Genomic DNA, 121896 nt, shown 5'->3' on the forward strand with positions numbered 1-121896 from the left:
GAGTTGCCAACTTTTTTTTCTGGCTTTGCTCCTCTGCTTTTGATGGCGGCCTCACATGTGGAGACGTAGCATGTAAAGTATTTCCTGATGTGGAGACGAGTGAAGGGGAAAGGTGTGCCAGAGAGCTGTAAAGAGCACAATAGTAATCCAGGAACCAAGGTAGCAAACGTTTACACAGGTGTGGTAGGGGATGGAGGCCATAGCTTGGTGGAAGAGCGCTTCCACCCTACTGAGGGCCATGAGGACAGCCCAGGGGTCTCCTTATCATGCATAACACTCCTCCAGCCTGGTCTGCTTATGGTGAAACGCCAATGGGAACCAGAAAAGAGTGCTGTGTAGACCTCCAGTTTCCCCCCCTCTCTGTATTCCTTTTCTGTCTTACAGTTCCCAGGATTATTTGGCTGAAAGAAATCATGACGGTTACACTGGTTCCGTCATGATACTAGTACAATGTACTACCACTAGCTAGGAAGCCAGTAGTATAGCCAGGCTCACAAGCTCAGTCAGACAGAATCCGTTTGCTAGCACTTCCCAAGCATGAAATAACTGTTTGCCCAAATGAATTGGTTCTTGGCTAATATTACCTTTTATACTCTGTAGTTCGAACGGCGTGCGACTGCAGGCTGCATGGCACAAGGCCAGGGCGAGGCAGAAGACAGTCAGGCGGAGAAGGACTTTCTGAAAAAGAGGAAAAATGGGGAGGGAAGTCAGAAAAGCTTGTCCATTTTCTTTGAATATGGCCCTCTGTATTGAGCTCTGGCTCCATTAGGGCTCCACCATCGTTTCCATCCTCATTCTCATTTTGTTTAGTGACACTTAAGGCAAACCAAGGCTTCAGCAAGGCATCTCAGAAATATTTGTTTAATGATATGTCTGTTTTTAAAAATGTAAATCAGCGCTGGGAAAGTGGCAAGGCACAGCTGTGGTCATGCTAGGGGTGTGCGCAGAACTGGTTTGTCCCGTTCGGTTCGAGTCCGAACCAGACTTGAATCAAATCAGGCATGTTCAGTTTTGTGGCACCGAACCCCCTCCTCCCCCGAACCGGTTCAGTTGTGGCACCAAGCCAGCTTGAATTCGAGCCACTTTGGGGGTTCCAAACTTTAAAAAACCCAAATTTAACTCACTGCCATGGGTCCGGCAGTCTTGAGGGGTGTGTGTGTGTGTGCTGGTGCAACTGTAGAGGGGTCTCCTTAGTCTCCTTCTTCCCCACTCCAGCCTCCCCCTGGTTCTGCAAGGGCCGTTTCGGCCTGTTTTCGGGCTGTTCCAGCCCTTTCCCCGGTGGCCATTTTGGAGGCTGCCATGCATGCTCCCTGGTTATTTGCATGGCTGGGTCATGTCCTAGAAAGTGGAGCTGAAGCAGGCTGTGGATGATGCTGGCAAGTCTCTGTTTCAGTTGGGTCCTGGATTACTCATTAGGAAGGAGACTGAAATCCAAGATTTCTGAAGCAGTTATAGACAGACAGACAGACACACACACACACTAGAGTGGACCCGCAACAAAATGTTGCAGTATATGTTTGAAGATGTTTGCAAAATTCAAACCATCAAAGGCAAGTAAACATGCATTTGCTAACTTCACGTATACACTGATGGGAACTGAGCTGACAGTGACTGACTAGGAAAGGGATCTTGGGGTCATGGTGGATAGCTCGTTGAGTGTCAACTCAGTGTGTTGCAGCTGTGGAAAAGGTAAATTCTATGCTAGGGATGATTAGGAAGTGGATTGAAAATAAAACTGCTAATCTTAAAATGCCCTTATACAAAATTATGCTCCAGCCACATTTGGAGTACTGTGTATAGTTCTAGTCACCATATCTCAAAAAGGACATTCTAGAACTGGAGAAGGTGTTGAAGAGAGCGACCCAAGATGATCAGAGGCTAAAAGCACCTTCCTTACAAAGCAAGACTACAACATCTGGGGCTTTTTAGTTTAGGGGGGGAAAGTTGATGACGGGGAGACGTGGTAGAGGGCTATAAAATCATGCATGATGTGGAGAGAATGGATAGAAAGAGGAATCACAGTGAGGAAGAGATGCAGATCTGAAAATAATCAAATCAAATAACTACTCCCTATGATGAGGCCAAGCACCAACTATCCTAACCAGTGTGACAAAAGGATGACATTTATAGTAATTAGATGACCAGGAGTCAGAGACGATAGGGGTAATTTCTAACACCTTTACAGGTGGCCCTCATCATCCGGGGACTCCCTAACCTCAGTTTCATGTATCCATGATGGGATCTTAGAAACTCAGTTTATCTGCGGATAGAAAAATAGGCGAAATTTGCCTATCCTTGTTTCCGAATGGCCAGAAATGCCCTGGAAATTACTTCCATTCTCATTTATTTTTAAGTGACACAAGACAAATGAAGGATTCAGCAAGTTATCTCAGAAATTTCCCTGTCGCCATTTTCCATGTCATTTCCAGCTGCCATTTTCCAGCAGAGAGCCACAAGTGTTTCTGTGTGTGTGTGTGTGTGTGTGTGTGTGTGTGTGAATATTCAACCTTTTTCATGGTTTGGGGGGGAGAGCAGGAAACCAAGAGAATGTCCTTTTCTTCTCTTATTTCTTCCCCTTTGTTCTTTTGCCCCCCCTTTTTGTTATTGTTTAGGAACCTAACCCCCAAGTTCCCATGGATTCAAGGTTTCGTTATTCATGGTTTCCGTATTTGTGCCTGTCGTCAAGAACAGACCCCCTGCAAATAATGGCCACCTGTATCCTCATAATTCTGAACCCCATTGCAACATAGGAAGCTGCCTTACACAGAGTCAGACCCTTGGTCCATCTAGCTCAGTATTGTCTACACTGACTGGCAGTGGCTCTCCGAGGTTGCAGGCAGGAATCTTTCCCTAGCTCTGCCTGGAAATGCTGCCAGGGATTGAACCTGGGAATTGAACCTGGGACCTTCTTCATGCAAAACACATGCTCTACCACTGAACTATGGCTCCATCACCCCCTTTTTTAGGGACATAGGGAGCTACCAAGTCACACTACTAGTCTATCTAGCTCAGTAAGCAGATGTTCTACCAATGATCTCCAGCAGCAACTCTGCTACACAACGTTCCCCAGAAGAGCTTCCTCTCCAGTATTGTCTGCGTTTCGGTCAAAGAAAGAGCTGATCATAGTAGAGTGCACAAGTTTTCTGCTTACCATCGTGGCTTTCCGTTGTTCAGACAGCAAACTCCTTCGAATGAGAAATGGCTCCAAGGGAATTGTTTTTCCAAAGACTGGAGAATCTACTCCCCAAATTTATACCACCAAAGGGGGCAGGACTACAGCAGGAGAATGCCTCCCTTGCCCTGATGTTCTTGGTGAACTACGCTGCTGAAAATGTCTTTGATAATAAGGAAATACAGGATTTGAATGGAGCCAGCATTTATGCCATACAGAAGATAATTGGGGTCACTTGCAGAGGTTTATTGCCTTCAGAGATTCGTGCTGGGAAGGAAGTGAGCAAATCATAACAGGACATTCCGATCAATTACCTTTTGATGATCGTGGGTGAACCTGGCAAGAGATGGAAGGCAAGGTAATCGGAGTAGGGAGTACTTTCCACAAGCATGCCATGTCCACTGATAAGAATGTCTGCATTACAATGGAGCACCGCTTGTGTAGAGATTGCATTCTCCAGCACTGTTTCTTGGGAAGCGCCCTGACATTTGCTTCGAAGTCCAGCTTCTCCTTCAAAGTCCAGCTTCTCCTGAAATTCTCTTTTTAATTTCACTTCAGAGACATTTCAGTCCCAGGGACAGAAGAGAAGGCCCAGGGAAGAAAACAGCTAGGATTGCCGTGAGCCAGGCCCACAAATTGTGGCCATGGGAACCATCTCAGGGGATGAATGCTCATCGTTTGCTCATGATTTACAGTGATTTACTTCCTTCTAAGGAGAGTTTGTTTAGGCCAACATGGCAGAAGACATCTTAGAAGTGTGGTAAATCCATAAGACATAAGAACATAGGAAGCCGCCTTATCCCAAGTAAGACCATCCGTCCTCCTAACTCCATCAAACTCAGTGTTGTCTACACTGGCTGGCAGCAACTCTCCAAGGTTTCAGGCAGGAGTCTTTCCCAGCCCTACCTGGAGATGCTGCCAGGATTGAACCTGGGACCTTCTGCATGCAAAGGAAATGGCCCCATCCCTGGATGCATGGGAACATAGGAGACTGCCTTATATCAAATCAGTCATCCGGTCCATGTAGTTCAGTATTGCCTAGACCCCCATGGATACATGAACATTGTTGTGGGCTCCTTGGATCCCAGCAATAAACAAGCAGCCCCTCTCAATGAATCAGATGGAGTCTCAGACTCTTCAGCCCACCTTCTGAATAAACGGCATTCATTTCTGTTACTGGGTGCACTCTTACATGCCTACACTGACTGGCAGCAGCTCTCCAGGGTTTCAAGCAGGAGACTTTCCCAGTCTTGCACGGAGATGCTGCCAGGAATGGAACCTGGAGCCATCTGCAGATGCTCTACCACTGCGTTACGGCTCCATCCCCGAAAGTCAGAAATTTTCTAAGAGTCGATGATGCACTGAACGAATTTCAGCAGTGGGTGATGCACCCAAGCGAGAAATGGATTTCCATGAAGAACGCAGTAGGTTGTCACAACCAGATGACAGCTAGGGTTATGTTTGGTTCTTAATATTATCCTTAAAAACAGAGAAGCCAGAGCAAACCAGATGGTAGAGCAGGGGGAAATCGCTCTGCAGGAAAGATCCCTAGTAGTGGTATTCCATGATTACAGCAGAACTCTGAATCAGTCCAGACAGGCCTTTCTTGTTCTGCCCCCAGGATTGTGTGACTTCTCCTTCAGCATTCCTGGGAGTCTTTCTGATATTTCCTTTATGGGACTCAAAAATGCATATTGACTCATTCCGTTTAATATGGAAGGTGACCTCTAGACTTGCTCTTGGGCAAGCTCTCTTGGCCCACATGTATTTATTTACAGTAGCTATGTTGGTTTTTACCAGCCACGTTTCCTCAATAAAGTTCTCCAAATGGCTCACAGTAAAATCCAAATGAAACAAGTGTTGGAAATTAAAGGACTTTGCGCTGTCTCTTTGCCTCAGACAGTGGAGGACAGACTAGTAAATCAGAGGGCTAGAGGGTCAAGACATTTGTCATCACTTCTCCACTGCTCTGATGCTATCCCTTTGATGTGTAGATTGCTAATCTCAGGGATTTCCTTCCTCTCTCTCTCTCTCTTCCTACCTGCCCGCCTACCTTGCAACATGGCAAGCCTCTCTCCCTGCACCATATGTGCAGAGAGGATGCAGAATACATCTGCATCCAGCTAGATAGATAGATTAGAGAGCCTAACTCCTCACTTTCCTATCTAGAATGGAGTTCCTTAATAAATGCCTTTTTATATTGATTTGAAACTATGAATTGGCTCCAAGTTACTTTACTCTCAGCACACACGCATGCCTAACTAATCCGCTGTGTTGTGCCTCTGTGCACTCTGCTATAACGAGAAAGGGATTCTCTCACCACAGAGAATTTCCAACAACAAGAATACAAACAACAGGACAGATCTGCACCGTGAAACGAAAAAGCCGCCCAGAGACAGGCATTTGAGGCAGCATACAAACCAGATAGATAGATAGATAGATAGATAGATAGATAGATAGATAGCAATGAGAACTGGCAAGGAAGTTTGCAAGGGTTTAGCAGTTGATTGATGCTGAAAGCCCTGCTGTTTGCTTCTCCCAGCTCCCCGAATGGTGCCAATGCTCCCCGCCACGCATGCTCCTTTAAAAGGCGGAAGCCCAGCCTTTTAAAAAGACAGAGGATGGCTTGGAGTGGCAGGAAGTCAATTAACAGCATTTCCTGCCACTCCACTCCCTGCTTTTTGGAAAGGCAGAGCAGGAAAAGTGGGAGGGAGCAGTAGGGCTTGGGTGGCACCATGGTTGGTGGCTGGCAGATGTCTGTGCCACGACAACCAGGAGACAAGAGTGGGCCAGGAGAAATGGCTGGAGGCAGCAGATCCACAGCAGCAGCGACACTGTAAGAGAATGTCTCCTTTGCCATGAGCCCCAACTCCTGTTAAGATCACCTGGAGAGGTTCGTCTGCGGTTGCCAACTCATTTGGCGGCTACTCCTGCTAACTGGGCAAAGAGGCACCTTTTTAGCATGATGATTCTCTTTATTTAGCAGGGAGAGAGCAACTGGCCCTCTCCACCCCAGCACAATACTTCTAGTGACTGTTGCTGGTGTCTATCTGGTGTTTCTTTTAGATTGTGAGCCCTATGGGGACAGGGAGCCTTCTTTCTTTCTTTCTTTCTTTCTTTCTTTCTTTCTTTCTTTATTTATTTATTTATTTATTTATTTATTTATTTATTATTTCTGTGTGTAAACCATCCTGAGCCATTTTGGGAAGGGTAGTATAGAAATCGAATAAATAATAAATAACAACAACAACAACCCCCAGTGAGGCACTACCTTGGCGTGGTTGTGGGGCTTGCGTGCTCTGAGGAAGGTGAGAGCTATGCCAGAGGTCCAACCATACTAGACAGGTCTCACCAGAGGAGCCAGACAAAGAGTGCCTCTCCCATCAACAATATGGTGAGACGTAACTTTAATAAATCTATACCGGATCGGTCGTTGCCCGGGTCAACAAGGACCGTACCAGGTGCTGGAGTCCCGGGACATCTGGTGGCAAGTGGGCTACAGGACTCAGGATCTTCAGTTGAGCAACCAGTGCTGGAGACTGCAAGGTTACTGGAAGAAACGTTGCTTAACCGGAAAAAATATACAAAAAAAGCCAACAAGGAAATAATGGTCTGCTATTACAAGTCAAGTCCAACTAGAAGAGGTTATTTAAAAAGAATGTACCAAATTTGGAAAGAGAAGCATCCAGATACAGAAATAACAGAACAAAGGCTAGCAGACCAGAGAAGATACATAATAAGAAATAAAGTATTCACAGAAGTTGAGCTGGAAGAACTGCAAAGAGCAACACAGGCTCAAGATATGAACTACCCAATGGAAGCAAGATCAAGAACCTGGAAGAGAAAGAACATTACAAATACTTGGGCATTCTCCAGGCTGATCACATCGCACACACTGAAATTAAAAGGAAAATTGGAAGTGAATACATCAGGAGAGTTAGAAAAATCCTCAAGTCCAAACTCAATGGCAGGAACACCATACAAGCCATAAACACCTGGGCTATACCTGTTATCAGATACACTGCAGGAATAATAGACTGGACCCAGGCAGAGCTAGAGACGCTAGATCGTAAGACCAGGAAAATCATGACCATCAATCATGCTCTGCACCCCCACAGTGATGTAGATAGGCTATACCTCCCTCGCAGCTCAGCTGGAAGAGGAATGCTGCAAGTCCATCAAACAGTAGAGGAGGAGAAAAGAGGCCTTGAAGAATATATCAAGGACAGTGAAGAAGATGTACTTCAAATGGTCAAGAACGAGAAACTATTCAACACCAATGAAACAAAGCAGGCCTACAAGAAAGAACAAGTCAAGAACCGAGCAGAAAAATGGAAAAAGAAGTCACTGCATGGTCAATATTTGCACAATATAAGTGGAAAATCAGACATCACCAAGACCTGGCAATGGCTTAAGAATGGCAACTTGAAGAAAGAAACAGAGGGTTTAATACTGGCTGCACAAGAACAGGCACTAAGAACAAATGCAATAAGAGCAAAAGTCAAAAAATCCACCACAAACAGCAAGTGCTGCCTTTGTAAAGAAGCAGATGAAACAGTGGACCACCTAATCAGCTGTTGTAAAAAGATCGCACAGACTGACTACAAACAAAGGCATGACAAGGTAGCAGGGATGATACACTGGAACATCTGCAAAAAATACAAGCTACCTGTAGCCAAAAATTGGTGGGACCATAGAATTGAAAAAGTTGTCGAAAACGAAGATGCAAAAATATTATGGGATTTCCGACTACAAACAGACAAACATCTGCCACACAATACACCAGAGATAACTGTAGTCGAGAAGAAAGAAAAACAAGTCAAAATAATTGACATAGCAATACCAGGGGATAGCAGAATAGAAGAAAAAGAAATAGAAAAAAATCACCAAATACAAAGATCTACAAATTGAAATTGAAAGGCTGTGGCAGAAAAAGACCGAAGTAATCCCAGTGGTCATTGGCGCCCTGGGTGCAGTTCCAAAAGACCTTGAAGAGCACCTCAACACCATCGGGGCCACAGAAATCACCATCAGCCAATTACAAAAAGCAACTTTACTGGGAACAGCCTATATTCTGCAATGATATCTATAATAATAACATAAATAATATTGATAATAGAATTCAGCCATCCCAGGTCCTTGGGAAGGACTCGATGTCTGGATCAAACAAACCAGTCAATAACACCTGTCTGACTGTGTAAACAAGGAATAATAATAATAATACTCGGGAACGGGCCATCTCTGTTGCTGCCCCTGCTCCCTGTTGAAATTAGAGCCTCCCCATATCTGGCAACTTTTAAAACGGCACCGAAGACACATTTATTTACCCAGGCGTTTAATTAGATTGATAGTTTTAACATTCTTTATGTTTTAACATTTTTAATATTGAGTTTTAAATGTTTTCAATGTTTTCAATGATTTTAATTGTTAAATTGGTTTCAAGTTTTGAATGATTTTAACCTAATGGCACAGCAGGGAAATAGCTTGACTAGCAAGTCAGAGGTTGCCGGTTCGAATCCCTGCTGGGATGTTTCCCAGAATCTGGGAAACGCCTATATGATAAGATGCTGAAAAGCATCATCTCAGATCATGCCGGAGGACAGGGGAGTAACAAGGCTGGAGCGGGCCCAGAGACAAAATTTTAAAATGAGCCCCTCGCTGATACACACACACACTTCACAATATATAGTCATGTGACTTGCCTCTGGGGTGCCCCTCGAGGCATGGGGGCCCCCAGGCAGCCGCCTCCCCTTGCCTAATAGTAGTTACGCCCCTGCCGGAGAAGGCAATGGGAAACCCCTCCTTTATTCTACCAAAGAAAACCACAGGGCTCTGTGGGCACCAGGAGTTGAAACTGACTCGACGGCACACTTTACCTTTACCCTGTTGAAATAAGAGCCTCCCCATCTCTGGCAATTTTTAAAAAGGCACTTAAGACACATTTATTCACCCAGGCTTTTAATTAGATTCATGGTTTTAAATTTTTAATGTTGGTTCTAAATGATTTTAATGTTTAAATGATTTATATGTTTAATTGATTTAGTTTTGATTTGAATTGTTAATTGATTTGAATTGTTTTTATTTTGATGCAAACTGCCCTGAGCCATTTTTGGAAAGGTAGTATATAAATCAAACAAACAAACAAACAAACAACAATAGGAACATAGGAAGCTTCCTTCTACCAAGTCAGACTATTGGTCCATCTATCTCAGTATTGTCTTCACAGACTGGCAACGGCTTCTCCAAGGCTGCAGGCAGGACTCTCTCTCAGCCCTATCTTGGAGATGCTGCCAGGGAGGGAACTTTGAACCTTCTGCATGCAAGCATGGAGGTGCTCTAGGAAACGCACTAAAACGGATGACAGTGAATACCCTCTGAAAAGTCCTGGTTCCTTCCAAATGGCTGTGGAATGCATTGAATTTCATTTCAATTCCATGCATTCCATGCATTCCTATGGCAGTTTGGAAGGAAGAACATGGGAAGCTGCCTATGGCTAGTCCATCTAGCTCAGTATTGTCTACATAGACTGGCAGCGGCTTCTCCAGGGTTACAGACAGGAGTCTTTCTCAGCCCTATCTTGGTTACCAGGGAGTGAACCTGGGACCTTCTACATGCAAACATGCAGCTACTCCTCCCAGAGTGGCCCCATGGCCTTAAGGGAATATCTTCCAGTGCTCTCATTCAAATGCAAACCAGGGCAAAGTCTCCCATTCAAATGCAAACCAGGGCAGACCCTGCTCAGCAAATTCATGCTTGCTACCACAAGACCAGTTCTCCTCCCATAGACCAGTTCTCCTCACCTGGCCTCATCAGTGGGCCAGCCATGACCACTACATCTGACATACTGATCTTGAAGGAGGTGGGCAGCTCCGTCCACAGAAAGTTAGAAGCCTGCTCCCAGATCTCCTTCCTCCTCAAAAGGTACTTTGGATATGTTCCCTCCAGTACTTCCATTTAATATAAGCCTGCCATATTGTAGTGATCAGCCACCCATCGCCTAAAGAGTCAGCCGGAAATGAACCCTGTCCTGACTGACAGACTGGTGAAGTCCAGGGTTCAGCCAATCAACAGACCAGGTGGTTGGGACCTAGAGAGATGTTGGGAGGAAGGAGAGGCTCTTTGTTAGGAAAAGCAGCTGGCTGGGAGTGCAGAGAGGAGGACATGTGACCATGTGAACTGGCTGCAGGAGAAAGTCCCTTCTGCAGGTCCTGGGAAGCCAGGAGGGAAGGCTGCTTGAATCCATGATTTGGTGAGTTCAAGACAAAGGAAGCCAAGATTTTGGCTTCAGGAAATTTTGTCTAGGGAAAGTTTATTTAGTCAGATTTTGCATTAGACTTTCTGTTTCTTTTGTGTGTCCTTTATATATCTCCAATACTGATCTATTATTGTTTAACTACAATGTAATTAAACTAAGAAACACTAACCTATGCCTACCCAGCCAGGGTGTTGTCAAAGACTCTTTAAGCTTTTAAAAGTGCTTTTGTATTTTCCTGCATACCTGTTCCTTGCAACTGAGTGACCACTATTTTTTAAAGTGTGCCACCCCAACATCATCCAGGGTGCTTTTTGAAGTATTCTTGTAACCTACTATTTTTTACCTGTAACTAAAAACTGAGAGAACCTCAGTAGCCTTTGAATAAGACTGTTTTTCTTTTTGTTCTTTACTTTTACAAGCCTCTCTGAGTGGGGTTTTTAACTCAGGACAAAGTGGAGGGGCTGGGATTCTTACTCTGGTGCAATCACATCCTCAGACGTCCAACAACTACCAGTTTTCTCACCATATGTAGGTTTGCACGTGGAAGATTTTTTGTACTTTTCCAATAGCAAAACAGAGTTTTCCCTGGGAATTGCACCCCAAGCCCAGGGAGGTTCCAGCTATTTAATAGAGAGGGGTGGCGGCGGCGGCCATTTTTTAACCTACCAGAAATACAGAAGAGTTTTAGGAGTAGCCTTTGCCAGAAAGCTCACCAGGGATGAGTCAGCATTTCTTTCCCTCACTTGAGCTTGCTCTGAGACAAAGGCTTTAATCCGCTACACATATAAAGTTGACTTTTTGCCAAGGTGACCTTTGCTTCATGTAACCTGCTGCTGACTTTAAAAACAGGAATCTTGATAGGGATCTAGGAATCCCAGATTTAGGAATCTGGAGTAGATGGTTCTGCGGGTCCTGTTGCAAGGTTACTGCGGGTACTCTAATGCCTTTACTGTTCTTGCATTTCCTGCTACATCAGAAACTCTAACTCCATTATGAAAGAACATAACCCGGGGCAGGGAGGTTTCATCACCTTGTGTGAAGTAGTTTCGCACCAGTTCAGTTCTCTACAGGATGCAGCTCTTTGATCCAACAGGGGGCCAAGTTTTCCCCTCCTTTGCTTCTTCAGGAAGTCAGACTCAGATGCCACATTTGCACAAAATGCAGAACCAGAGTTTTAGGGGAGCAGAGGTATTCTTACTGTGTCATCTGAATGTTTCCAACTTGGGTTCCGCGAGGCAAGCCACCCAAGGTTTCCATTTTTCATCTATAATCTGAACCCTCAGGCTGTAGTGAGTTTCATCACCCCCAACCCAAGGTTACACGTGACCTGCATGTCATCCATATTTGGAACCACATGCTGTGGGAGGAAACTCCTCCCTCCCGCCAACCGTAATTGGCTGTGCGGGCTGTCCTTCATGCCAGAATGAAGCCTGCACAGTCAGTTCCCCCTCTTTTCTGCAGTCTCGCTGACTGCAGAGAGAGTGCTCTTCATGACGTCCCAATTCAGACAGAAGAGTGGAATGAGGGGTGGGCAGCGGAACCGCGGGTCCATTGGCCCTGCCATTCTGTGTTACGTGCAAATGGGGCCAGAATTTCCCCAAAAAGGAGTGTCCGGTAACATTTGTCTGCCTCTCCTTTTGGAGGAGGCTAAATAGGGATATAGGATCCTGCCCCATACTGAGTCCATCTACACAGACTGGCAGCGGCTTCTCAGAAGGTCCCAGGTTCAATTCCTGGCAGTATCTCCAGCTAGAGTGGGAAAGACTCCCGCCTGTAATCTTGGAGAGCCTCTGCGGAGACATGACTGAAATAGATGGACCAGTGGTCTGATAGGCATGGTCTAAAGCCTGTGCTATGTTCCTAAGTTGTTTATAATATTCATCATAATATTCCTCATATTGTCAGTGTATGTGTGTATATATTCTCTCTCTCTCTCTCTCTCTCTCTCTCTCTCTCTCTCTCTCTCTCTCCATCTCAACTCATTTTAGTGTCTAAGATTCTAGACTCGTTTGAAGTTGCTTAGGGGTGGTGGGAATCCTAAGGCAAAGATCCATGATCACAGCACTTCAGATAGAAGAGACACACCACATTTCAAGAGCCAGCATAGTGTAGTGGTTAGAGTGTTGGACTAGGACCGGGAAGACCTGAGTTCAAATCCCCATTCAACCACAAAACTCACTGGGTGACTCTGGGCCAGTCATGTATCTCTCAGCCTAACCTACCTCACAGGGTTGTTGTGAGGATAAAAATAACCATGTACACCACTCTGAGCTCTTTGGAGGAAAAGTGGGATATAAGTGTATAAAGAAAGAAAGAAAGAAAGACATCCTTTCTGGGTGCATAGAAGAAATGAGCAAGAGACACACAGCGAAGTGACTGATTTATTTATTCAGGTTCTCATCAAGGAAAGGAATGAAGCTGGGGTTGTTGTTTTTTAATGTGTAAGACACAGCTCTGAGGGTTCGTCAACTCTATAAAGGAAATATTGACATGACACAGGATCTTGCCTTGCAATGCAGCCGGGAAAAGTTGGAACTCCTTGAATTCTAGTGAGAGAGAGAGAGAGAGAGAAACAGAATGTTTAGTCTGCAAAGAGGCTTTAGCAAGATGGATTTGACCTTGAAGTTCAGGTGTTAAATGTGCGGGCCAAATCACGTGTACTATTTTGCTGATCTGGTCCATCATGTGTTCCTTGAACCCTGAGTGCACTGCCCTCATCTCCACTATCCATGGAAATCCACAGTGCCTGGCAGCATCTCCTGGTAGGGCTGGGAAATACTCCTTCCTGAAGCCTTGGAGAGCTGCTGCCGGGTAGTGCAGGCAACTGGTCTGACTCCATATATGTTCCTATGCACCTGTATCTGCAGGGCTTGGATCACGGCCTTTGCCCTTGGTTATACAGAGCAATTTCATTGACGCCAAATTGCCCATCAGCTTATCTATAAATATAATTCTCGAAGACGTATTGTGGCTAATCCCGTGCATGGCAGCTCTCACGAGAGTTTGCGAGCAAGCTGCTGGGAGCGGGAGAGGAAAGCAACAGTGGTGGTGGGAAAGAAAAGGTGAGTGGGCAGGGGAGGAGGGGGGGGAGGGAAGGAAAGAAAGCGGTGGCCAAGGGGAGAAAGTGGCGGTGGGGGAGAAAGCAGCAGAGCAGGGAGAGAAAGCAGTGGTCGGGGGGGGAGAAAGTGGGGGGGGAGAATGGGGGGAAAGCCGAGAGGGAGGGGGAGGGCCAAGAATAGGGGGAAGGGGGGAGAGAAAAGGGAGAACTAGAGACTCACATGCTCTGCGCCCGGGCCAGCTAGTTTGCTCATAATGTCTCCGAAAATAAATTCTGGCATCTCTCTCTTCTCAAATCTCTGGAAACGGGATAGATTGATCTAGGCAACCAGGGCTAATTCTTTGATTTGAGGATTCCAAGTGCAGGAAGTATTAAAGCTTGAAACTTTGCACAGCTGTTGTACATGGAATACCAACAGGGCTGTTCACATACTAGGTGCAGAGCGGCATCCTCAGAACATGAGCAGAAGCCTGTAGAAGCTTTTGACTCTTTTTTCAGGTCTCTTGCTCTTTCCTCCATGCAAGATGTTGCTCTTTTGATTGGACTCAGACAAAGAGATAAATGGATCTGGCACCAACTGGGGGCTCTTGCCTACCTGGCACAGCATCCTATATAACCATGGCCGCAGCCACATCTTAGGCAATGTGCTGTATTCCACACGGTCGCATGTGCATGGATGCTTCCGTCGTAAGGATCGGTACAGTAATTTGGATACACCCATATACCTGCGGGGGGGGGGGGGGGGTCGGAGAAATCCATATCAGTTTCGTCTGCAGGAGGCTCACAACTTCCACACTTCATCAAAAACTGGCACTCAGCAAAAAAGCAAAGACTATGGGAAAGAATTACGCTTGAATTAGTCACCACCTTTGTTCCTGTGTATTTTATGGCAGCCTGAAACAGAAATTTTGCCAGGGAAAATTAAGGAAGAGAGCTGGTCTTGTGGTAGCAAGCATGATTTGCCCCCTTAGCTAAGCAGGGTCCACCCTGGTTGCATATGAAAGGGAGACTAGAAGTGTAAGATATACCCTGGATGGAGCCGCTCTGGGAAGTGCATCTAGGTTCCAAGGTCCTTCTCTGGCATCTCCAAGATAGGGCTGAGAGAGATTCCTGCCTGCAACCTTGGAGAAGCTGCTGCCAGTCTGTGTAGACAATACTGAGCTAGATAGACCAATGGTCTGACTCAGTATATGACAGCTTCCTATGTTCCTAAATTTAGCCAATGGAGCTTTTTCTGCCATGGAGATCAGCAGAATGGGGAAATTGTTGCGTTCCTAATGTCTGTGTGCTACTGAAATCCTCGTGTTGTCACCCTTGTATGGGTGGCAATATGAGGACTGAAAGACAGTGTGTTACTAGGGACATATCATCACCCTCTGGATAAAAACACTGAGAGTGAATTGGAGTTTGACAAGGAAATCAATGTGCCAGAGCTGTAATAATGGGTGACTTCAATTACCCTCACATAGTTTGGGCAAATTCACTAGCAGGTATTGACAGAGAGGCGAAATTTCTAGACATGGTAAAATATATCTATATTTAATGTGCTTTAGTTGGTTAGTTGGTTGCAGAACCAACCAGAGAGAAGGTGACCTTGGGCTTAATCTTGGATGGTGCCCAGGACCTGGTGTGAGATGTCACTTGTAGTACCACTGGGGAACAGTGACTATGGTGTGATCCAGTTCAGTTTATATGTGGGTGAAGCACTGAACAAGGAAGTCCAACATAGATGCGCTGAACTTCAGGAACTTCTAAAAAATGAGAGGACTGGTAAGAAGGGATCTGAAAGGGAAAGTCGGGAAAATTCTATACGTTTAACAATTTTCAAAATTGTTATAAACACAGAAGAACTGGCTTTGCTGAAGGAAAAGCAGCATGATTTCTGCAAGGGCAAGTCTGGCCTCATTAAACTTTGCAGTTCTTTGAGTGTGTCAATAGGCATGTGGATAAAGGTGATCTGGTTGACATAGTATAGTTAGTTAGTTAGTTAGTTATTCGATTTCTATACCGCCCTTCCAAAAATGGCTCAGGGCAGTTTACACAGAGAAATAATAAAGAAAAATAAGATAGAACCCTGTCCCCAAAGGGCTCACCATCTAAAAGAAACGTAAGACAGACACCGGCAACAGTCACTGCAGGTACTGTGCTGGGGGTCGATAGGGCCAGTTACTCTCCCCCTGCTAAATAAAGAGAATCACCACGTCAAAAGGTGCCTCTTTGCCAAGTTAGCAGGGGTATACTTGGACTTCCAAAAAGCTTTTGACAAAGTGCCCCACCAAAGGCTCTTGAGTAAACCTAGCAGTCATGGGGAAAGAGGACAGATTCTTGTGTGGATTGGTAACTGTTTGAAGGACAGAAAACAGAGGGGAGGAATAAATGGACAGTTTTCACAATGGAGGGAAGTAAGAAGTGGGGTCCTCCAGGGATCTGTACTGGGACCAGTTTTCTTTAACTTGTTCATAAATGATCTAGAAGTTAGGGTAAGCAGCCAAGTGGCCAAATTTGCAGATGATGCCAAACTATTTAGGGTAGTGACATTCAAAAGAGATTGTGAGGAGCTGCAAAAGGATCTCTCCAAACTGGGAAACTGGGCGACAAAATGGCAAATGTGGTTCAATGTAAGCAAGTGTAAAGTGATGCATATTGGGGCAAAAAAAACCTCCTCAACTTCACGTATACACTGAAGGGATCTGAACTGTTGGTGACTGACCAGGAGAGAGATCTTGGGGTCATGATGGACAGCGCATTGAAAGTGGGAAAACCTACTCTTCATATAAGATTTCTTGGGGGACAAAGTGGCAAAACCCTCCCTAGAAGGCATCCCAAGGCTTCCAGAGTCGTGTGACTAAGGCAGACTCAAAATTAAGAGTAGCACACTTCACCAACAAGGATTTATTATTAGATTAAAAGCAAAACAAGAATATGCTTGTTTTTAAGAGCAATAAGAACAATTGTCTCTTCGTAAAGCAAAGTGTAAGAGAGAGAATTTTTCATTAACCAGGCTAGTCCGATTCAGGCAATATAATAAAGGAAAATAACTTCTCTCACACATCTAACTGAACTGGTCCCTATCATACTGCTCACAGCAGGGGCGTAGCTATAATTGAGCAGATGGGTTCAAAGAACCCAGGCCCCCAAGCTCCAGACCCCACCCCCCGATCCACCCCTCCCTATTTTCTTCATTATCTCCCTCACTCTGAGGGGCTGCAGGGGAGGGGGTGGACACAGGCCCCACTTCTCCCCTGGCTCACAGGCAGGGATCTTCCTGCTGTCTGCAGCCTCCAGGCTGTGGCCTTCCCATTTCCCCAGCAGCTTCTCGGCCAGCTGCTTGCTCAGGGCACTCTTGAGACAGAACAAACAAAATAAAAGCTTCCTCTTCTTCTGCTGGTGATTGTGAGTGTAGTTCCTGCCCAGTCCTCTGGATTGGTCCTTCTGTTTTGATTTCCTCAGGCTTTCTCCCTTATTAAGAAAGGCCTACCCTTCCCATCACCACACCTACTCCTAATTTATGTCTCGGAGATTTTATTGCAATTTGTTTGAGGTTTTCTGTTGGTTTTTTCTGTAAAATGATTAGCCCACATTTCCCCCCAAATAATGGGTTTCTCGATAACATTACCGTTTATGAACTGTGCTGGCATCCTATGTATTGTGCAGGTTCCATGGCAGATGATCAGGATGATGGAAAAGGTGCACAAGCTGAGAAGGAGTTTCTGAACAAGAGGAAAATAAAATATACCACAAAAGAGGTCTTCATATTCTTTGAGAATGTTTCTCCATAGTAACCTCTGGCTTATGTTCTGCTTTTTGGTTTTTAAAAAAATAAAATTTAGGGAAAGCATAACATTCCAAGTCTAAATTCTACACTCAGAGCAAATATGCAAATTAATTGTATTTCCATATGGTTTCTAATACCTTTTTATTTTTACATTTATTTTCATTTTTATCCCTGCTCTTTCCCTGAAGAGCCCAGAGGAGTGTACATAGTTGTGATTATCCTCACAACCACCCTGTGAGGTAGGTTAGGCTGAGAGATCAGTGAGTGACTGGCCCAGAGACACCCAAAGAGTTTTATGGCTGAAAGGAGACCTGAACTTGGGTCTCCCCGATCCTAGTCCAACACTCTAGCCACTACACCATGCTGTCAGCATAGCGCAGTGGTTAGAGTGATAGACTAGGAATGGGAAGACCCTAGTTCGAATCCCCATTCAACCACAAAACTCACTGGGTGACTCTGGGCCAGCCATGTATCTCTCATCCTAACCTACCTCACAGGGTTGTTGTGAAAATAACCACATACCTCTGAGCTCTCTACCTCTAACCATGTACCTCAGAGCAATAACCTCTGGGCTCCTCGGAGGAAAAAGCGGGATATAAATGTAAAAATAAATAAATAAATAAATAAATAAATAAATAAATAAAAATATTGGTGGCAAGTCCTGGACTGACTGATGGGGCAAGAAGGGCAAGTTTGGCATATGTGGCCCAGGAGCCAGAGGGGACAGTGGAAACTTGAAATTCCTGACCTTCATCATGCTGAGACCCATTATAGCTACACCACAAAATTCTGCCTTACGACTGCAGCCTTTCTAGCATCTCTTTATTCAGGCTAGGAGCTTTCCCAGACAGCAGGCTTTACTGTGACTTTGAATTTGCCCCCCGCCCCAAACAATGCAAAAAGTGGATTTTTAAAAACCCTGGTCATAAATTAAACCCTGGACATAAACTGGGCTCTGCTCCAATGCGCAATGAAAAACACGAATTGTGTGTGAAGTGCTCCCCAATATCTCGCAGACGAATCTCTCCAGATGCTAAAAGCCCCATCTGGAAATGCTCCTGGTTAAAGACACAGAGGCATGTATTTGAATGCAAACAGATTCTGCTTACCATCTTGGCTTTTTAATGCACAGTCAGCAAATACTCCTTGGAGAACAAGAGAGCCAATGTGAGTGACTGTTCTTTGCCAATGTCAGTTCCGTGAGTGTTCCTCACCCGTTTTAGCAAGGAAACTACTACCCACATTAATAGAAATGAGTAGGAGGGAAAGTCTATAAACCAAGGACAACACCCACCTCCCTGACCTTGATGTTCTGGGTGAATTAATGTGCTGGGAAGGAGAATATATTCAAGGGAAGCCAATTCCATTTGCCTTCATCTGAATTTTTTGTTTGAAATGTATGGCCAGGAATATCAGAAAATCATCCAAAAAATCAGTAGTCATATCAGCATATGGATGCTCCATCATACGGGTTCCAGGCTATTTGGCTCTAACATGATCTATAGAACTTTCTGATGTTCCCTGCCCAATATTTAGACACCTACACTTTACCTTCTGCAGTACATCCTTTGTATTTCAGGACAGCAGTGAAGTATGCATTTATGGCAACAGGGGAATCTCCATATCCCCACGCGTGGATGTCTGAAGGCTGAAAGTGCAGACCTGATGTTGTAAGGTGTTACCTGTAAGCTAGATGGGATCAGAATCAGCCAAAATCTGCACTTCATGGGCATTATGTTTAACTTGACAATGTGGAGAATCAGGCTCTGTCACACTTAAAAAGCTGTCAGGTACCAGTTCAGCTGACTCATCAGATGGTGCATCAGTAATGGCGTGGACAGTGGACTTGCAAAACTTAGCAAAGTGCTCCCTTTTTTGCACTTATTGCAAGTGACCTTCTGTGCAGGACAGTGAGCAAAACTGGCTTTGTGGGCAGAGTCTCCACATCGGTAGCACTGGTAATAGCAATAGCAATAGCAATAGCACTTACATTTATATACCGCTCTATAGCTGGAAGCTCTCTAAGCGGTTTACAATGATTTAGCATATTGCCCCCCAACATTCTGGGTACTCATTTTACCAACCTCGGAAGGATGGAAGGCTGAGTCAACCTTGAGCCCCTTGGTCAGGATCGAACTTGCAACCTTCTGGTTACAGGGCGGCAGTTTTTACCACTGCGCCACCAGGGGCTCCTTGTAAGTCATCCTTTCTTTCTTGTGCTGCCATTGTCTGGGGCAGTGCCATAGGAGAAGATCAGACTTGGAAGGATTTAGACTGAACAGCCTGGATTTCAGGCAGTTGATTTTGGGGTACCAAAAAGAACAATTTGGCAAAGTGAAAAGCCATCTCTAAAACTTTGTCCAAGGTAAGTTCTCATTCCAGTAATTGTTTTTCACACCGTTTGAAGCAGTTTGTTTTAATAACAATGTGATCCCTTATCATCAGTAAAGTTGGCAAACTTACAGGTTATACTTAAGGCACACAATGCTGTGATATACTGATCGATAGATTCACCAGGCAGTTGGGACCTAGAACAGAACTTGTAACGTTCAGAAATCACATTCAAAGTAGGGTTGAAATAATCATCTAAGGCTTGAAGAGTGGCTTCATAAGAATTGGCATCCCCTTCCAAGTTGGCAAGACAGGGCAAATGATGATATATTCTCTGGCCTTCAGGGCCAAAGTAGTGAATTTCAGGGCCTAAGCAGTGAAGTAATGTAGCCTTCTGCTTGCTTGCTTGCTTTATTTATTTGATTTAGATACTGCCCTTCCAAAATTGGCTCAGGGTGGTTTATATCAAAACAAAAACAATTAAAATCAATTAACAATTAAAATCAAAACTAAATTAAACAACTAAAATTATTTAAACAAACATTAAAATCATTTAAAACTGACATTAAAAATTTAAAACCATGAACCTAATTAAAAGCCTGGGTGAATAAATGTGTCTTCAGTGCCTTTTTAAAAATTGCCAGAGATGGGGAGACTCTTATTTCAACATGGAGTGCATTCCAAAGTCCAGGGGCAGCAATGGAGAAGGCCCATTCCCGAGTAGCTGCCAAACGGGTTGGTGGCAACCACAGATGAACCTCTCCAGATGATCTTAACAGGTGGTGGGGCTCATGGTGAAGAAGACGTTCTCTTAAATACCCAGGGTGTAAGCTGTTTAGGGCTTTATAGGTAATAATCAGCACCTTGTATTTTACCTGGAAATGTATTGGCACCCAGTGTAGTCTTTCAACACAGGAGTAATATGGTCTCTCCGAGATGACCCAGAGACCAACCTGGCTGCTGCATTCTGAACCAACTGTAGTTTCCGGACTATGTACAAAGGCAGTCCCACATAGAGCGCATTGCAGTAATCCAGCCTAGAGGTTACCAGCATATGTATTACCATTTTGAGGTCGTTCATATCAAGAAACAGGCGCAGCTGGCGTATCAGCCGGAGCTGATAAAAGGCACTTCTGGCCACTGCCTCAACCTGGGACAACAGGGAAAGGCTTGGATCCAGAAGTAACCTCAGACTACATACCTGTTCCTTCTGGGGAAGTGTGACCCCCATCCAGAACAGGCAGATCAAAATTGTCTCCTGAGTTCTGACCCCGCACAATAAGTACCTCCATCTTATCTGGATTCAGCCTCAGCTTGTTATCCCTCATCCAGCCCATTACTGCCTTCAGGCAGGTATTTGTTATGCCTTCTCCTGATGATGTTGACATGGAGAAAAAGATTTGGGTGTTATCAGCATATTGATAGCCCAGTTTTCCTCCTTTGTGAGAATAGCCTCAATAAGGGATGCAAAAAGAGAGTTTGAGGAGCATATGGCTAGAAGTATCAAGGGGAATAACAAAAAGTGCTTTAAATATATCAGAAGCAGAAAACCTGCCAGGGAGGCAGTTGACTCCTTAGATGATGAGGGCATGAAAGGGATTATTAAGGAGGATAATGAGATTGCAGAGAAGCTGAATGAGTTCTTTGCCTCTGTCTTCATGGTGGAAGGTTCTTCTGTTCTGATTTCCCTGGGCAATCCCCATTATTATGAAAGGCCCACCCACTCAGCAATTGCTTTAAGTGAGGCCTAGTCCTTTCTTAATTCCCTCTCATCACTATACCTACTCCCAATTTATGTCACTTGGAGTTTTTAATTGCAATTTGTTTGAGGTTTTCTGCTGGGTTTTTTCTGTAAAATGATTAGCCCACATTTCCCTCAAATACCGGGTTTCTTGATAACATTACCATTTATCAACTGTGGTGGCACTTTATTTATTGTGCATGTTCCATGGCAGATAACCAGATGATGGAAAGGTGCATAAGCTGAGAAAGAATTCCTGAACCAGAGGAAAATAAAAGATACAGAAAAAGAGGTCTTCATATTCTATGAGAATGTTTCTTCATAGTAACTTCTGGCTTGTGTTCTGCTTTTTGGTTTAAAAAATAAAATAAAATTTAGGGAAAGCATAACATTCCATGCATTCTCACTGAAATATCAGTTTATTCTAAAGCCATTCAGGATAAGTGGCTAACAGAGAAATGAATTCTCACATTAAAAAAAAATAATAAAACAAAAAACATGAGACACAGATTTCCCTAAAATAGTAGTTAGGCAATTTACCCCCCACAATTCGATAACTGAGACAAAATAAAACACGTAGATAATTGCAAAATAACTCTATGCTGCATAAACATAGCCTACTGAGGTCAAAGGCTTTAAGCAGACCAAGTTATTTATAGATTTGCATTTTCAAAGTCAAAACCAGTTTGGGAGACTTGAATAGAGGGAGAGGGGGAGTGTATAGAGCCAAACAAGATGTTATATCAAAGGACATGTTGGGTGGATTGGTCAAGAGATAAGAGTCTGCCAGATTGTGCCCCCCCCCCACATGTTAAATTCAACTGTGTGGCAGGGGAAGTGTGGGTTAAGGACAGGCTACAAAGTATGAAAGTTCTGTCGCAATTGGTTCCCAGAATTCTAAGTCCAGCTGGTTAATGAGTCCTAACTAACCACTGGCTGGGCAGCTGAGGTGCTCTGGAAGATCGATGAATATTCCAACTGCTCAGAAGTTCTTTAAAAACTTGTTAGCACACAGCCCTGGGATAGATGGGGCTGTCTGTGGTCCACTGTTCGAACGAGTAGGGGAAACAGTTTTCTGTGTGTGAAGGAGCAATACACAGATGAGGATTTTTTTTGTACTGCAGTGCACCCATTTTCCAAATGAATTGATAATTAACCAAATGGACCAAACAACAAGGAATTTGTAGTGGGTAAAAGAACCAGCTGATATGATAAAAACAACCCACCCACCAAATGTAGTATCCTATAGATCCTGATCTGTTATGAACATGAAAACCACAAATTTATTTTCACTATGTAAATTGCAACCATGTGAAATCACAATGATAAAAACACTAATCAAATAAAATTCCATAGAATAATTATACTGCAATTCCTACAAAATGTATGTTAAAAAGCGCACTGTCATTGTGTGTGTTGGAGCTTGCCAAAAGTCTGTGCTCTTATTGTTGGAATTCCTCTGAAGAGTATATAGTCGTCCAAGTAGTTCCTTTATGCCAGACGCATTTCGATCCTCCTGATCTTCCTCAGTGGCTTTTGGAGCAACACTTGTATAACTTCTTCCTCCACCACAGCAATGGCATTCTCCAAATAAGAAGTACTTTTGAATTGTAAGTCTGTATCCTTTACCTTCTTCAGAAAACAATGGCAGTGCCCCCTTTTTACATACATTTTGTAGGAATTGCAGTATCATTATTCTATGGAATTTTATTTGATTAGTGTTTTTATCATTTTGATTTCACATGTTTGTAATTTAATTAACCAAATGGGACACATTTGGTTTCTTTTCCCATGTGTCCCAAAGTTAAGGGGATGTGCAAAGAATTAGTACAAGTGGGGTTTGTTTCTGGGATTTGTACCCATTCAGCCTTCAGAATTGGGAGGGTGTACTGTTTATTTTATTTTTTATTCTCTATCTATCTATCTATCTATCTATCTATCTATCTATCTATCTATCTATCATAGTGTTTTACTGCCTGATGTGTACATCTCTAGGCTGTGAAAAAAAATTAAAAAAATATGAAAAAGTAAAAACAGATTAAAATTCCACAAGACGCAATAAAACAAGCTCATAAAACAATGTATAATTAATAAAATTAATTCCAGTTAATAGCCTGCAAGAACATGTACATCTTGAGGGTATTCCTGAAAACAAACCTAGGAGATGCTCTTGTTTCAACAGGAGGGGCAACAGAGATCCTCTGCACAGACACCTCATGGAGGTCACGAATTTATTTTCCCACAGTGCCCCAGATGCCAAGGTGGTCCTCTGCAACAATTGTCTTTTTACTCAAAGTGATGCCACACCCAGGGGATTATGGGAAAGGAAAATGGCAGCCATCAGATGGCAGCTGCCCAGATCATTTTGCACAACCACAAATTGGGAGCACATACAGCTCCCAAACCTGGGTAGAACACAATTTTTGATTCTGTGAATGCTTTCTAATGCTTTTTTATTTTTACATTTATTTTCATTTTTAATCCCTGTTCTTCCTCCAAGGAGCCCAGAGCAGTGTACATGGTTGTGTTTATCCTCACAACCACCCTGTGAGGTAGATTAGGCTGAGAAATCAGTGAGTGACTGGCCCAGAGTCACCCAATGAGTTTCATGGCTGAAAGGAGACCTGCACATGGATCTCCCCAATCTTAGTCCAACACTCTAGCCACTACACCACACTGCCTTTCCAAAGAATTCCATATTGGTGGTAAGTCCTGGACTGACTGATAGGGCAAGAATGGCAAGACTGGTGTATGTGGAGGCAGCCAGCATAAACTCAAAATTCCTGATCCTCATAATCCCGAAGGCCATTATAGTGACACAACAAAACTCTGCCTTCCGACTGCAGCCTTTCTAGAATCTCTTTATCCAAGCCAAGTCAGAGAAACCGAGGCATGTATTTGAATGCAAACAGATTCTGTTTGATGCACAGCCAGCAAATTCTCCATGGAGAGCAAGGGATCCAATGTGAGTGACTGTTCCTAGCCAATGTCAATTCAGTGAATGTTCCTTGCATGTTTCAGCAGGAATCGTCTACCCACATTTCTATAAATAAGTAATAAGTATAAATAAGTAACTTTAAACCAGGAACAGCATCTCCTGGTTCTGCTGTTCTGGGTGAATTAATGTGCTGGAAAGGAAAGAACAATGATGTGAAGAAATTATTTGAAAGAACTGCTTGGCTGTATGAATGTTTCTTTTGTTTATCCTCATCCTTTTTTGTTTTGTTTCTTGGTCCTCCTCGCTTTTGGGGATCTTTATAATTTCTTTCGCCAATGTCAGGCTGACTTAGAATGTAGAATCATCTGAACACACACAAGTTATCTGGTTTCTGCTTGTACACAGAATCAAGCAGTTGGCTCTCCTTCTTCCAGAGCTCTCTTGCCTTACCAGACCTGGGATGGAATAGTTTATTACTTGTCCAGATAATAAATGGGATGGAATAGTTTATTACTTGTCCAGATTCTAAAGTATTGGCCTGAATCCTAGGAAGGGATTTCTGTATTTACCTGAACCCAAGACTAGGTTTCCCCCCCGGATTTTTTTGATATTAGAAATCAGGAGCAGAAGTGTGACTCTGTTGGTCCTTTTGGACCTCTTGGCAGCTTTCAATACTATCGACCATAGTATCCTTCTGGAATGTCTGAGGGGGTTGGGAGTTGGAGGCACTGCTTTGCAGGTTCCAGATGGTGTTCCTTGGAGACGGCTGTCCTTCAAAATCTGAACTTTCCTATGGTGTCCCTCAGGGCTCCATATTGTCTCCGATGTTGTTTAACATCTACATGAAACCACTGGAAGAGATCATCAGGAGATTTGATGCAGGGTGCTATCAGTATGCTGATGACACCCACGTCTATTTCTCCATGTCAGCATCATCAGGAGAAGGCATAACCTCCATAAATGACTGCTTGGAGTCAGTGATGGGCTGGATGAGGGATAACAAACTGAGGCTGACTCCAGATAAGATGGAGGTACTCATTGTGCAGGGTTGGAACTGGAGAGACGATTTTGATCTGCCTGTTCTGAATGGGGTCACACTTCCCCAGAAGGAACAAGTACACAGTCTAGGGGTGCTTCTGGATCCAAGCCTCTCCCTGGTCTCCCAGGTTGAGGCGGTGGCCAGGGGTGCCTTCTATCAGCTTCAGCCAGCTGCGTTTGTTTCTGGAGATGAATGACCTCAAAACAGTGGTACGTCTGCTGGTAACCTCCAGACTGGATTACTGCAATGAGCTCTATGTGGGGCTGCCCTTATATGTGGTCCGGAAACTACAGTTGGTCCAGAATGCGGCAGCCAGGTTGGACTCTTGGTAATCTCGGAGAGACCATATAACTCCTGTACTGAAGAGCTACACTGGCTGCTGATACGTTTCCGGGCAAAATACAAGGTTGGTTATAACCTATAAAGCCCCAAACAGCTTGGACCCTGGGTATTTAAGAGAATGACTTCTTCACTATGAACCACACCGCCCACTGAGATCATCTGGAGAGGTCCGTCTGCATTTGCCACCGGCTCGTCTGGTGGCCACTCAGGGATGGGCCTTCTCTGCTGCTGCCCCAAGGCTTTGGAATGCTCTCGCTAGTGAAATAAGAGCCTCCCCATCTCTGACAGCTTTTAAAAAGTCTTTAAAGATGCATCTGTTAGCCCAGGCTTTTATTGTGAGGAGAAACTCAAGTATGTAGTACACACTCTGGGCTCCTTGGAGGAAGAGCGGTATATAAATGTAATAAATGAATGAATGAATGAATGAATGAATAAATGCTGTCTTAAAATATTGTTTTAAAATTTTTAAATTGTTGTAATGTTTTAAACTTTTTGTTTTTGTTTTAACTTGTGCTTTACTTTCTGTTTTTATTTGATTGTAAAGCTCCCAGAGATGTAAATTTTGGGTGGTATAAAAATATGTTAAACAAACAAACAAACAAACAAACAAATAAAATTCAGAGTCTTGTTCCTTTCGAGTAAATCAGGTATAACCTGTATTTAACTTCTACTTTTTAAGTGGGTTGTCTTAAATTCAGAGTCACCTTCGATTCAGGTAAATACGGTAGTCAGAAACATCGCAAGAGATGCCCGTAAAGGCTGTTTGTTGGATGCTTCCAGGCTCCCTGTCTGTACTTGGGTCTTGCCTCAATTTTGCTCAGTGCTGGTGCCATGTATTTCCTGATCAACGTGGCCTCTTGGTTTGTCTCTGCCTTTCAGCTTGTTGGTTCCTGCCTCTTATTGTGCGGGGTCGCAGCTTGGGAGATGATTTTGATCTCCCAGTTCTGGATGGAGTAACACTTCCCCAGAAGGAACAGGTACACAGTCTGGGAGTGCTTTGGGACACAAACCTCTCCCTGGTGTCCCAGGTTGATGCAGTGGCCAGAGGTGCTTTTTATCAGCTTTGGCTGATGCGCCAGCTGTGTTCATTTCTTGAGATAAATGACATCAGAACAGTAGTACATCTGCTGGTCACCTCCAGACTTGATTACTGAAATGTGCTCTATGTGGGGCTGCTTTTGTACGTAGTCTGGAAACTGCAGTTGGTCTAGAATGCGGCAGTCAAGTTGGTCTCTGGGTCTAGGAGAGACCACGTTACTCCTATCTTAAACTATCTACACTGGTTTCCAATAAGTTTCCAAGCAAAATACAAGATTTTGGTTATAACCTATAAAGCCCTAAAAAGCTTGTGCCCTGGATACTTAAAAGAACTCCTTCTTTGCTATGAACTACACCACCCATTGAGATCATCTGAAGAGGTTCGTTTGCAGTTGCTACCGGCTCATCTGGTGGCTATTCGGGACGGGCCTTCTCCGTTGCTGTCCCAAGGCTTTGGAACACATTTCCTGCTGAAATAAGAGCCCTCCCATCTCTTACAACTTTAAAAAAGGCAGTCAAGACTCATTTGTTTACCCAGGCTTTTAATTAATTAGATATTGTTTTAATTGTGTTTTTAATAGTTTTGAAATTTTAAATTTTTGTAATGTTTTAATCTTTTTATCTGTTTTTATTGTTTTGTTGTAAACCACCTTGCATTTTGGGCAGTATATAAATGTTTTAAATAAATATAAATAAAATAATGTCCAGGGGTAAGAGCACCTCTGTGGATAGGCATATAGGATAAAATAAGAAGAGTTCTGTACCGTCTGCCCATCCAGGATTTGTGACGAATGCAGGGTTCGTCTGTAACTCTAAAAGAAGAGACAACTGTGGTGCAAACAGAAGAGGAGTCAGAGCTAAGGATATGCAAACAGGTTCAACATCAAATGTGTTTGACATCGAACCAGTTCAGTTTGACAGTTTGGGGTCAAACTGAACCACCCCATTTGGTCCGACCTCTGGCCATTCAGGGGTTCGCTAGTAATTTTTTTTAAAAAAAATAGTGCTCACCTCCTCCGGGGGGTTCTCTAAGGCCGCTGGGTGGGGGGCTCCTGTGGAGATTCCCAATCCCCCGCCTGCCTTCCTTGTGAGAAAAATGCCCGGTTTGGGTGTTCATCAGCCCTTTCCAAACCAGGCGGTTTTTGGCACAAGGAAGGCCAGCAGGGGGAGGGGGGACCTCCGCAGAGGGGCCCCCCATGGCCTTGGAGAACCCCCCCCCAGGAGGAGGTCAGTACTAATTTTTTTAAAAAAACAAAAATGTCTCGTGAACCCCCTGAACCGAATTGAACCCGGTGGGGGGTCAATGGAGGGCAAAACTGAACTGGCCCAGTCCTATTTGGGTCTTGTTGGGTCTCAAAATGAACCAGGCCGGCTGGTTTTGTGCACACCCCTAGTCAGAGCGGGCAGGAAACTTTTTAGGTACCTTCCCCTCATTATTCACACAGCATTCACATCTGCCATCATGCAACTTGGATGGAGGAGATCTGCTCTATGGCAGGAGAGCTGATCTTGTGGTCACTAGCATGAATTGTCCCCTTTGCTAAGCAGGGTCCACCCTGTTTTGCATTTGAATGGGAGACTATACGTGAGCACCGTAACTGGGATGGGGCCGCTCCCTCACTGGCATCCTAACTTCAGCCTTTCCAGCATTTTAAGCCTTTTTACCATTCTGGCTTTTCACAGTGCAGCCAGTAAACATTTCTTGTGGTCATGATGATGACAGAGGCCTCCAACACAGTAAGTGTTCTATGCCAATGTCTGCAGAGAATCTCCTCCCCAAATGTATAAAAATGCTGAAAGGCAAAGGTAAAATGGAAGGAAGCGACTCCTTTACGCAACTGTTCTGGGCAAACGAATGTCCCAAGATAATGTTTGACCATCATTTCTAGCTCAACGGGTGTTTGCTTTGTGCAGAGATAACAATAATCATTGGCAGAGTCAGAAGACAACTTCAGGGTGTAGATGAGGACAACCCCAAACCCAACTCTTTGTTGAGTTGTTGTAAATCAGGAGTGTGGGGTTGCTGACAAGGATGCCTGAAGGAAAAAAGATTCTTTCTTTGGTCAGAGAAGAGCTGCAGTATCCAGATGGGTGCCCAGTGGCTTCCAGGACACAGTTCAAAGGCTACAAGATTATCTTTTAAAAAACAAAACAAAACCTCAAGTTGTTTACTGCTTATTTGGGGAACTTTTCATATGTATCTTCCTTTATTTCTTAGTCTTTTCAGCTTCCCCTAATCAATACCCTGTCTCAACAACAACACTTCAGGGACCACCCCAAATCTTGTTATCCCCATCTCCCAACATAGGAAGCTGCCATATACTGAGTTAGACCATTGGTCTATCAAGCTCAGTATTGTCTTCACAGACTGGCAGCGGCTTCTCCAAAGTTGCAGGCAGGAACCTCTCTCAGCCCTATCTTGGAGATGCTGCCATGGAGGGAACTTGGAACCTAGATGCTCCTCCTCACAGAGTGGCTCCATCCCCTGAGGGGAATATCTCGCAGTGCTCACCCTTCTAGTCTCCCATTCATATGCAACCTGGGCAGACCCTGCTTAGCTAAGGGGACAAGTCATGCTTGCTACCACAAGACCAGCTCCTGAAGACAAAGAACCACGATCACAGCCCCACAGCTGGTTAGAAGAGGTCCTTAATGTCAACTTTTCTGTGCTCATGAAAAGAGCAAGAGACACACAGAGATATGCAAGTGACTGATTTATTCCAGTGCCCATATACGAAGGGCACGAAGCTGGTTTTTAATTCACGCCACACAACTTGGAGGGGTCATCAAGCCTATAGAACTTATATCTACATGTTTCTGGATCCACAAATCCTCCGCAGCCGGCATAATGTGCAATTCCACCAAATCTTTTTTAAAAAGAAGAAAAATTGCAAAGGAAGGTTTATTGTCATGGGCAAAAGTATTTTCAAGAGCTGCATTCAATCCTGACCTTCATGTCTAGCAAAATGTAAATCAGAGCTGCACAACTTAGGTCCTCCATCTGTTGATGGACTATAACCCCCATCATCCTTTACTATTCACCACATTGAATGATGGGTATTGTAGTCCAGGAAGGGCTGGATGGCCATAGTTGTACAGTCCTGGTCGAGATGGTCCTTTCCACTGAGCTGGCCCTTCATGTTAAGGTGAGGGTTAAGTGCACACCTGCACATCCTATGCACAGCATCCCCATCTCCAGGGTTCATCCACATCGATCTGCATATGTAACATCTGAACAGGGCCTGTGTGCAGAAAACCCCATAGGCATGTACCAAGGTAGTGTAGCCTGTTCCCTGGCTATAGCCAGCATGATGGTGGCCTAAGATTGTTGGGAGACCTCTCTGATATTGCATCCCTGCAGAGACCTAGCTCCAGGATAGAGCATCTGCTTTTCATGCAGAATTCCCCAGGTTCAATCCCTGCTAGCATCTGCAGATAGGACTGCAAGAGACTCCTGCCTGAAACCTGGGAGAGCCACTGCCAGTCAGTGGAGAAGAGACTGGGGTAGATGGAACAATAGTCGGACTCAGGAGAAGGCAGCTTCCTATGGAGAAGGACTGGCTCAGTGAAAAAGCAGCAGAGGGGGGTTCCTGGCTCAGTTTAAGGGGGTTAGACAGATTCAGGGAGGACAGTTCTATCAATGGCTCCTAGTCTGATGGCTGTGGGCCATCTCCAGCCTCAGAGATGGCTCTCAATCCCAGTTGCAGGGGATCAACAGCAGGAGAGAGAGCATGCACAGTAGGGATGTGTGAAACGTTTCGGATACAAAACGTTTTGCACCCAAAACGGCCTGTTTCGGGTGTTTTGTAGACAAAACAAAACACCCATTTTCCAGATCCAAAAGTTTTGTATACAAAACAAAACGTCCCTGTTTCGGCTACAAAAGGTTTTGTTGTTTCGGACCTCCATTTTGTGGTGATCTCTGAGTCAGTCTCCATTTTGTGTTTGACATCTCTTTGAATTTCCCACCCTTCCAGCCTTCTGATCGGTGACCGAAATCATGGGCTGACCTGCTGACAATTCCCTCCTTGTTCCCCATTGGCTCTTTTGCTTCTTCCCACTCTTTACTGACCCCACATTGGCCAGGGGAAGGGTTGCTAACCCATGGGGTGCTGGGTTCTGCTGTTTCTGTGGTGTTCTGAGTGTAGATTCTCTGGTAGCATATGAGAGTGGATTCTTGTTTTTCACTGAAAATCTCATATGCTACCAGAGTATCTACAATGAACACCTCAGAAACAACAACACCCAGTACCCCACAGGCTTGTGGGGGTGGGGGTGGTTGGCACCTTATGTGCACTACACAACCCCTCGCTCTGGGCAACCCCAGTGCCCCCCAAGTGGAATTATGGAGCTGCTGAAACCTCCATTATTCCCCATGGGAGAAATCTTAAAGACACGTAAACTTCAACAAATCACAAAAGATCAACCCTTTGCCCAATTCCTTTGAAATAATTCTGGAAGTTTCCTTGCCCCCATTGGGCACTACCATCCACCGCACTCTGCTCTGGGTCATCCCTTTCCCCTTGATTTGAAGCGATACATTTGCTGGAATCCCCATTATTCCCTATGGGAAAATTCTTAAAGATGTGTAAACTTAAAAAAAAATTCACCCAAAAAATCAGCCCTTTGCCTAATTCCTTTGAAATTTGGGTGGTAGCTTCCACCCATTGGACACTACCACCACCACCCACTCTTTTTGCCCTGGGACCCTTTTTAAAAATCCAAATCAATTCGGATTTGGATTCGGAAAATTTGGCTACAAAACAAAACAGGGCTGATTCGGATTCAGAAAATTTGGGTACAAAACAAAATGGGGATGTTTCGATTCGGATACAAATCGAAACAAGAAAATTCCAAAATGCACACCCCTAACACAGACCTCTTGCCTGTGGGCTCCCCAGAGGCATCTGGTGGGCCACTGTGTGAAATAGGATGCTGGACTAGCTGGGCCCTGTGCCTGATCCAGCAGGGCTCTTCTTAAGTTCTTATGTTCTAGGCTGGGAGAGACTCCTGCCTCAAATCTTGGAGAGCCATTGCCAGTCAATGTAGACCATCATGTAGGCTCCAAGGAATGTACTACAATGAATGACGGAGAATGCCTACTGAAATGATCCGTTTCTTCCCAAATGGCCATTGGAAAGCATATAATTTCCAAATGGCTATTGGCCACACAGAAATTCCTTGCATTTCATGGCCATTTGGAAGGAGCCGGGGTATTTCAGTGGGCATTCCCTGTCATTCATTATAGGATGTCCTGACATTAGTCAATCCTGGCAACATCTCCCAGTAGGGCTGGGAGAGACTCCTGCCTGAAACCTTGGAGAGCTGCTGCCAGTCAGGGCAGACAATACTGAGCTAGATGGACTAGTGGTCTGACTCAGTAGGAAGCAGCCTCCTAGGTTCCCACGTCCCAGCTCCTCTCTGCCTTTCCCATCATGCAAGGAGAGAGATGTTGCTCTTTTGGTAAGACACTTCCAAAGAGATGCATAAATCCAGGGTCAACTGGGGGCTCATACTTACCTGTCACAGCATTCCATTTCTCCTCTACCACAGACACATCTCTTGCAATGAGCGGAGTTCCACATAGACCCAACTGGATGCTGGGTCCTATCATAAGGATCGGCACATCCATCTGGAAACACCCAAATACCTGGGGGGTGGGGAGAGAAATCCCTCTCAGGTTCACCTGCAGTAGTCCCAGAACTACCACACTTCAAGGAATGGAGATATTCCCCTTAGCAGCTGCAGTACAGTGTAGTTCAGTGTAGTTCAGAAGAGCATCTGCTTGCATGCAAAAGGTCCCAGATTCATTTCCTGGCAGAATCTCCAGGTAGGCCTGGGAGAGATTCCTGCCTGAAACCTTGGAGAGACGCTGCCAGTCAGTGTAGACAATACTGAGCTAGATGGACCAAGGGCCTGACTCAATATAAGGCAGCTTTCTATGTTCCATTCCTCAGAATTGCAGTTGCTTTGAAGTAAGGATTGTCGATAGTCTAGAATGAACTTGTCTTTAATGGGAAGAATCTCAGTTGTGAAAATGAACGTTTTACCTAAAATGCTGTTTCTTTTTCAGACTATTCCTGTAATTAATACTTTAACTTGTTTTAAGCAATGGCAAAAGGACATAACTAAATTTGTTTGGCAGAATTAACTTTAAAAATTTAACAGATGCTAAAGAAAGAGGTGTTCTTACCCTGCCCGACTTAAGGTTGTGTTTTGATGCTGTCTGTTTGACGTGGTTAAAAGAATGGATAACATTAAGAAATCCTAGAATACTTGATTTGGAAGGATTTGATAGAAGGTTCGGATGGCATTCGTATTTGTGGTATGACAAAAGTAAAATACATAAAGATTTTTTGAATCACTATGCAAGAAGGAGTCTAATGAGAGTGTGGGTAAAATATAAAAAATGGCTGGAACCTAAATCTCCGTTATGGTTATCCCAGATTGAAGCTTTAGTACGTAAAGAGACAAATATGCAACCGCAATGGGGTACCTATAGGGATCTGTTGTTTTTTCAAGAAAAAGGCTGCAAGTTGAAAAATCTAATTGAAGTACAAAATTTTGTTAGTAATTGGTTTCAGTACCATCAGTTAAATGAAGTTTTTAAGAAGGATGTCAAACTTGGATTTGAGGATCAAATGTCCAGATTTGAGAAGGAGCTATGTGAAAATGATGACAAATTAGTGTCTAAGATGTATAAGCTGTTGCTTTTGGAGGAGACAAGAGATGAAGTGGTTAAAACGTCTATGATAAAATGGGCTCAAGATGTGGGTCATAATACAGTGGTCCCTCGACTTACGAAGATAATCCGTTCCGAACGCACGTTCATAGGTCGGAATTTTCGTAAGTCAAACAGCGCATCCACGGAGGTCCGGAAACATTCGTAGGTCGAGGAAACCGCATCTAAAAATTCGTAGGTCGAGGAAGCCGCATCTAAACCGGCAACGACTTCCGGTATTTTTTGTCGTTCGTATGTCAAAATCTTCGGATGTCGAGTACTTTGTAAGTCGAGGGACCACTGTATAGATATGGCAGCTTGGGAAAAATTATGGAAAACTGATTTAAAGTTCACTGCATGTTACACTTTAAAAGAAAATTATTATAAGATGATGTATAGGTGGTATTTGACGCCTAAAAAACTGGCGTTAATGTATAAAAATGTTTCAAACAAATGTTGGAAATGTGGACATTGTGAAGGAACTTTTTTTCACGCGTGGTGGTCTTGTAGGAAGGCAAAGGCTTTTTGGGACATGATATATAATGAGTTTAAAAAAATTAAAAAATGACATTTCCTAAGAGCCCAGAATCCTTCCTGCTGGGAATAACGCAAGGAGAGTTTTCCACAAGAAATTTAATATTCTTCATGTATGCAACCATGGTGGCCAGAATAGTATACGCACAGAAATGGAAGGACAATGAACTGCCCTCAAAAGAAGATTGGCTGATAAAAATTTTGGTATACGCGGAGATGGCAAAACTTACAGTACTGATAAGAGATCAAAATTTGGAAGGTTTTAAAGAAGATTGGAAACCATTCTTACTGTACTTAAAGAACTATTTTCCTAATATTTATTTTTCAACAGGGTTTGAAATTTAGCAATATTAGCAGGTTGAGTAGATTAAAATCAAGTTTGGTAAGGTATAGGATATATGTTTTGAATTATTATAGCAAGGGTTAATTGTATAATTAGTGATTTGCGCTGATTAGTGAGCTGGAAGTCAATTTTTTGTTTAATGTGTGATGTAATGAGATTCTTAAGATAGTGTTAAAATCAATAAAAAATTTAAAGCAAAAAAAAGAAAAAGAAAAAAGAAGTAAGGATTGCCAACTCTAGCCCCTAAATGTGCTCCTGTGCTGTCGACGGCAGCCCAAGATGCAGAAATTCAAGGGGTGAAGCAGTGATTCACTTTCTGACCACTGCCGATGTCCTTCAGTTGATTTCTGTCAAAAGAAACCAGACCTTCAGCACCCCCTTCCCTTCCCTTGTTGAAAGGCAATCCATAAAGCAGGGCTGGACCACTTTGGCCCTCCAGCTGTTGTTGGACTACAACTCCCATCATCCTTAGCTAGGCCAGGGGCTATGGGATCTGGAGTCCAACATCTACTTGAGGGCCAACGTTCTGCAGCCCTGCTTTAAAGTGTGCTTCTCAGAATCCTGGTGTCCTACAGAGAAGTATCATCAGGGTTTCCTTTGAGCAAGGAACTCTGGAAATGCCATTCCCTCAGACAGGATCACAGATCCAGGGATGTTACATTGACACAACCGGTTCCCCAGCAGATGTGGCCATGGGTAAGGCACCCAAGACAAAGCAGTAAGACCATAAAGATGCAGGCTTAGAGGGATGCCCTCATGTCCACACAGCGATCTCCTCTTGCCTAAGGCAGAAATCAAATGAGTGAGATCCAAAGTGAAGGCTGTGTGTGATTCTATTTCATTCTGTCTCTACGTCTCTAAGAAAATCCTCAGCACCTTCACCAAGCTACAGTTCCAGGATTGTTTAGTGGGAATCATCATACTTAAATGGCATAAAATCGAGAGATGTCGGTATATTGACATTCAGAACGTCAGCCTTCCAGGCGGCTTCCATTTTCTTGCATTTTCCAAGCACATTTTGGAATTTTTGATAATATTTACCATCTTTCAATTCTGGGTTAAATAGTGTCGTAAAGCAACCTGCATGGCTCAAAGGCAGGGCAAGGCAAAAGAGGGCCAGGCTGAAGAGGAGTTTCTGAAAAAGAGCAAAAGAAAAAGATTCAGGAAGAGAGGTCTCCATTCCTTGCAAATGGTCCTCAATACTAACCTATACTACTGTATACTATATAGCAATAGCAATAGCAATAGCACTTACATTTATATACCGCTCTATAGCCGGAGCTCTCTAAGCGGTTTACAATGATTTAGCATATTGCCCCCCAACATTCTGGGTACTCATTTTACCGACCTCGGAAGGATGGAAGGCTGAGTCAACCTTGAGCCCCTGGTCAGGATCGAACTTGTAACCTTCTGGTTACAGGGCGGCAGTTTTACCACTGCGCCACCAGAGTATATATATATACTCTTTAACTCTATACTAGCTCATTCGATTTCCAGTACTTTAACCCAAATCCAGATCAAAGAAACGGTTGGCCAGAGCACAAAAGGACCCTTCTTACCATCCTGGCTCTTCACGGTGCAAAGAGTAAACACTTCTTGGCGTCTTGATGACAGAGGTCCCCAAGGCCTCTGACCCCAATGTTCTGGGTCAGTATCTGCAGACAACCTCTTCCCCAAATGTATAAAAATGTTGAAGAGCCAAGGTCAAATGGAAGGGAACGCCTCCTTTACCCAACTGCTCTGGGGAAACAAATGTCCAAAGGTGATGTTTGAGTCTAACTCAATGGGTGTTTGCTTTGTGCAGAGATAACAGTGGACACTGGCAGCATCTGAACACCTTCAGGGGTAGACAAGGACATCCCCAACCCAACTCTGGGTATTTAAGAGAATGTCTTCTTCACCATGAGCCCCACCGCCTGTTAAGATCATCTGGAGAGGTTCTTCTGTAGTTGCCGCTCACTCAGGAATAGGCCTTCTCTTTTGCTGCCCCTGGTTTTGATCGCACAGGTTCAAGGCGATGAGATTCCTTTGTGGCTAACATTGCCAATTAGTCTATTTAATGGACACTGTATTTGTATGATTCCCTCTGGAATAATGTTTATTATGAATGAGAATATCTTTCATGTGTAGTATTTATTCTTAAGCTTATACAAGAATTTTTGAATGGCTTATGGCACACTACTTGGTTGTAAGTACTCGGATATATGTACCATAACTGATCATATTTAGATAAATACATAATCCTATATATTTAGTTGATGATTCATTGTTGTTTTATAGATATCTTTTGTATTCACACGGCTCGTTGTTTGTCTTTGGTTTTTCATCACACATGTGGCCCTTTTTTCATTTAGTTAATGAAACATGGTGGCCCCTTATTTTGGAAAATTGCTACCTCATAAGAACAGCCCTTCTGGATTAGGTCCAAGGCCTATTCCAGCATCCATTTCACACAGTGGCACGCCAGATGCCTCTGGGGACCCCACAGGCAGGAGGTCTTGCATGCCCTCTCTCCTGCTGTTGCTTCCCTGCAACTGGTATTGAGAGACCTCGTGCCTCCGAAGCTGGAGGTGACCCACAGCCACCAGAGTAGTAGCCATGGAAGCACTTCACACGATCCACTCTCCCTGCACACAAGCAGCCTCCAAGTCCTGGGTGGCCAGATCGGCTGCCCACATGACTACCGGCTCCATCACAGAGCTGGTGAGGTCTGTGGGGATCGGGGGCCATTTGGCCTCTGGAACTTCCAGAATTCTGGAGAGACCCCCGAGGCTGGAAGGTTTGTTTTAACCTCCAGGCGGGGGTCTCCTCGTGTGTTGCCACGGCACGGAGCAATGCTGCAGCAGTGCACAAGCAACTAAACAGAGTTAGTGGATTGCTTGCTTCACGAACCTCATTCAAGGGGAGGGGGAGTTTCGGTAGTTTGCTGCCAGAAGCCACGCTGCTCCCGTGACAGCAGATGACCAGGTGAAATCGGGCTAGCCTCCCTTAGCCAAATTTCTCCTGGTCGTAGGAATAGCTTCATTGATACACCTGTCCTTCATGAATTTGTCTCAGCCCCCTTTTAAAGCCATCCAAGCTGGTGGCCCTCACTGTTGGAAGTTAAAGGACTTTGCGCTGTCTCTTTGTCTCAGACAGTGGAGGACAGACTAGTAAGTCAGAGGGCTAGAAGGTCAAGACATTGGTCATCACTTCTCCACTGCTCTGATGCTATCCCTTTGATGTGTAGATTGCTAATCTCAGGGACTAACTTCCTCTCTCTCTCTCTCTTCCCTACCTGCCTTTCTACCTTGCAACATGGCAAGCTCCTCTCCCTGCACCATGTGTGCAGAGAAGATGCAGAATCCATCTGCATCCAGCTAGCTAGCTAGATTAGAGAGCCTAACTCCTCACTTTCCTATCTAGAATGGAGTTCTTTAATAAATGCTTTTTATATTGATTTGAAACTATGAATTGGCTCCAAGTTACTTTACTCTCAGCATACACGCATGCCTAAGTAAATTCCGCTGTGTTGTGCCTCTGTGCACTCTGCTATAATGAGAAAGGGATTCTCTCACCACAGAGAATTTCCAACACTCACCACATCCCATGGCAAAGAATTCCATAGGTTAATTATGCGCTATGTGGAAAAAGTACTTCCTCTTGTCAGTCCTAAATTTCCCAACCTTTAGTTTCATGAGATGATCCCTGGTTCTACTGGTGTGTGTGTCTGTGTGTGTGTGTGTATGTGTGTGTGTGTGTGTGTGTGTGAGAGAGAGAGAGAGAGAGAGAGAGAGAGAGAGAGAGAGAGAGAGATTTATCTCTGTCCACGCTCTCCACTCCATGCATAATTTTACATACCTCACTCATGTCTCCCCTTAGTCGCCTCATTTCTAAGGTAAAGAGCCACAGATTCTGTAGCCTTGCCTCCTAAAGAAGGTGCTCCAGGCCCCTGATCATCTTGGTTGCCCTCTTCTGCACCTTTCCGAGTTCCATAATATCCTTCTTAATATACGGTGACCAAACCTGTATGCAGTACTCCAGATGTGGCCACACCATAAATTTGTATAAGGGCAGTCTAATATTAGCATTTTTATTTCCCGTCTCCTTCCTAATGACTCCTAGCATGGAAAAAACCTTTTTACAGATGCCGCACGCTAAGTTGACACTTTCAATGAGTTGCCCACCACAACCCTAGATCCCTCTCCAGGTCAGTCATTGACAGCTCAGATTCCATCAGCGTATATGTGAAGCTGGGGTTCTTTGCCCTAATATGCATCACTTTACACTTGCTGACATTGAACAGAATTTGCCATTTTGTCGCCCACTCCCCAGTTTGGAGAGATCTTTTTGGAGCTCCTCACAATCTGTTTTGGATTTCATTACCGTAAATAGTTTAGTGTCAGCTGTAAATTTGGCCACTTCACTGCTCATCCCAACTTCTGGATCATTTGTGAACAAGTTAAGGAGCACTGGTCCCAGAACCGATCCCTGGTGGACCCCACTTCCTACTTCCCTCCATTGTGAAAACTCTCCTACCCTCTGTTTCCTGTCCTTCATCCAGTTACTGATCCACACATGAACCTGCCCCCTTATCCCATGACTGCTAAGTTTACACAAGAGCCTTTGGTGAGGCACTTTGTCAAAAGCTTTTTAGAAGTCCAAATATACTATGTCAACCAGATCATCCTTATCCACACACTTGTTGACACTCTCAAAGAACTCCAAAAGGTTAGGGAAGCAAGACTTGCCCTTGCAGAAGCCATGCTGGTTCTCCCTCAGCAAGGCCTGTTCTTCTATATGTTGAACAGTTTTGTCCTTAATATTAAATTTGTCAAGACAGTTTAGAACATCTTTCACTGTCACCTCAAACTGGCCCACTTCTTCAGCCACTAAACCTGAAAAGCTCAGTTCCTGAGAGGGTATATGATCAGTGTCCTCCACTGTGAAGACAGATGCAAAGAACTCTTTCAGCTTCTCTGCAATCTCCTTATCCTCCTTAATAATCGCTTTCACACCCTCATTATCTAAGGGGCCAACTGCCTCCCTGGCAGGTTTTCTACTTCTGATATATTTAAAGAAGTTTTTGTTATTCCCCCTAACACTTCTAGCTATATGACACTTTCTTGTTGCATCCTTTATTGTGTCCTTGCATTTCCTTTATTCCTTTCTGTTCTCTTCATTTGGGCAGGACTTTCAGAAGGAAAGACTTCTTCCCTTTTATAGCATTTTAGCCACTTTTTAGCCATGCTAGCATCCTTCTGAACCTGGTGGTACCTTTCCTCCTCCTTGGTATACATTCCAACTGAGCTTCTAGTATTGTGGTTTTAAATAAATCCCATGCTTTCTGGAGTGATTGGACCCTCCTGACTTTCCCTTTCAACTTCCTTTTTACCAGTCCCCTCATTTTTTGAGACGTTTCCTCTTCTGAAGTCCAACGCATCTGTGTTTTCCTTGACAATTCTCCACTTGCATATATGCTGAATTGGATCACACTATGGTCACTGCTCCCCAATGGTTCAGCAACTGATGCTTCAAACAAGATGCTTCCAGGGATTGCACCTGGTACCTTCGGCATGCAAAGCACAGGCTCTACCACTGAAATACAGGCCCATGTCCTAACTAAAGGGGATATCTTAACAGCAGACATGTAGTCACCCAGCCAAATGCAAACCAAGGTGCACCCTGCTTAGCAAAGTGGACAATTCCTGCTCCTTACCACAAGAGCACCTCTCCTCCAGCCCTACAGGTCTCTTTCTTGGTCTGCTCATCTCTTCCGCTAGCTTTGCTCTAAGTCATGTCAGTGTCTAAGATTCTAGAAATGTTTGAGGTTGAAGCCACCGTAGGGCTGGGAAGACAAAGAACCACAGTCACAGCCCCACAGCCAGTCAGAAGAGGCTCTTCTACATAATGACAACCTTTCTGTGCTCATGGAAGAAAAGAGCAAGAGACACACAGAGATATGCAAGTGACTGATTTATTCCGGTCCCCATTTATGAAGGGCACGAAGCTGGTTTTTAACTCATCCCACACAGCTTTGAGGGGTCGTCAAGCCTATAGAACAGAGTCATACACGTTTCCGGATCAACAACTGCTGCACAGCCGGGAACACGTCCAATTCCACCAGATCTTTTAAAGAGAGAGAGAGAGTCTAAAGGAAAGTTTATTGAAGTGTGCAAAAGTCTTTTCAAGAGTTGCATTCAATCTAGACATTCAATTGTAGCAAAATATAAATCAAGGCTGCTCAAATTAGGTCTTCCAGCTGTTGTTGGACTACAACTCCCATTGTCCTTGACTATTGGCCACATTGGGTGATGGGCATTGAAGTGCAACAACAGCTGGAGGGCCAAAGTTGTGCAGCCCTGGTTGAGAAGTTGCTTTCAACTGATATGGCCCATCGTGTGTAGGTGAGTGTGCACACCTGCCCGCCCTGAGAACACCATCCCCGCGTCTAGCATCCATCCACATCAAACTGCCTATGCAATATCTGAATAAGGCCTGTGTGCAGAAAATCCCACAGGCATCAGCCAAGATTGGGTAGCCCATTCACTGGCTATTGCCCGCATGATGGCGGCTGGAGCATTGTGGGGGCTGCTCAGATATTTACTTATTTATTTACTTAGTGACTTACTTAAAGTGTGCCATCAAGTCGATTTTGACTCCTGGCGGCCACAGAACCCCGTGGTTGTCTTTGGTAGAATACAGGAGGGGTTTACCATTGCCTCCTCCCACACAGTTTGAGATGATGCCTTTTAGCATCTCCCTATATCGCTGCTGCCCGATATAGTACCAGCGGGGAGTCGAACCAGCATCCTTCCGCTTGTTAATCTAGCATTTTCCTGCTGCGCCACTTAAGGTGGCTGCAAGACCCTTCCAAAGAGATGCATAAATCCAGTGCCAATTTGGAACTCTTGCCTACCTGTCACAGCACTTCATTTCACCTCCATCGAAACATTTGCAATGCATGCAATTAGCAGAATTCCACTCAGACTCAACTGGATGCGTGCTCTTATCATAGGGGTCGGTACATTGGTCCTGAAACACTAGCTTGCCTAGGGCGACAAATTTCTGTCAGTTTCATTGGCAGCCGTCCCCAACCCTGTGATCTCTCCTGACCACTATTCCTATAAACAGAGATTCCCAGATGCTGGGTGCTGTAGTCAACAATATTTGGGAATTCCCGTTGCAGGGATTACTGCTCCTGAGAGAAATTCATTTCCCGAATTTCTTGATCAGAGGAATGCCTGACAATCCCACTAGAAGATGCATTCCACCCAGTTTGGGGAGCTATGTGTGCTCCTGTTTTCTGCTCGTGTGTGAGGGAAATGTCTATGGGGCTCCCGCTGGGTCGGAGGGCTTCCCCCCATCCCTCATTCAGTAGCTGATTACAACTGCTGGGTAGCTTTCCTACCAATGGGGGGATAGCTGGCGATCACTTCCAGCCTCTCCTGCCTTGCTTGTCCCTCACACATGACCACTCAATGGGAGCGTACACTGCTCCCAAATCCTTCAGTCAGTCAATCAATCAGTTGATTGATTGAGGAGAGGAGAGCTGGTCATGTGGTAGTGTTAGAAGAGAGATTACTCCCTGTATCCCATTCGTCTCTTGGTTAGGTATTTCACCAGACACCAGTATGAAAGTTTCAAACAAAGCTTTATTTCAGTGCTAGCAAAAGCTTTGGGGTGCGACCACCTACTCAGCCTGGCAGGCCACCCTCTTTTTATACCCTTGAGTAAAAAAACCTTTGCACCTGCGCATTGTATATAAGCTAAAGTGTTATTTTAACCCCAAAGGTTCTGATTTGCCTACAAGTGTTATATTTTCCATTTACACTCTTAAGACATCTGGCTTGCAGCCTTGTTTTCCCCTCCCCATTGAGGCGTACCTTTAAGCAGTGCCATCATAAAATGTCCTCAAGGCGTGGGGTTATCTACCAACAGCTGCAAGCTTCATTGATAAGGCGACTATCATAGTTAGCTAAGTGCTGTGCAAACCAACCATGCTTTTTGGCTGTTGAGAGCTATTGCAAATAATATTCCAACAGTAGCAAACATGACTTGTCCCCTTAGCTAAGCAGGTTCTGCCCTGGTTGCATATGAAAGGGAGACAAGAAGTGTGAGCAATGTAAAATATTCCCCTTAAGGGATGGAGCCACTCTGGGAAGAGCATCTAGGTTCCAAGTTCGCTCCCTGGCTTCTCCAAGATAGGGCTGAGAGAGATTCCTGCCTGCAACCTTGGAGAAGCCACTGTCAGTCTGTATAGACAATACTGAGCTAGATAGACCAAGAAGAACTTTTGGAAATAAATTCACACTCTCTGGAGGAATTGGAGAAATGCGTTTGGAGGAAGTAATGAAGAATTCCATATGCCGGGGAGAAGTGATTTTTATTTAGTAGCTGTGAAGTTTATCACGATTGTATTACATAATTGTCCATGTACTTCTGATGAAGCTTATTGTGAAACGAGAATATATCGCAAAACCTTGTCAAATGAAGTGATTAATGAAGTGATATTTGATATATATACTGGTCACTACTGTTTTTTGTATTTGTTCACACTTTATTTATTGGGTGGTGTTTTTTTCTTTGCAACCTTGGAGAAGCCGCTGACAGTCTGGGTCTACAATACTGAGTTAGATAGACCAATGGTCTGACATACAGTAGCTTCCTATGTTCCTATGAATTCAATCAATCAATCAAAGTCTGTTATGGTCATTGACCTGTAAGATAACACAAGAGCACAATAACACAATGGCTTCAATCATGCAAATGAACGTATAGGAGATGTACCTGCCACCAGCTACAATTTGTGTTTCAGAGGGGTGCTTATATCCATACCTACTTTCCCCCCCAAAACTGAGAAAAAAACCCACAGATACAAAATGCAGTGAGAAGAAAGTGGGGGAGGGCCCTCAAAGGAAGAAGCTGCCCATGGGCCTCAGAGAGTTCTAAGAAGGCCACGTTCTAAGAAAGAACTTCTTACAGTCCTTGAAAAGACTGTATTCCAGGGAGGATTAACAGGGATCCCTCCAAGCAAGGGTCTCTGGAGATGCAGCTCTCTCGGAAGGGATCACAGAGTCAATGACATGAATATTGCCAATGAATGTGGCCATGGGTAAGGCACACTGGCCGAAGAAGGAAGACAGGGGGCCATAAAGATGTGGGGGTAGAGTGACACCCTCCTTTCCAGCTAACGTGCCCGCCCTGCTTATGGTAGGGATCCAATGAGTGGGATCCAAAGTGAAGGCTGTGCTTAACCCTACTCCCCCCGCCCCCCGCCACCACAGCATTTTCTCTGAGAGACTGCTAAGTACCTTCCTCAAACGACAACTCTTTGGTGGAAGCCATAATAGGTAAATAAAATGACACAACACTGATTGAATTGGGCGTATCTAAGTCAGCTTGCCAGAAACTCCCATTTACTTCCTATTTGCAAGCTCATTTCCCACCCAACTTAATGGGCTTTTTGATAACCTTACCATCATTAGATTCTAGGATAGTAGGTGGAAAGTTAATGCACGCTCCACGACCCAGGGCCAGAGTGATGCAAAAGGTGGCCAGGTTGAGGAGGAGCTTCTGTAAATTGCAAAAGAAAAGATTCTGCTAGAGGGATCTACAAGTCCTTTGAGAATGTTCCTTTATGATACGCTTTGGCTCATTTGATTTGATTTGATTTTTGAATGGGCTATACAAGGCGGAGTCCTATCTCAGCTTTTAAAAACTTGTTTTTAAATTCTTCAGATTATTTAATTGTTGTTTTATGATGCTTTTAATTGTTAATCATTGTTTTTATGCTTTATAATTTTTGTTTTAATTATTAACTGATTTTAATGGTGTTTTAATGTAAACCGCCCTGAGCCTTTTGGAAGGGCGGTATAAAAGTTTTAATCATCATCATCATCATCATCATCATCATCATCATCATCACCACCACCACATCTACTAGTCCAAGATTTTGATTAATGCAGATTCCCTTAGCAGGGTTGTATCTAGCAAGGGGCAGGCAGGGCACGTGCCCCGGGTGCCACATGAAGGGGGGCATCATTTTTTAAAATGAAAAAAAAAAAGGCCACCAAAAACAAAGTGACCACCACACATGCTCAAATGGCCTCTACAAGGCCCTAGGCCATGCCAGGCTTAGCAGAGGCCATTTGAGCATGTGCAGCAGCCATTTTTTAAATGTTTTTAAATATGGCCACTGCACATGCTCAAATGGTCCCTGTGAGGCCCTAGGCCTTGCCAGGCCTTGCAGAGGCCATTGAGCATGCGTGGCAGCCTCCAGAATGGCCACAACCCAAACAGGCCCGAAAGTCAGCCCGGGAAGGGCTGCAATGGTGAATTAAGAGGCCGGTGATGAGGAGGGGGAACCTCTGCTGACCCCCCCCTGCCTTTAGGAAGCCCCCCGAAGGGACTACATGTATTTTTTTAAAAAAAAAATTAATATAAGTCACCGTACACATATTCAGTTTGGCATTACATACAGAGAATCAGGGCTTGTGAATACTGAGCTGAAGCTTATGAGTTGGGATTGTATTCATTTGCTCTTACTTTGCTTCTTGTGATAAGTGAGTTAAATGTGATTTCTTAATAATATGGCTATTAATGGTGAGTTTGTCTTTGAATCAGTGTGAAATCCGTAGTATTAAGACCCACTGGGAGTTTCTTGCTCTCTTTCTCTCATTTTAACTGTCTTTCTGAAATTCTAGAATATATTCCAAGCAGTGACACAGTTTACTCTGCAGATCCTTTAGTTATTTTCAGAGTATCTGGGAAAAGCCAAATTCTCCATTTATTTTTACAACTTATGTAATAGTGATGCTACAACGCATAGTAGGGAATTAGACATTAGTTTCCCAAGTACACCTCCACATAGTATTTGGATATTTCATGAGCCCCAGCATACTGAAATGTGTAGTTTTCCAGCATTTTTTGGTCTGGCTACGTCCGCTGCTAAATAGTTTTTGAAATATTAAAAGATTAAGGAGCTTGACTTGTATTTTTGAGCTGATATTATGGTAAAGTTATCTGAAAGATGGGTGTCAGATGTTTGGACAGGGGGCACAATTTCAGTGCTTGCCCTAGCCACTATTTTCTCTAGATACGCCTGTGTTACTTAGAAACTCTGGAGGGAGAGATGGGTGTGGGAACTCGGCGGTAGCTCATTGTCTACACAGACTGGCAGCAGCTCTTCAAGGTTCAGGCAGGAGTCTTCCACAGCACCTGCTTTGCAGGCAGAAGGTCCCAGGTTCACTCCCTGGCAGCACCTCCAGTTAGAGCTGGGAAAGACTCCTGCCTGGAACCTTGGAGTGCTGCTACCAGTCAGTGTAGACAGTAACGGCCTCGATGGACCAATGGTCTGACCGTCTGACTTGGTATAAGGCAGCTGCCCATCTTTCTATGTAAATGGAACAGGAATCCGAGGGGCAAGGACAGTGATGGCATGGGGGGGGGGATGAGAGGGGGCGGGGACAGAAGGGCCAAAGTGCTTTTCTGGGTGCAAAACAAGTTAGATTTCTGAAACAGAAATAGAGAGCAGCTGGAGAGGCAACTACTTTTCTGAGAGGAAACTTCCCCCCTCTGAAGCCCACCACGGGCAAGCAAAATTTTTGGTTCCTTGTCTTCATAATTCATATTCTCTCTCTCTCTCTCTCTCTCTCTCTCTCTCTCTCTCTCTCTCTCACACACACACACACACACACACACACAACCAGCTTCACCACATACTTCTGCTGTGGAACTCCCTGCAAACCAATTAAAGAGGCACATAAATAGGTGATTCTCTTTACTGAGCAGGGGGAGAGCAACTGGCCCTATCCGTCCCCAGCACAGCATCCCTCCAGTGGCTGTTGCTGGTGTCTATCTTATGTTTATTTTTTAGATTGTGTGAGCCCTTTGGGGACAGGGAGCCATTTTATGTATTTATTTATATCCATGGAAACCGCTTTGGGAACTTTTGTTGAAAAGCGGAGTATAAATATTTTTCGTATTCATATCTGTAACACCAGCCCACCAGCATTTTAACCAGACCCGTATCGAAAAAACAGCTGGCTAGATTGCAAAGGGATCGTACTTACCATCTTAGCTTTTCACGGTGCAGCCAGTAAACACTTCTTGGTGTCAGAAGTCTCTAATAGTGAGTGTTCTCTCAGAAGCCACAGATAGAATAGCAGGAAATTGATTCCTTCTGAAAGGTGGAGGGTCTGGGGTGGGTGGAGAGTTTGGCTATGACCTCAGGTTGCCAACCTGTTAATTTACAAATATCCAGTCATTGGGTAAAGAGAGTCAGGGCAAGTATTGACTGACCAGGAGTGGAGGGTGGTGATGTTTTGGTAGGTCAAACCATGTGGTCCGGATGTTTGTTTGCTCTTTAAAGGCAAGTGAGTGAGTAGGAAAAGTGACTCCTGGACTTTGCTGTTGCCAGCAGACTTTTGCAAGCTCGCTACAGTCCCTTTGGCCGAGCAAGCAAACACAGTGGAATGTTGTTGATGCAAGGAATGGGCATTGTAGATATGTTGAAGCTGGCTCTAGTAAACATGGTGCAAAAGGGCTGCTGTATTCCTTGCCCATCACAAGATACCTGCCAGATGTGCTATGCCTGGTCTCAGAGTCCCACTCCCTGGCCCATCATTAACTCAAGATGTTGGGCAGGCCTGGCATGTCTTTCACACAATCTATGAGGCGACTCTCACAATCAGTGAGACTGGCCAAAATGAGGTCTGCAAAAGTCTGCAAAAAAAGGTTTCAGCAGACCCATGACTCCACCTGGGGGGCTCTGGGGTGGCTGGGAGTGAATGGTGGTGTAGTGCACACAGGGTGCCGACCACCCCCATGGGTTGCTAACCCATGGGGTTCTGGGTTCTGTTGTTTCTGAGGTGTTCTGAGTGTAGATTCTCTGGTAGCATATGAGATTTTCAATGACAAACCATGAATCCACTCTCCCAGAGAATCTGAATCTACACTCAAAACATCTCAGAAACAACAGAACCCAGTACCCCATGGGTTAGCAACCCATGGGTGTGGTTGGCACCCTATGTGTTCTACATCACCACTCGCTCTGGGCCACCCTGATGCCCCCCAAGTGCAGTTATGGGGCAGGAATTATGGAGGTCCATCATTCCCTATGGGGAAGAACTTTACATACGCACAAACTCCATTACATCTTTAAAAATCAGCCCTCTGCCCAATTCCTTTGAAATAATTCTGTCAGCTTCCTTGCCCCAACTGGGCACTACCATCCACCCTACTCTGCTCTGGGCCACCCCTTTCCCCCAACATGAAGCTATACTTTTGCTGAAACCTCCATTCTTCCCTATGGGAAAAATCCTATACTTCAAAAATTCACCAAAAACCAGACCTTTGCCCAATTCCTCTGAAATTTGGATGGTAGTTTCCACCCATTGGGCACTACCACTCCCACCCACTAGTTTTTCCCTGGTGTCATTTTTTAAAATCCAAAACGTTTCGGATTTGGATTTTGCAATTTCGAACAAAGAACAAAATTGAGGTGTTTCGGACTGGCTGATTTCGAACAAAGAACAAAATGGGGGTGTTTCAGATTCGGGCCAAAAACAAAACAGAAAACAAAACAAAACGCACAACCCTGTGCTCCCAGTTTTTGGTTGTGTGGAAGCAAGGTAGTAGTAGGACAACCTGGGCAGAAGTGATTGTGTGGAAGCAAGGTAGGAGGGAAAGCTACCCAGGTTTTCCTCCTACCTTGCTTCCACACAACCAAAATCTGGGAGCACACACAGCTCCCAAACCTAGGTACAACACAGTTTTTGATTTTGTGAATCCCTTTAGCCTTTGAAATATTCTGATATTAAAGGATCAAGCCAGTATGGGAGTGGTTAAGCCTGCAGATCAAGCTGATCGCTCCTCAGTCGGCAGCAACCTGATTTTCATTTTGCACATCCTCTATAACAGGCCTGCACAAGATCCATTTTCCTGGCCCACTGGGCCATTCTCCGTGGCTCTTCCTGCTGCGAATCTCCGTGAGTTTTGTTTTTTTGTTTTTTTAAATTCCAACTCTAGCCACCGCGTGGCCGAGGAGCGCCTGCGCGGCTTTCCCCCGAGGTGGAGGAGCCTTTCCTTTTCCCTTGCTCACTCCTTTCCCGCCCCCTCTCCAATCTCTGGCTCCCGGCAGTCCAGCGAGAGCGAGGCGGGTGCAAGTCCAGCGCGTGTACCCTGCCTGGGCGCGCGCACACACCTCTTGCCTCGCTCATCAGCTGGGGCAGCCTTGCTTCCCTCGGGCCAGGAGGAGGTGGTGGCGAAGGCATCGGAGAAGGACAGTGAGCGGGATGGGAGCCGAGAGGGCACTGGGGCCCGCCTGCAGCGCTACTTGGCAAGAGGCGGCTTCCTGTTGCTGCCTCCGCCTCAGGAGGACCTCCCAAGCTCCCAGGACCTGCCTGAGCCGCCAGCTCTGAAGCATGGGAAAGAGAAGCTCCACAACGGGGGCTGTGCCTTTTTCCTGCCAGGGGCCCAGGCCAGTGGGGGAGGGAGCAGTGTGGTGGCTCTCGAGGAGCCGCGGAAGAGCTGCAGTTTGACCAGGGCTGCCGCAGCCACAGCTCCTGCCATATCCCCTTTGCATTCCTCCTCTTCCTCGGTGAGCCCTTCTTCGCCTGCTTCTGAGGAAGCAAAGCGCCTCGGAACATTTGCATCAGCCCATCCTTGCCACGTGTGCAATAAGTGTTTGGCCAACCAAGCAGAAAGGGCCAAGTTGCATTCTTGAGTCCCCTCCCCTGTTCTTATCTCGGAAGCAGATTAGTGATTTCCTGGTGCTGAGAAGCTCTCCGTAATGCAGACCATGTGCGGTGGGGTAGCTATTTCCAACAAGTTCCTTTTAAACTTTCTTCCTCCAAGTCTGCCCCTTTCTCTTTCTCAAGCCAAGCCTGCCCCCTTTCTTTCCTTGTCTCATTTCTCTCTTTCCCTCATAAAAGCCTGCGTGGTGAAGGATCAAAGTGTAACCTTCTTATCAAAAATTAATAGAAAAATTTCACTAATTTTTTCCCTTAAAAGTGCTCTGTGTTAAGTGTGATGATTTGACAGAGGTGGAAAGGAAGAACAATTATTGTTATGTATTTTGTACAGATTGTATTGAATTTATTTTATTAGAATTTTTAATTCAATTCATTTTATTTTAATTTAAATTACTCTTGCCCTGCCAGAGCTTCAAATTTAAATTTTGATTAAATTCATTTTAATTAATTTCACTTTAATTTGATTTAATTAATTGATTGATATTTAGTGTAACTTTGATCATCAGCACCCTAAAAAATGACCTCGGCCCCCATGAACCAAGTCACGGTCAGTTTCGGTCCACCAGGTTATTTGAGTTGTGCAGGCCTGCTCTATAATAAAGAGCCAGGTGTCCGTCCGTGTCTCCCTCGCCTGGCGTGTGTCTATGTCTCCCTCAGCTGTTTTGGGCATGCGCGGAGTGCATGCCCAGAACACGCTGAGGGAGACATGACCGCCTGCACCAGGCGGCCATGTTTGGACCGCTGGAAGCGGCGGCGAAGCAGCAACAGGAGGCAGCGGCAAATGGGTCCGATGCCGGCCACGGCGGGCTGACAGGGCCCGATGGCGGTGGCTGCGACGGGGGGGTGATGGCGGCAGCGATTGGGGCAATGGCGGCCATGGTGGCCAGACGGGGTGAGGAGGCGGCGGGGGAAGCCGGGGAGGGGAGGCCGGCGGTGGCGGGCGGCCCTGGCCCGGCCGGGGAGACCGGCGGCAGCACGGAGGCCGAAGGCGAAGGGCCCAGCCCGGCCGCGGAGGACGGCGGCGGCCCGGCTGGAGACAGGGTCGCGGGAGGACAGAGGCGGTGGCAGGCCCGGCCCGGCCGCGGAGTCCACAGGTGGCAGCGGCCGGCCCGGAAAGGGAAGGCCAGCGGTGGCCGGGGGGCCTTGCCTGGCCGGGGAGACCAGCTGCGGCATGGAGGCTGGAGGCGACAGGAGGGGGAATGGCGGCGGGGTCCCCGCAGAGCACAACTCTCCTAGCGCCCGTTAATGTAACGGGCCTAAAATAACTAGTAGAAAATAAAGACTGTGTTTCCCACGCTCCCCAAAGAAAAGAGACACAAAATGTTGTGCAGCGACTGATTTATTCCGGTTCTCATAGATGCCAGGAATGGCATGGGTTTTTACATGCTGTTCCAATCAGGGACATAACGAGCTCTGATATTTTCCCCATAGGGATCAATGGGAATTCATGAAGTTAATAATTCCTGAATAGCTGGGCAGAAAGCTCCCGAATTTCCCATGGTTTCTCCTGCAAGATGATGGCATGGGGATTGGCTCACTCATTGATTTTTTAATGATTCTTTTAAAAAAGTTTTTAAAATTGTTTAAAAGGGTCACAACTGTTTTGTTTCGAGGCAGAAAGTAACCAAAATTACTGGAACTGAAGCCCCCACACTCAGCATCATTCAAGCCTCAATTTGGAGGAAAGTGCCCCTTGCCTTTCTATAAAAAGAGTACTACGCCCATTTTTGCACCACAAGTTATAAATCCAGAATGGCTGGGCAGAAAGCTCTCAAAATTCATATGGTGGTAGTACATGAGAGTAGCTTTAAATGTACACACCTACAAGGAGATCAGCACACCTGTTTCTGTTTGTAATGAATTTTTGAACAACCTTTTGAATCCTCCCCCCCAAATCATTAAAAATTAAGGGGTGGACCGACCTCCTTGCAGCTGTGCATGCTTAATGCTACCATCATGTGCTACTTCCATATGAATTTTGAGAACTTTCTGCCCCGCCATTCTGGTTTTATTAAAATAATAGTTTCCCACTGATCCCTTTGAAATTATCCCTTTTGAATCAAATTGGGCACAGCTCCCCTTAGTGGTGGCCTGTCTTCATTTCACCCCTTAGCTCATGTGTGGCTCCTTCCCTGTGTACCAACATGGATTTTGGGGGTTGTTGCTGTCAAAGAACTTATATGTACATGTATCTGGATCGCGAACAGGGGTGCATCCTGGAACATCCACGATGCCACCATATCTGCAAAGTAAGAAGCAGACGTTAGGCAAAGTTCATCTTAACTTGCAATGGACTTTAAAGGAGCTCATAACTGATCATGGAGCTGGGATTAGCAATGGTTATCTTTCCATCTTATTTATGACAGTTCTACCCTGCCCACAGCAAAAGAACCCAACCTTGGGTCTCAAAATATTGTTGGACTACAACTCCCATCATCCCTAGTCACAATGGCCTTCAGTGAATACCCATCATTGAAAACAGCCTAGACACAAAGTAAGACCGAGCTTTAGTTCATGAGCCAGGCCCACAAATTACAGCCATCAGTGCCATTTCAGGGGACAAACATTCGTTGTGATTTTTAACAATGTCCACCCTGCTAGATGGGAAAGATGCAATAGCGTCATCGCAGTTGCTGTTTTCTGTGTGTTATCAGCCCTTCATCCCTACCCTCAAATGATTAGGATAAGATTGCAGTCGTTTTTGCACAGCAATGAAGTATTCCTCAGAAGAGGAAAGGGTTGGGGACAGAGTAACAATGAACTCTTGTTACTCTTGAGTAATCTTTGGAGAACATGCCTGCCATTTTTTATTTCCATTCCCCTGACACCATCAATAAATTTTTCTAGTAATTTTTCATTTTTAAAACTTTGAAAAGCTTTTAAAACACCCTAGCAAATCTGGCCGCTGCTGGACAAGGGAAGTCTAAGACGCTGGAAGCTAGAAGTCTTGCAATACTATCACCTCATTTCCATCTCCAGGGGTGTAACTTAGGAACGTAGGAAGCTGCCATATACTGAGTCAGACCCTTGGTCTATCTAGCTCAGTATTGTCTACCCAGACTGGCAGCGGTTTCTCCAAGGCTGCAAGCAGGAATCTCTCTCAGCCCTATCTTGGAGATGCTGCCAGGGAGGGAACTTGAAACTTTCAGTCACAGTCTTTATTTCGGTCTCTGACCAATAAACAGAAAACAAACAACAACTCAAACAATCAGCAATTACAAACTACATTTCCATCATGTGATAGATAGAGCTACTAACATTTAAGACTATGGAGGTAAAACGGAGTATAAATTATAAACTAGAAGAGGGAGTAACATAATATAAACTATATTAGCAGAGAAACCAGATTCTATATTTAAAGCCAAGCAGAAATAGATCTCAAAGATATTTGCAATTGATGTGCTCTAACCGAATTTTATTTGCAATAAGACAAAACTTAGCAACATTGTAAGACTTAACTTCGTTCTGAACTGCTAAAAGAAAATCCAGGCTTTACTGATAAAAGCTATCAGTAAAGCCTGGATATAAGATAACGTCTGAAGAAATAAGCTTAGGTCAGATATCCTGATAATATTGACAGTACAAGAGTACGTGCACTGTCGTTTTGAAACTTTAAACCTTCTGCTCTTCCCAGAGCGGCTCCATCCCCTGAAGGGAATATCTTGCAGTGCTCACACATCAAGTCTCCCTTTCAAATGCAACCAGGGCAGACCCTGCTTAGCTAAGGTCATGCTTGATACCACAAGACCAGCTCTCCTCTCCATGGTGATAGTACCGACCACCCCAGCCGGCTCCTGTTCTCTCCTCCCAAGGCCACCTAACCAAAGTAACTGGGAATTATTCCTTCTCTTTACATTCTCTTGGAGATGCTGCCAGGGAGGGAACTTGGAACCTAGACGCTCTTCCCAGAGCGGCTCCATCACCTGAGGGGAATCTCTTACAGTGCTCACACATCAAGTCTCCCATTCAAATGCAACCAGGGTGGACCCTGCTTAGCTATGAGGACAAGTCATGCTTGCTACCACAAGACCAGCTCTCTCCTATCAGCAGAGCAACTCCTGCAGGGTGGGGGCCAGATGGAGAGGATGAAGAAGACACAGGTAGCAGAGGATGGTTTGAGGGCTTAATCGGAATATAGGAGGGCATAGGCTTGACCCGGAGGGGCAGGAGGTGTGTAGCCCATGAAGAGCTATATAAGGAGCCGGTCAAGGATGAGGAGTTGGCTGGTTGAGTTTCCAGGGCCCCCAGGAGAGGGGCAGACCCAAGAACCCACAAGTAGCCAGAGTGATGGAGGAGCAAGTGGGTGAAGCCCAATCCCCTCCCCATCTCACTCTGAGGCCAGAGCAAGGCCTGTTGAACTCTGTCAGACTAAGTCGGGGGGGGGGGCAAGGGGGCATCTGACCAGACAAGAACTGCATAGGTAGATATACAAGGTCTAGCACCAGGGTTGTTCACATGCTAGCCTCCTAATGGAGGCACAGAAGCCTCCGCCTTCCTGTAGAGACTTCCCTTTCCATTCTCATTTGCTTTGCCTTCCATGCAAGGAGAGACGTTGCTCTCACTTTGCATGAAACACTTCCACAATGCCAAGCCGAGCTTTTTGCCTACCTGGAGCAGCATCCCATTCCAGATGTAGAACAGTCACATCTCATGCAATGCTCTGTATTCCACGTAGATCCAAATGGATGCTTGGTTTTATCGTAAGGATCAGTACACTCAGTTGGAGCCACAGTTTTACCTGGGGAGGAAAATCAGTTTAATCTCCCCCAGTTACAATTCCCAGAATTCCCCTGTGGAAGCCATGACACATAAAGAAAAATATTAATTTTACAAATTGGTAGTATCTCTATATTGCCATGTGCATTCATTTTCAGAATGAATGGAAATGAAGATTTCCATTCTTGCATGCAATACTTCAAAGCTTGCATACAGAAGGTTCCAAGTTTCCTCCCTGGCAGCATCTCCAACATAGGGGCCGAGAGAGACTCTGGCCTGCAACCTTGGAGAAGCTGCTGCCAGTCTGTGTAGACAATACTGAGCTAGATGGACCAAGAGTCTGACTGGGTAGAAGGCAGCTTCCTGTGTTCCTATGTAAGATGAAAGTAGGTCTGCCATTTATTCAATATAATATATCACAGAGTTTGGCTCCTTATCCAAGATGTGGTTTTTCTTTGTAGAGAAATTTGATGTTGATTGTTTTGTGTAGACAATGGGTGCATTAATTTTGTTACTGCTCTTACTGTTAGTTTTCTTAGACTTGTGGCTATTTATCTTTCAGAGTGGAGAAGGGGGAGAGGAGGAGGGTGGTGGTGGAAAGAACTCTGGCAGAGGAATACAGATTGTAATGAGAATCATTGTAATTGTTTTGTTTGATTTGGTCTTCTTTTTATTTTATTTCTTTCTTTCTTTTCTCCCTACCTCTTTTTATCCTTCCTTTTTTCCTTTCTATTTTTTCTTATGTATTTTTCTGTTTATACCATAGATAAAATCATAAAAATATTTTTTTAAGGGGGAAAAAGAAAGTAGATCTGATTTTGATCCATTTCCATTTGTTCCAAAATGAATGCCACGCAGCGTGAATCAAACAAATGGCAGCAAACGCCATTCAACATTTTTCTGAATCCACATTTATTGACATTCTTTTCTGAGTCTTGTTTTTACCTAAAACAGGGGTTCCCAACCGTGGTCCTCCAGATGTTGCTCAACTACAACTTCTGGGAGCTGTAGTCCAGCAGCATGTGGAGGACCGCAGGTTGGGAATGCCTGACCTAAAATAAACACTCCCTGACATCCCCACTAACTGTGAGACCACATGAGAGAAAGAAGTATCCCTGCTATGGAGAGCTTCCTGAGCACTGCTGTATCTATCCATCACACAAAGTAGGTGAGATGTGCACCTCTTGAAAATATGTCCCTGAGAATCATGATGCCGTCAGGGATGTTATTTCTGGGTGATGCTGAACACTTCTGGGGAGTGACTGTGAAAATGACCACTGCCTCGTGCAACAGACAAGTAGTGCTCAGGAACTTCTTTGCCGTGCTGATGCTTCTTCAGACACATTGTTATTGGGCATGTCAGTCACTAAGGCTGTTCACATGAACATTTGGAGGTGGGTTGGAGGGCAAGAGAGTTTCTACCTTATTTGCAGCACATGAGCAGAATCTCCTTTTGGGTCCACCAACCCCGAAAACAGACTAGCAAGGTAGCCGCTGAGTCTGTTGCGGAAATCAGCAGCTGCAAGCCCCGCCCCACCATGGAAAGTCCTCCAAAGCCCTGCATGCCTTCCCAGCATGCTTTGCAGTGCACTGTCAGCAGACTGGAACACTGACAGCCTTTCATTCAACACAAAGGAACAAGAGGCAGACCCAGACCTGCCAAAGCTGCTCCCAACTCAGGACCATAGAGCGTGCTTTGCAAGACGGCAAAGCCCCTGTAGCCACAGCTCTCTATGGTTTCCGTCCAGAGGAGGGCATGCTAGGTCCCAGGGACTGGGCAGAAGAGGCGTGAAGGTTCTCATAATGAGAGTCATGGTAGGAGAGAGCTCCTCTCCTCCTACCTTCATTAAAAAGCTAGGTATGAAAGCTGGGTACATAGGAACATAGGAAGCTGCCATATATTGAGTCAGACCATTGGTCTATCTAGCTCAGTATTGTCTTCACAGACTGGCAGCGGCTTCTCCAAGGTTGCAGGCAGGAATCTCTCTCAGCCCTATTTTGGAGAAGCCAGGGAGGGCATTCATATACAACAAGGGCAGACCTTGCTTAGCTAAGGGGACAAGTCATGCTTGCTACCACAAGCCCAGCTCTCCTCTCCTGCCTTGAGCAGCCTGGGCTGGAGGAATTTGTAAGGGTTCTGATAATCATGCAAATCTGGGTACGTCGCCTTCTACCCTGATTGAACCAGCCTACTGTATCTTATTTTTAACAAGAAGAACTTGCCTGGAGCTCCACCATTAATTGTGTTACAGGGAATAGGTGTAAAAATGGCTTCCTCAAGGGGCAGCTGCATATCGGAGCTCAGGCTAGAAGCATCTTGTTGCAAGTAGGGAACAGTGTTTACTTGTATGTAAAAGGGGGGGAACAATACAAATAAGCATTAAATGAAAAAAGTAAAATGAATAAAAATGGGAAAAAAGAAGAGGAAAACAAAAAACAAAAAACCACAATGGCTATATTTGCAATGCCAGTCTGCCAGAATAATTTTTTCCCCTAGCATTTTCTAAGCATGAACTGATTCAGCGTCCAAACTAATAGGTGGTTTGATAGAAATTACCATTTATAAACTCTGCTCTGTGTCCGTAGCGAATGCAGAATCCATGGCACAAGGCCCAGGTGATGCACAAGACTGTCAGGTTCAGCAGAACTTTCTGAAATAGAGAGACAAAGAAAACACATCGGCCAAACTTTAGAGTCCATTCAGAATGTCCCACTGGCCCCATTCTCATGTAACGCAAAACCAGAGTTGATGGGGCCTCAGGCTGAAATTTTTGTATGTCTGAATTTGTGCAACTACAGTTTGGACCCAAAAGGGACCCGAGGTTTCTCTCCCGAAACTCCGATTCGATTTCAGTTTGTAGTGTATTTCGCCACCACTATCCGAAGTTTGGCAGTGCCAGTGTTATGTGCAAATGCTGCACCTCAGTCCCACTCTGCTGAAACCGAAGTTGAGGGAGGAAGCTCCACCCTCCCTCCAGCTGCAATTGGATGCCGGGGTTGTCCTTCAAAAAAGAGGGGGGGGGGAGAAATCACACAGTGACTACAGCAAACAAATATACAGATAATATAAAGCAGCCAAACAATGAAAATGCATATTAACAAACAATGAACCAATAATTGAATAATCAATAACACTAATGAACAATAAATCATTAATGCAAGCTAAACAATTCAACAAGAATAATAATATATACAATAATACTCACGCCATCTCATGATACGTAGTACAAAAATAGCCATCTCATAATACAAAATGCTTAGATAATAGCATGTGCAATGACAGTCAGAGATTTCCAAAGGAGGTGTGACTGAGCAAGGCAAAAATAGGGCTGCTGGATGAAATGGGCAAAGTTCAATGTTGTAATAGAAGTTCCAAGTTTTAAAAGCTGCATTCAAAAGTGGTCTCAATGGGGTGTGGACGTCATCAGTCAACGAATTAACCCCCTTATGCGATTTAGGAGAATGCAAACTGGACATATACAGATGTAGCTGAACAGGGCAAAAGAAAGGGGGGGTGCTGGCTTATTTGAGAGATGCTCAATATCATCCACACAGGAGTGAAGGTTTCAAGTGACAAACCTGCAAATTGCAGAGAACTGGTCGAGCATGGTTTCCATAAATCAGATGTCATAAATCAGAGATAAAGCCCACTGCATGCCCTTATGGAGAAAACTGATTGCCCTTGTTTGTGTTTTGGGGTTGTCCTTCAGTCAAGAAGCAAGCCCACACAGCCTGTCCTCCCTCCTTTCTGCCATCTCCCTGGCTGAAGAGAGAGTCTCCTCTCTGTTATGTGCAGATGTGGACAGGAGAGTGGGGTGGGGAGTGGAAATGCAGGTCCATTGGACCCACGGTTCTGCGTTATGTGTGAATGCGGCCATTGTCTTAAGCGTTGACTCCAATGTGGCCTTGTGATCATTTAACACTTTAATATAGGGGGTTCTCAAATTTGGCGCCCATAATACCCAACCACAATGGCTGAAGAGGAGAGCTTCTCCAAGACAGGGCTGAGAGAGATTCCTGCCTGAAACCTTGGAGAAGTAACTGCCAGTCTGTGTAGACAATCCTGAGCTAGATAGACCAAGGGTCTGACAGCAACTTCCTATGTTCCTATGGCTGGCCACAGGGGCTTATGGGAGTTGAAGTCCCACAACATCATTTGAGAGACCCTGCCTTAATTCATGTTTAAAATGTAAAATGCACAGAAAAGCATGACCAACACATTACCAGAGAAAGATCGGGTGATGTATTTTCCAGATCAAAGAGAATTGGCTGGGTCAGGGTGTTTGGGTGTCCAAAGACAAAGAAGGCACTACATTAAAGCACATGCTGTGTGGATTTGCCAAGAAAAACCATTGGGTAGTTGTACAAACGCGATACAAACAGGTGAAAGACTGGATTTAACACGTTTGCTAGGACTGAAAGTTCATTGGCTGTTGGCTCTAAAGGTTCTAGCTTCATTTGACGGAGATGAGTCCTTAGTGGTCATTGGACAAAAACTAGGGTACATATCATATTGGGACATCAATATTGGGACATTCAAACTGCTCAGAACTTTAAAAAAAACCACACATGCTTATCAGCACACACAGCCTAGGGGTGGATGGGGAAGTCAGTTGGCACCTGTTAGCATAGTATCAGCAGGTTTTTGTGTCTGAGAGAAGAGGCCCCTCCTCACATTATGTTCAACACTCGTACGACGAGTGCACAGTGTTCACAGGTGTAGATCCTTACACAAGTACATTCACTCACATGTTATGCTGAATGCACTTCCTTCCTATCCATAACATGCATCGGAAGGCCCTGTGTCCAGGTCCACATTTAAAATGATCATAGGTACAGTCATTCACACATTCAGACAACTGTACACTCGTACAGCATAATGTCTGAATCGGGCTAGAGAGGTGTATGAATGGAGTATGCATGTGTGTTTGCAATGAGAACGGACAGGGAATACCTTGTGTGAGTATTGTCAACAGGTGTATGTGTGTGTGTGAGAGAGCAGACATCTGAACACAGACAAGGTATCGCAGATAAACATGATATATGCAAACTCTGTAGAGCTGCGATGAAGGGCATTTTCAAATCGGATATTACTTCCAGGAAAGAGCCAGAGCCCATGCTGTGTGCGCTATAAACCAAAAATCCCTTTTCAATTCTTATTCTCAGAAATGCTTGTGCCACTCGCTTCCTTGCATATAGTTACTTTGCATGATCCCACCTCTGGGTTTCTAAAGGGCTGAGAGCCAGTCTTGTGGTAGCAAGCAGGACTTGTCCCCTCTACTAAGCAGGGTTCACCTTGGTTTGCATTTGGATGGGTCATTACATGTGGGCACGGTCAGCGGTAAGATGTTATTCTTAGGGGATAAGGTCGTAGGGTCATAGCTCAGTGGTAGAGCATCTGCTCTGAATGCAGAACATTCCGGGCTCACTCCCTGGCATCTAAAGGTAGGGCTGGGAAAGACTCTTGCCTGAAACTTCGGAGAGCTACAGTCAGTCTGGGTAGACAATACTGAGCTAGATGGATCAAGGGTCTGATTTGATACAAGGTAGCTTCCTAGATTCCTAAAGAGCTCTGCACATAACTGTTGGATGGATCAAGAAGGCCCTTATACAAAACTATGGTGCGGACACACCTGGAGGACTGTGTCTAATTCTGGTCACCACATCTAAAAAAAGGACATTGTAGAACTGGAAAAGGTGCAGAAGAGGGCAACCAAAATGATCAGAGCTCTGGAGCACCTTATGAGGCAAGTCTACAACATCTGGGGCTTTTTAGTTAAGAAAAAAGACGACTGCGGGGAGACATGATAGAGGTCTATAAAATCATGCATGGTGTGGAGAAAGCGGATAGAGTGAAATTCTTCTCCCTCTCACATCACACTAGAACCAGGGTTCATCGCATGAAATTGATTGGCAGGAAATTTAGGACCAACAAACTTAAATACTTTTTCAGACAACGCATAATCAACTTGTGGAATTCTCTGCCACAAGATGTGGTATTGGCTACTAGTTTGGATGGCTTTACGAGGGGTTTGGATGAATGGGGCTTGGTTCATGGAGGAGAGGTCTATCAATGGCTACTAGTTGGAGGGCTATAGACCACTTCCAGCCTCAGAATCAGGATGCCTCTGAATACCAGTTGCAGGGGAGTAACAGCAGGAGAGAGGGCATGCCTTCATCTCTTGCCTGTGGGCTCCCCAGAGGCATCTGATGGGCCACTGTGTGAAACAGGATGCTGGACTAGATGGGCCTTGGGCCTGATCCAGCAGAGCTGTTCTTATGAGTTATAGGAGGCCCTTTCACAGGTGATGTTCAATGAGTGTACAGTGTAGACAGGTACAGATCTGTACACAGGCACAGTCATTCACATGTTGCTATTGATACAGATGCAGAAGTACTGTACACTCCCTATCTGTACCATGGATCTGAAGGATCTGTATCCAGGTTCACTTTTTAAACGACCACAGGTACAGTCATTCACACAAACACACGTACTAATGTCGTTTGATCTAAGACCGTAAATAAGCAACTAACAAGCACATATACTAACGTACAGACATCTGTACACTTGTACAGCATAATGTCTGAATCGGGCTGGAGCACGTTTCAAAGAGGACAGGGAACATTTGAAGTAGCTTACCCACATAATTCCAAACCCCACAAGACCTATATTAATCTGCTGGATAGCTGCAGCCTTGCCCATATTTTTACTCAAATCCAGACCAAAGAGATGGTTGTCTGCAAATGGAGCCCAAAAGTTGTATTCTTACCATTCTGGAGTTTTGCTGTGAAGGATGCAAACTCTTTGCAGCAAGAACTGGCTCAAGCAGCTAAAGAGGTGTTCTCTGGCAATGTCGGCAGGGAACTGACTCTCCCCAAATTTATACAAAATGTGGAAAGGGGGAGGTGAAACCAAAAGGAACGCCTCCCTATGTTGTGGCTGAACGCCCGCCAGAAACAAAATCAACACTTCTATGAAAGAGAAATATTTGCTTCTGACTTAGCTGGTATTTGCTTTCTCCATAGATTATTGTGGTAAGAGATTAACTTGTACCGCCTTCAGAAGTAGCCAATAAAGACACTGCTCAGTTAGAACAAGGCTGTAAATCTCCTGAGGCACATGATGGAGTCTGTATCCAGCAAGGGATACAGAACTGGCTAGCCCAGGGGTGGGCAAACTTGGCCCTCCCGCTGTTCTTGAACTACAACTCCCATAGGCCACTACTCCATGACCCTTTCTTTAACAAACGTCTCCCTGTGGTCTTCAGCCTCCGTGTGACTGAAATGGAAGCTGTGTCTAAGAGCACATGATACAGCCACCTGGCTGAAGCTCAGCAGGTCTTGGTGGGGTCAGTGCCTGGATGGGAGACCCATGTAGGGCACCCTTGGGGATGGGGCCTGAGCTCAGTGGTGGAGCATCTGCTTAGCATGCAGGACGTCCCAGGTTCGCTTCCTGGCAGCATCTCCAGGTAGTGCTGGGAGAAACTCCTTTCTGAAGGAACGTGGAAGGAAAGTCGGAAATGGACTGCAGATAGCAGAGCCCAGCAGCCGAGCAGGAGGGAAGGGGGAAGGAGGAAGGAGCTCACCCCTGCCGCCCGCACAGTGGGCTTATAGATTAAAAAGGGGGCACACTGTGACTCTCCCGTCCTCGCCCCCCCTCCCTGCAGCTAGCCGCCGCCACAACCACCACGCCCCATCCCGTCACCAGTGATCTTTAGGGGGCAAAAGGGGACCTTCCCCTTCGCCCGGTTGCCCCACTCCCCGCAGGTACTGCCACTAGGGATGTGCGTTTCATTTCGGATACAAAACGTTTTGTGCCCCAAACAGGCCATTTCGTGTTTTGTTTTGTAGCCAAAACAAAACACCCAATGCTCGAAACAGAAAATTTTGTAGCCAAAACAAAACGTCCCTCTTTTGGATACAAAACGTTTTGTTGTTTCGGCTGTTTTGGAGCTCCGTTTTGCAATCGCAAAAAGTCTTTCTCCTTCAGTCTCCATTTTCAGTTTTGACAGCTGTTTGAATTTCCAGCCGTTCCAGCCTGCAGATTGGCCAGCGAAAGCATGGGCTGATCTGCTGGCAATTGCCTCCTTATTCCTTTTAAGCAAATTTAAGGGTAAATTTTACCCTCATTGGCTAGTGGGGCAGTGTGCATTTCATTGTTGTTGTTTCACACTGTTGTGTGTAGATCAATTGCATTTTGGGCGGGGGGGGGGGATGTGGATGTGCATGACCTTTGGAAATCTGCCTGATTTTTCCCAAAGCTCTGCTGTTGTTAATGTGTGATGTTGGTGTTATTTGGAGTGGATTCGGGGCAGAAAGGGGGATTTGGAGGCAGGAGAGTGGTTCAGGTGGTAGTGCCCCAAGGGGTGCCTGCTGCCACCCAGATTCCAAAGGAATTGGGGAAAGGGCTGATTTTTAAAGAATTTCTGAAGTTGACATGTCTTTGGGACAGATTTGGGGCAGAAAGGGGGCCTGAGGGGGAAAACTGTGGGTTGGGTGGCAGTGCCCCAAGGGGTGCCTGCCACTTGCCCTATTCCAAAGGAATAGGGCAAAGGGCTGGTTTCTTGGGAATTGTTGAAGTTTACGCTTCTTTAAAGTACCCCCCCCCAGGGAATAATGGAGGTTTCAGTAGACACATAACTCCACCTGGGGGGCTCTGGGGTGGCCAGGAGCAAGTGGTGGTGTAGTGCACATAGGGTGCCAACCACCCTCATGGGTTGCTAACCCATGGGGTGCTGGGTTCTGTTGTTTCTGAGGTGTTCTGAGTGTAGATTCTCTGGTAGCATATGAGATTTTCAACAACAAACCATGAATCCACTCTCATATGCTACCAGAGAATCTGAATCTACACTCAAAACATCTCAGAAATAACAGAACCCAGTACTCCATGGGTTAGCAACCCATGGGTGTGGTTGGCACCCTATGTGGTCTACACCACCACTCGCTCTGGGCCACCCTGGTGCCCCCCAAGTACAGTTATGGGGCAGGAATTATGAAGGTCCATCATTCCCTATGGGGAAGAACTTTACAGACGCACAAACTCCATTACATCTTTAAAAATCAGCCCTCTGCCCAATTCCTTTGAAATTTGGATGGTAGTTTCCACCCATTGGGCACTACCACCCACACCCACTAGTTTTTCCCTGATGTCATTTTTAAAAATCCAAAACGTTTCAGATTCGGATTTTGCAATTTCGAACAAAGAACAAAATTGAGGTGTTTCGGATTGGCTGATTTCGAACAAAGAACAAAATGGGGGTGTTTCGTATTCAGGCCAAAAACAAAACAAAACACACAACCCTGTGCTCCCAGTTTTTGGTTGTGTGGAAGCAAGGTAGTAGTAGGAAAACCTGGGCAGAAGTGATTGTGTGGAAGCAAGGTAGGAGGGAAAGCTACCCAGGTTTTCCTCCTACCTTGCTTCCACACAACCAAAAACTGGGAGCACACACAGCTCCCAAACCTAGGTACAACACAGTTTTTGATTTTGTGAATCCCTTTAGCCTTTGAAATATTCTGATATTAATGGATCAAGCCAGTACAGGAGTGGTTAAGCCTGCAGATCAAGCTGATCGCTCCTCAGTCGACAGCAACCTGATTTTCATTTCGCACATAGAAAATAAAGACTGTGTTTCCCATGCTCCCCAAAGAAAAGAAACACAAAATGTTGTGCAGCGACTGATTTATTCCGGTTCTCATAGATGCCAGGAATGGCATGGGTTTTTACATGCTGTTCCAAACAGGGACATAATGAGCTCTGATATTTTCCCCATAGGGATCAATGGGAATTCAAGCAGTTTAATAATTCCGGAATAGCTGGGCAGAAAGCTCTGGAATTTCCCATGGTTTCTCCTGCAAGATGATGGCATGGGGATTGGCTCACTCGTTGATTTTTTAATGATTCTTTTAAAAAAGTTTTTAAAATTGTTTAAAAGGGTCACAACTGTTTTGTTTCAAGGCAGAAAGTAACCAAAATTACTGGAACTGAAGCCCCCACACTCAGCATCATTCAAGCCTCAATTTGGAGGAAAGTGCCCCTTGCCTTTCTATAAAAAGAGTACTACGCCCATTTTTGCACCACAAGTTATAAATCCAGAATGGCTGGGCAGAAAGTACTCAAAATTCATATGGTGGTAGTACGTGAGAGTAGCTTTAAATGTACATACCTACAAGGAGATCAGTACACCTGTTTCTGTTTGAAATGAATTTTTGAAAAACCTTTTGATTCCTCCCCCCAAAATCATTAAAAATTAAGGGGTGGATCGACCTCCTTGCAGCTATGCATGCTTAATGCTACCATCATGTGCTACTTCCATATGAATTTTGAGAACTTTCTGCCCAGCCATTCTGGTTTTATTAAAATAATAGTTTCCCACTGATCCCTTTGAAATTATCCCTTTTGAATCAAATTGGGCACAGCTCCCCTTAGTGGTGGCCTATCTTCATTGCACCCCTTAGCTCATGTGTAGCTCCTTCCCTGTGTACCAACATGGCTTTTCGGGGTTGTTGCTGTCAAAGAACTTATATGTACATGTATCTGGATCGCGAACAGTGTTGCATCCTTGAACATTCACGATGCCACCATATCTGGAAAGAAAGAAGCAGACGTTAGGCAAAGTTCATCTTAACTTGCAATGGACTTTAAAGGAGCTCATAACTGATCATGGAGCTGGGATTAGCAACGGTTATCTTTCCATCTTATTTATGACAGTTCTACCCTGCCCACAGCAAAAGAACCCAACCTTGGGTCTCAAAATATTGTTGGACTACAACTCCCATCATCCCTAGTCACAATGGCCTTCAGTGAATACCCGTCATTGAAAACAGCCTAGACACAAAGTAAGACCGAGCTTTAGTTCATGAGCCAGGCCCACAAATTACAGCCATCAGTACCATTTCAGGGGACAAACACTCGTTGTGATTTTTAACAATGTCCACCCTGCTAGATGGGAAAGATGCGATAGCATCATCGCAGTTGCTGTTTTCTGTGTGTTATCAGCCCTTCATCCCTACCCTCAAATGATTAGGATAAGATTGTAGTCGTTTTTGCACAGCAATGAAGTATTCCTCAGAAGAGGAAAGGGTTGGGGACAGAGTAACAATGAACTCTTGTTACTCTTGAGTAATCTTTGGAGAACATGCCTGCCATTTTTTATTTCCATTCCCCTGACACCATCAATAAATTTTTCTAGTAATTTTTCGTTTTTAAAACTTTGAAAAGCTTTTAAAACACCCTAGCAAATCTGGCCGCTGCTGGACAAGGGAAGTCTAAGACGCTGGAAGCTAGAAGTCTTGCAATACTATCACCTCATTTCCATCTCCAGGGGTGTAACTTAGGAACGTAGGAAGCTGCCATATACTGAGTCAGACCCTTGGTCTATCTAGCTCAGTATTGTCTACCCAGACTGGCAGCGGTTTCTCCAAGGCTGCAAGCAGGAATCTCTCTCAGCCCTATCTTGGAGATGCTGCCAGGGAGGGAACTTGAAACTTTCAGTCACAGTCTTTATTTCGGTCTCTGACCAATAAACAGAAAACAAACAACAACTCAAACAATCAGCAATTGCAAACTACATTTCCATCATGTGATAGATAGAGCTACTAACATTTAAGACTATGGAGGTAAAACGGAGTATAAATTATAAACTAGAAGAGGGAGTAACATAATATAAACTATATTAGCAGAGAAACCAGATTCTATATTTATCGCCAAGCAGAAATAGATCTCAAAGATATTTGCCATTTTGATGGGCTCTAACCGAATTTTATTTGCAATAAGACAAAACTTAGCAACATTGTAAGACTTAACTTCGTTCTGAACTGCTAAAAGAAAATCCAGGCTTTACTGATAAAAGCTATCAGTAAAGCCTGGATATAAGATAACGTCTGAAGAAATAAGCTTAGGTCAGATATCCTGATAATATTGACAGTACAAGAGTACGTGCACTGTCGTTTTGAAACTTTAAACCTTCTGCTCTTCCCAGAGCGGCTCCATCCCCTGAAGGGAATATCTTGCAGTGCTCACACATCAAGTCTCCCTTTCAAATGCAACCAGGGCAGACCCTGCTTAGCTAAGGTCATGCTTGATACCACAAGACCAGCTCTCCTCTCCATGGTGATAGTACCGACCACCCCAGCCGGCTCCTGTTCTCTCCTCCCAAGGCCACCTAACCAAAGTAACTGGGAATTATTCCTTCTCTTTACATTCTCTTGGAGATGCTGCCAGGGAGGGAACTTGGAACCTAGACGCTCTTCCCAGAGCGGCTCCATCACCTGAGGGGAATCTCTTACAGTGCTCACACATCAAGTCTCCCATTCAAATGCAACCAGGGTGGACCCTGCTTAGCTATGGGGACAAGTCATGCTTGCTACCACAAGACCAGCTCTCTCCTATCAGCAGAGCACCTCCTGCAGGGTGGGGGCCAGATGGGGAGGACGAAGAAGACACAGGTAGCAGAGGATGGGTTGAGGGCTTAATCGGAATATAGGAGGGCATAGGCTTAACCCGGAGGGGCAGGAGGTGTGTAGCCCATGAAGAGCTATATAAGGAGCCAGTCAGGGATGAGGAGGTGGCTGGTGGAGTTTCCGGGGGGCCCAGGAGAGGGGCCGACCCAAGGACCCACAAGTAGCCAGAGTAATGGAGGAGCAAGAGGTGTTATGAGCACCCCCAAATATTAATACATATATAGAATATGGGCCTGTCTGATTTCATGTTATATTAAGAAATGAAATGATACCTGGACTCGAGGTGAACTGGCACCCAGGTCAAATGCTCTCTGGAGCAGGAAACAATCTAGCATTGTATTGTAAAAATGGGTGCTCAAGAAAACACAAAAGCCAGGCCTGAATGCTGAATGCTACTCATATGCTAAAAATGTGACTCAGACTGCTCTCCTGTTGCAAGAAACCTTTGTGAATCGTTGTCAATAATGGCTCTGCTATGCCCAAGGGGGATATCTCAATTGCTCTCTATAGAGGTTCAACAGAGATCTGCCTGTAGACTTTGAATCTTACCTCACTGATGCTACAAATGTATTGAACGTCTCAAACACCTTTTCATGTTACCTTAATATAATTACACACTAGATAAGAGGTACACAAGAAATAATGTAATTGCTGTCTCACAACTAATTTTCTCACTAACTCCTGAGACTTTTAACACCTATTGGGGGAAGATGCAATTTGCAGCATCCGAGATGCAGATATGCTGTGGGAAATGTCCCCCCCCCCCTTCTGAGCACACAGTATACAGAAGATGGGATGGAGAACTCGCTGGACTGGCCAATATCCTGAATAATTAAGACATTGTCCAAAAGGTAACAGCTTTGTCACCCCTTCTGGGGAACCCAGGAAAAAGATGAGATTTGAATAGATCTATGAGAGATCAAAGAGAAATACACTATAAGAGAGTGGCTATTGGACAGAGAGTTAGCTATCTTGTGCCTACAACAAGGTTTGCTCACAGCAGCAGTTCTGTGCCTAAGGGCAATCTGCTCACACACCCAGAGTTTGCTGCCAAACCACCAGGCAACAAGCAGGAACTCTGCCCATGGTCAGAGGCTGTCTGTGACTTCTACTGCGCAGTGAGAAAGTCAAGACTCCCCAGCCATGGTGATCTGAGCAACCGCACAGCTCCTGTCTCCGCCAAGTGCCTCACTCCTTCAGCTGAAAGCTCCTTCAGGCTTTCAAGTCTCTGGTCCTGGGTAAATATGCTGCTCCTACAAGCCTGGAACCCCCTCATCCCTTCCCCTTCCCCTGCTCCCTTCTCCCCCCCCCACTTTTCCTCTACTAATCTCCCCAAAACATGCCAGCCCTAAGCCTTCCTCCCCCCCCCCCTTTTTCTGCCTGTATCTGAATTGTATTAGTCTCTAGGAAGATTTAATTGCACACACAAATGTTAGTTAGGAACACTGGGGAATATTGGTGATGAACAGGATGTTCTGTTTAAAATACTGTTAGTCATATTGATAGAGTGTTCTGCTTCATGCTTTGCTAGATTATGTTGTTAGTCTTTTACACTCAATAAAGCCCATTGAATCTTTGAGTGGTTTGATCTCCTTTCTTCCTTGCGTCCAGATCACACATGGTCACTAATATAAAAGAACTTGGTCCAGACCTATTTTGTATACTAGCTAATGAGCATATTTAGTATATAAATCAGGCCTGGTCTGTAACAGAGGGTGAAGCCCAATCCCCTCCCCATCTCACTCTGAGGCCAGAGCAAGGCCTGTTGAACTCTGTCAGGCTAAGTCGGGGGTGTGTGCAAGGGGGCATCTGACCAGACAAGAACTGCATAGGTAGATATACAAGGTCTAGCACCAGGGTTGTTCAAATGCTAGCCTCCTAATGGAGGCACAGAAGCCTCCGCCTTCCTGTAGAGACTTCCCTTTCCATTATCATTCGCTTTGCCTTCCATGCAAGGAGAGACGTTGCTCTCACTTTGCGCGAGACACTTCCACAATGCCAAGCCGAGCTTTTTGCCTACCTGGAGCAGCAGGAGATATTATCTGTAGAACAGTCGCATTTCATGCAATGCTCTGTATTCCACGTAGATCCAAATGGATGCTTGGTTTTATCGTAAGGATCAGTACACTCAGTTGCAGCCACAAATTTACCTGGGGAGGAAAATCAGTTTAATCTCCCCCAATTACAATACCCAGAATTCCCCTGTGAAAGCCATGACACATAAAGAAAAATATTAATTTTAGAAATTGGTAGTATCTCTATATTGCCATGTGCATTCATTTTCAGAATGAATGGAAATGAAGATTTCCATTCTTGCATGCAATACTTCAAAGCTTGCATACAGAAGGTTCCAAGTTCCCTCCCTGGCAGCATCTCCAACATAGGGGCCGAGAGAGACTCTGGCCTGCAACCTTGGAGAAGCTGCTGCCAGTCTGTGTAGACAATACTGAGCTAGATGGACCAAGAATCTGACTGGGTAGAAGGCAGCTTCCTGTGTTTCTATGTAAGATGAAAGTAGGTCTGCCATTTATTCAATATAATATATCACAGAGTTTGGTTCCTTATCCAAGATGTGGTTTTTCTTTGTAGAGAAATTTGATGTTGATTGTTTTGTGTAGACAATGGGTGCATTAATTTTGTTACTGCTCTTACTGTTAGTTTTCTTAGACTTGTGGCTATTTATCTTTCAGAGTGGAGAAGGGGAAGAGTGGTGGTGGAAAGAACTCAGGCAGAGGAATACAGATTGTAATGAGAATCATTGTAATTGTTTTGTTTGATTTGGTCTTCTTTTTATTTTATTTCTTTCTTTCTTTTCTCCCTACCTCTTTTTATCCTTCCCTTTTTCCTTTCTATTTTTTCTTATGTTTTTTTCTGTTTATACCATAGATAAAATCATTAAAATATTTTTTTAAGGGGGAAAAAGAAAGTAGGTCTGATTTTGATCCATTTCCATTTGTTCCAAAATGAATGCCACGCAGCGTGAATCAAACAAATGGCAGCAAACGCCATTCAACATTTTTTTGAATCCACATTTATTGCCATTCATTTCTGAGTCTTGTTTTTACCTAAAACAGGGGTTCCCAACCGTGGTCCTCCAGATGTTGCTCAACTACAACTTCTGGGAGCTGTAGTCCAGCAGCATCTGGAGGACCACAGGTTGGGAACGCCTGACCTAAAATAAACACTCCCTGACATCCCCACTAACTGTGAGACCACATGAGAGAAAGAAGTATCCCTGCTATGGAGAGCTTCCTGAGCACTGCTGTATCTATCCATCACACAAAGTAGGTGAGATGTGCACCTCTTGGAAATATGTCCCTGAGAATCATGATGCCGTAAGGGGTGTTATTTCTGGGTGATGCTGAGCACTTCTGGGGAATGACTGTGAAAATGACCACTGCCTTGTGCAACAGACAAGTAGTGCTCAGGAACTTCTTTGCCGTGGTGACGCTTCTTCAGACACATTGTTATTGAGCATGTCAGTCACTAAGGCTGTTCACATGAACATTTGGAGGTGGGTTGGAGGGCAAGAGATTTTCCACCTTATTTGCAGCACATGAGCAGAATCTCCTTTTGGGTCCACCAACCCAGAAAACAGACTAGCAAGGTAGCCGCTGAGTCTGTTGTGGAAATCAGCAGCTGCAAGCCCCGGCTCTCCATGGAAAGTCCTCCAAAGCCCTGCATGCCTTCCCAGCATGCTTTGCAGTGCACTGTCAGCAGACTGGAACACTGACTGCCTTTCATTCAACACAAAGGAACAAGAGGCAGACCCAGACCTGCCAAAGCTGCTCCCAACTCAGAACCATAGAGCGTGCTTTGCAAGACGGCAAAGCCCCTGTAGCCACAGCTCTCTATGGTTTCCATGCAGAGGAGTGCATGCTAGGTCCCAGGGACTGGGCAGAAGAGGCATGAAGGTTCTCATAATGAGAGTCAAGGTCGGAGAGAGCTCCTCTCCTCCTACCTTCATTAAAAAGCTAGGTATGAAAGCTGGGTACATAGGAACATAGGAAGCTGCCATATATTGAGTCAGACCATTGGTCTATCTAGCTCAGTAATGTCTTCACAGACTGGCAGCGGCTTCTCCAAGGTTGCAGGCAGGAATCTCTCTCAGCCCTATTTTGGAGAAGCCAGGGAGGGAACTTGAAACCTTCTGCTCTTCCCAGAGCAGCTTCATCCCGAGGGGAATATCTTGCAGGGCTCACACATCAAGTCTCCCATTCATATGCAACCAGGGCAGACCCTGCTTAGCTAAGGGGACAAGTCATGCTTGCTACCACAAGCCCAGCTCTCCTCTCCTGCCTTGAGCAGCCTGGGCTGGAGGGATTTGCATGGGTTCTGATAATCATGCAAATCTGGGTACGTCACCTCCTACCCTGATTGAACCAGCCTACTGTATCTTATTTTAAACAAGAAGAACTTGCCTGGAGCTCCACCATTAATCATGTTACAGGGAATAGGTGTAAAAATGGCTTCCTCAAGGGGGCAGCTGCATATCGGAGCTCAGGCTAGAAGCATCTTGTTGCAAGTAGGGAACAGTGTTTACTTGTTTGTAAAAGGGGGGGAACAATACAAATAAGCATTAAATGAAAAAAGTTAAATGAATAAAAATGAAAAAAAGAAGAGGAAAATAAAAAACAAAAAAACACAATGGTTATATTTGCAATGCCAGTCTACCAGAATATTTTTTTTCCTAGCATTTTCTAAGCATGAACTGATTCGCCATCCAAACTAATAGGTGGTTTGATAGAAATTACCATTTTTAAACTCTGCTCTGAGTGAGGAGTAAAAGCAGAATCCATGGCACAAGGCCCAGGTGATGCACAAGACTGTCAGGTTCAGCAGAACTTTCTGAAATAGATAGACAAAGAAAACACATCGGCCAAACTTTAGAGTCCATTCAGAATGTCCCACTGGCCCCATCCTCATGTTATGCAAAACCAGAGTTGATGGGGCCTCAGGCTGAAATTTTTGTATGTCTGAATATGTGCAACTGCAGTTTGGACCCAAAAGCGACCCAAGGTTTCTCTCCCGAAATTCCGATTCGTTTTCAGTTTGTAGTGCATGTTATGGACGCCAGAAGTATGTGAAATATAGGCCTGTGTCTGATTTCATTTTATATTAAGAAATGAAATGGTACCTGAACTTAAGGTGAATTGGCATACTAGATTTCCCTGCTCTGTGAAGGGAGGAGGTGATCCAGCATTGTGTTGTTAAAATGGATATGCAAGAAACACAAAAGCCAGGCCTGAATGCTGAATGACACTCATATGCAAAAATGCAACTGACTACCAAGTGTCTGTGGAAGGAGCCAGGGGGCTGATTCCCCCCCCCTTTCCTGTTACAAGAAGTCAGTGTTAAATCCTTGTCAGTGATTAACTGGATTGTTCTCCATGGAAGTTCAACATAGCCAAATGCATACAGAGATCCGTCTGTAGACTTTAATCTCACCTCACTGATGCTACAAATGCATTGGACGTCTGACACATATATGTTCTTTCAATTACAAGAAAAACACTAGATAGAGATATACAAGAAATAATGTAATGGCTGTCTCACACCAAATAAGATCAATTCTCTTACTAACTCCTCTGAATATAAACACCTTTTGGGGGAAGATGCAATTTGCAGCTCTAAGATGCAGATTCCCCCCCCCCCCCCGCCTTCTCAGCACAGAGTTTACAGAAGATGAGATTCAGAGATCTCTCTCTGGACTGGCCAATATCCTGAATAATTAAGACTTTGTTCAGAGGGTAGCAGCAAGTTGTCACCTTTTTGGACACCAAGGAAAAGATGAGATCTATGAGAGATCAAAGAGTATAAGAATGAGGCTTTTAGACAGAGAGTTTAGCAATCTTTTGCCTACAGCAAAAGCCGCTCACGAGGATCCCAGAGTTTTGCTGCTACGCCGCAGGGCAAAGCAGGAACTCTGTCCATGAACAGGAACTGCCTCCTACAAGCTATCTTGAGCCTACAACAAGATTTGCTCACAGCAATGCCTGAGTTTTGCTGCCCAAGCTGCCTGATCTGAGTACTGCAACAACTCCTGTCTCCGCCAAAGACCTCAGCTGAAAAGATCTCCACTCAAGTCTCTGGTCCTGGGTAAATATGCTGCTCCTTTACAAGCCTTGGGTCCCTCCATCCTTTCCCCCTCCTTCTCTCCCCCCCACTTCTTTTTCCTCTACTAATCTCCCCAAACCATGCCAGCCCTCAGCCTCTCTCAACCCCCCCCTTTCCGCCTGTATCTCAATTGTATTAGGCTCTAGGAAGATTTAATTGCACACACATATGTTAGTTAGGCACACGGGTGAATATTGGTACTGGTTAGGATGTTCTGTTTAAATACTGTTGCTAATATTGATAGAGGGTTCTGCTTTCTGCTTTGCTAGATTATGTTGTTATTCTTTTTATACTCAATAAAGCCCATTGAATCTTTGAGTGGTTTGATCTCCTTTCTTCCTTGCGTCCAGATCACACATGGTCACTAATATAAAAGAACTTGGTCACGTTGGTGACACTATTTAGGAGCCAGACCTATTTTGTATACTAGCCAATGAGCATATTTAGTATATAAATCAGGCCTGGTCTGTAACATGCATTTTGCCACCACTATCCGAAGTTTGGCAGTGCCAGTGTTATGTGCAAATGCTGCACTGCAGTCCCACTCTGCTGAAACCGAAGTTGAGGGAGGAAGCTCCTCCCTCCCTCCAGCTGCAATTGGATGCCGGGGTTGTCCTTCAAAAAAGGGGGGGTGAGAAATCCCACAGTGACTACAGCAAACAAATACACAGATAATATAAAGCAGCCAAACAATGAAAATGTATATTAACAAATAATGAACCAATAATTGAATAATTAATAACACTAAGGAACAATAAATCATTAATGCAAGCTAAACAATTCAACAAGAATAATAATATATACAATAATACTCACGCCATCTCCTGATACATAATACAAAAACAGCTATCTCATAATACAAAATGCATAGATAATAGCATGTGCAATGACAGTCAGAGATTACCAAAGGAGGTATGACTGAGCAAGGCAAAAATAGGGCTGCTGGATGAAATGGGCAAAGTTCAATGTTGTAATAGAAGTTCCAAATTTTAAAAGCTGCATTCAAACGTGGTCTCAATGGGGTGTGGACGTCATCAGTCAACGAATTAACCTGCTTATGCCCTCATGCATGGTGTGGAGAAAGCGGATAGAGTGAAATTCTTCTCTCTCACACATCACGCTAGAACCTGGGGTCATCCCATGAAATTGATTGGCAGGAAATTTAGGACCAACAAACTTAAGTACTTTTTCACACAACGCATAATCAACTTGTGGAATTCTCTGCCACAAGATGTGGTGTTGGCTACTAGTTTGGATGGCTTTACGAGGGGTTTGGATAAATGGGGTTTGGTTCATGGAGGAGAGGTCTATCAATGGCTACTAGTTGGATGGCTATAGACCACTTCCAGCCTCAGAGAAACGATGCCTCTCAATACCAGTTGCAGGGGAGCAACAGCAGGAGAGAGGGCGTGCCCTCACCTCTTGCCTGTGGGCTCCCCAGAGGCATCTGATGGGCCACTGTGTGAAGCAGGATGCTGGACTAGATGGGCCTTGGGCTGTTCTTATGAGTTATAGGAGGCCCTTTCACAGGTGATGTTCAATGAGTGTACAGTGTAGACAGGTACAGATCTGTACACAGGCACAGTCATTCACATGTTGCATTGGATACAGATGCAGAAGTACACTCCCTATCTGTACCATGGATCTGAAGGATCTGTATCCAGGTTCACTTTTTAAACGACCACAGGTACAGTCATTCACAAAACACACACATATTAATGTACAGACATCTGTACAGTATAATGTCTGAATCGGGCTGGAGCAGGTTTCAAAGAGGACAGGGAACATTTGAAGTAGCTTACCCACATAATTCCAAACCCCACAGGACCTATATTAATCTGCTGGATAGCTGCAGCCTTGCCCATATTTTTAGTCAAATCCAGACCAAAGAGATGGTTGTCTGCAAATGGAGCCCAAAAGTTGTGTTCTTACCATCCTGGAGTTTTGCTGTGAAGGATGCAAACTCTTTGCAGCAAGAACTGGCTCAAGCAGCTAAAGAGGTGTTCTCTGGCAACGTCGGCAGGGAATTGACTCTCCCCAAATTTATACAAAATGTGGAAAGGGGGAGGTGAAACCAAAAGGAACGCCTCCCGATGTGGCTGAACGCCCGCCAGAAACAAAATCAACACTTCTATGAAAAAAAAATATTTGTTTCTGACTTAGCTGGTATTTGCTTTCTCCATAGATTCTTGTAGTAAGAGGCTAACTTTTACAGCCTTCAGAAGTAGCCAATAAAGACACACCTCAGTTAGAACAGGGCTGTAAATCTCCTGAGGCACATGATGGAGTCTGTATCCAGCAAGGGATACAGAACTGGCTAGTCCAGGGGTGGGCAAACTTGGCCCTCCCGCTGTTCTTGAACTACAACTCCCATCAGCCCACTACTCCATGACCCTTTCTTCAACAAACGTCTCCCTGTGGTCTTCAGCCTCCGTGTGACTGATATGGAACCTGAATATGTGTACAGTGTCTTATATTATATTTTTTCTTATATTATATTATATTTTCATCCGAAATGAAATGCACATCCCTAGTGGCAGTACCTGCAGGGAGCGGGGCAACCGGGCGAAGGGGAAGGTCCCCTTTTTCCCCCTAAAGATCACTGGTGACGGGATGGGGCACGGTGGTTGTGGCGGCGGCTAGCTGCACGGAGGGGGGGGGAGGACGGGAGAGTCACAGTGTGCCCCCTTTTTAATCTATAAGCCCACTGTGCGGGCAGCAGGGGTGAGCTCCTTCCTCCTTCCCTCCTGCTCGGCTGCTGGGCTCTGCTATCTGCAGTCCATTTCCGACTTTCTTTCCACGTTCCTTCAGAAAGGAGTTTCTCCCAGCACTACCTGGAGGTGCTGCCAGGAAGCAAACCTGGGACATCCTGCATGCTAAGCAGATGCTCCACCACTGAGCTCAGGCCCCATCCCCAAGGGTGGCCTACATGGGTCTACCATCCAGGCACTGACCCCACCAAGACCTGCTGAGCTCCAGCCAGGTGGCTGTATCATGTGCTCTTAGACACAGGTTCCATTTCAGTCACACGGAGGCTGAAGACCACAGGGAGACGTTTGTTGAAGAAAGGGTCATGGAGTAGTGGGCTGATGGGAGTTGTAGTTCAAGAACAGTGGGAGGGCCAAGTTTGCCCACCCCTGGGCTAGCCAGTTCTGTATCCCTTGCTGGATACAGACTCCATCATGTGCCTCAGGAGATTTACAGCCCTGTTCTAACTGAGGTGTGTCTTTATTGGCTACTTCTGAAGGCTGTAAAAGTTAGCCTCTTACCACAAGAATCTATGGAGAAAGCAAATACCAGCCAAGTCAGAAGCAAACATGCTGACCACATTTCTCAGAGAAAAGCTTCCTTGTCGCAGGATGCCAGCTGCACCTAACATAATGTTTAAAAAAATAATAATTCCACAGTTATAATAAAAGAGAAAGAATCAGAGTCAAGGCAACAATACCAGAAACACCGAGATGTTGACTGATGAGTTAATGTTTCTCCAACTTCATCTGGAGCTAGTCCAGATTCCTCAGCAATGACACAAAATATCACTTCATTCTTCAGTGAAATTCAATCGTTTCTGGGTTGAGGTGTGTTGGTAAATACATGAAGACGCTAACCTCTTAATGTCAATGGGAAGCTGAAAGCCAGCAAGAGTCTTCCGTGTTCTTGAAAGGGTCCAGCTGAATTGGTCTGCCACAGTGGACCCCAACCTGTGTCCCCAGTTGTTGTTGGAATGCAACTGAACACCCAGGTTGGGGGACTCCATTACTTCAAAATGGAAGGATCCACACTGGATGTTTATTCACCTGTCTAGTTTTATTTTGCTTTTAAGGCAGAGATGATTATTTTGATTTCACCTCTTGTTTTCATCAAAACCTACCTTGAGCAACTAGGTTCTTCATGAACCCCACCATCTATTAAGATCATCAGGGAGGTCCAGTTGCTGTTACCACTGGTTCATTGGGTGGTGACCCAAAACCGGACCTTGTCTAGGGTTGCTCAGGGCTCTGGAACATGCTCCTGAATGAAATCAGAGCCTCCCCATCTCTGGCTGTTTTTAAGAGACTCTTGAAAACACACCTATTTTTATCAGGCTTTCAGTTTATAATGTTTTTAAGTTTTATTGATGGTTATTGTAATTTGTTTTATATGATTTAAGGTTTTAATTGTGTTGTAATTTCTAAAGTGCCCAGAAATTGTACATGGGGTGGTATATACATGTGATAATTAAATAGGGGTGGGGCAGGGGGCACAGGAAATGACCCAGCTTCTTCCCACTCTTTTCACCCATCTGAGCTGGCTTGCTGTCCCTCACCTCAGCCCACCGCCAGGTTGAGGGCTGGTCATTCACCCAGCTCCCCAACCCAGTGAATGACCAACCCATGTGCCTGGTGCTAACATGGGGTGGGGTGAGGCAAAGGAGAGTGAGACACCAAAGCTGGCTGGGAAATGAGCTCCAGAGGGCTCTACCGGCCTTTCTGGGTGCTGGCCATGCCCCCTGCCTATGATGTCACACACAAGGGGGTGTGGCTGGTGTGTGAGGGGCCAACACGGAGAAGGGTGAGCATGAGCGCACCCTTATCTAGCTGTGCATCTGATTCTGCACTCTCGCACTCTCTCTCTCTGTGTGTAATTAATTAACTTCTTTGTTATGCATTCTTTCTTAAAAGAACCTCAAAACCTTTCTTTTTAAAAGAAGCTTTAAAAAAATAAAACTGACTGGCTTCTGTTTTAAATTAGTTTTTTTAGTCCTGACTCCTGTTTTTTCTTGTCTCGTTGCTATTTCTCTGTTACTGTCTTTTAGTGTGTTTTGTTACATTGTGTTTTTATGGCCTTTCATTGTTTTATATTGGTTCATTGGTTTATTGCTTTATATTGGCCGCATTCACACATAACGTGGAACCGCAGATCCAATGGACCCACGGTTCTGCTCTCCCCTCCCCCACCCTACTCTCCCATCTGAATTCGGATGTCCCGGAGACCTCCCTTTCTGCAGTCAGTGAGACTGTCAAGAGGAGAAGAATTGGTTGCATGAAGGACAGCCCCAGCAGCCAATAGCAGCTGGAGCAAGGGAGGAGCTTCCTCCCTCAACTCCAGTTGCAGAACAAGCAGACTGAGTGGAATTCGGACACAACGCTGACAACGATAAACAGGAGGTCCAGGCGGTGAACCTCACTACAAACTAAAAGGTACAAACTGGAGTCTAGAGAGGGAAACTACGGGTCAAAATTTAATTGTAACTGAAGTTGCCCACATCTGGATGTTCAGAAATTGAAACAGGAGGCCCCTTTACCTCCTGTTTTGTGTCACATGAGTATATGGCCGCTGTGTTATCATAAGTTGCCCCGAGAAGCAGTGTGCTGGAGGGGTCAATCAATCAATCAATCAATCTCTTATTGCGGACTCAGACCAGCAGAAGCTGGAGGGGTGTGTGTGACAGAAACATTTTAAATAAATAAAGAGAAGCCCTAGTTTTTATCATGCCAGAAGACTGGATATTCATGCACAATGCGGATATGAGAGTGTCACAATGTTTGTGCAGAATGACGTCCTTTTTGACACAATGAATCTGCATGAATTTGTAATGCTCGCCTTACCCACTGCAATTCAGCTGAGCCTCCAGGCCCTCATTCCTGAGAACTCCACTCTGTCTGCTCTATCCATTTCCCCTGCAGTGGCTTGTCCTGCTCTGTTTTTCAAAAGCTATAAGGTGTCTGGTTCAAAATAAGAGAGCAGGAAAATTAGAATGGCTTTCTGATCTGCTCACACTCACCAGCAGGTTGCTCTTTGAGTTCATCACGCACATGAATCTACACAGATGTGTGTGAGAGACAAGATATGTCCACCCAGAAATTTAACCTGGGAGAAGAGTTGGTTGACCCAGAAAATAATCTAGCATTTCACACTTTTAAGGTGCCATCTCCAAAATTGTAGGGGAGAATTTGAATCAACCACTTACTTAGCAGAGAAACTGATTATGGTGAGAACAGAGCTCAGGGCAGAGATCTGGAGACAACTGTTTAAGATCAAAAACAAATAAAGTTTTATTTCAACAGTCACAAACTTAGATCACAAGCCTGTACCCTATACTCGCTAACTCGTGGTGGAAGGAAGAAGAAGGATGTAGAGGCCTATTCACATGATATGTTCAGCAGTTGTACGATAAGTGTACAGTACACACAGGTACAATCATTCACACCTTAGGCTGAATGCATGTACAGAAGTACACTTCCTATCTGTACAATGCACAGTTTGAAGGGCCTGTATCCAAGTTCACTTTTAAAATGAACACAGGTAGTAAAAGTTCACTTTTTAAATTCACACAAACGCACGTACAAGTGTACAGATATCTGTACACTTGTACAGGATAATGTCTGAATCAGGCTAGAAAGAACACTAGAAGAAGAGTATCAGTCTACCTAAGAGTAGACTACCTAAGTCTACCTAAGAGTATCAGTCTACCAATCAGAACAGAGACAGAAGAGTAAAAGAGAACAAGGAGGCCAGTCCTAAATTTCTAGTGTCCCTAGTATACAATAGGAATTATTGGTGTTAGGAGCAGATGCCGATGGAGTCACATCTCTAACAAAAATCTCCCGCAAAGGCAAAAAACAACAGCCCGGTGTCAGCACAGGGACAGTGATTGATCATGGACAAGATCTGGTGAACAGGGCTGCCCTGCTAAATAGGAGGAGTTGAAGTGCATATTGTCTGTGACTCCTTTAAAAATAAAGTCTTCTTTAGGAATGTGCAAATCAATCCGAATTTGAATCGATTTGACTCGATCCGGGTGATTTGAGTGATTTGAATTGAATCACCCCTTTGATTCTATTCGATTCAAATTCGAAACAAATTCTTGAGATTCAATTCTAATTCAATTAGAGAGCAATTTGGCAACTTTTAAAAACCATTCAGGCCCCCTGATTGGTTAAAAAGGGTGCCAATTAGATTTGAATTCAAATTGAATTTTCAGACTGAATTCAAATCTGATTTGAATTCAAAACAAATTTTCAGAATTCGGTTTGAATTCAAAATGAATTTTCAGAATTCGGTTTGAATTCAAAACGAATTTTAAATTTGTTTCGGGCACCTCTCTAGTCTTCTTCTGGCCAAGGAAGCTTTTGACATTCACATGCTGGTCAGCTTGTGAAGCATGAGCTGCTTTCAGCCTCATGCATGAAAACGCTTGAGTTCAGAGACATCCCTTTTAGCTGACTGACCTCTCTCAGTGCCACTTGTGCTCTCCCCTGCCGATTCATTAAAGGCCACTAATGAGCAAAATTCATTTGCAAACATTATGAATTAATATAAGTGAGTATTGTCTCTTTAGCTCAGCTATTGCCCTCTTCCCTGCTCATTGCCTTCCAGCTGATGCCTTTGAGATGCACACTTTGCATTCATCCACTAGGTGGTACATAGGCAACCTTCACAGGATCTTACCTCTCTCTTATCAGTATGCTTCGCTAATTGGAACAAAAGCAGAATCTTGCTCTATGAAGGAACTAATGCCCCTCAGCAGCTTGCTGAGACAAATGCACACCCCTGACACATTTCTGTCCTTTTTACAGCTTCTCTAAAAGCTTACATTCTCCAGAGAGTAGGGCTCTTCTCACTATGGACCTAAGAGCAGGAGAAAGCCCCTAGTTTGGGAGATGTGCATGCACCCAACTGCCCATTGTGAGAATTCTACAAACAAGGTAAGAGGAGAGAAAAATGCTTGTCTGCAAGCTGGTTCCAGAGGCAGCAGGCAGCGGAGAGCTCAGAACTTGTACCCAGGGCCAACTAGATATGGAGCAGGCGCATGGGTTTGACCCACCTCTGCCCCATTCAAGTATAAAGTGCAGAGGCATTAACAATAGCAAAGGAACGACACTTCATCCTTCTGTTCCAAATATTCCAAACCTGACAAAGGTTTGGGGGCAGCACAGTGGAACAGCCCCCACTAACCTGATTTCATTAGCTCTCTGATGGAGAAGGTAGCAAGCATGTATTGTCCCATTTGCTAAACAGGGTCTATCCTGGTTTGCATTTGGATGGGTCACTACATGTGAGCACTGTCTGCTGTAAGATATTCTTATGGGGGTGGGGCCATAGGTCAGTGGAAGAGCATCTGCTTTGGATGCAGAAGGTCCCAGCTTCAATCCCTGGAAGCATCTCCAGGTAGGGCTGGGGAAGACCCCTATCTGAAAGTTTGGAAAGCCACTGCCAGTCAGTGCAGATCAGCAATTCCCAACCTTTTCTTTTATGTGGACCACTATACCCTCATCAAAAGCTTGTGCAGACCACCCTGCAAGCACGTCATTTTAAACATTCCTAACATAGCCAAAGGCAGATTACCGCAGAGGCAACGGAGACAATTGCCTGAGGCGGCAAATCCTGGAGGGGCGACAAGTTAAAATCTTTTTCAAAACTTTTTTTTTAACTTTTAAAATTGCCACTGTGTGGCAGTGAGAGCTCCCAAATCATGTCGGGCGGGCCCAGCTCAGGGTGCTGCCTGCCTAGATGGCGGCAGAGACAGCGGCAAGAGACCTCCTCACATGGGCCCACCTTACTCCCAAATGACAGAGGTTGGGCTGAAATCAACCCAACCTCTGCCATTTGGGAGGAAGGAGGGCCCATGTGAGGAGGTCTCTCGCTGCCGTCTCCACCGCCCACACACAGCAACAACTGCGCCTGGCCCGACAGGATTCGGGAGGTGGGTGTCTACCAGGAGCTCTGGCCACTGTCCCTGCAGCAGCTTTTTAAAGTTTTTTTAAAAAAAAGATTTAATCCCCCCCGCCGCCCAGAGGCAAATCTTAGTTGCCTATGGGTGGCAATCTCAAAGGGTATTTTAAAAAGCAGCTATTTCTAATCTGTTCTGCTCGCTCACAAACATATTGCCTCGTCACAGTACATTTACCTGCAGTAGGCCTATCGGTGGGATTATATTATTATTGAATTATCTTTTTTCTCCCATGGACCACATGTAATACCTTGGTGGACCATAAGTAATATAATACGAAACACTGGAGTAGACCATACTGAGCGAGGTGGACCAATGTTCTGAGTGTAAGGCAGCTTCCTATGTTCTTTTGAGTTACTTTCCAGTTCCTTGGTTATTGATAGTCCATGAACCAACCTGACACAATTGCAATTGAATCAAAACCCTGTTTATTTTGAAACAAGAGTTCGAGATGTTCCGGAAAATGCCCTGAGTGATCTTATCTCAGGGAATCTCATTTCATGCCTTCCTTTTGCCATGCTATCTTTGTTAACCTGAACAAGTAAAGAAAGATCATTTCTTCATGGGTGTGAATGAATGCCCCACCTCCAGGAGTGACAGTTGAGCTGATCTGCAAGAGCTCAAAAGCAATCGTTAAGCTCAAAATAAATAGAGGAATGCGGGGAAACCCACTGAGCAATTTTACTCACCTTATTGAAAGTTGTTCAAGATCCTTGTGAAAATTCTCAGATCTCTTTCCTTGTAACACATGAGCCAACGGGCATGGTTGGTACCATCTGGGGGGATAAATGCTCCTTGAGATCTTTGATAAGGTCTACATCCCTAAAAATGGAAAGGAGGCGATAGCATTGCAGGACTGGCAGCTTTTAGGGTGTTCTCATGCTTTCCTCATCCTGACCATTGAGAGTGCAATGGCCAAAATTGCAATGATGTTTTAAAAGCTGTAAAAATACAACCATGATAAAATTTAATTGATATTGTCAGAGGAGTGGAAATGAAATTGGCAGGAATGTCCTAGAGAATGCAACAATCTGTTCAATGTTGCCTTAACCCTAACCCTAACCTTTTGCTCTGTGCAAAAATGACTGCAATATTATCCTAATTGTTTGGGGGTTGAGATAAAGATGGGGTGATAACCCACAGAAAGCTGCAGGTACAATGACACTATCAGCTCCTTTCCATCTCTAGAGGGGCAGACGTTTCCAAAAACTGCTATAAGCATTCATCCCAACATGGTCCCGATAACCAAAATTTGTGGGCCTGGCTCATGAACTGGGAGGAACCCCAACATTCAGTTTGAATTTCAATTCCTTGATATTTCGGCCCCCACCCAGTTGTGAAGGCTTTCAACCATGATACGATCTAATCCCATGCAATGAGCTGCTAAGTAGCCCTGGAGAACCTCCTCCAAAAGAGAATGGTAACCCTGGCTCATCTCATGGTCCCAATCCAGACCACTCACTCCACCGTGTGCTGTTTGCCCAGGGAAGCAATCAGAGTCATGTCAAGCAAAATCATCTAGAGTCAGTGCCATGATTCATGACAGATCTAGGTAGGAGCTATAGCAATATCAAGACTGAGTCAGTGGATTTCACATTCCCATGCAGAGTGGTCCATGTCACAGGTATGATGAAGAGCCATTGTGAAGACTACAGTTTCCGCAAGGAGGTTGCAGAAAAGAATGACAGAGAACTTTCCTTATGGGTGGAGAATATCAGTCATCTTGGGCTCTCCACTGACATCCATGGATATGTATTTACTTCCATTTACCATTTCTTAATGTATTTGTATCCCGCCTCACAAATATCTTCCCAAGAGGACTACCAGCATTTGAAATCACCATAAAATCAACAATCATCAGAACAGGAGCATATTTAAGATGGCGGAGCATAGCTTTGCCATAAATGCACCCGCAGCCAGCACAACTAAGGATCATTGCTAATGGCCCTGTAAACAGGAATCTTCAGTGGGTGCAGTAAAATCAACCACAAGGTAACTTGACAGATATCCTTGGGAGACAATTAGTGCTGACACTGAGAATACCCTGTCTGCCTAACCTCTTGAGTTAATGTGTTGAAGATGGAGTTCCAGTGCATCGACCTTTTGCACCAACTATCCTAATAACCACTGGGAGCAGACGTAGTTAGCATTGGGAGCCGAGGTAGTGAGTGAGGGTCTCCTTACCTGTCCCTGCTTTGCCTTTACGCTATGACCCCTGCCTTGACTCCTCAGGTTCTTCCTGTGCTGAGTCACTCCTCTTCCTTTCCTCTTGGAGAGTAGATGGAAACATCTCTCTCTCCCCCCACTTCCTCCATGACCTCTTCCAGAAAGAGTGTGCAGCAGTGGAGGCACCTGCATGGAGCGCGGGAGAGAGCTCCCAGCCTCACCAAGCTCTCTGCTGCTTCCACCTTCAGAGGAGCTGTACTATAATACTGGAGCCTTTTAAAATGTATGGAATTATTCTTGGCGGGAGGGGGCGATATATTTGAGTCTAATTATCAAAAGGGGGGTTATGGGCCTGGGCCCCGTATCTTTTAAGCCAGGGCTTCCCAATCTGTGGTTCTCCTGATGTTGCTGGACTACAACTCCCATCATTCCCAGCCATATTGTAGTTGGGGATGATGGGAGTTGTAGTTCAGCAACATCTGGAATACCACAGATTGGGAAGCCCTGTTTTAAGAAACTTGCAACACCCCTAAGTTTATTGTACGGACTGTAGAATGGTCTCTTCTGCCTGAGGGCCTTTGAACATGATTCTTTGCCTTAGGATTCCCACCCCTAAGGCCACATCAGCCTCAAACTTGCCTAGAATCCCAGACACTGAAGTGGGTTGAGTCATGCATGGACACCAGGGCTGCTCAGCTTCAGTCCTCCTGCAGATGTTGGCCTCCTCCAACTCCCATAACCCCCTTGCTATTGACCAGTGTGGCTGAGGATTATGGAAGTTGTAGGCCAAAAACAGCTGGGGGGACCTAAGTTGAGGAGGCGCAAAGTACACACACACACACACACACACACACACACCCCACCACCAAAAACAACAACAACAACAACAACTACCTGAGCGAAGATCAAAGGAAGGGTCAGCAATGCATATTAAACCTGTGAACTTAGGAAGTATCGAAACACCACCCCCACTAAATTTCACTTGTCTTGTGGGAACTCATGTGGCTTCCCCCAAAAACTCTGACATTCTCTTTGAATATCACTTTTACATGGCATTAACTGTGATGATGCTACGATCTCCAGAGCTCTGTCCAGGACGACCTTTTTGCTGAAAAGCAGGATATAAATAGTAGGCCTCTTCACACACACACACACACACACACACACACACACACACACACACCCCATATTGGATCTGACACAATGCAATCCAATATAGAAATTATCAGAACCAGCACCCACATTTAATATCATGTAGTCAGATCATATCGGAATTTCAGTCAGAAATTCCAACTTGAATCAGATTTTTCCCCCTCAATGAATAACCCCAAAACATTAATAAACCCCAGAATGGCTGGGCAGAAAATTTCACTTGTTGGTAGGCCATGATGACAGTATTATGTACGTTCAATCTGAAGGTGATCAGTGCACCTGTTGATTTTTAATGATTTTTAAAAATGTTTTAAAAACCTTTAAAAAACCTTTTGAAAGTGCTGTGGTTGGGCAGAAAGCTCTCAAATTGTCCACATGTTCCTACATGATGATAGCATTAAGTGGGTCCACTTTCAAGGAGATCAGTACACATACTGATTTTTAATTGATGTTTTTAGTTTCATGGAAGAAACAGCTACAAAAAGTTCAGAAAGAGAATCCGCATAGGTCCAATACAATAGAGGATTAATTCCAACATTCCTGACATATCAATGAAAATCATGTCAGAATTAATTCCGATAGTTCTGATAATAGCACGATTGGATCCAATAGTACTATTGGAACTATCTGACTACACAGCCCTATTAAACAGTAGTCGTAATAGAAGGGAGGGAGATGTCAACTTTCAACTCTTACAAGGGAAGGAGATATCGACTCTCAACCTTCTCCTCCTCTACCAGCAATACCAACTGCCAAGAGCAACTGCTGGAGAAGGTGCTGCAGGGTACGCTTGGAAACTAGAGCTCAGTCCTAGATCTGATGGAGAATCTAAGGCTTCACCCAGGAGGAAACTCCGATGCCTGCCCCTGTTAACCACGCCTTAACCCAGAAGTGATTCAGTTTCACTGATGGGTGAAATAACATTCCGTGCCACCACCAGTGATGGATCTGGGGTTCCAAAGGCCAAAGAAATATTAATTCATCTGCCAACACATCCTCGGTGTTCCTGTCACCGTTTGCCCAGAGCTGACACTTCTGCCTTTCTTATACAAGTGGAGTGTTTGAAATGCATCGTTTCAATCCTGCTGGCCCATGAGAAGATCCTGGTTGGGGTTTGGCCGTCTTTATCAGCAAACACCTGGGAAAGTGATAAGGCTGTGCCAGGTGCCGCCCATGGGTATCTTTGCACAGAATAAACACCAGCTTAGTCAGAAATGTCTCATTTAGCTGCATGTTTTTCTGGAGGGGTGAGTTCACCCAGAACAAGGTCAGCATCCAATCTGTTTGGCTTATCTCCTTCTTTATGCAAATCAGCGTTGCTGATTTCCTCAGAAGACGTTAGTGAGAAACATGCTCTTCCTGCTATGGTGCCGGGCGCTAGAAAAACATCGTGTTGCGTGCCCCCCTGTTCATCTGAGTAGGGAACAGTTTCAGGACCCTCAAATTACAAGAGGGAAAAGCACACAAAAGAGCCCCTGGTGGCGCAGTGGTACAACTGCCGCCCTGTAACCAGAAGGTTACAAGTTCGATCCTGACCAGGGGCTCAGGGATGACTCAGCCTTCCATCCTTCCGAGGTCGGTAAAATGAGTACCCAGAATGTTGGGGGGCAATATGCTAAATCATTGTAAAACGCTTAGAGAGCTTCCAGCTATAGAGCGGTATATAAATGTAAGTGCTATTCCTATTAGGGTTGTAGATTTTGAGCCCTTTCTCATGATCTATGAGAATGGCTTGGCGGGCGGGCAGGCGGGCGGGCGGGTGGGGAGGAAGGTTCACTCGCCTTACCTTCCCCGCAGATGATCCATCAAAGGAGCTGGGTGTGCGGATCATGTACCCAGATGATTCTCCGCTGCCCCATGCAGTGCATAGGGTCAGGGGCCAGGATGTGTAATCCCAGCCACCCAAAATCCTATGATGCACTGAGTGAGTATGTGGTGCATTCTGGGTATCCCCCCAGTGACAGGCGGGAGCCCCGCAGTTTCCCAGTCCTGGCTGCTGACAGATGATCAATAAACCAGGGCTAAAGGAGGGCTCGCTCCCTTAACTCCATTTCAGAGGCTGGCCTCTTTGACGGGTTTGCCACTGAAGCACCGCCGGGATCAGGTGTGACCTCGTCAGTTCTGATGATCAGCCAAGATGGGACTTGGCTGCCTTAGTCTGGCTTTGGCTGATCATAAGAACAATTGTTTGCCAACTATGTGTCAGTTATAAACAAGGTTGGAGGCTGGGAACTTGATCATGAGCTAAGCCCCAGCAAGGTAGGACAATTTTGCTTCCTACCTTATCCTGAACCTGGGGCTGGTAGGACATGCTCATGCCATCCAGCTGGGGCTTAGTAGCACGTGTGCGCGCGCACACACACACACACACACACACACACACTCCCCTACCTTACATCACTCTCAGAGGCAGAGCTATAATTGGGCAGATGGGTTCAAAGAACATGAGCTGCCCAGTTCCCAGGGGCCACCTGGCTCACCCCCTCGTCCCTCCTTCGAGTTCTGGCTGGCCTCATTCCCAGCTGGCTTCATTTTGGGGTGGATATTTTTGTCATTCTCTCCCTGATCAAGGGAGAGAGTAAAGAAGACACCCAGCCGGCAATGAAGTCAGCTTGGAAATGTGCTCCAGAGCGGTCAGCGGCGTGGTGGAGCGGGGAGGGACACGCAGGGACAGAGTGCCGGTACTTATCGGCTTCTCTGGCTGTTGTGGTGGGCATGGCCATAGGGACGTGGCTGGCAAGGAGCCCCTGGGGAGACAAGCGAACATAAGCCCACTGATCAGTCCCTTTTAGCTGGGACTGACCAGAAAAACAAGGCGTGGGGTGGGGGGAGAGGGAGGAAATGCATTTCTGGGAGTACCACCTTTGTTCCAGATGTTAGACTTCTGAATGAGAAACAACAGAATATTCCACATTATTGCTCTCCTTTGAAACACATTTTATCGGAAGGTGAGTGCATTGAGGCAATGGGCACCTGCAGATGGCCTACAGAACTTGAATCCACTGCAGATTGGATAAGAGCAGCCTGAAGCTCTCCTCACTAACTTTGCTCAGGTGTTCATCGCTCAGACTGCTCTTCAAATTGGCACTGAGATTGCCACAACCATCCCATGTTCATTCACAGCCAGGGTTTATTCTAGGCTCCCCACCCCCAAGAATAATGAGGGCAGCCCCTCCCCATCCCCAATCTGTGAGCATCTCCCAAACTAGTTCTCACTGAAAAAGAAAAAGATAACAGAGGGAAGGGGAAATGAGAATGAATGCAGAGCTTAAGAGAAAGAGGCCGCAAGGGAGGAGGGAAGGAAGGAAAGGGAAAGAAGGGAAGGAAGGGGAAGGGAAATATCTTGCAAAGAATGGATGAGATGATCTTCCTTCCAAAACTGTGGTTGAGGACTGAGACTTTTTCTCATCTTTTTCTACAACCCTGCACCTTATTAAACACCCATACTCCTAACTGCACAAAATGTGTCCAGCTTCAGATTAGAATCAGCCCTGTTCACAGCCAGCACTTCATTTCAAGTAATCATAGGAATCCAGCAGGTGAGAATGGGGGAATCAACTTGTCTGGATGGGAATCTACTTGCTCCCTCAACCTCCCTCTGGGGCCACCTTGGCTGGGACATCCCTTTCCGCAAGCACTGATCACTTTTCCATTCCAAGGACTTCATATGTCTACCCAGAGCCTATATCCTAACCATTAACTTCCATAAAGGATGCATTCGAACCTAACACAGAACTGCAGGTCCAATGGACCTGCAGTTCTGCTCTCCTCCCCCACTCTCCACATTTGGGCAAAACAGAGAGCAGGCTCTCTACAGTCAGGAAGTGTTGGAGATGGAGTTCCAGTGCATCGACCTTTTGCACCAACTATCCTAATGACCAGCTCCCTTGAGAAGTCCATAATGCTGGCAAAAGTTGAAGGAAAGAGAAGAAGAGGATGAACAGCAGCAAGGTGGCTGGACTCGATGACGACAGCAATGAATGCACCACTGAGAAAGGCCAAGCTGAAGACAGATAATCCTGGAGAGAATCTATCTATGTGGTTGCTAAGAGCTGACACTGACTTGACTGCACTTAATCAATTAATCAAATCCTAATGACCACTAGGGGCTTTGGGAGCAGAGGTAGTTAGTGAGGGTCTCCTTACCTGTCCCTGCTTTACAGAGGAAGCTGCCATATACTGATTCAGACCATTCGTCTATCTAGCTCACTATTGTCTTCACAGACTGGCAGCGGCTTCTCCAAGGTAGCAGGCAGGAATCTCTCTCAGCCCTATCTTGGAGAAGCCAGGGAGGGAACTTGAAACCTTCTGCTCTTCTCAGAGCAGCTTCATCCCCTGAGGTGAATATCTCTCAGTGCTCACACATCAAGTCTCCCATTCATATGCAACCAGGGCAGACCCTGCTTAGCTATGAGGACAAGTCATGCTTGCTACTACAAGACCAGCTCTCCTCCCATACCTCTGCTCTATGACCCCTGCCTTGACTCCTCAGATACTTCCTCAGATACTTCCCCTTCCTTTCCTCTTGGAGAGTAGATGCAAACATCTCTCTCTCCCTCCACCTATCCATTATGTAGCCTTTAGACAGAGCTAGGTCTTTCCTATCCAAAATGTACTTCACCAATAAACCTATTTAGTTTATATTGTACAACAATCTCCATGTGTGTTCTTTAGGTAACTGCAACAACAAAACTCTGCACTCTACTCTGTAACTGGAGTGGGTAGCTTCCCTTGTTGGTGCTTTGAAAAATAATTACAAACTCCAACAGGAAGACTTCACAGAGGAGGGGGAACTGGCTGTGTAGGCTTCCTTCTTGATTGAAGGACAGCCTGCTCAGCCAATCACACCTGAAGAGAGGGAGGAGCTGCCTTCCTCAACTCTGGCTTCACTTAATGCAGCCTCCAGTGCTGCATTTGGATGTCAAGGTAGCAGACTGAACCCCCAGTTATGAGCTGCAAAACTCACTACAAACCGAGGGTTCAAACTGGAGTCTCCAAAGCACAACCTTGGGTCGCTGGATGAATGGGATAGGAGCTGCATTCATTTGGATGTAACAGTAGACATACCTCTACCCCATGCAACTCCAGTTCTGCATTACGTTCGAATGTGGCCAAAGAGACATCCCCCCACTATTCAGGAATATTAACATGCATCAGTCAAATCTCAGACAATGAGCCGGGTCTCACGATCAGTGAGACCCGGTTTTGGAGAGTGCGTGGGGAGAGTGGGTTAAGCCCACTCTCCCTGCACATGAGCAGGGCAGGAGCCCTGGGTGGCCGAATCGGCTGCCCACATGATTGCCAGCTCCATGACGGAGCCAGCGGGGGATGGGGGGAGCAGGGGCCGATCAGCCCCTGGAAGCTCCAGCATGCCCTGCACGAGCGCGTAGGGCATGCTGGCGAGACCCCCGGAGCCGGGAGGCAGCTTTTCACTCCACAAACCTGGTTTTAGGGGAGGGGTACTTGGGCGTGTTAACCGTCTGGGAGCCACCGGGCTCGCCTGTGAGTCCAGTGGCTCCCACGATCAGCCAAAATCGGGCTAGGCTCCCCTAGCCCGATTTTGGCTGATCGTGGGAATAGCCCCAATCTGTTCAGGTATTGCTTTAAGTCAAACCCCTCATGACAGACCGATGTACAAATCTCTCCTTGAGCCAAGCAGAAGAGAAGGGGCCCTTCAAACGGCCCTGAAATGTTATGCTTGAAGGAGGGGACTAAAATCTTGAAACTTCAGCTCAAACCCTGAGATCTCGATTTGTTTCCTCTGAGGCATTTGGCGTCTGAGGCTAAGATCGATGCCTCCTTATTCAGCTAGATGTGGGGGCTGTAGGTTTCAATTCTCATCCCACTACCAAGCCCCACTCTTTCTTATATACTATATTTATATCCTGCTTTTCAGCCAGTACAAGCTAGGACCTGACCTTTCCCTGTATCAGCAAAACTTCCCTCAATGGCTCCCTCCTGGATGCCCCCCCTCCCCGGCCCACCAATGCCTGACTTGCATCATTCTGAAAGGCTTTCTCCTGTTGCTGCCATCTCAAGCTGTAGGAGGGAAACATGAAAGAAAGCGGGGAAATGAAATGAAAACCAAAGGGGATAATGAAAATGGAGGACATTCATTTTGAAACAAACAGGACTGCAATCAATCAAGAACAGAAATTAATAAAGTGCTGGATCAATGGTGGCCTAAGAACTTGGTGCACCAAGGCAGGGGACCATATGCCACCTCCACTGCTTGTGTACCGCTAATCATGCATTCAAACACCCGTTCACACTTCCCCTTCCCAGCCCAGCAACCACCCTCCTGCCTCCCTCGCCGGGCTAGTAATGAAAAGGAGGGAGCCAAAGAAGATATAATTCAAGAGCAGTAGAGTACAAGAGACACTCTATAGAGTGCCTCCTTTCTCTACTGCCCTTTCTGCAGAGTGCAGAAGATGCTCTATAGAGTGTCCCCTGTACTCTATTGCCCTTTCATTGTTTCCTTTTCGGCTCCCTCCTTTTCATTAACAACCTGGTGAGGGAGGGAGGGAGGGAGGAGGGGGTGCCCCAGACTAGGCGTGGAGGTGGCAGCAATGGACTGTCTCGGGGTTACTGTGAGCAGAGTGGTGGCTGTGCCACTACTTAGCAAAGAGTCACTCTGATGACGGCAAGGTGTAGAAGGAGGCAGGTGAGGTGGCAGTGGGCACCTACTCCACTGTGCCTCATGGAAGGCCCGCCTCTTATGTTTAATAACAAGAATGGGAGCATTTGATTGGGAGCCTGGTCTTGTGGTAGCAAGCATGACTTGTCCCCTTAGCTAAGCAGGGTCCGCCCTGGTTGCATATGAATGGGAGACTAGATGTGTGAGCACTGTAAGATATTCCCCTTTAGGGATGGGGTCACTCTGGGAAGAGCAGAAGGTCCCAAGTTCCCTCCCTGGCAGCATCTCCAAGATAGGGCTGAGAGAGACTCCTGCCTTCAACCTTGGAGAAGCTGCTGCCAGTCTGGGTATACAATACTGAACTAGATGGACCAATGTTCTAACTCAGTATATGGCAGCTTCCTATGTTCCTCTGAGCCTACGTATGTGAGCACTGTAAGATATTCCCCTTAAGGGATGGAGCCACTCTGGGAAGAGCACATGCATGCTTGCATGCAGAAGGTTCCAAGTTCCCTCCCTGGTAGTATCGCCAAAATAGGGCTGGGAGAGACTGCTGCCTGCAACCTTGGAAAAGCTGCTGCCGGTCTGTGTAGACAATACTGAGCCAGATGGACCAATGCTCTGGCTCAGTAGAAGGCAGCTTCCTATGTTCCTATGTAAGACCACATCCTCTCCCTGCAGAAACCCTCCAGACCTTCTCAATCTTCATGGTTTGCTTTTGCAGAAATTGCAGAAGAAAAAGGAATCAAAAGCTGCTACAGCGGAGAAGTGATCATCGCAAGCTTTCACATTAACTGATGCATCCTATTGGGCTCTGGAGGGACATGGTAATCACTCTTCCATGCTGTTTAACCTCCGGGGAAGCGTCTATCTTCCAGTCTGTCTTCCAGTATCAGTGGATAAGTGCAGCTAAAGTGGCTGGATATTGAGAATCACAGATGCTTTGCAGCTAGCAAGAGACAAAAATAGAGAAAGGCTCTGACATCTGCATTTCTTTCTGAAGATAACCTCAGATGGCACAAACACAGTCAATATATTTTTCTCCCATGTGTGCATGTAACAACTTCAGGGGACACAAGTTTGAGAGCCCCTGAATTAATGTATTCCTTGAAGAACGTTAAGGGTTTTCTCTTGAGACACTCGATGAAAATCTGCTTAATAGTTTTTAAAACCAATCTCAATTTATTTATTTATTTATTGAGTTTTTTTAAGCAATACACAGACTTTTGGGGTGGAGAGGTGGTCTTGTGGTAGTGAGCATGACTTGTCCCCTTTGCTAAGCAAGGGGCCCCTTTGCATTTGGATGGGAAGGAGACTACATGGGTGAGTTTTGTGAGATTATCCCCTTAGGGGATGGGGTCCTAGCTCAGTGGAAGAGTATCTGTATGCTTGCAAGCAGAAGGTCTCAGTTCCCATAATCAACTTGTGGAATTCTCTGCCACAAGATGTGGTGACAGCCAACAACCTGGATGGCTTTAAGAGGGGTCTGGATAACTTCATGGAGGAGAGGTCTATCAAGGGCTACTAGTCGGAGGGCTATAGGCCAGCTCCAGCCTCAAAGGCAGGATGCCTCTGAGTACCAGTTGCAGGGGAGTAATGTCAGGAGAGAGGGCATGCCCTCAACTCCCACCTGTGGCTTCCAGCAGCATCTGGTAGGCCACTGTGTGAAACAGGATGCTGGACTAGATGGGCTTCCTTGGGCCTGATCCACAGGGCTGTTCTTATGTTCTTAAGTAGCTTCCAATGTTCCTTTGTACTTTCTGAGTAATCTCTTTATTAGATTTGTGAGATAGGCCAGGATTGATATGTACAACTGACTTATACCGCGGTAACTGCTGCTGCACCACCACCACCTCAGTGGCTAATAGCAGCTTCTCAGAGAGCTAAGGATGCAAGAGGTCAAATAGTAGAAATGATACATAAGGTATACATTGGCATCCAAGTTCTGTTCATCCAGATCCCATGCCTAACACCAAATTGTGCTGGTTCCCAACTCTCTGTAACTCTCCTTTCAGTGGGGGCAATTTTAATCAGAAAAAAAAAACATGCAGGGGAAAATGCTTAAGCCCTCATCAAGATCACCTTCCCCACACCTGCTTTTAAAAATACCCTGGAGGGTCTGGCCACATGCCATGTTTGGCCTCAGCTTCTCAGGAAGTAGTAACACATGCGGTGCTTTCCCTGCACCCCCAGTGCCCGAGCTGTGCCTTCATTCCAGAGTGGGAGAGAGCTCTCCTTTCTTTTTTCATTTGCATTGCGCTGAAGGAGCGCTATGCCCAGTGCACTTGACAACCTGGCATCCCTGTTTTCAGTTTCTTTCTCATACACTTGAGTCAAAGAGTCTCTTAACAAGGCCAGGCGAGAGCTGAGGCACTGCAGGCACTCAGCAAGCTTGGCAGATCCTGCAAAAACAACAATCACCATGCAAGGCAGAAATGTCAACATTCAGAAATGGCTCCATTCAGAAGGAAGGCTCCGGATTTTTCCAAAAGGCCTCCCAATTGACTTTGATGCTTGTCCTTCATGGATCTCCAAGACATCGATCAAGATGAGTCATTTGTATTTTCCAAGAGGAAGCAGTCACTCCTTCTTCCTCCAGTGCAAGCCCAGTCTGCACAACAACAACTGCAGTTCATCATGCAAGCTGCAGACTGGGCCTTTTCATCATGCTCAGAAACACTCTTTCTCCCTGTCTCCCCCTCATTTCTTAAAAAAAACCCAAAAAACATCCAACTGAAGAAAAGTTCCAGGGAATTCAAAAGCTCGCTTGCTCCTTGGTGACAATTTAATTGCTCCTATGAAAAGATACCACAGCCACACCCTATGGTTACATGTAGGCTTGTTCTCATGAACCAACCCTGCGATCTGTATGGTTTTTCTAGATGCCTCTTATGTCCTGTACCAAGAAAAGGAAGCCAAAATTCCATGCCAAGACCACTCAGATTCTATACAAACACGATCTGGATTCTGCACCCTATATGTATTCTGCTGCACCCAATTCACCGCCTGGGCCTTTCCGAGATGGCGAGCTTAATCATGGGATTAAGTGGGATAAAGTGGAGCGAATCATGAGGTCATATATTAGCTGCATGTAAGCGCAATAAAGATAATCTGGAGAAAGCTGGGGGCTGTTTGTATCAGTGCTATTTTAATAGGGCTCTTGCTTCCATGCACCATTCATACCACTTACTCTCTGGTCTTTCTTTGGCCCCTTCCGGCCAATAGCTTTCTAGAGGAGGTGGGACACTGCTCCTCCCCCCCCCCACCCATCCATGCATGCATGATGTGTGTCTTTGAAAATTTTCATTTTGGCCTATGAAAATTTATTTCCATTTTATTTATTTTTTTAAAAAAAACTTATTTTGGGGGAGACTTCCACTAAACACCATGGAACATAGGCTCCTTTATTACCAAAAAATAAATGGGTGCCATTCCATTCACTTGCAGATTTAGCTGGCAGAGGACCATTTGCAGTTGAATGTAGCGTGATCACAGAGTACCCTCCTCTAATGAGACTTGCATTCTGGGCAGTATACAAATAAGTTAAATATAAATAAATAAATAAATAATCAATCAATCAATCAATCAATCTGCACTACCTCCAAGAAGCAAGCAACCCACAAGACTCCCTTTAATTAAACTCAAAGGACAAGGGCTCACTTATTACCAAAAAATGAAAGGGAAAATAAGCTGGGGGGGTTGATGAAACACTGTGTGAATATTGCCTTACCTAGATAACTGCAGAAGCCTCTTTTTTTCCCATTTGCATTTGGAAAGGCAAAATAACAGGGGGCTAGTTTGAAATTATATTGAACCCTTCATTCTGTTGGATGGCTCCGCTCATGAATTTGGCTGAGACTGAGCATGCTTTCACCCCTGGCCCCTTGGAAGGGGGTGAAAGCATGCTCATGGAAGGGTGGAAAGCATGATTAACCAATTAGTACCAATTGGTTGGACCCCCTTCTCCAACCAACTGGTACGAAACTCCAATACATCAAAAGTTGCATAAGGTGAAGGGGACCATGTATAATATAGAATGTGTGGAATGTAGTGTTTTATATCAAGGAAACAAGAAGGCCATTAATGAAAAGATACAAAGAGCATGTTTTTGGCTGATATGCAGCACAATAAAAATTGAGCTAAACCATGGGCAATGCAGATTAGAGAAAAACATCAAGGAGAAGTAACAGAAACAAGCGTGTCAATAAGGGCAGCTGAAGAGAATTTAATGAGACGTAAGATTAACGAAGCAATGTTCACAGAGCAATTGCAACCCAACATTAATGTAAAGGAAGAGATGAAAGAAGCCGTGAGATATATTGGTCACTGAAAGGGTTACAAGGTTTGCCCGTTTTCTTCTCTCCCTCTCTCATTTGTTTCTGCTTTCAGATTGGCTACTATATTTAAGGCTTGACATGTTAGCAGCTGGTCGGCTGAAGACAGCAGGGATAATGACACCGAAACATTTGTTTGGTTTACAAGTCTGTACGTTGGTAAGTTTAGTTTAACATCCTTTTTGTGTGCATTAAAGAGGCCATTTTTTAACTTTTGTGAAGTGTTGTCATGCGCATTTCATTGCCATTATATCCTTGGCAATGAGAGGAGAGCTGGTCTTGTGGTAGCAAGCATGACTTGTCCCCTTAGCTAAGCAGGGTCTGCCCTGGTTGCATTTGAATGGGAGACTTCATGTGTGAGCACTGGAAGATATTCCCTGTAGGGGATGGGGCTGCTTTGGGAAGAGCACCTGCATGCTTGAATGCAGAAGGTTCCAAGTTCCTTCCCTGGCAGCATCTCCAGATAGGACTGAGAGAGACTTCTGCCTGATACCTTGGAGAAGCCACTGCCAGTCTGTGTAGACAATATTGAGCTCGATGGACTTAGGGCACCAGTTCTAGGTGGCACATAAACCTGAGGCACCCCTAGGGGGGTGCAGAAACAGTGCAGAAGAGTGTTGCATTCATTGGGGAAGAGATTGTAGCGAGTAGCAGGCGGAGTCTGCAGGAAGCCGCTTTGGTGGGGAGAGGAGAAAGGGGTGCACTTTATAAGAGTCCGGGGTCTAGAGGAGCCTGGAGTACCCACTTTACTTTTCTCGTTGATGTCAGTCCCTTTTTACATCAGCTAAACATCATACAGCTTTGGCAAGGCTTGCATTTTGAATCGCGCAAATATTCTTTTAGAGCTGCAGCTCTTTTTAAAAAAAAAAAGCACACTCTGTGAGGTCTTTCACATGACCTCAGTAGGTAGGGGAAGAAAAGAGCTCACCTGCCTTCCCCAACAGACAGAGGTGCACTAACCCCCGGGACTTGGGGACCTGGTCCGGTCCTCCAAGGTCCAGGGGGGCTCCGAATGGCTGGGGGGGGCTTTAGCCGCCACCTTGCACCTGCCCCATGAAACTTCCACTGTTGATTTTTTATATATATTTCTTACTGAGGGGTGGCTGTGGGGAGGGGGGAGCTTGCGGCGATCTGCACAGGTGCGCCTCGCACTTTGTTAAAGACGCTGGCCTGAACGGACGTGGCCAGCGTCCCTCCAGTCTCTTCACTGCCGAGGGGCGGGGGGGAGAAAGGAAAAGGACTGCTCTGCTCCCCCCTCCTGCAGCCACCCCTTGGCCATGGTAAGAAGTTTTTAAAAACCCCATGGAGGTTGGCGGGGTGGGCCCCCCAAAGGAGGTTGGGGGGGCTTGCGTGTGTGGGGGGGTCTAGGTGGTCCAGGTGCCCAAATTATCTCGGTGCACCCCTGCCCACAGACAAGCCACCTCCATCTTCCCCTCCACTGCACCCCACACAAGCAGTGGTGCAGCGAAGGGAGACCCTGGGAGCAGGAGGACTTCCCCCGCCCACATCCTAGAAGGCCCCGGGGCACAACTGCGGCAGCTGCTCTCGCTCGCTCGAGCAGCCACCATGCTCGGCACGGCTGCTCCTCCCACTGACTCACTGCTGGAAATGGCAACAGGCCAGGAGGAAGCCCTTTGGTCCGGCAGCGATCACCCAGTTGCTCACTGGCCGAGGTTGCACGAACCACAGGTTAACACCGGGTTAAGAAGTGGGGATTGGCCCCAGTCACTTCTCTGGTTTCCGAAAATTCCAGCAGGAGGCCATGCTCCTGCCAGGAAAGATTCCCGGGACGCAATGCTGCACCCCCTATCATGTAATCTGGCTCTTCTACACTTTGTGTGCACTGACATACATGCTGTCCGGCTCTGAACTGACTGCAGAATCCGAGGCATACAGGTGGGGGAAGAAATTTTTTGTGTGTGTGTCAAGCCGTCGGTAGCCCCCGAAGCAGAATCTATGCCTTGAGCTTTTGCAATGTGTATTCTGTTCAATGACCAAAATAAAAGATTCATTCATGCCATGAGCTTTAGTCGCCAATAGATCCAGGAATGGAGCATAAACCTCTAGCTTTTCATTCCCTCCCACACATTACAAAGAAATAGAATTGTGGACTCCACCACTGCTGCTTAATTCTGAAAAGAAAGAAAATATGGTGATGTTGGGTAGAAAGATCTTTCCCCAGCCCCATTTGCCCAACGCATGCAGGGCTGGCCCATCCACTAGGCAGGAGGCGGTTGCCTGGGGCACCAGTTCTTGGGGGGCGCCCCAGGATCTAGCACTGCCAATGATTCTCTCCCTCTTGAATTTCACCCTGAAGTACTGCAAAGTGGTGTAGGAATGTAAGACATCATCCTGCACCCTGCTCCCCAAAGGGCTTGCACATCCTACACCCCAAAATACACAGTCTTCCTTGCTCATTGCTGTCCCCAATAAACAGCTAGTCATAAGCTGCACTCCCGCTCTTGAAGATGAATTGCCGGTCTCAGCATTCATTTCCCAAAAAGAAATGGTCTCAGATTGGGTTTCTGAATTAAAAGCAGCATCTTCTCACACCCAAAGTGTTCGGGTTTTGCCCCCAAAATAGACTAGGGAACTCTCTCCCACTGTATCTCCAAACCAACACGGGCTAGTCATTTGTTGGTCATCTGTGCTGACTGGCCACTCAACCTTGTGAACGAGCAGCCTGTGTGGCTCAAGTTAAAGCTAGGGTTCCAAGCTTCTTGGCTGGGGGTGGAAGTGGGCACAAAAGTCAAACTTCACCCTAGGGACAGCTCCGGATTTATGTCTCAGTCTTTTCCCAAGCTCGATTAACTCCATGGTATGTCATGATCTTATCGATATCTTCCAAGCCGAGCCCAGGGCACTTGGGCGGGATGTTCCGCGAGAAGAGCTGGGCAATGTTCTGCGTGCGCTGCGAGGATGTGGAATTGGAAGAGGTGGCCTCCACAAAGACTTTGTTGCACATCCCGAAACTGGCGGGAGCTTGTGATGGCTCCGAGTAAGTCTCCTGGTGCATTATCATCTCCTGGGAGCAAATCTGGAACTTAAAGGCCGCCTGAAACCCTCTCCGGAAGTTCTCGTTGTAGTATCCGTAGATGATGGGGTTGATGCTGCTGTTGGAGAAGGCCAGCCAGTGGGCAAAAGGGAAGAGATAGCCGCTCAGCAGGTCCAGGTGGTCGTTTGCCAAGCTGGTATAATCCACCAGCAGCATCAGTGTCCACAAGGGCAGCCAGGAGAGCATGAAGAGGAGAGCGACCAAGATGAGCATCTTGATGACCCGGATTCTTTTCTTGGAGGTGCTGCTGGCCCTGCAAGGTGGGTTTTCAGTGATGGGCACAGTGGAACTGCAGAGCTTCAGGCAGACCCTTCCATACATGAACATGATGAGCATCAGAGGCACCACATAAATGTGGGCGAAAAGGATGGTGGTGTAGAGCTTCCTCATCCTGCCGTCCGACCAGGCTTCGTAGCACGTGTAAAGTGGGAAGGTGGTGTTCTCGCCACCGCTTAGCACCATGTACTGGTCTTCCATGCGGACCACGGTAAGCATAATTGCAGAAGGACACATGATGGTGATGGCCAGGAGCCACACCACGGCGATGATCACCACGGCCTTCAGAAGACTGAGCTTCTCTCGGAAAGGCAGAACAATGCAATGGAATCTGGAAGGAGCATGAAGGATTAGACGGTGCAAACAACCTCTCTGGTTTCCCCCAGCGCACTTTTTCATGCCAGTGGGTCTGTAAGCAGTCAGGACCATGTTATGGCCCTAAGCGGTGTCCAACGTAAAAGGCCCCACAGCATTACACAAAACTTTATTATTCTAACAGAAAGGACAATTAAAATAGAAATAATAAAGCTTTTTTTAATACTTGGCAAAAATGCAATGTGAAAACTAATAACTCAACAAAAACATTTATCTTGCAATGAGTCTGTGCATTTTTAAACGAAAATACAAAATATTAAACTTGAAATTTACTCTTTTTAAAAAATCAGAAGCCTCTCATAATAGGAACATAGAAAGCTGTCTTCTACTGAATCTGACCATCAGTCCCTCTAGCTCAGTATTGTCTACAAAGACTGGCAGTGGCTTCTCCAAAGTTGCAGGCAGGAGTCTCTCTCTCTCTCTCTCTCTCTCTCTCTCTCTCTGAGCCCTATCTTGGAGATACCATGGAGGGAACTTGGAATCTTCTGCATGCAAACATGCAGATGCTCTTCCCAGAGCGGCTCCATCCCCTGAGTTTGTGCCACATTTGTCTCCAGACTTGGTGGCATCCTGCCAGCCTTTCCACAGAGCTTCCGTGAGCCACTAGCCTCATGGAAACCCAGGGTGAGCAAAACAAGGTCCCCCCTTATTTCCTGTGATGAAAGAAGAAAGAGGGAAGAACCTTACCTGTCCATGGCTATAGCCACAAGAGTGAAGACAGAAGCAGAGACGGACATTCCTTGGACGAGGCCACTCATGGTACAGATGGCCTGGTTGAAGGGCCAGCCTGTCATGCAGAACATACACAGAATAAGCAAACCTCCCATTATTAGTTATTGTGATTTCCTTTTATTTGAGAAGAACTTTACAATCCTTGCATCACAGGAACCCATTACTATGCCCATTGATTGTCATTGTCATTGATTGATTGAGTGAGTGCCGTCGGTGTCGACTCTTAGCAACCACAGAGATAGATTCTCTCCAGAATGATTAATGTCATTAATAGCCCCATTTTACAGATTGGGGAACTGAGGCTTCTTTTTTTGTTACGATTTTTGTTAATGGCTGGCTGCTTGTTTCCGGATAGAATATAAAGTACCTTTAAAGCCCTGAATGGCTTAGACCCACGTTACCTGAGAGAACACCTTTCCCTGCAAGATCCCCACTGCTCATTAAGATCATCAAGAGAGTGCTGTCTTAGGGTGCCACCAGTTCATCGGGAGGCAACCTGGGACCGGGCCTTAAGAACATAAGAAAAGACCTGCTGGATCAGGCCCATCTAGTACAGCATCCTGTTTCACACAGATGCTCACCAGATGCCACTGGAAGCCTACAGCCAGGAGCTGAGGGCATGCCCTCTCTCCTGCCGTGACTCCACTGCAACTGGTATTCAGAGGCATCCTTCTCAGTTGTCACCCCTAGGTTGTGGAACACGCTCCCTGTAGGTATAAGAGATTTATTTTCTTTTGTGGCCTTAAGAGAGCCATAAAGACCCATCTTTTCAGCCTAGATTTTAATAACATTTCATTGGCTTTAACTTATTTTTAAAATAAGTTTTATGTTAACATTTGAACTTTTATTTTGTATTTTGTGTTGAATTTTTAATGGGTTGAGTTTTTGATGTAATCCACTTGGAGTCATTCTGGGATGGGAGCCAGCATGGAATAGCGGCTAGAGTGCTGGACGAGGACTGGGGAGACCCGAGTTCAAATCCCCATTCAGCCATTATATTAGTTGGGTGACTCTGGGCCATTCACTTCTCTCTCCACAGAACCCACTTCACAGGGTTGTTGTGAGGAGAAACCTAAGTATGTAGTATACCGCTCTGGACTCCTTGGAGGAAGAGCGGGATATAAAATGTAAAAATACTAAAAGAAATATAACTGAAATAAATAATGAGATGAGAGGAGATAGTGTTGTTTGCTACTTTGGGGATTGGTGACACTGAGAAGTAGAGTATACTTTTTAAATAATAATAAAAAAAACAAAGGAAGAAACATCTCAAATTAGAGAACATGAGCACTATTTTCCTGCAAGTAAACTCTACGGTCAATTGCTCTGAGATTCCCTTGTGCCACTCTTTGCACTGGGTAATGGCACAGCAGCATAGGCTGCCCAGTATTAAAAACCCTTCCAGGAGAAATAACAAGTTTTTATAACGGCCTTAAAAAAAACCCATTAATTAAATGTCAAACTGAGCCCAACGAGGGAACAAGCAGCTTATTAATTGGTGCCTGGAAACTGGTGAGTGCAAAGTACTCCAAGCTGTCACCAAATCAATAGCACAGAGAGCAAATGAATCTCTCGCTGGAATCCTCCACACTGCTGCCCTAGGCGTCTTTCCAGTTTTTCCAACACAGCCAGAGGCGCTCTTACCCCTGGACTTTGGGGCCAAAGTCCAGGGCTGCCACAGCCCTGGGGGCCCCCAAATCCTCTTTAGCCTGTCCCGGGTGGTGTGCTTGCCCTGTCGAGCATGATGGTGCTTAATTTGCCCAGGGAGTGGGGGCTCCAAAGGCCTTGAGGTCCATACTCCAAAATTACCTAGGTGCACCTCTGAACACAGCAGAGCTGTCAAGTCCTTTGGAGGGCATTCTTGAAATGACCAAAGCTGGTGCCAAAAGCAGGTATGCCAGATCCAGGGCCTTGAGAGATTTCTTTCAGGTCATCTTTATCACACCTCAGCACACCAACGAACAACGGGAGAGCCCCACAGAATAGGAATTCTGCTTTCCTCCGCCTAAAATATCGTAAGATGGTCTTGCTTCTTTGAAATGGACTTTCAGCAATCCATTCCTCATGTTTGACTCCAGAGTGTAGAGCAACTGGGTCTGGATCCTGGAGATGGACTCAGGGGCAGAACATCTGTTTTGCTTACAGGAGGTCCTAGGTCCAGTCCTTGGCATCTACAGACAGGACTGGGAAATAGGCCTACCTGAAACCTTGGAGAAGTTGCTGCCAGTCAGTGTAGAGATACTGAGCTCTACAGGTGGCCCTCTTTATTCGTGTGGGTTCCATTCTCGCCTATAACCGCAAGTGCACTGTGTAATAAAGAAACCTTGCCCCTATGGGAATCTAGGGGTTAGGTTCCTAACAACAACAACAATGAAAGCCAAAGACAAGTGGGAAGTGGGAGAGAAATAAGAATAGAAATGCACAGAGCCTTGCTCTCAGGGCTCCTGAAATGCCCCAGAAACCACCCCCAATCAACTGAAGGTTGGGCAAATATTTCCCCCCAAATGTTTGCTTTTTAAAAAGAAAGAACCTCAAAATAGTTCTGTGCTGTAAAATAACGGCCGGAAGTGATACTGGAAGTCATCTCTGGGTCATTTCCGGCCACTCAGCAACTGAATACGTGAATTTTAGCCAATTTTCATACCGTGGATAAAGAAACCAGATCTACAAGACCCATCCATGGATACACAAAAACGTGTGACCCAGGATAACGAGGCCACAAGTACTCAGTATTGAGCTAGAAGGTGAGGAGAGCTGGTCCTGGTTCTGGTAGCAAGCAAAACTTGACCCTTTAGCTAAACATTGTTCCCATTGTCATAGACGGACCACCATCTGGTTAAGGTTAGACTCACAATCACACCCCACCTTCGCAGGGGCGAGGAGGGCCCATTAGAATGGTCCTCCCAAGAAGGTTATTGGATCCAATAGGGTTCCAAGAAGTCTTGGAGGGATTTAGTGTTGGCTCTGCCGGTGATCCTGTTGATGCCCTGGTGGAGAATTAGAACAGCAAGCTCACCAGGGCAGTAAACATTATCACACCTAAGCCTCCTCTCCAACCCACTTCAAAATTGGCCCCTTGGTATACGGAAGAACTACAGGGGCTGAAGCAGCAAGGTAGACTACTGGAGCGCAAGTGGAGGAAGACTCTATGTGAATCCAACAGATTGCAACATAGAGCTCATTTGAAGACCTATGCTCAGGTGATACGTGCGGCAAAGAAGTGATTCTTTTCTGCCCATATTGCATCCGCAAGTTCACATCCGGCAGAGTTGTCCAGGGTTGTGAGAGGGCTAGTGAGTGCCCCTCCTCCCTTGAATCAGAATTTGGAACCATCTATTACATGCTGTGATCTGTTTAATGGTTTTGTGTGTGGATAAAATCTCTCGTATTTGGGCCGACTTGGATTTAGACTCATCTGAGGTGTCCAGAAACTCCTCTTATGTGGTTAGGCTGGATCAGTTCCAGTTTGTGACTCCTGAGGATGTGGACAAGCTGCTTGGAGCAATGTGGCCTACCACCTGTTTTCTTGACCGTTGCCTGATGTGGCTAATACTATCTGGCAGGTAGGTTGTTGTAGAAGGCCTGGTAGAGATCATAAATGCTTCTCGGAGGGAGGGCAGGATGCCTCCTTGTCTTAAGGAGGCAATTGTTAAACCACTTCTGAAGAAGCCTGCCCTGGATTCCTCCGAGTTGAGCAACTATAGGCCTGTCTCCAACCTTCCGTGACTGGGCAAGGTAATTGAGAGGGAGGTGGCCTCCCAACTCCAGGCAGTTTTGGATGAAACTGATTATCTAGACCCATTTCAAACTAACGTTCGGGTGAGCTATGGGGTAGAGACTGCCTTGGTCAGCCTGATGGATGATCTCCAATTGGGAATTGACAGCGGAAGTGTGACTCTGTTGGTCCTTTTGGACCTCTCGGCAGCTTTCGATACTATTGACCATAGTATCTTTCTGGAGCGTCTGAAGGGGTTGGGGGTGGGAGGCACTACTTTGTCAACATCATCAGGAGAAGGCATAGCCTCCCTAAATGCCTGCCTGGAGGCAGTGATGGGCTAGATGGGAGGTAACAAACTGAGACTGAATCCAGATAAGACGGAGGTACTTATTGTGCAGGGTCGGAACTCAGGAGATGATTTTGATCTGCCTGTTCTGGATGGGGTCACACTTCCCCAAAAGGAACAGGTACACAGTCTGGGATTGCTTCTGGACAAAAAACTCTCCATGGTATCCCAGGTTGAGGCACTGACCAGAGGTGCCTTTTATCAGCTTCGGCTGATATGCCAGCTGTGTCAATTTCTTGAGATAAATGACCTCAGAACAGTAGTACATCTGCTGGTTGCCTCCAGACTTGACTACTGCAATGCGCTCTATGTGGGGCTGCCTTTGTACGTAGTCCGGAAACTGCAGTTAGTCCAGAATGTGGCAGCCAAGTTGGTCTCTGGGTCATCTCAGAGAGACCATATCACTCCTATCTTAAAAGATCTACAGCAGCTGCCTGTCATGGCTTAGACTTCTGACTCAGAAGAGTCAGAGCAGGAACGGGAGGATTCGCCTGCTAGTGAGGGCTCAGAGGCACAGCAACAGGATTTGGCAGGAAGACCAGACTCTGGAGCTGAGGATTCGGAACAGCTGCCAGACATGATTTCTGATGAGGAGGAGGCTGGGATTTCACCTGTCTTGAGAAGACGTCTCAAGAGGAAAGCTCAGTGGGAGTCACGCAGGCGCAGGAGATCACAAGAGATGAAGCAGAAGTGCTGACTCAGGGAAGCCTCATTGGCTGCTGGTTCTCTTGAGCCATATATATTTAGCAGTCTGTCAATTGCTCAGATGCCGTTAGCAACTTTCGCTGACCACAGACCGTGTGCTATTTGAATTCCCAACTTTTCCGAGTTCCAGTTTGCCCTTGTTTATGCTTTCCTGCTCTGTTCCGTTAATTCCTTGTTCTGCTGTCCTTCGTTCTTTCATTCTTTGCTCTGTGTTTTCTTTTCAGTTATTACTCAGTTACTGTTAGAGGGGGGTACCTAGTTCAGTTCAGGGGACTTAATTCATTTACTATTTTCCTTCGTGTAGCTTTGTTGCTACTTTCTGTTAACTCACGGGGGGAGTGCTGAAGGGGGTTGTAAATCCTGTTGGGTTAGCCGAACTAACAGATTTACAACACTGCTGATAAGTTCCCCGGCAAAGTACAAAGTTTTGGTTATAACCTATAAAGCCCTAAATAGCTTGGGCCCTGGGTATTTAAGAGAACGTCTTCTTTGCTATGAACCGCACTGCCCATTGAGATAATCTGGAGAGGTTTGTCTGCACTTGCCACCAGCTCATCTGGTGGCTACTCAGAAACAGGCCTTTTCCATTGCGGCCCCGAGGCTTTGGAACACACTTCCCGCTGAAATAAGAGCCTCCCCATCTCTTACAACTTTTAAAAGGGCAGTCAAGATGCATTTGTTCACCCAGGCTTTTACTCAGATATTGTTTTAATTTTTTTAATTAGTTTTAACTTTTTAAATTTTAATTATTGAGGTGTGTTGATCTTTTTATTGGTTGTTTTTATTGTCTTGTGAACTGCCCAGAGAACTTGTGTTTTGGGCGGTATAGAAATATGCTAAATAAATAAATACATAAATACATAAACAAACAAACAGGGTCCCCGCTGGTTGCATTTGAATGGGAGGCTACATGTGAGCACTGCAACTGGTATTGAGAGGTATCATGCCTCTTAGGCTGGAGATAGCCCACAGCCATCAGACTAGGGGTGCCAGGACATGCTGCTGTGCATCGCCTGCCCTCAGGAGTCCCCAAAAATGCAGCATGAAGTGTGCGGTGCATTACTGGGATCCCCCTCCACCCCCCGAGTGTGCTAGCCATGGATGCAAGCAGCCATGGTTAAAAAAAACAAGGTGAAGGGAGTGCCTTCTCCCTTTCCTCATTTAACTAGGTAGCTAGTTAGGTGGGTTTGCCACCATGTAGCCCCTGGGATTGGACACAATCCTGATGGTTCACATGAGCGTGCAAAACTGGTTTTGTACCCTTAGCCCGATTTCGCACACTCATGCGTCCTTATTATTATTATTATTATTTTACACAATAATAATAAGGCTATACACACGAGTGTGCAAAATCGGGCTAAGGGTGCATTATTATTATTATTATTATTATTATTATTATTTATTATTATTATTAATGATAATAATATTATTTTGATTTCTATACCGCCCTTCCAAAAATGGCTCAGGGCGGTTTACAAAGAGAAATAACAAACAAATAAGATGGCTCCCTGTCCCCAAAGGGCTCACATTCTAAAAAGAAACTTAAGACACACACCAGCAACAGTCACTGGGAGTACTGTGCTGGGGGTGAATAGGGCCAGTTACTCTCCCCCTGCTCAATAAAGAGAATCACCATGTTAAAAGGTGCCGCTTTGCCAAGTTAGCATGGGGTCATTGTCTACACGGACTGGCAGCAGCTTCTCCAAGGTTGCAGGCAGGAGTCTCTCTCAGCCCTGTCTTGGAGATGCTGCTAGGAAGGGAACTTGGAAGCTTCTGCATGCAAAGCAGAGTGGCCCCATCCCCTAAGGGGAATATCTTACAGTCCCCCATTCAAATGCAGCCAGGGTGAACCCTGCTTAGCCAAGGGGACAATTCCTGCTTGCTGCCACAAGACCAGCTCTCCTCCTACTCTAACGGTGCTGCGTTGGACACATCCTTGTAGCTGCTTGTAGCTGTCGTGTTTTTTCACCAGAGTTCCCCTCACCACAACGCTATGTGATGACACAGATCAGGTCTGCTTCCTTGGTTCTCTGTTTTAAGAGTAAAAAAAGAGGTGATCCTCTCTTGTGGTGGTAAGCATGAATTGCCCCCTTGCTAAGCAGGGTCCACCCTGGTTTGCATTTGAATGGGAGTCTACATGAGTGAGCACTGGAAGACATTCCCCTTAGGGGATGGAGCTGCTCTGGATGTTTTCCTGCAGATCGTTCCAAGTTCCCTCCCTGGAATCTCCAGACAGGGCTGGGAGAGACTCCTGCCTGTAACTTTGGAGAAGCTGCTGCCAGTCTGCATAGACAATACTGTGCTAGATGGACCTATGGTCCTATGAAGGCCAGATAGTCAGGATGGCCAATGCCACAGGAAGCAGAAGCCCTGGAAGTGGGCCCTGCCACAGAGCCCAAACTTAACAGCCAGGAACACCCCAAACCAGAGATCCCCAAATCAGAAACCCCTCAAGACAGGCTCATGCAAGCCCTGAAAGGGAGCTGATCTCACTACCCAGGACTTCAAAGACCTAAAAGCCCACTTTCCAGCTCAGACAATGCACCCAAGGGGAAAGGACAGAGCGGTAGCAGAGGCTCCGCCCCATGCCAGAGGACTCCTCCTTTCCTTTGAGGTTCTCCGGTCCTCAGGACGTGGGCGGAGTCTGGGAACTGTAGTCAGGCTAGGGAGTATATAAGATCTCACTTGCATCTAGGAACCAATTGGAATAACCTGACTACTTCCTGTGATCTGTCCAGGGTACTGAAACTGAAAGTCCACCTAAAGAAAAGGCTGGATACAAGTATTAAACCTAACTCTGTCTCTGTCCATCCTTTTTCTACAGTCCATGGTTCCTGATGCTGGATGGCACAGGAACACAGATGGCTGCCTTATACAGAGTCAGCCCACTGGTCCACCTAGCTCAGTATTGTCAACACAGACTGGCAGTAGCTCTCCAAGGTTCCAGGCAGGAGTCTCTCCCAGCCTTACCCAGAGATGCTGCCAAGGATTGAACCTGGGACCTTCTGCATGCCAAGCAGGGGTTCTGCCACCTGTATACAGACTGCCCATCATGTCACCTCTGGTCTGCTGGCTGGACCTACTCCCCCGCAACCCTCCCATGGGCTCAGCCGCACCAGAACTGGATAGAAACAACCCTGCAAAGCCCAAATCAGATGCTGGCGCCCCTGAAGACCCAGCTCTTGGCCTTCCCCCACCAGAATGGCTCTCACCTGTGATCAGGTTGTCCACCAAAGTGGTGGGCACACAGAAGATGCCCACCAACAAGTCACTGATGGCCAGGTTGAGGATGAAGATGTTGGTAACCGTGCGCATGCGCTGGTTCCTCATCACCACCATGCAGACCAACGAGTTTCCAGCCATGCAAGAGAGAAAAATGATCAAGTAGGCAAGGATGAACATGGTGGCCATGGCTGGGGAATGCTGGTAGTAAGGGAAGAAGGTGCTGTTGAGGTGTGTTTCTCCCATCCGTGCCTCAATTCCATGGGTCACAGTTTCCTTCTGGACCACTTCTTTCATATCCATGCTCTTACCTGCCTCACTTACAAAATAAGCAAACCCGTGTTTGTTTGTTGTAATGCCAAAAATGATGGTGGGTGGGGAAAGTTGCCACTTAAAGCTTCTGTTTCCACACACAGAAATTCTCGACCGGCTTTCTAAACTTCAAATTTGCATGCAGAGCTAGGCCAAAAGTTCTTTGCAATGCTTTTTTACTTAAAATTCAAAAACTGAGCCCCCAAAGTTTTGTTTTTTTTAAAGTGCTCCTTTTCCACTGCCACCTGTTTTACAATCCCGGTGATGGTGGCAGGCTCATTCCCAGATGTCCTGGCAGCTGTTGGGCACCAGCTGCTCCCAGAAAGCTCCAGAGATGACGCAGAAAATATCACGTTCTGTTTGACAGATTTCTTGATGTGATGCTGTCGTATCGTTATAAAGCCAATCTGTGTTCATCATCCAAAAAACGCAATTGCCACACTTCAACAAGGGAAATTTGGAGTGGATCTCATGAAAAAACCCTCCGACGTGGGAAATTCATCACCATCCAACGTATTTTCCAAAAGGGACGGAAGTAATATATTTTAAGGAAATGCCCAGAGATAAAATGAGCTGATACAGCTGCAAAGTACAGAGACAGAAATGAGACAGTCGCCCTGATGAATCCAAAATGAACACAGTCAGGCAAAGCAATTAGCTGTCAGCAAGGCAATCAAATATTTAATCCATGCAACTGGTTTATGGTCTTCATAATCTACTGAGAACCACCAGCACGGCAAAGTTCCAAGTCCCTGAAGCATCTATTCACATATTCTTTCTGCCCGTCGTTGAAGTGCTATTTATCGAAAGCAGGCCAGTGCAAAACCTGGATTTTGAAGCCAGAACAAAATACAGCAGTGAAACAGGATGTCAAAAATAGCAGCTCCCTGTTGAGCCTCCCCTCTTTCCCCTTTAATGTGTCATTTTTGGAAAGGTGAGGCTTGACGCAATCACATACCAAATTACCTTGTGCTGTCGGTCCACCTAATCCACTACTGTCTGTTAATGCATTCAAGACGTGGGGGGACTCTGTGTTCCTTAAGAGCATCCTTCCTGGATCCAAACAAATAACACCACCACCACCGCAAGTTCAGCAACCCAACTCCAACAGCAGGCCCACCTAGATGCTTCCAGGAGCCTGCGAGCAGGACATGGAAGCCTCAGTGTGTACAATCCCACACCCATAGTCAGAGATTTCACTTCCAGGGGGAAAGGGTTGTACCTGCTAAACAGGGACCGTGATACGCCACTTTCGTTTGGAATTGTGCACCAAGATAACAGGCCCGTTTTCATAGTGATTAATAGGGTAGGACAGGGGTTCTCAAACTTGTGTCCCCAGATGTTGTGGGACTTCAATTCCCACAATCCTCAGCCACAATGACCAAAGGCTGTTGTGGCTGGGGATTACAGGAATTGAAGCCCAACAACATCTGGAGACCAGTGCTCCCTCTAACAGACATTCCTAGGTGTTGATGGCTACAATTCCCATAGTCCTCAGCCACACTGGTCAAAGGCTATTGCAGCTGGGGTTTCTGGGAGTTGTAGTCAATGGCACTGGGAATCCCTATTACAGGGAACTCTGTTGGAGAGTTTGTGAATCCCTGGGGTAGGATCCATATCCTTCTGGGTCGGAGGGCTTTGTCCTACCCAGCAGCTGTGCTCAGCTGCTGAATGAAGAAAAGCCCTCTGGTGCTGTGGGAGGGTGCCTGATGATCACAGCACCTCCCACTTTCCCTTTTGCTAACAGACTATCACAGAACAAGTGCACAGAACTCCCAAACGAAGGTAGGAATATGAATACGAATAAGTGGAATATTTATTTTTATTATTATTTCTTGTTTACACAGTCAGACAGGTGCTATTGACTGGTTTGTTTCATTCAGACATCGAGTCCTTCCCAAGGACCTGGGATGGCTGAATTTTATCATCAATACTGTTGGTTATTATAGATATCGTTGCAAAATCTAGGCTATTCCCAGTAAAGTTGCTTTTTGTAATTGGCTGGTGGTGATTTCTGTGGTGTTGAGGTACTCTTCAAGTTGTTTTGGAATTGCACCTAGGGTGCCAATTACCACTGGGATTATTTTGGTCTTTTTCTGCCACAGCCTTTCAATTTCAATTTGTAGATCTTTGTATTTTGTTATTTTTTTCTATTTCTTTTCCTACTATTCTGCTATCCCCTGGTATTGCTATGTTGGTTATTTTAACTTGTTTTTCATTTCTTCTCGACTACATTTTATATCCCGCTCTTCCTCCAAGGAGCCCAGAGCGGTGTACTACATACTTAAGTTTTTCCTCACAACAACCCTGTGAGGTAGGTTAGGCTGAGAGAGAAGTGACTGGCCCAGAGTCACCCAGCAAGTCTCATGGCTGAATGGGGATTTGAACTCAGGTCTCCCTGGTCCTCGTCCAGCACTCTAACCACTACACCAGGCTGGCTCTCTTTATATACCACTTTTCAACAAAAGTTCCCGAAGTTCTTTAGATAGATAGATAGATAGAATGTTCCCCTGCCCCCAAAGAGTTCACAATCTAAAAAAAAGAAACATAAGATAGAAACCAGCTTCATCCACTGGAGGGATGCTGTGCTGGAGATGGATAGGGCCTGTTGCTCTCCCCCTGCTCAGTAATCAGAATCGCCACTTTTTAAAGGTGATTATTTGCTTAGCAGGGGCTAAAGTGTGAGCGGAGGAGAGAACCATATTTATGGACCTCAGCTCCTTGGAAGAAGCATGGAGTACATATATTTAAAAAGCATAAACACGTATTGCCATGGCATTTGGAAGAATGTCTTTGCAACCTGTCTCAGCAGGGCTCAGCAGAATTCCATTTCAAGCATCCCGGTGGTGTGCACATTTATTTGCAAGTTGATCCCACTGAGTTCAATAGGACTTACTTATGAGGAAGTGTGCATCGGAACATGGCCTCAATTGATATGCAAAGTTTGTTATTTAGAAAGGCACTGTATGTTCCATCTCCAGGATACTTTGCCTTTGAAAAGGTTGGAGAAAAGTTAAAATGGCACCCTGCTGGGATTTCTGTATTCAAACCACCAGTTAGCAATCTTTTTCATAAGCATTAGCCCAGAAAGTACAGAAGGAAGTATTATCATGGGAGAACTGGCAGCTCTGTCTGCAGGAGAAGTGGAGAAGATGAGGAGGGATGGGGAAGGAGTATGCTATTTCCATCACCAAAACTGGACTCAGCAACTTTCCAGTTGCCGTTTAGCTTCACGTTCAGCACATTTCTCTAAAATAAATTTTGGGGTTTTGAATGCTGAACGTTCAAAATGCCATTTGGTTTACATCATTATCTACAGACATCAATTGATTTCAGACTGGATGCATTAGCTGAATTACTATTCTCAGCTTACAGACATTCCAGAGGTAATTAGATATTTGTTCTCCCTAATCTGCAACATTATTACCACAAGTTATTATTTCCTTCATTTCACTTCATGACTGGAAACACCACTGGATCGGAGGCTTATTTATCACATGGAGCCAGAACCCGGAGGCATCTCCTCTCAAATGCAGTTCAGGGAAATCTAGCATGCTCAGAAAACTGCAAAATCAACCTGGTACATTCAGGAAAAGTACAGCCCGTGCCCCTTACCTGTAAAGCTCAGGTCATTCTGCACAGCATCTCTTCCCCGGCTCAGCTGTGTCTGGAGGTTCTTGCCCGATCCGACAGTCCAAAAGAGCAATCACATTGTTTCCACGGATACAGGGAGACTCGGTCCATGGCTCAACTCCGACGCTGCCTCCAAAATGACATTTGCCATCGTTTTCCTTGGCTGTGTATCCATCACTTTACAAATCTGGGAGCAGGTAAACCATGATGTCATTCACACCAACAAATATACACCCACCACCACCACCCCTCATCCACAGTTTAATGTCATGTGCATCCACAATAATCTCTCTCAGCACACCTCTGCATTTCAGCACAGACCCTGGTGCTGCCTGAGTTCTCACCACACGCAGATCTTGACACTGTTCGATGTACAGCAGGGGTGAGCAGAGCATGGGCCATGACCCGCTGGTAGATCACTGGGCGATTTGCTGTAGATCAGCAGTGGCCTCAGACTCCCAGTTGTTTAATGTTGGCAACAACACACAAGGGCAGTTCACAGGATCATCATTAGGGCAGAAGTCAGTCCTCTACCCGAATTGAGGAGCTGAGCGCCTTCCTCTTTCCCCATCACCTATCAGTTAAAACTAAGGCCAAAGGAGGTATCCTCCGTCCACATGTGCTACGCAGCAGCTGGGGTCAGGGGCAGAGGGCTCCCTCCTACTCAGCAGCTGTATTCAGCTGCTAAATGAGGTGGTAGGAAAATTCCTAATTCCAATTGCATGAACAAACCGAAGTTTGAGGCACACTTACTTACCTGATCCATCGACACACGGTGGTCATTCACACAATCAAAAACTGTGTTTTACCCAGGTTTGGGAACTCTGTGTGCTCCCAGTTTTTGGTTGTGTGGAAGCAAAGTAAGAGGAAAACCTGGGTAGAAGTGATTGTGCATAAGCAAGTTAGAAGCCTGGGTAGTTTTTTCCGCCTACCTTGCTTCCACACAATCACTTCTACTCAGGTTTTCCTCTTACTTTGCTTCCACACAACTGAAAATTGGGAGCACACACAGCTCCCAAACCCAGGTAGAACACAGTTCTTCATTGTGCAAATGGCCTCACTGTGTATCTCTGAGTTTTAGAGTTCTCTGCGCAGCAGGGAAATGTTTGACTAACAAACAGAAGGTTGCCAGTTCAAATCCCCGCTGGTCTATTTCCCAGATTATGGGAAATACCTCTATCGGGCAGCAGTGATATAGGAAAGATGCTGAAAGGCATCATCTCATACTGCGTGGGAGGAGGCAATGGTAAACCCCTCCTGTATTTTACCAAATGAAAACCACAAGGCTCTGGGTGCCAGGAGTCGAAATCGAATTGATGGCACACACTTTACTTTACTTTCTCCTTAAGAGTATTGCCATCTGCAACTTGCTGGTGCTTAAGCATTCAGATAAAAAGGGTTCTCTGCCATAGCTACCCGTGCACTGCTGCTGGGGTTCTCAGACTTCGGTCCCTAGACATTGTTGACTGCAACTCCCATATCCCCAGCCACAGAGGCTGATGGGAGCTGTTGTCCAACAACATCCGGGGACCCCTCAGTGCCAGCGATTTCTCTATCAGCCTCCGCATTCCGTGCTTGAGAAATGTGAGCAATTAATGGCCTTTGACCAGGACTTTGGGAATCTCTACTGGACAGTTCTAGAGTTCTGTGTTAGGATCCTTGATCAGTAGCAACACAGATGTAGATTTGTACTTGTGGGTTCAAGTTATTCTGGTGCTGGCTCTGTGCCCTAAGCAGGTGTGGATTAATAGATAGGAAAAGTAGGCACATGCCTACAGCGGCAAAAATTGAGGGTGGCGGTGGCGGCAGCGCAGCAGCTGTGGGGAGGCAATGGGGAAGTCTTTTAACTTTTTTTAAAATGATGCTGCGTGATGAGATGGGGGCAGCGAGAGCTCCTTCCAGGCTCCCAGATGACTGCATGGGCCAGTCTGCAACCTGTCTGGGGCCTTTCTCCACACACATGCAGTCATTTGGGAGGCAGGAGGGGAGGCGGAAGAAGCTCTTGCCACCCTCACTGCCCTATCCTGCCATGCAGCAATGTGTGTGTGTGTGTGTGTGTGTGTGTGTTTTAAAAAAAGGTAAACGGGGGGACATTCCCCTCACCTGCCCTCCCCACAGTGGCTGCAGCTGCCCCCACCCCCAGAGAAGGGCGGCAAATCCTTGGCTGCCTATGGTGGGCAACAAGCTGAATTGGCCCCTGCCCCAAGCCACTTCTTACATCTGTCTGCTCATCTCAGTTGTCCGTTTGAATCTGACTTTGAACATAGGAAGCTGCCTCCTACTGAGTCAGACCCTTGGTCCATCTAGCTCAGTATTGTCTACCCAGACTGGCAGCAGCTCTCCAAGGTTTCAGATAAGAGTCTTTCCCAGCCCTGCCTGGAGATGTCAGGGATTAAACCCAGGGACTTCTGCATGCAAAGAAGATGCTCTTCCACTGAACTGAGCCCTCATCCCCAATCTGTGGCTTTAGCGGGTGGACCTTGAAGTTTTAGTTCTTTAAAAAAGCAGATTCCACAAGCCTGAAAGCTGTCCAACCCAAATATATAAGATCATTTTCCATGTGGAGAAGCATCCACCTCAGTGCGTTCATTTCCTTTTCTTGAAAGGAATGGAACCCATGTCCCAAGGAGCATGGAAAGCTGGCATACACCAAATCAGACCCATGGTTCCTCTAGCTCAGTGATTCTCAAACTTGGGTCCTCAGGTGTTATTGAACTTCAACTGAGGCCACTGAGGCTGGGGATTATGGGAGTTGAAGTCCAATAACACGTGAGGACCCAAGTTTGAGAATCCCTGCTCTAGCTCCATATTTCCAACACCAGCTGGTGGTACTCCAGATGTTACTAAACTCCAGATGTCAATACATTGCAACTTCCATTGTTCCCAGCTACAATTTGGTGATGGGGGTGATGGAAGTTGTAGTCCAACATCTGGGGACTGAAGATTGGGACCCCCCCTCAATAACTGTGGCTGGGGGTGATGGGATATGTAGTCCAACATCTGGGGACTGAAGGCTGGGAACCCCCTCAACTATTGTGGCTGGGGGTGATGGGATATGTAGTCTGGGGACTGAAGGCTGGGAAGCCCTGGCACACCCTGATTGGCAATAATTCTCCAGGGCTTCAGACAGAGAAGGGTTTTCACCAGCCCTACCCTGGAGATGCCAGGGATTGTACCAGGGGCCTTCTGCAAGCAGAGCAGATGCTTTACCACTGAAATACAGTCCCCCCACAAGAGCCAGGGTGATCTACTAAGTACAGATTTCCACAGAATGCAAAGCAAAGCTGCAAGGAAGGATATGCTGGAGAAACCACATTTTGATGCAGATTGCATCAAAAACAAAGACAAGTTGGACCGGGGAGCAGCAGGGGGGTGGGGATTGTGGGTTTTTGCTCCATTCCCAGGTCTGGAATGGAAAAGCTACTACTGCTACAATGAGTATTTATATACTGCTCTTCGACCAAAGTTCTCAAAGTGATTTACACAGACAAATAAACCATACATAAAGAAGATGGTCCCCTGTCCCCGAAGGGCTCACAATCTAAAAAGAAATATAAGGTAGATACCAGCAACAGCCACTGGAAGGATGCTGTGCTGGGGCTGGATAGGGCCAGTTGCTCTCCCCCTGATAAATCTAAGAGAATCGCCACTTTAAAAGGTGTCTCTCTGCTCAGTTAGCAGGGAGATCTACAGCTATACCGGGAGCTGTCCATGGTCCTGGTCCAAGCTTTAACATACAGCTAAACAATACAGAAAACAGCACCTTTAGTTTAGGGCGTAAATTAATTCCCACCACCACCACAACTAATTATCCCTGGAGGATTTTGTTGGCAAATGGTGGGCAAACGTTTGATCTTTGGCTGAAGCATTCAACGTCCAAAAGCTACAGCTAGAGCTGTCAGTATTTGTCAGTAATCTCAGCCATGCAGTTTTCAATAGCTGTTTACTACAAACACTTGATCATCTGCTCTTCAGTCCAAAGTCTAACAGAGTGCGCTATAACCAAAGCTATATTCAGACATGCTAGGAACATAGGAGGCTGCCTTATACAGAGTCAGACCATTGGTCCATCTAACTCAGTATTGTCTACACAGACTGGCAGTGGCTTCACCAAGGTTGCAGGCAGGAATCTCTCTCAGCCCTATCTTGGAGATGCCAGAGAGGGAACTTGGAACCTTCTGCTCTTCCCAAAGCGGCCCCATCCCCTGAGGGGAATATCTGACAGTGCTCACACATGCAGTCTCCCATTCAAATTCAAACCAGGGTGGGCCCTGCTTAGCAAAGGGGACAGTTCATGCTTGCTACCACTAGACCAGCTCACCTCGCACTCTGATTAGGTACAGTAAGGATCCTCAAACTCGGGTTCCCAGTTGTTGTTGGGCTTTAACTCCCATAATCCCTTTGACCATTGTGGCTGGGGATTATGGGAGTTGAAGTCCAACAACATCTGGGGACCAAAGCTTGAGAACCCCAGGGGTACAGCATACCCAGGTCCAAGGAGTAGTGTCAAATTATCCATGACCCCTCCAGGGCCACATCTCTGCTTTTCCTGGGTTCAGCACTTGTCAGAGAATGATACAAAGGAGAAGGGAATGGAAAAGGGGGGGGGAATAAGCAATTTGGGGTGCCAGTGTTTAAAATACATAGAGATGAGATCTGGTCTTGAAGTAGCAAGCATGAATTGCCCGCTTTGCAAAGAAAAGGGTGTTCCAGAAAATCCTAGGGGGGAGTGGGGTGTGTGTGTCAGGCCTTTGTGTTACATTTCATCTTCCTGAGGACGTGCAGAGTGCAGAGAAGCCTCATTTGGCCCCAGGATACAAAATGAAACTATTTCCACTATCAGTAGAAAGTGGGCCAAGGGAGCCTAGCCTGCTTTCTACTGATCATAGGAACCACTGGGCTCACGGGCGAGCCATTTGGTTCCAAGGTGGCTAGCCGGCCTAATTCCCCCTCCCCTTAAGTGTGGTTAATGGTGCATGGTGACACACGAGTAGACCCCTGAGCAGGAGGCTGCAGCCAGCCTCCCGGTCTTGGGGGTCTCTCCAGAATGCCCCGCGCTTCCGGGGTCCAGGCAGCCCCCATTGGCTCCATGATGGATCCAGCGGTCACGTGGGTGGCTGATCTGGAGGCTGCCCATGTGTGGGGAGAGTGGGCTAAGTCTGCTCTCCCCACACAAACCCTCCTGGTGCTTCGCACATGTCACGTGAAGCACCTCAATGTCTTTACAGGGCTATCTAAGCTCCAGCTTGACACTGTGGTGCCCCCCAGCCCCAGATTGTGGGGGCCCAATGGGAACTCTTATGGTGGCTATGGGCCTGAGTCTCCACATCTCACTTCTGAATGGAGTGCAATCACTGTTCAAGAATTCCAAATTCTGCATGGCGGTCAGTCAAAGTTTGTGTCTTCCATATGTTAGGCAAACCCAGCATTATCTGCATATGCCTGTGGTTGGGTTTTGTTTTTGTTTCTGTTTAAACTCTGTTTATTCCATGCTACTCATCCTGAAGAGAGACAGGCAGCCTCCTCAGACTCTGGTGAGTCAAACACTGTCATGCATCATTGGCAACTCTGCAGCAATCCCATCTCTGTGACACACTCCACGGCCTTTTATGGTCTCTACACACTTTTCACTTCATGTGGCCTGTTGGCTCATTTCTTTTATTGATCTCCCTTTAACTTCCAGAAAACCAGCAGAGCTCATCAGAGCACCATTGCAAGGGAACACTAAACATAGGAAACTGCCATATACTGAGTCGGACCCTTGGTCTATCTAGCTCAGTATTGTCTTCACAGACTGGCAGTGGCTTCTCCAAGGTTGCAGGCAGGAATCTCTCTCGGCCCTATCTTGGAGAAGCCAGGGAGGGAACTTGAAACCTTCTGCTCTTCCCAGAGAGGCTTCATCCCCTGAGGGGAATATCTTGCAGGGCTCACACATCAAGTCTCCCATTCAGATGCAACCAGGGCAGACCCTGCTTAGCTATGGGGACAAGTCATGCTTGCTACCACAAGGCCAGCTCTCCTCTCCAAACAAAGGCAGAACCACGATAGTGGGTGATCTGATTCAGTTCCGTCAAGTAATGCTAACTGAAACGGACAGAATGCCACACACACTGAATGACACAATATCCCAAAAGCCTCCGGACAAAGCAACGAGCAAATTCCAACAACTTTGGCAACACCCAACATTGTTCCATGGGTGCATGTTTTCATCCTGTCCCCGCCAATTCAGAAATTTAGAAATGCTGGAAAAGAGCATGCAACTGGTGGAAGGAAACCCTGTGCTGACAGATGGCTGAGTTATTCCAGGCCCACAGTTGTTGCCCATTAACCGTACCATCTCAGCAGATGGATGCTCATAGTGATCCTGGGCAATGGCTACCACCCTAGAGATGGGAAACCGCCCTGAGCCATTTTTGGAAGGGAGGTATAGAAATCAAATAAACCAATAAAAATAAAATAAATAAATAGGTGATAACACTGAGGTACGTACAGCTTTCTCTGTGTAATCACAGATTCCTACCCCAAAACAATTAGGGTAAAATTATAGTCACTTTTTGCACAAAGGGTTAGGGTTAGGGTAAGGGTCAGGGTCAGGGTAGCAGTGAACAAACTGTTGTACTCTCTCCGTGGAGTAATCTTGGGGGGACAGTCCTTGCCCATTTTCATTTCATTTTGATAAATTTTAGTGGGGGGGGGTTTAGCGGGGGGTTACCCCTGCTAACTGAGCAAAGAGGCACCTTTTTTAAAGTGGTGGATCGCTTATATTAAGCAGGGGGGGAGCAAATTCCCCTTTCCAGCCCCACCACATTATCCTTCCAGTGGCTGCTACTGGTGTCTACCTTCCGTTTCTTTTTAGATTGTAAGCCCTTTGGGGGCAGGGAGCCATCTTGTTTGTTTTTCTATGTAAACCACTTTGAGAACTTTTGTTGAAAATTGTTATATAAGTAGTAGTGGTGGTGGTGGTAGTGGTGGTGGTAGTAATAGTAGTAGAAATAGTGGTAAAGTACAGTATGCCGTTGAGGCGGTGTGGACTCCTGGCGACCACAGAGCCCTGTGGTTGTCTTTGGTAGAATACAGGAGGGGTTGACCACTGCCATTTCCCATGCAGTATGAGAGGAAGAGGAGAGCTGGGAGGAGAGCTGGTCTTGTGGTAGTAAACATGACTTGTCCCCTTAGCTAGGCAGGGTCTGCCCTGGTTGTATATGAAAGTGAGACTGCATGTGAGCATTGTAAGATATTCCCTTTAGGGGATGGAGCTGCTCTGGGAAAAGCATCTAGGTTCCAAGTTCATAAGAACATAAGAACATAAGAACAGCCCTGCTGGATCAGGCCCAAGGCCCATCTAGTCCAGCATCCTGTTTCGCACAGTGGCCCACCAGATGCCATTGGGAGCCTACAGTCAGGAGTTGAGGGCATGCCCTCTCACCTGCCATTACTCCCCTGCAACTGGTAACCTCCCTGGCAGCATCTCCAAGATAGGGTAAAGAGGCTGCCGCACCTGCAATTGGCCTCTGAGTGACCCAGGCCACACAGAGGCCAATTGCGCAGGCACAGTGGCCTCCAAAATGGCCACTGTGCCAGAGGGGGATGGCCTGAATGGGCCAAAGAGCCGGCCGAACAGGCCAGTTTGGGCTTCAAGGAAGGCCAGTGGGGGGAGGATGCACCTCCGTGGACACACACACACACACACACACACACTACCTCCAACGACTCCTCCGAAGGGGGTAAGGTTAAAAAAAATTTTTAAAAAAAAAAAAAAAGGTCCGTGAACCCCCGAACAGTTGAGGGTGTTAGGTTTGGGGTAGGACTGAACAGGGGATGGTTTGGTTCGATCCTGAACTTTCAAACCAAACAGGTTCAACGTCGAACATGTTGATCGTCGAACCTGTTCTCACATCCCTAACCCTAACGCTAAGCACCATAAGAACACAGAACTCCCATGTTCAGAATAACTATACCTCTGTGTACTGGCCATGTTGGGGGCAAACATGGGAAAGCCCCCCATGGCCTGCTTGTGAGCTTTCTGGAAGCAAATGGGCCACTAGAATGGATAGTTCTTATGACTGCTGCTACCCATTGATCTGTGCCGGACAGATCTGTGAATTTTCTCTGTATCTAGAGTCTAGACCACTATGTTGACCTTCTCCACTGCTCCTCCTCCTGGCAAGATCATGCACTGTTCCTTCTGACTCTTCTCTTATAAGAACATAAGGAGAGCCCTTCTGGATTAGACTAAACAGCCCTTTCTCCCTGTATCCTGTTTCCAGAAGTGGAAGCTCTGTGGGAAGCTAATAGACATCCTTTCTACCTCTCTTGTAACTGCCTAATGAGAGAATAAATATTACTGAAAAGGTTTGACTCGCAGCAGCTCCATAATAATAGGCACAACAGATCCATCATGCAATTAAACACTAGGTTCCCCCCCCCCACTTTGGTGAAACGCAGGAATTATGAAACACCATCACTCTTCTAATTAGTAATTTACCAAAACAACTTGTAGGCAGCTTCGGTGGATCGATTGCACGATTCAGCCGCCAGTCTCTTGGCTTTTCACACATTCCTAGCCATCACTCAATGTTGAGCATCAATAGTCTTGTTCTCACTTTGGTAGATGAGAATGATGGAGTGTTTTAATTGCCTGGACTATCTAACTATTTCAGCAGAGTGGCCAGAGGGGATGCTTGGCATATCATTGCTTCCCCTGCTGTGAACATTTCCCTGGTGCTACCTGTGTTATGGTGCAGCGGGGAAATGCCTTGACTAGAAAGCCAGAGGTTGCCGGTTCAAATCCCTGCTGGTATGTTTCCCAGACTATGAAACACTTATATCGGGCAGCAGCGATATAGGAAGATGCTGAAAGGCATCATCTCAGACTGTGGGGGAGGAGGCCATGGGAAACCCCTCCTGTATTCCACGCAAGACAACCACAGGGCTCTGTGGACACCAGGAGTCGACACCGACTCCACAGCACACTTTACTTTACTAGAGCTGGGCTGTGTGGCCTCTAGCTGTACGGCACCTGTCAGTCTCAAGCCAGACAGTTCTAGCTTGTTGAACCTGTGTCTGAGTCTGGTCAGTGGCTTTAGATCAGTCTTCAACTGGTAGGTAGAAGCCTACCTCGGTGTGCTCCTAAATTGGGATCAGAGCACTTTCTCTAGTGAGGGTAGATCCCAAGAAAGCATAGAGTAACTCACCCACCCCAGTCCATCACAGGGGAATCTGTGCGTGGAGGAAAGGTTGAAACCAACACCAACACCACCAACACCACCACCACTTCTCCTGTGTTGTGGCTCGGATCCAAATTACCTGCCATCACTGCTTTTGCGAAAATTACTTTGAGAGTGCCAGTCAAAAGATATGACATTTAGACGTAATTGGCAGCCCAGGATTACCTTCATCTTGTCAGCCAACCTGCTCATGTTTCCCTGCTTTCCTTCACTTCTCTTCATCCTCTTTTGGGTTTTTTCCTCTTTCCCTTCTTCGCCTGGACCACTCCCTCTTATACATCATCTTCTGCTTAGATCATGAGCCAGGCCCACAAAGGTAGGCCATCCAGTGCATAGTGATTTTCGGCTATGTATACTCTCCTAGAGATAGAAAATTGATGATAGCATTGATGCACTTACATCCCTCTCTGTGTTATCATCCCTTTTTACCCCTGCCTCCAAACAATTAAGATAAAATTGCAGTCATTTTTGCTCAGATGAAAGAATTAGGGTCAGTGTTGGGGTAACCATTAACAAATGGCTGTATTTTCTCCATGGAGTAATCTTTGGAGGACATTCCTGCCAGCTTTCATTTCCATTCCTCTGACAAGATTGATGGGATTTTGTATTTATTTATGGCCATGGGGCTGAGCAACACCTTCGGGACCCAACCCTCCAAGTAGGAACAGAACCGGTCCAAGACTGACCCACCCAGCCCCAACTCAGAGAGGCGGACCAGAAGGATACCATAGTTGATGGTATAGAATGCTGCAGAGAGGTCCAGCAGAACCAAGTCCCCCTGTCTAGTTCCCGGCATAGATCAGAAAATGTGGCCACTGCAGACCCAATGGTCAGGACAATAAAAGCACGAGAAGAATATACTGAAAGCTGAAAGTATTGGAATGCTATTCTCTAGGCATACTGAACTGAATGGGTACTGAGAGATTTCAGTCATCATAAAACATTACCCATCAGAAAAAACTTACCTTGGTACTGAAAT

The 121896-nt window shown here is 45.7% G+C and overlaps 4 protein-coding genes and 1 long non-coding RNA gene across 8 annotated transcripts; all 5 read right to left on the reverse strand.

The window, feature by feature from the left end:
* Window positions 1-12853: 12853 nt before the first annotated feature.
* On the reverse strand, window positions 12854-18904 carry LOC128334055 (uncharacterized). 2 transcript variants are annotated; one of them, XR_008311165.1, is made up of 4 exons: window positions 18812-18904; window positions 17102-17195; window positions 14081-14210; window positions 12854-12973 (listed from the first exon to the last, which is right to left on the reverse strand). It is a non-coding gene; the product is annotated as an uncharacterized LOC128334055 (long non-coding RNA). The 2 variants fall into 2 exon arrangements; XR_008311164.1 differs by lacking the exon at window positions 18812-18904 and having other exon boundaries at window positions 17102-17475.
* Window positions 18905-29390: 10486 nt separating this feature from the next.
* LOC128333819 (uncharacterized) lies at window positions 29391-56653 on the reverse strand. Its single transcript, XM_053269831.1, has 9 exons — window positions 56296-56653; window positions 53631-53760; window positions 51135-51264; window positions 49988-50186; window positions 48473-48685; window positions 40340-40395; window positions 35329-35422; window positions 32210-32339; window positions 29391-29556 (listed from the first exon to the last, which is right to left on the reverse strand). Exons 1-9 carry the CDS (start codon window positions 56465-56467, stop codon window positions 29445-29447), a joined length of 1236 nt encoding a protein of 411 aa, XP_053125806.1. The 5' UTR covers window positions 56468-56653; the 3' UTR covers window positions 29391-29444.
* LOC128333858 (small serum protein 1-like) lies at window positions 40230-46494 on the reverse strand. Its single transcript, XM_053269892.1, has 4 exons — window positions 46341-46494; window positions 43746-43842; window positions 41186-41318; window positions 40230-40395 (listed from the first exon to the last, which is right to left on the reverse strand). The coding sequence occupies exons 1-4, from the start codon at window positions 46341-46343 to the stop codon at window positions 40284-40286; spliced, it is 345 nt and encodes a 114-aa protein (XP_053125867.1). The 5' UTR covers window positions 46344-46494; the 3' UTR covers window positions 40230-40283.
* A 423-nt stretch (window positions 56654-57076) lies between the features above and the next one.
* On the reverse strand, window positions 57077-74332 carry LOC128333857 (small serum protein 5-like). 2 transcript variants are annotated; one of them, XM_053269891.1, is made up of 4 exons: window positions 74247-74332; window positions 70952-71045; window positions 68218-68347; window positions 63401-64322 (listed from the first exon to the last, which is right to left on the reverse strand). In XM_053269891.1, exons 1-4 carry the CDS (start codon window positions 74247-74249, stop codon window positions 64190-64192), a joined length of 360 nt encoding a protein of 119 aa, XP_053125866.1. In that variant the 5' UTR covers window positions 74250-74332; the 3' UTR covers window positions 63401-64189. The 2 variants fall into 2 exon arrangements, 1 of the variants encoding a protein (XP_053125866.1); XR_008311091.1 differs by lacking the exons at window positions 63401-64322; window positions 68218-68347; window positions 70952-71045 and adding an exon at window positions 57077-57317 and having other exon boundaries at window positions 74247-74322.
* A 22113-nt stretch (window positions 74333-96445) lies between these two features.
* LOC128333855 (neuropeptide FF receptor 1-like) lies at window positions 96446-121166 on the reverse strand. Of its 2 annotated transcripts, none has more exons than XM_053269890.1 (5): window positions 121083-121166; window positions 111673-111877; window positions 107736-108639; window positions 99710-99809; window positions 96446-98978 (listed from the first exon to the last, which is right to left on the reverse strand). In XM_053269890.1, exons 3-5 carry the CDS (start codon window positions 108046-108048, stop codon window positions 98096-98098), a joined length of 1296 nt encoding a protein of 431 aa, XP_053125865.1. In that variant the 5' UTR covers window positions 108049-108639; window positions 111673-111877; window positions 121083-121166; the 3' UTR covers window positions 96446-98095. The 2 variants fall into 2 exon arrangements, with proteins under 2 accessions (XP_053125865.1, XP_053125864.1); XM_053269889.1 differs by having other exon boundaries at window positions 107736-108883.
* Window positions 121167-121896: the final 730 nt, after the last annotated feature.

Source organism: Hemicordylus capensis, chromosome 8 (genome assembly GCF_027244095.1).
Source record: "Hemicordylus capensis ecotype Gifberg chromosome 8, rHemCap1.1.pri, whole genome shotgun sequence".
NCBI lineage: Eukaryota > Metazoa > Chordata > Lepidosauria > Squamata > Cordylidae > Hemicordylus > Hemicordylus capensis.

Bases quoted from the DNA above. Each gene is read 5' to 3' on its own strand.
- LOC128333819 (XM_053269831.1), bottom strand. From the start codon at position 56,467: ATGAGAATGGGGCCAGTGGGACATTCTGAATGGACTCTAAAGTTTGGC. The intron at 53,761-56,295 runs GTAATTTCTATC...TTTCCTCCCCAG, and splicing joins CAGAGCAGAGTTTATAAATG to GTAAAACTGTGGCTCCAACT. The intron at 32,340-35,328 runs GTAAATATTATC...CCCACCCCCCAG, and splicing joins TAACCCAGAATTGAAAGATG to GTATTTGGGTGTTTCCAGAT.
- LOC128333857 (XM_053269891.1), bottom strand. The intron at 68,348-70,951 runs GTAATTTCTATC...TTTCCTCCCCAG, and splicing joins CAGAGCAGAGTTTAAAAATG to GTAAATTTGTGGCTGCAACT. The intron at 64,323-68,217 runs GTAGGCAAAAAG...CTTTCTTTCCAG, and splicing joins AATATCTCCTGCTGCTCCAG to ATATGGTGGCATCGTGAATG.
- LOC128333855 (XM_053269890.1), bottom strand. From the start codon at position 108,048: ATGGATATGAAAGAAGTGGTCCAGAAGGAAACTGTGACCCATGGAATT. The intron at 99,810-107,735 runs GTGAGAGCCATT...TCTGCATGACAG, and splicing joins GGTGGACAACCTGATCACAG to GCTGGCCCTTCAACCAGGCC. The intron at 98,979-99,709 runs GTAAGGTTCTTC...TGCTCCTTCCAG, and splicing joins GTGGCTATAGCCATGGACAG to ATTCCATTGCATTGTTCTGC.
- LOC128333858 (XM_053269892.1), bottom strand. The intron at 41,319-43,745 runs GTAAGGTTATCA...TTGTCGCCCTAG, and splicing joins TATCCTAGAATCTAATGATG to GCAAGCTAGTGTTTCAGGAC. The intron at 40,396-41,185 runs GTAGGCAAGAGT...TCTCTTTAAAAG, and splicing joins GAAATGAAGTGCTGTGACAG to ATCTGGTGGAATTGGACGTG.